A 144,179-nucleotide genomic window follows, 5' to 3' on the forward strand; every position below is an offset into this window, starting at 1 on the left:
AATCAGGATAAATTTCACTGAAACGAACCGAAATGGCGTTCAGAACATATCTTGCGGCTTTTAAGGTTGTTTTGAGTAAAAAAATTTTTTTAAAAAATTTCAGGATTTTTCAACTTTTTTGCAGGTCCGGGGTCATGAAATTTTTCAAAAATCACCAACTCCTTATTTTCAAAAAATCAGCATAATCTTCACCAAAACGACCCGAAATGGCGTTCAGAACGTATCTTGAGGCATTTCAGGTTGTTTCGAGTAAAAAAAAATTTTTGAAAAATTTCAAGGTTTTTCAACTTCTTTGCAGGTCCGGGGTCATAAAATTTTTCAAAAATCACCAACTCCTTATTTTCAAAAAATCAGCATAATTTTCACCGAAACAACCCGAAATGGCATTCAGAATGTATCTTGAGGCCTTTAAGGTTGTTTTGATTAAAAAAATTTTTTTGAAAAATTTCAGGATTTTTCAACTTTTTGCAGGTCCGGGGTCATGAATTTTTTCAAAAATCACCAACTCCCTTTTTTTCAAAAAATCAGCATAAATTTCACAGAAACGACCGGAAATGGCGTTCAGAACGTATCTTAAGGCTTTTTAGGTTGTTTCGAGTAAAAAAAATTTTTTGAAAAATTGCAAGATTTTTCAACTTTTTTGTAGGTCCGGGGTCATGATTTTTTTCAAAAATCACAAAGTCCTTATTTTCAAAAAATCAGCATAAATTTCACCGAAACGACCTGAAATGTCGTTCAGAACGTATCTTGCGGCTTTTTAGGTTGTTTTGATTAAAAAAATTTTTTTGAAAAATTTCAGGATTTTTCAACTTTTTGCAGGTCCGGGGTCATGAATTTTTTCAAAAATCACCAACTCCTTATTTTAAAAAATCAGCATAAATTTCACCGAAACGACCCGAAATGGCGTTCAGAACGTATCTTGAGGCTTTTTAGGTTGTTTCGAGTAAAAAAAAAATTTTTTTAAAAGTTTCAAGATTTTTCCAGTTTTTTGCAGGTCCGGGGTCATGAATTTTTTCAAAAATCACCAACTCCTTATTTTCAAAAAATCAGCATAAATTTCACCGAAACAACCTGAAATGGCGTTCAGAACATATCTTGCGGCTTTAAAGGTTGTTTTGAGTAAAAAAATTTTTTTGAAAAATTTCAAGATTTTTAAACTTTTTTGCAGGTCCGGGGTCATGAAATTTTTCAAAAATCACAAAGTCCTTATTTTCAAAAAATCAGGATAAATTTCACTGAAACGAACCGAAATGGCGTTCAGAACATATCTTGCGGCTTTTAAGGTTGTTTTGAGTAAAAAAATTTTTTTAAAAAATTTCAGGATTTTTCAACTTTTTTGCAGGTCCGGGGTCATGAATTTTTTCAAAAATCACCAACTCCTCATTTTCAAAAAATCAGCATAGATTTCACCGAAACAACCCGAAATTGCATTCAGAACGTATCTTGCGGCTCTTAAGGTTGTTTTGAGTAAAAAAATTTTTTTCAAAAATTTCAAGATTTTTCAACTTTTTTGCAGGTCCAGGGTCATGAATTTTTTCAAAAATCACCAACTCCTTATTTTCAAAAAATCAGCATAAATTTCACCGAAACAACCTGAAATGGCGTTCAGAACATATCTTGCGGCTTTTAAGGTTGTTTTGAGTAAAAAAATTTTTTTTGAAAAATTTCAAGATTTTTAAACTTTTTTGCAGGTCCGGGGTCATGAAAATTTTCAAAAATCACAAAGTCCTTATTTTCAAAAAATCAGGATAAATTTCACTGAAACGAACCGAAATGGCGTTCAGAACATATCTTGCGGCTTTTAAGGTTGTTTTGAGTAAAAAAATTTTTTTAAAAAATTTCAGGATTTTTCAACTTTTTTGCAGGTCCGGGGTCATGAATTTTTTCAAAAATCACCAACTCCTTATTTTCAAAAAATCAGCATAAATTTCACCGAAACAACCTGAAATGGCGTTCAGAACATATCTTGCGGCTTTTAAGGTTGTTTTGAGTAAAAAAATTTTTTTGAAAAATTTCAAGATTTTTAAACTTTTTTGCAGGTCCGGGGTCATGAAATTTTTCAAAAATCACCAACTCCTTATTTTCAAAAAATCAGAATAAATTTCATTGAAACAATCCAAAATGGCGTTCAGAACGTATCTTGAGGCTTTTTAGGTTGTTTCGAGTAAAAAAAATTTTTTGAAAAATTTCAAGGTTTTTCAACTTTTTGCAGGTCCGGGGTCATGAATTTTTTCAAAAATCACCAACTCCTTATTTTAAAAAATCAGCATAAACTTCACCGAAACGACCCGAAATGGCGTTCAGAACGTATCTTAAGGCTTTTTAGGTTGTTTCGAGAAAAAAAAAAATTTTTTTAAAAGTTTCAAGATTTTTGAAGTTTTTTGCAGGTCCGGGGTCATGAATTTTTTCAAAAATCACCAACTCCTTATTTTCAAAAAATCAGCATAAATTTCACCGAAACAACCTGAAATGGCGTTCAGAACATATCTTGCGGCTTTTAAGGTTGTTTTGAGTAAAAAAATTTTTTTGAAAAATTTCAAGATTTTTAAACTTTTTTGCAGGTCCGGGGTCATGAAATTTTTCAAAAATCACCAACTCCTTATTTTCAAAAAATCAGAATAAATTTCATTGAAACAATCCAAAATGGCGTTCAGAACGTATCTTGAGGCTTTTTAGGTTGTTTCGAGTAAAAAAAATTTGTTGAAAAATTTCAAGGTTTTTCAACTTCTTTGCAGGTCCGGGGTCATAAAATTTTTCAAAAATCACCAACTCCTTATTTTCAAAAAATCAGCATAATTTTCACCGAAACAACCCGAAATGGCATTCAGAATGTATCTTGAGGCCTTTAAGGTTGTTTTGATTAAAAAAATTTTTTTGAAAAATTTCAGGATTTTTCAACTTTTTGCAGGTCCGGGGTCATGAATTTTTTCAAAAATCACCAACTCCCTTTTTTCAAAAAATCAGCATAAATTTCACAGAAACGACCGGAAATGGCGTTCAGAACGTATCTTAAGGCTTTTTAGGTTGTTTTGAGTAAAAAAATTTTTTTGAAAAATTTCAAGATTTTTCAACTTTTTTGTAGGTCCGGGGTCATGATTTTTTTCAAAAATCACAAAGTCCTTATTTTCAAAAAATCAGCATAAATTTCACCGAAACGACCTGAAATGTCGTTCAGAACGTATCTTGCGGCTTTTTAGGTTGTTTTGATTAAAAAAATTTTTTTGAAAGATTTCAGGATTTTTCAACTTTTTGCAGGTCCGGGGTCATGAATTTTTTCAAAAATCACCAACTCCCTTTTTTCAAAAAATCAGCATAAATTTCACAGAAACGACCGGAAATGGCGTTCAGAACGTATCTTAAGGCTTTTTAGGTTGTTTCGAGTAAAAAAAATTTTTTGAAAAATTTCAAGATTTTTCAACTTTTTTGTAGGTCCGGGGTCATGATTTTTTTCAAAAATCACAAAGTCCTTATTTTCAAAAAATCAGCATAAATTTCACCGAAACGACCTGAAATGTCGTTCAGAACGTATCTTGCGGCTTTTTAGGTTGTTTTGATTAAAAAAATTTTTTTGAAAGATTTCAGGATTTTTCAACTTTTTGCAGGTCCGGGGTCATGAATTTTTTCAAAAATCACCAACTCCTTATTTTAAAAAATCAGCATAAACTTCACCGAAACGACCCGAAATGGCGTTCAGAACGTATCTTAAGGCTTTTTAGGTTGTTTCGAGAAAAAAAAAAATTTTTTTAAAAGTTTCAAGATTTTTGAAGTTTTTTGCAGGTCCGGGGTCATGAATTTTTTCAAAAATCACCAACTCCTTATTTTCAAAAAATCAGCATAAATTTCACCGAAACAACCTGAAATGGCGTTCAGAACATATCTTGCGGCTTTTAAGGTTGTTTTGAGTAAAAAAATTTTTTTGAAAAATTTCAAGATTTTTAAACTTTTTTGCAGGTCCGGGGTCATGAAATTTTTCAAAAATCACCAACTCCTTATTTTCAAAAAATCAGAATAAATTTCATTGAAACAATCCAAAATGGCGTTCAGAACGTATCTTGAGGCTTTTTAGGTTGTTTCGAGTAAAAAAAATTTTTTGAAAAATTTCAAGGTTTTTCAACTTTTTGCAGGTCCGGGGTCATGAATTTTTTCAAAAATCACCAACTCCTTATTTTAAAAAATCAGCATAAACTTCACCGAAACGACCCGAAATGGCGTTCAGAACGTATCTTAAGGCTTTTTAGGTTGTTTCGAGAAAAAAAAAAATTTTTTTAAAAGTTTCAAGATTTTTGAAGTTTTTTGCAGGTCCGGGGTCATGAATTTTTTCAAAAATCACCAACTCCTTATTTTCAAAAAATCAGCATAAATTTCACCGAAACAACCTGAAATGGCGTTCAGAACATATCTTGCGGCTTTTAAGGTTGTTTTGAGTAAAAAAATTTTTTTGAAAAATTTCAAGATTTTGAAACTTTTTTGCAGGTCCGGGGTCATGAAATTTTTCAAAAATCACCAACTCCTTATTTTCAAAAAATCAGAATAAATTTCATGGAAACAATCCAAAATGGCGTTCAGAACGTATCTTGAGGCTTTTTAGGTTGTTTCGAGTAAAAAAAATTTTTTGAAAAATTTCAAGGTTTTTCAACTTCTTTGCAGGTCCGGGGTCATAAAATTTTTCAAAAATCACCAACTCCTTATTTTCAAAAAATCAGCATAATTTTCACCGAAACAACCCGAAATGGCATTCAGAATGTATCTTGAGGCCTTTAAGGTTGTTTTGATTAAAAAAATTTTTTTGAAAAATTTCAGGATTTTTCAACTTTTTGCAGGTCCGGGGTCATGAATTTTTTCAAAAATCACCAACTCCCTTTTTTCAAAAAATCAGCATAAATTTCACAGAAACGACCGGAAATGGCGTTCAGAACGTATCTTAAGGCTTTTTAGGTTGTTTTGAGTAAAAAAATTTTTTTGAAAAATTTCAAGATTTTTCAACTTTTTTGTAGGTCCGGGGTCATGATTTTTTTCAAAAATCACAAAGTCCTTATTTTCAAAAAATCAGCATAAATTTCACCGAAACGACCTGAAATGTCGTTCAGAACGTATCTTGCGGCTTTTTAGGTTGTTTTGATTAAAAAAATTTTTTTGAAAGATTTCAGGATTTTTCAACTTTTTGCAGGTCCGGGGTCATGAATTTTTTCAAAAATCACCAACTCCTTATTTTAAAAAATCAGCATAAATTTCACCGAAACGACCCGAAATGGCGTTCAGAACGTATCTTGAGGCTTTTTAGGTTGTTTCGAGTAAAAAAAAAATTTTTTTAAAAGTTTCAAGATTTTTCAAGTTTTTTGCAGGTCCGGGGTCATGATTTTTTTCAAAAATCACAAAGTCCTTATTTTCAAAAAATCAGCATAAATTTCACCGAAACGACCTGAAATGTCGTTCAGAACGTATCTTGCGGCTTTTTAGGTTGTTTTGATTAAAAAAATTTTTTTGAAAGATTTCAGGATTTTTCAACTTTTTGCAGGTCCGGGGTCATGAATTTTTTCAAAAATCACCAACTCCTTATTTTAAAAAATCAGCATAAATTTCACCGAAACGACCCGAAATGGCGTTCAGAACGTATCTTGAGGCTTTTTAGGTTGTTTCGAGTAAAAAAAAAATTTTTTTAAAAGTTTCAAGATTTTTCAAGTTTTTTGCAGGTCCGGGGTCATGAATTTTTTCAAAAATCACCAACTCCTTATTTTCAAAAAATCAGCATAAATTTCACCGAAACAACCTGAAATGGCGTTCAGAACATATCTTGCGGCTTTTAAGGTTGTTTTGAGTAAAAAAATTTTTTGAAAAATTTCAAGATTTTTAAACTTTTTTGCAGGTCCGAGGTCATGAAATTTTTCAAAAATCACCAACTCCTTATTTTCAAAAAATCAGAATAAATTTCATTGAAACAATCCAAAATGGCGTTCAGAACGTATCTTGAGGCTTTTTAGGTTGTTTCGAGTAAAAAAAATTTTTTGAAAAATTTCAAGATTTTTCAACTTTTTTGCAGGTCCGGGGTCATGAATTTTTTCAAAAATCACCAACCCTTTTTTTTAAAAAAATCAGCATAATTTATACCGAAACAACCCGAAATGGCATTCAGAATGTATCTTGAGGCCTTTAAGGTTGTTTTGATTAAAAAAATTTTTTTGAAAAATTTCAGGATTTTTCAACTTTTTGCAGGTCCGGGGTCATGAGTTTTTTCAAAAATCACCAACTCCCTTTTTTCAAAAAATCAGCATAAATTTCACAGAAATGACCGGAAATGGCGTTCAGAACGTATCTTAAGGCTTTTTAGGTTGTTTCGAGTAAAAAAAATTTTTTGAAAAATTTCAAGATTTTTCAACTTTTTTGTAGGTCCGGGGTCATGATTTTTTTCAAAAATCACAAAGTCCTTATTTTCAAAAAATCAGCATAAATTTCACCGAAACGACTTGAAATGTCGTTCAGAGCGTATCTTGCGGCTTTTTAGGTTGTTTTGATTAAAAAAATTTTTTTGAAAAATTTCAGGATTTTTCAACTTTTTGCAGGTCCGGGGTCATGAATTTTTTCAAAAATCACCAACTCCTTATTTTAAAAAATCAGCATAAATTTCACCGAAACGACCCTAAATGGCGTTCAGAACGTATCTTCAGGCATTTTAGGTTGTTTTGAGTAAAAAAAAATTTTTGAAAAATTTCAGGATTTTTCAACTTTTTTGCAGGTCCGGGGTCATGAATTTTTTCAAAAATCACCAACTCCTTATTTTCAAAAAATCAGCATAGATTTCACCGAAACAACCCGAAATGGCATTCAGAACGTATCTTGAGGCTTTTTAGGTTGTTTCGAGTAAAAAAAATTTTTTGAAAAATTTCAGGATTTTTGAACTCTTTTGCAGGTCCGGGGTCATGAATTTTTTCAAAAATCACCAACCCTTTTTTTTTAAAAAATCAGCATAATTTATACCGAAACAACCCGAAATGGCATTCAGAATGTATCTTGAGGCCTTTTAGGTTGTTTTGATTGAAAAAATTTTTTTGAAAAATTTCAGGATTTTTCAACTTTTTGCAGGTCCGGGGTCATGAATTTTTTCAAAAATCACCAACTCCTTATTTTCAAAAAATCAGCATAAATTTCACAGAAACGACCGGAAATGGCGTTCAGAACGTATCTTAAGGCTTTTAAGGTTGTTTCGAGTAAAAAAAATTTTTTGAAAAATTTCAAGATTTTTCAACTTTTTTGCAGGTCTGGGGTCATGAATTTTTTTCAAAAATCACCAACCCTTTTTTTTCAAAGAATCAGCATAATTTTCACTGAAACAACCCGAAATGGCATTCAGAATGTATCTTGCGGCTTTTTAGGTTGTTTTGAGTAAAAAAAATTTTTGAAAAATTTCAGGATTTTTTAACTTTTTTGCAAGTCCGGGGTCGTGAATTTTTTCAAAAATCACAAAGTCCTTATTTTCAAAAAATCAGGATAAATTTCACCGAAACGACCCGAAATGGCGTTCAGAACGTATCTTGAGGCATTTTAGGTTTTTTTGAGTAAAAAAATTTTTTTGAAAAATTTCAAGATTTTTCAACTTTTTTGCAGGTCCGGGGTCATGATTTTTTTCAAAAATCACAAAGTCCTTATTTTCAAAAAATCAGCATAAATTTCACCGAAACGACCCGAAATGGCGTTCAGAACGTATCTTGCCACTTTTAGGTTGTTTTGAGTAAAAAAAATTTTTTGAAAAATTTCAAGATTTTTCAACTTTTTTGTAGGTCCGGGGTCATGATTTTTTTCAAAAATCACAAAGTCCTTATTTTCAAAAAATCAGCATAAATTTCACCGAAACGACTTGAAATGTCGTTCAGAACGTATCTTGCGGCTTTTTAGGTTGTTTTGATTAAAAAAATTTTTTTGAAAAATTTCAGGATTTTTCAACTTTTTGCAGGTCCGGGGTCATGAATTTTTTCAAAAATCACCGACTCCTTATTTTAAAAAATCAGCATAAATTTCACCGAAACGACCCTAAATGGCGTTCAGAACGTATCTTCAGGCATTTTAGGTTGTTTCGAGTAAAAAAAAATTTTTGAAAAATTTCAGGATTTTTCAACTTTTTTGCAGGTCCGGGGTCATGAATTTTTTCAAAAATCACCAACCCTTTTTTTTTAAAAAATCAGCATAATTTACACCGAAACAACCCGAAATGGCATTCAGAATGTATCTTGAGGCCTTTTAGGTTGTTTTGATTGAAAAAATTTTTTTGAAAAATTTCAGGATTTTTCAACTTTTTGCAGGTCCGGGGTCATGAATTTTTTCAAAAATCACCAACTCCTTATTTTCAAAAAATCAGCATAAATTTCACAGAAACGACCGGAAATGGCGTTCAGAACGTATCTTAAGGCTTTTTAGGTTGTTTCGAGTAAAAAAAATTTTTGAAAAATTTCAGGATTTTTGAACTCTTTTGCAGGTCCGGGGTCATGAATTTTTTCAAAAATCACCAACCCTTTTTTTTTAAAAAATCAGCATAATTTACACCGAAACAACCCGAAATGGCATTCAGAATGTATCTTGAGGCCTTTTAGGTTGTTTTGATTGAAAAAATTTTTTTGAAAAATTTCAGGATTTTTCAACTTTTTGCAGGTCCGGGGTCATGAATTTTTTCAAAAATCACCAACTCCTTATTTTCAAAAAATCAGCATAAATTTCACAGAAACGACCGGAAATGGCGTTCAGAACGTATCTTAAGGCTTTTTAGGTTGTTTCGAGTAAAAAAAATTTTTTGAAAAATTTCAAGATTTTTCAACTTTTTTGTAGGTCCGGGGTCATGATTTTTTTCAAAAATCACAAAGTCCTTATTTTCAAAAAACAGCATAAATTTCACCAAAACGACGTGAAATGTCGTTCAGAACGTATCTTGCGGCTTTTTAGGTTGTTTTGATTAAAAAAATTTTTTTGAAAAATTTCAGGATTTTTCAACTTTTTGCAGGTCCGGGGTCATGAATTTTTTCAAAAATCACCAACTCCTTATTTTCAAAAAATCAGCATAGATTTAACCGAAACAACCCGAAATGGCATTCAGAACGTATCTTGAGGCTTTTTAGGTTGTTTCGAGTAAAAAAAATTTTTTAAAAATTTCAAGATTTTTCAACTTTTTTGCAGGTCTGGGGTCATGAATTTTTTTCAAAAATCACCAACCCTTTTTTTTCAAAGAATCAGCATAATTTTCACTGAAACAACCCGAAATGGCATTCAGAATGTATCTTGCGGCTTTTTAGGTTGTTTTGAGTAAAAAAAATTTTTGAAAAATTTCAGGATTTTTTAACTTTTTTGCAAGTCCGGGGTCATGAATTTTTTCAAAAATCACAAAGTCCTTATTTTCAAAAAATCAGGATAAATTTCACCGAAACGACCCGAAATGGCGTTCAGAACGTATCTTGAGGCATTTTAGGTTTTTTTGAGTAAAAAAATTTTTTTGAAAAATTTCAAGATTTTTCAACTTTTTTGCAGGTCCGGGGTCATGATTTTTTTCAAAAATCACAAAGTCCTTATTTTCAAAAAATCAGCATAAATTTCACCGAAACGACCCGAAATGGCGTTCAGAACGTATCTTGCCACTTTTAGGTTGTTTTGAGTAAAAAAAATTTTTTGAAAAATTTCAAGATTTTTCAACTTTTTTGTAGGTCCGGGGTCATGATTTTTTTCAAAAATCACAAAGTCCTTATTTTCAAAAAATCAGCATAAATTTCACCGAAACAACTTGAAATGTCGTTCAGAACGTATCTTGCGGCTTTTTAGGTTGTTTTGATTAAAAAAATTTTTTTGAAAAATTTCAGGATTTTTCAACTTTTTGCAGGTCCGGGGTCATGAATTTTTTCAAAAATCACCAACTCCTTATTTTCAAAAAATCAGCATAGATTTAACCGAAACAACCCGAAATGGCATTCAGAACGTATCTTGAGGCTTTTTAGGTTGTTTCGAGTAAAAAAAATTTTTTAAAAATTTCAAGATTTTTCAACTTTTTTGCAGGTCTGGGGTCATGAATTTTTTTCAAAAATCACCAACCCTTTTTTTTCAAAGAATCAGCATAATTTTCACTGAAACAACCCGAAATGGCATTCAGAATGTATCTTGCGGCTTTTTAGGTTGTTTTGAGTAAAAAAAATTTTTGAAAAATTTCAGGATTTTTTAACTTTTTTGCAAGTCCGGGGTCATGAATTTTTTCAAAAATCACAAAGTCCTTATTTTCAAAAAATCAGGATAAATTTCACCGAAACGACCCGAAATGGCGTTCAGAACGTATCTTGAGGCATTTTAGGTTTTTTTGAGTAAAAAAATTTTTTTGAAAAATTTCAAGATTTTTCAACTTTTTTGCAGGTCCGGGGTCATGATTTTTTTCAAAAATCACAAAGTCCTTATTTTCAAAAAATCAGCATAAATTTCACCGAAACGACCCGAAATGGCGTTCAGAACGTATCTTGCCACTTTTAGGTTGTTTTGAGTAAAAAAAATTTTTTGAAAAATTTCAAGATTTTTCAACTTTTTTGTAGGTCCGGGGTCATGATTTTTTTCAAAAATCACAAAGTCCTTATTTTCAAAAAATCAGCATAAATTTCACCGAAACAACTTGAAATGTCGTTCAGAACGTATCTTGCGGCTTTTTAGGTTGTTTTGATTAAAAAAATTTTTTTGAAAAATTTCAGGATTTTTCAACTTTTTGCAGGTCCGGGGTCATGAATTTTTTCAAAAATCACCAACTCCTTATTTTAAAAAATCAGCATAAATTTCACCGAAACGACCCTAAATGGCGTTCAGAACGTATCTTCAGGCATTTTAGGTTGTTTCGAGTAAAAAAAAATTTTTGAAAAATTTCAGGATTTTTCAACTTTTTTGCAGGTCCGGGGTCATGAATTTTTTCAAAAATCACCAACTCCTTATTTTCAAAAAATCAGCATAGATTTCACCGAAACAACCCGAAATGGCATTCAGAACGTATCTTGAGGCTTTTTAGGTTGTTTCGAGTAAAAAAAATTTTTTGAAAAATTTCAGGATTTTTGAACTCTTTTGCAGGTCCGGGGTCATGAATTTTTTCAAAAATCACCAACCCTTTTTTTTTAAAAAATCAGCATAATTTACACCGAAACAACCCGAAATGGCATTCAGAATGTATCTTGAGGCCTTTTAGGTTGTTTTGATTGAAAAAATTTTTTTGAAAAATTTCAGGATTTTTCAACTTTTTGCAGGTCCGGGGTCATGAATTTTTTCAAAAATCACCAACTCCTTATTTTCAAAAAATCAGCATAAATTTCACAGAAACGACCGGAAATGGCGTTCAGAACGTATCTTAAGGCTTTTTAGGTTGTTTCGAGTAAAAAAAATTTTTTGAAAAATTTCAAGATTTTTCAACTTTTTTGTAGGTCCGGGGTCATGATTTTTTTCAAAAATCACAAAGTCCTTATTTTCAAAAAATCAGCATAAATTTCACCAAAACGACGTGAAATGTCGTTCAGAACGTATCTTGCGGCTTTTTAGGTTGTTTTGATTAAAAAAATTTTTTTGAAAAATTTCAGGATTTTTCAACTTTTTGCAGGTCCGGGGTCATGAATTTTTTCAAAAATCACCAACTCCTTATTTTCAAAAAATCAGCATAGATTTAACCGAAACAACCCGAAATGGCATTCAGAACGTATCTTGAGGCTTTTTAGGTTGTTTCGAGTAAAAAAAATTTTTTAAAAATTTCAAGATTTTTCAACTTTTTTGCAGGTCTGGGGTCATGAATTTTTTTCAAAAATCACCAACCCTTTTTTTTCAAAGAATCAGCATAATTTTCACTGAAACAACCCGAAATGGCATTCAGAATGTATCTTGCGGCTTTTTAGGTTGTTTTGAGTAAAAAAAATTTTTGAAAAATTTCAGGATTTTTTAACTTTTTTGCAAGTCCGGGGTCATGAATTTTTTCAAAAATCACAAAGTCCTTATTTTCAAAAAATCAGGATAAATTTCACCGAAACGACCCGAAATGGCGTTCAGAACGTATCTTGAGGCATTTTAGGTTGTTTCGAGTAAAAAAAAAATTTTTTAAAAATTTCAAGATTTTTCAACTTTTTTGCAGGTCCGGGTTCATGATTTTTTTCAAAAATCACAAAGTCCTTTTTTTCAAAAAATCAGCATAAATTTCACTGAAACGACCCGAAATGGCGTTCAGAACATATCTTGCGGCTTTTTAGGTTTTTTTGAGTAAAAAAATTTTTTTGAAAAATTTCAAGATTTTTCAACTTTTTTGCAGGTCCGGGGTCATGATTTTTTTCAAAAATCACAAAGTCCTTATTTTCAAAAAATCAGCATAAATTTCACCGAAACGACCCGAAATGGCGTTCAGAACGTATATCTTGCCACTTTTAGGTTGTTTTGAGTAAAAAAAAATTTTTGAAAAATTTCAAGATTTTTCATCTTTTTTGCAGGTCCGGGGTCATGAATTTTTTCAAAAATCACCAACCCTATTTTTTCAAAAAATCAGCATAATTTTCACTGAAACAACCCGAAATGGCATTCAGAATGTATCTTGCGGCTTTTTAGGTTGTTTTGAGTAAAAAAAATTTTTTGAAAAATTTCAAGATTTTTCAACTTTTTTGCAGGTCCGGAGTCATGAGTTTTTTCAAAAATCACCAACTCCTTATTTTCAAAAAATCAGCATAAATTTCACCGAAACGACCCGAAATGGCGTTCAGAACGTATCTTGAGGCATTTTAGGTTGTTTCGAGTAAAAAAAAATTTTTCAAAAATTTCAAGGTTTTTCAACTTTTTTGCAGGTCCGGGGTCATGAATTTTTTCAAAAATCACCAACTCCTTATTTTCAAAAAATCAGCATAGATTTAGCCGAAACAACCCGAAATGACATTCAGAACGTATCTTGAGGCTTTTTAGGTTGTTTCGAGTAAAAAAAATTTTTTAAAAATTTCAAGATTTTTCAACTTTTTTGCAGGTCTGGGGTCATGAATTTTTTTCAAAAATCACCAACCCTTTTTTTTCAAAGAATCAGCATAATTTTCACTGAAACAACCCGAAATGGCATTCAGAATGTATCTTGCGGCTTTTTAGGTTGTTTTGAGTAAAAAAAATTTTTGAAAAATTTCAGGATTTTTTAACTTTTTTGCAAGTCCGGGGTCATGAATTTTTTCAAAAATCACCAACTCCTTATTTTCAAAAAATCAGGATAAATTTCACCGAAACGACCCGAAATGGCGTTCAGAACGTATCTTGAGGCATTTTAGGTTGTTTCGAGTAAAAAAAAAATTTTTTAAAAATTTCAAGATTTTTCAACTTTTTTGCAGGTCTGGGGTCATGAATTTTTTTCAAAAATCACCAACCCTTTTTTTTCAAAGAATCAGCATAATTTTCACTGAAACAACCCGAAATGGCATTCAGAATGTATCTTGCGGCTTTTTAGGTTGTTTTGAGTAAAAAAAATTTTTGAAAAATTTCAGGATTTTTTAACTTTTTTGCAAGTCCGGGGTCATGAATTTTTTCAAAAATCACAAAGTCCTTATTTTCAAAAAATCAGGATAAATTTCACCGAAACGACCCGAAATGGCGTTCAGAACGTATCTTGAGGCATTTTAGGTTGTTTCGAGTAAAAAAAAAATTTTTTAAAAATTTCAAGATTTTTCAACTTTTTTGCAGGTCCGGGTTCATGATTTTTTTCAAAAATCACAAAGTCCTTTTTTTCAAAAAATCAGCATAAATTTCACTGAAACGACCCGAAATGGCGTTCAGAACATATCTTGCGGCTTTTTAGGTTTTTTTGAGTAAAAAAATTTTTTTGAAAAATTTCAAGATTTTTCAACTTTTTTGCAGGTCCGGGGTCATGATTTTTTTCAAAAATCACAAAGTCCTTATTTTCAAAAAATCAGCATAAATTTCACCGAAACGACCCGAAATGGCGTTCAGAACGTATCTTGAGGCATTTTAGGTTGTTTCGAGTAAAAAAAAATTTTTGAAAAATTTCAAGATTTTTCATCTTTTTTGCAGGTCCGGGGTCATGAATTTTTTCAAAAATCACCAACCCTTTTTTTTCAAAAAATCAGCATAATTTTCACTGAAACAACCCGAAATGGCATTCAGAATGTATCTTGCGGCTTTTTAGGTTGTTTTGAGTAAAAAAAATTTTTTGAAAAATTTCAAGGTTTTTCAACTTTTTTGCAGGTCCGGGGTCATGAATTTTTTCAAAAATCACCAACCCTTATTTTCAAAAAATCAGCATAAATTTCACCGAAACGACCCGAAATGGCGTTCAGAATGTATCTTGCCGCTTTTAGGTTGTTTTGAGTAAAAAAAAATTTTTGAAAAATTTCAAGATTTTTCAACTTTTTTGCAGGTCGGGGGTCATGAATTTTTTCAAAAATCACCAACTCCTTATTTTCAAAAAATCAGCATAGATTTCACGGAAACAACCCAAAATGGCGTTCAGAACGTATCTTGCGGCTTTTTAGGTTGTTTCGAGTAAAAGAAAATTTTTTGAAAAATTTCAAGATTTTTCAACTTTTTTGCAGGTCCGGGGTCATGAATTTTTTCAAAAATCACCAACCCTTTTTTTCAAAAAATCAGCATAAATTTCACTGAAACTACCCGAAATGGCGTTCAGAACATATCTTGCGGCTTTTTAGGTTTTTTTGAGTAAAAAAATTTTTTTGAAAAATTTCAAGATTTTTCAACTTTTTTGCAGGTCCGGGGTCATTATTTTTTTCAAAATTCACAAAGTCCTTATTTTCAAAAAATCAGCATAAATTTCACCGAAACGACCCGAAATGGCGTTCAGAACGTATCTTGCCACTTTTAGGTTGTTTTGAGTAAAAAAAAATTTTTGAAAAATTTCAAGATTTTTCAACTTTTTTGCAGGTCCGGGGTCATGAATTTTTTCAAAAATCACCAACCCTTTTTTTTCAAAAAATCAGCATAATTTTCACTGAAACAACCCGAAATGGCATTCAGAATGTATCTTGCGGCTTTTTAGGTTGTTTTGAGTAAAAAAAATTTTTTGAAAAATTTCAAGATTTTTCAACTTTTTTGCAGGTCCGGGGTCATGAGTTTTTTCAAAAATCACCAACTCCTTATTTTCAAAAAATCAGCATAAATTTCACCGAAACGACCCGAAATGGCGTTCAGAACGTATCTTGAGGCATTTTAGGTTGTTTCGAGTAAAAAAAAATTTTTCAAAAATTTCAAGGTTTTTCAACTTTTTTGCAGGTCCGGGGTCATGAATTTTTTCAAAAATCACCAACTCCTTATTTTCAAAAAATCAGCATAGATTTCACGGAAACAACCCGAAATGGCGTTCAGAATGTATCTTGCGGCTTTTTAGGTTGTTTCGAGTAAAAGAAATTTTTTTGAAAAATTTCAAGATTTTTCAACTTTTTTTTTGCAGGTCCGGGGTCATGAATTTTTTCAAAAATCACCAACCCTTATTTTCAAAAAATCAGCATAAATTTCACCGAAACGACCCGAAATGGCGTTCAGAACGTATCTTGCCGCTTTTAGGTTGTTTTGAGTAAAAAAAAATTTTTGAAAAATTTCAAGATTTTTCAACTTTTTTGCAGGTCGGGGGTCATGAATTTTTTCAAAAATCACCAACCCTTTTTTTTCAAAAAATCAGCATTATTTTCACTGAAACAACCCGAAATGGCATTCAGAATGTATCTTGCGGCTTTTTAGGTTGTTTTGAGTAAAAAAAATTTTTTGAAAAATTTCAAGATTTTTCAACTTTTTTGCAGGTCCGGGGTCATGAGTTTTTTCAAAAATCACCAACTCCTTATTTTCAAAAAATCAGCATAAATTTCACCGAAACGACCCGAAATGGCGTTCAGAACGTATCTTGAGGCATTTTAGGTTGTTTCGAGTAAAAAAAAATTTTTCAAAAATTTCAAGGTTTTTCAACTTTTTTGCAGGTCCGGGGTCATGAATTTTTTCAAAAATCACCAACTCCTTATTTTCAAAAAATCAGCATAGATTTCACGGAAACAACCCAAAATGGCGTTCAGAACGTATCTTGCGGCTTTTTAGGTTGTTTCGAGTAAAAGAAAATTTTTTGAAAAATTTCAAGATTTTTCAACTTTTTTGCAGGTCCGGGGTCATGAATTTTTTCAAAAATCACCAACCCTTTTTTTCAAAAAATCAGCATAATTTTCACTGAAACAACCCGAAATGGCATTCAGAACGTATCTTGCGGCTTTTTAGGTTGTTTTGAGTAAAAAAAAATTTTTGAAAAATTTCAAGATTTTTCAACTTTTTTGCAGGTCCGTGGTCATGAATTTTTTCAAAAATGACCAAACCTTTTTTTCAAAAAATCAGCATAATTTTCACTGAAACAACCCGAAATGGCATTCAGAACGTATCTTGCGGCTTTTTAGGTTGTTTTGAGTAAAAAAAAATTTTTGAAAAATTTCAAGATTTTTCAACTTTTTTGCAGGTCCGTGGTCATGAATTTTTTCAAAAATGACCAACCCTTTTTTTCAAAAAATCAGCATAATTTTCACTGAAACAACCCGAAATGGCATTCAGAACGTATTTTGAGGCTTTTTAGATTGTTTCGAGTAAAAAAAATTTTTTCAAAATTTTCAAGGTTTTTCAACTTTTTTGCAGGTCCGGGGTCATGAATTTTTTCAAAAATCACCAACTCCTTATTTTCAAAAAATCAGCATAAATTTCACCGAAACGACCTGAAATGGCGTTCAGAACGTATCTTGCGGCTTTTTAGGTTGTTTTGAGTAAAAAAATTTTTTCAAAATTTTCAAGGTTTTTCAACTTTTTTGCAGGTCCGGGGTCATGAATTTTTTCGAAAATCACCAACTCCTTATTTTAAAAAATCAGCATAAATTTCACCGAAACGACCCGAAATGGCGTTCAGAACGTATCTTGCCGCTTTTTAGGTTGTTTTGATTAAAAAAATTTTTCTCAAAAATTTCAAGATTTTTCAACTTTTTTGCAGGTCCGGGGTCATGAATTTTTTCAAAAATCACCAACTCCTTATTTTCAAAAAATCAGCATAAATTTCACCGAAACGACCCGAAATGGCGTTCAGAACGTATCTTGCGGCTTTTTAGGTTGTTTTGAGTAAAAAAAATTTTTCAAAATTTTCAAGGTTTTTCAACTTTTTTGCAGGTCCGGGGTCATGAATTTTCTCAAAAATCACAAAGTCCTTATTTTCAAAAAATCAGGATAAATTTCACCGAAACGACCCGAAATGGCGTTCAGAACGTATCTTGAGGCTTTTTAGGTTGTTTCGAGTAAAAAAAAATTTTTTTAAAAATTTCAAGATTTTTCAAATTTTTTGCAGGTCCGGGGTCATGAATGCTTTTTCTATTCGCGATTTATCTGCATAAACAAGATATCCCAATTTTATAACCATTTGTCTATATATGCAACATACTTCTACATTCAAAGGATGATACATGCCTCTATGGCTACAATATACATATTTTATATACACTGCTACAACATATTAACACACCTTTGCTGGCATCATCCCTGGACGCAGGGGTGAGGGGGCACCCAGGTGTAAAAGAGCATACTGATCATAAGCCCCGAAATGCTCTGCCTGGTGGATTAGCTGAGGAGCTAGCAAGGACTCATAATCACAAAATATATCATACAGATGTGTATATATATGTATAGATATATTGATATGTTTGTGTACATATATAACACTCTGTATGAAAGAGAATAAACAGTATAGAATGCCTATGCTGAAACACGCCCCTTCAATGCGGGTACAGTACTTCAATAGCATACTGGCTCCCAGGTTTCGTTCGGCACAAGACTGTGGGACAGCGCCCGGTACAGCAGGGCTGCGGTTGGTATTACACCATTTTTTCTTAGTTTTCTGACAAGCTGAGCTTGTTATTTGTATGGTTTCAAACAAAGTGGTTTTACAGTTTTCCAGAACTTGTTATTGTCAGTGACAGAATTTATATCAAGGTTACCATAATATGATGTTTTTGCTTGTCGCAGAATTTTCACACACCTATTTCTTTGCTTTTTAAAAGCGTTCCAGTTTTCAGAAGTATTATGCCTGTTTAATCTGTTACGTAACTGTGAACGGAGCATAATTGCCTTTCTTAAAGTTTTCGTCATGAAGGGTGCATCATTTGCGCGTAAATATTTCTGTTTTAGAGGTACATGGTTATTCAGAACTTCTTCGACTACAGAATTAAAATTTTCATATTCAGAGTATGCTTCGCTGCTCTTAGCTAGATTGCTTCTAAAGTCACTGCGAAACTTTATAGGATCAAATTTACTGTAGTCTCGGTATGTCACAATCCTTGGACCTCTTTTTACAAAACCACTCTTTAACACTGTTAGTATCATTAGATGAAAATCAGACAATCCCACTTCTATTGTCGTAGTGTTTTGAAAACCAGAGGTTTTATTCGTTAGAAACATATCAATGGAAGAGGGATTGTCAGCAGATTTATAACAAGTGGGACTTTTTATTAAATTTTTTAATCCATAGATATCCATGAAATTGCTAATTTCATAATTTTTCTCTTCCGAATTTAAATCTCCAATAATGACGAAGTTTTCGTATCGAGGTGTAAGTTGGTCAAGCACTTTGCCCATCTCTGCGAAGAAAAAATTTTCACATTGAGAAGGGGGGCGGTAGGTACTGATCAATGCCCATTTTTTTTTGCCCACATTAATTTCAGTTAATACACATTCAATTGAATTGGCGATGTTCACCAGTTTAATTTCATTTGCTGGAACTCTGATATAAACCAGAATCCCACCACCGTTTGTATTTCTATCATAACGGAAGGGTTTTTTGAAACCATCAATTAAAAACTGACTAGTAGGAAAGGATTCGTCTAATTTGGTTTCAGAAACTGCGAGGATGTCAACATTTTTTGCAATCAGGGTTTTGAGATCCTCTATTTTGTTTCGGATTGAGTTTATATTTAGATGTGCCACAATTATGCCTCTCTTGTTTTTGTTCCAAATAGTTGATAGATTGGCAAGGGGGTTTATGAAAGGAGATAGCCATCCTCGAATAGAAATTGCGCTTTTTGAAAAATGAAATATCTTAGTCATGCAATACTAGGTCATTACAATAGCAAGACAGGCAACTGCTGGAAAATGAGGCACAAATATGTAAACTGAGGCACATTGCATAAATGCATGCTATCCCATTGTTATTTTGTTGTTGGCAGATCCAGGGTGCATTCCATGTTAGACCCACGCCAGAAAAATTTTAACCTATTCTAGTTGCTACGCCAAGTGTAAAACATACAAGCTTTCGATTAATCTATAGTTTGCATTGCTTTTACTGTCCATATCAATATAATCAGGCTGTCCACGTATTCTGTACAAGTACCGTTTTTGCTACGCCGATCGCGAAAATTTATCACGTACGCCAATGCGCCAAGGCTCGCAAATAGCAAATTTCACGCCGCTAAGCCGAGGAAAACGCTAAGTCCACGCCGGAGATCTCCGGCGTAAACTACATGGAATGCACCCTTGTGGCAGATTGATACATCCTTTGTCGGCAGTTTAGTTGAATGTGAACGCCCGGTACCTTGAATGTTTGCCTCTAGTGCCTCCCCGATAAGCTGCCAAGTCATTTCTAAATCTATCATTGGCCTTCAGCAATTTCCACTGTTCGTGGACTTGTGCTTTCACGCACAGAAGTCTCTATCCCCTCTACCAAACAGACCTGTACAACGTTCGCTTCTCATTGCCTGCTGCAGTCCGAACAGGCCTCTTTTTTGTTGACTCGTCCATTAAATAACGTTAGAAACACATAAAAGATCAGCCATTATAGCGTAAGCGATGCTAAAATATGGTTCTTTAACTGTAAGTGAAAAAAAGTTAAAACCCGTCCGACGCGTTCCGATTCCCTTTCCAGTCAAAACTTACTTTACCCCATCCCCAACTACAACACAACAACATTGGCCCGCGGCATGACACGTGACCCAGTCCCTTTATTGTAGAAAACAAGCTCTTCTCAAAGTCCTCATGTGTTGACGTGAAGCCAGCAGTAACTGCAACTTATACACATTAATAAAAATTTGCAAGTATCGGCGCACTTTATTAATACAGTCGCTAAATGTTTTCGAGCTCGCTTCAATCCCGGTGAAAAGGAAACAAAATGCAATTTTTGGTTGCCCTGTAAAATTGCATCCCCTCTTTCCTCCCAAATCAATGTTGGATCTGTAGTTCTATCAATTTGGCTGAGAAACCATTCATCCAACATTGAATCGTGGGAGAGGAAAAGTTATCTTTAAAGTCTCAGCTATTTTTGTCCAGGATTGCCATCTTCTGGCCACTTCACGTCTTTTAGCACTCAAGAGAAGATTTTGCATACGAACCTCCTGCAACATTTTTCCAAAACAGGAAACTTTTGCTGCACATTTGTAGAGGTATAGGATCTTGTACGATTCATAAATACTGGAAGCTTTGAGCCTTTATGACTGACTCACTGACGGAGAATACTTGGAACAAAATCATCAAAGCGCTGGGGAACAAAGCCCCTTTTTCGCTGAACGCTGCTGACCTCAGTGGATTTGATTGTTTTTTTGAAGATCAGCAAGTTTACACATCGTTCCTTAAGCTCCTCTCGCACTGCTTTTACTATAGACAATGCTGTGAAAAGATTTTGAGTGGAAGATTGCAGCTGCTTCACGACTCTTTATTGGCTTTAGAATGTCCACCATTAGGCAATTTACAAAAATTAACATCCAATTGTCCTCATCCCCTTCGACCTAATGCAGCAATCCTTTGCCAAAGTTAACGTATTCGCCTTTAAAACTCAATGGCCTTGAGTTTGAGATAATTTTCAGCGCTTGTTTTTGCAGTATTCTATATTTCTGTAGGCTCACTCAAGAAATGCGTTTTTTTATTACAACAGAACATACTATTCCTACTTCGACAACTCCTAATAAAGCAGTCCGTGTCTAAATACTGCAATACTGTCCCCAAAATTGTTATTGACATTATTTGTGATTATGAAATACCCTTGCCAACGTGTTCCAGGCCAAAGTAACGTTTTTTAAGAGCGAGCAGGTATTTTCAGCGCAAAGCACTATCTTAAGTCCTACATGGGTGATAAGAAACCCTTATAGCCAATTTTCTTAGCTTGCCTCAAACTTTTACAACATCAGTGGCGTAGTGTCCGGGTATTCAAGGTATCCAGTGAATACCCTGAGATTTTTAGAGAAATTATATAAATGAAATGAAATTTTCGTAATCTAAAAACGCTTTGGTGATAATTGTTTGTGACTAATTTTGTTGCCTTTCAATATGTTGTCTTTGATACAGATTCAAAATAGCACGAAATTCACGGAAATGAAGACATAGTTAATGTGACGAAGTGTTTGGAAGCTTGGAAATTTGAGAGGGTAATATCGAAGATCAAACTACCAATGTTGAATGGAGATCAGTCACGAACTCGCAGAGAATACCCTAGACCAGAGGTTTTCAGTTTTTTGAGTGCCTGGCCAGAAAAACATAGATTTTACGTAGATTTTTTTCGTAGGCCAATGAATTTTCATTTCATTCTTACCATGCTTTATTAGAGATAAGATAGACCGGTCAACTATTTCTTTATTCATAAAATCTTTCCAGCGTGCTTATTCACACGAAATAAGTCTTGAAAGGTGGATGACAGAAGGGAACGAAGGAAGCTGCTGTCTTGATGCTGATGGGATTGGCTCAATGTGCATTACACGTCGGATTTACACGCCGAAGGCCAGGGATAACTGTTTGGTGGAGATTGGGGCCAAAAGCCTCCAAATGTAGCATAGTAAATAAACACAAAAAATGTTTAACACAAAATTTGTTAAGTTTACGACTTTTTTTGTTCAAGGTTGAATCAAAAGATTGTTGCTTTGCCCCCACTCTGCAATTTTTAAGTTGGGACGTTAAAAACGCAAAAAATGTTCTATAAATTGTTCGTTCTTTGAAATTTTTCCTCCTTCTATACCAGCCGTTCTGGTCCTATGAACCCTACCGACGATCCTGCGACGCTGCGCAATCCTTGGGAAAGTTGTTGTAGCCTCGGTTCCAGCTTTTCAGCCAACGAACACGGCGGGAATGAACACCATGTTGGATTGCACGACTCGGCCATGGACGAAGGTCGAGATTGCAGTTTCATTCCCTTGTTCTTATCAACCAATCTTGGACACATCTATTTACAATCAGCTTAAACGCAAGCTGCTATAAAGTACGAAGAATGCTGTTCTGGGAGGAATTCAAAAGAGGGCGGTTGCAACACGAACTGGCATCATCATGAAGAAAATCTCAGCAATTTCGTTGCGGTATGTTGCCAACTTCTTTTCTCACCTTATTATTTTTGGCAAATTTGCATTTGTGCAAACTATGTTATTTTTAATGCCAGTGGTTGATTATGAAAAGGGAACCCCTAAATGCAACCTGCAAGCTGGCATTCGTGGTTAAGGTTGCCAGGCGGGCGGCGAGGTTCAAACCAGCTCACTTAGCAGTGCAAAGCAGCATCACATTTCAACTCTTTCTAACAGTCCAATAATTACTGCATTGAGAGAGAAAATTGGAATAGCAATTTAGGAGGGCCGTTTCTTTACATTAAATATGTGCTTATACTGCAGCATGCACTGGTCCTAAACTTTATGTTGCTGGAAATGGTTGACATAGAATGTCCAATGTAAGAAAATGAGCTACCACATGTTACAACCTACCTTGCAGCTTAAAAGTCAGCAGTTACATTAATGTTTTTAGTTACTAAGAAAGTCTGTTTTACCAATTTTGTATATATTTAGCTGTAATAACTAAATTTTGTCATTGGCTAGCAGTTTGATTCTTGAAAGACAACATATTCACTGAGGTTACACTTTTACCCCTGCAAAAACCCAAGCATGGTTCACAGGCTAACCATAGTTTGCAATGGTCCTACCATGGTTGAACCATGATTCTGACAAGTTCTGACCATGGCTAGTGACATTGGTTGATCAATGAATAAGATTTTGCCTGCAAAGAACTTAACTTGTTTTTTCTTTGAGAATGTTAATTCTGGACTGTGTAAGAAGTTACCCTGAATAGAAAGAAAAGAAAAGAAAAACAAAATTGTCTGTACTTTTCAAAACCTGATCATTGCTGTCCCATTGCTGAACCATGGTTCATTTCTCAAGTGACTTTCCATAAAATGGCAAATAAATTTTACATTGAATAGTTTTGATTTCACCAATTTTCTTTTGGAGACACATTCCCTTGTCCCTTAAAGCCTAAAACATTAAATTTTTTATCAATTTGAAATGTTTTATGAGTATTTTGTCTGACAATTGCTGACGCATTGCTGAATCATGGTCAATTTCTCAACTGACATTTTCTAAAATGGCAAATTACTTTTACATTGAATAGTTTGTTTGACTATTTTTGTGTGGTTTGGTTTCACTATTTTTTTGTGGATTTATTTTACTGTTTTTTGGCCATAAAGCATTTATTTCTCTGAATTTGAAATGGTTAATGAAAATATGGACCAACTGTTGCTGACCCGCTGCTGAACCGTGGTCCATTTTTTAACTGACAGGTTCCTCATCCTGCTTTCTCCAAAACTGCTGGCTGCCTTTGAATATCATTAAATTTTAAATTTTAATGGTTTTAGAAATATATTGAAAATATATTTTCACATGATATATATATTTATAAAATCAAAGATATATACTTGAGATTTTCATCAGATTTGCAAGAATATCAATCTCTGAGAAATATCTGATGAAAGCAACTGACAAGGTACCGGGGTCACAAGAGTGGATTCTTGAGTTTTTTCTCAGATAACTTTTTATTTCTATAACATGGTACAAACAAGCATATCAATACAAGATTGTCAGCAAATTGGAATATTCTATTGAAGTCCTGCTGTACAATTGCTCTAACAGTTCTTTGTGGTATCTAATGGATGCATTACCATTGAAGCCAGGTTTTAAATATTTCAGAATAAAAAGGTCTTGCCAGTTTCATTCTTAGCCAACAAAACAAACTTATTATCTCAAATAAAAGCAAATCAGGCCTCTCGGTTTCTGGCATGTGATTGCGTGCCATGCACCTGTAGTGGTGCCAGGGCGCACATGGATGTGATGCACAACTAGCAATATTGTCCACCTCATCCATTTGCATTTACAATTACTATTTTATCTGCAACATTGTCTTGTTGCTCTGTGGAATCATTTTTAAAGTACAGCCTTCACCATCTAGGCAATCCCTTGACACTATATAAATAATAAACACTGGAAAAATTTTTGTGTTGGTTGTGTGTGATAAAGGATTCACTTTCAATCAGTGTCACCCCATGAGCCACACACCTACTAAAATTGGTGCCGAGAGGCCTGCGATCCTTGTTTTTCTTCCCAGTGTACCTATTAGAGGCCACATGGTGTTCAGAACGTACATTAAGGCTTTTAGGCTGTTTCGAGTAAAAAAATTTTTGAAAAATTTCAAATTTTTTGAACTTTTTAGCAGGTCAGGGATCTTGGATTTCTTCAAAAATCACTAAGTCCTTATTTTGTAAACATGTGCATAATTTTCACTGAAACTACCCAAAATGGTGTTCCGAACATAAATTAAGGCTTTTGACGTTATTTCTAGAAATATTTTTTTACAATGTTCACATATTTTCAGGTTTTTTCAAGTTTCAGTGTGAAACATGCTATAAATACTCTTTCCTACCATTTTCAGATACCACTTGGAGGCTCAACCAAATATCTAGAAATGATATCAGAAAGGTAAAATTTTAAGCTTTATATTGTTTCACAAAAAAATTTTTTTTGAGAAAATTTAAATATTTTTAACTTTTTCAGGTCCGGGGGTCATGAATTTTTTCAAAAATCACCAACTTCTTTTTTTAAAAAAATCAGAATAAATTTCACTGAAACAATCCAAAATGGCGTTCAAAACGTATCTTGAGGCTTTTTAGGTTGTTTCAAGTAAAAATTTTTTTTTGAAAATCTCAAGATTTTTCAACTTTTTTGCAGGTCTGGGGTCATGAATTTTTTCAAACTCAATAAGCCCTTATTTTGTAAATATGTGCATAATATTCACTGAAACTACCCGAAATGGTGTTCCAAACATAAATTAAGGCTTTTGATGTTATTTCTAGAAATATTTTTTTTACAAAGTTCACATATTTTGAGATTTTTTCAAGTTTCAGTGTGAAACATGCTATAAATACTCTTTCCTACCATTTTCAGATACCACTTGGAGGCTCAACCAAATGTCTAGAAATGATTTCAGAAAGGTAAAATTTTAAGCTTTATATTGTTTCACGTAAAATTTTTTTTTGAAAAAATTTAAACATTTTTAACTTTTTGCAGGTCCGGGGGTCATGAATTTTTTAAAAAATCACCAAATCCTTATTTTCAAAAAATCAGCATGAATTTCACCGAAACGACCCGAAATGGCGTTCAGAACGTTTCTTGAGGCTTTTTAGGTTGTTTCGAGTGAAAAAAGGTTTTTGAAACATTTCAATATTTTTCAACTTTTTTGCAGGTCCAGGGTCATGAATTTTTTCAAAAATCACCAACTCCTTATTTTCAAAAAATCAGCATAAATTTCACCGAAACGACCCGAAATGGCGTTCAGAACGTATCTTGAGGCTTTTTAAATTGTTTCGAGTAAAAAAATTTTTTTGAAATATTTCAAGGTTTTTCAACTTTTTTGTAGGTCCGGGGTCATGACTTTTTTCAAAAATCACAAACTCCTTATTTTCAAAAAATCAGCATAAGTTTCACCGAAATGACCCGAAATGTCGTTCAGAACGTATCTCGCGGCTTTTTATGTTGTTTCGAGTAAAAAAATATTTTTGAAAAATTTCAAGATTTTTCAACTTTTTTGCAGGTCCGGGGTCATGAATTTTTTCAAAAATCACCAACTCCTTATTTTCAAAAAATCAGCATAAATTTCACCGAAACGACCCGAAATGGCGTTCAGAACGTATCTTGAGGCTTTTTAAATTGTTTCGAGTAAAAAAATTTTTTTGAAATATTTCAAGGTTTTTCAACTTTTTTGTAGGTCCGGGGTCATGACTTTTTTCAAAAATCACAAACTCCTTATTTTCAAAAAATCAGCATAAGTTTCACCGAAATGACCCGAAATGTCGTTCAGAACGTATCTCGCGGCTTTTTATGTTGTTTCGATTAAAAAAATTTTTTTGAAAAATTTCAAGATTTTTCAACTTTTTTGCAGGTCCGGGGTCATGAATTTTTTCAAAAATCACCAACTCCTTATTTTCAAAAAATCAGCATAAATTTCACCGAAACGACCCGAAATGGCGTTTAGAACGTATATTGAGGCTTTTTAGGTTGTTTCGAGTAAAAAAATTTTTTTGAAAAATTTCAAGATTTTTCAACTTTTTTGCAGGTCCGGGGTCATGAATTTTTTCAAAAATCACCAACTCCTTTTTTTCAAAAAATCAGCATAAATTTCACCGAAACGACCCGAAATGGCGTTCAGAGCGTATCTTGCGGCTTTTTAGGTTGTTTCGAGTAAAAATATTTTATTGTAAATATTCAAGATTTTCAACTTTTTTGCTGGTCCGGGGTCATGAATTTTTTCAAAAATATCCAAACTCCTTATGTTCAAAAAATCAGCATAAATTCCACCGAAACTACCCAAAATGGCGTTCAGAACGTATCTTGAGGCTTTTTAGGTTGTTTCGAGTAAAAAAAATTTTTTGAAAAATTTCAAGATTTTTCAACTTTTTTGCAGGTCCGGGGTCAGGAATTTTTTCGAAAATCACCAACTTCTTATTTTGAAAAAATCAGCATAAATTTAACCGAAACGACCCGAAATGGCGTTCAGAACGTATCTTGAGGTTTTAAGGTTGTTTCGAGTAAAAAAATTTTTTTGAAAAATTTGAAGATTTTTCAACTTTTTTGCAGGTCTGGGGTCATGAATTTTTTCAAAAATCACCAACTCCTTATTTTCAAAAAATCAAGATAAATTTAACCGAAACGACCCGAAATGGCGTTCGAAACGTATCTTGAGGCTTTTTAGGTTGTTTCGAGTAAAAAATTTTTCGAAAAATTTCAAGATTTTTCAACTTTTTTGCAGGTCCGGGGTCATGACTTTTTTCAAAAATCACAAAGTCCTTATTTTCCTAAAATCAGCATCAACTTCACCGAAACGACCCGAAATGGTGTTCAGAACGTATTTTGCGGCTTTTTAGGTTGTTTTGTGTAAAAAATTTTTTTTGAGAAATTTCAAGATTTTTTTGCAGGTCCGGGGTCATGAATTTTTTCAAAAATCACCAACTCCTTATTTTCAAAAAATCAGCATAATTTTCATGGAAACAACCCAAATGGCGTTGAGAACGCATCTTGAGGGTTTTTAGGTTGTTTCGAGTAAAAAATTTTTTTGAAAAATTTCAAGGTTTTTCAAATTTTTTGTAGGTCCGGGGTCATGAATCTTTTCAAAAATCACAAAGTCCTTATTTTCCTAAAATCAGCATAAATTTCACCGAAAAGACCCGAAATGGCGTTCAGAACGTATCTTGTGGCTTTTTAGGTTGTTTCGAGTAAAAAAATTTTTTTGAAAAATTTCAAATTTTTTGAACTTTTTAGCAGGTCAGGGATCTTGGATTTCTTCAAAAATCACTAAGTCCTTATTTTGTAAACATGTGCATAATTTTCACTGAAACTACCCAAAATGGTGTTCCGAACATAAATTAAGGCTTTTGACGTTATTTCTAGAAATATTTTTTTACAATGTTCACATATTTTCAGGTTTTTTCAAGTTTCAGTGTGAAACATGCTATAAATACTCTTTCCTACCATTTTCAGATACCACTTGGAGGCTCAACCAAATATCTAGAAATGATATCAGAAAGGTAAAATTTTAAGCTTTATATTGTTTCACAAAAAAATTTTTTTTGAGAAAATTTAAATATTTTTAACTTTTTCAGGTCCGGGGGTCATGAATTTTTTCAAAAATCACCAACTTCTTTTTTTAAAAAAATCAGAATAAATTTCACTGAAACAATCCAAAATGGCGTTCAAAACGTATCTTGAGGCTTTTTAGGTTGTTTCAAGTAAAAATTTTTTTTTGAAAATCTCAAGATTTTTCAACTTTTTTGCAGGTCTGGGGTCATGAATTTTTTCAAACTCAATAAGCCCTTATTTTGTAAATATGTGCATAATATTCACTGAAACTACCCGAAATGGTGTTCCAAACATAAATTAAGGCTTTTGATGTTATTTCTAGAAATATTTTTTTTACAAAGTTCACATATTTTGAGATTTTTTCAAGTTTCAGTGTGAAACATGCTATAAATACTCTTTCCTACCATTTTCAGATACCACTTGGAGGCTCAACCAAATGTCTAGAAATGATTTCAGAAAGGTAAAATTTTAAGCTTTATATTGTTTCACGTAAAATTTTTTTTTGAAAAAATTTAAACATTTTTAACTTTTTGCAGGTCCGGGGGTCATGAATTTTTTAAAAAATCACCAAATCCTTATTTTCAAAAAATCAGCATGAATTTCACCGAAACGACCCGAAATGGCGTTCAGAACGTTTCTTGAGGCTTTTTAGGTTGTTTCGAGTGAAAAAAGGTTTTTGAAACATTTCAATATTTTTCAACTTTTTTGCAGGTCCGGGGTCATGAATTTTTTCAAATATCACCAACTCCTTTTTTTCAAAAAATCAGCATGAATTTCACCGAAACGACCCGAAATGGGGTTCAGAACGTATCTTGCGGCTTTTTAGGTTGTTTCGAGTAAAAAATTTTTTTTTAACAATTGCAAGATTTTTCAACTTTTTTGCAGGTCCAGGGTCATGAATTTTTTCAAAAATCACCAACTCCTTATTTTCAAAAAATCAGCATAAATTTCACCGAAACGACCCGAAATGGCGTTCAGAACGTATCTTGAGGCTTTTTAAATTGTTTCGAGTAAAAAAATTTTTTTGAAATATTTCAAGGTTTTCCAACTTTTTTGTAGGTCCGGGGTCATGACTTTTTTCAAAAATCACAAACTCCTTATTTTCAAAAAATCAGCATAAGTTTCACCGAAATGACCCGAAATGTCGTTCAGAACGTATCTCGCGGCTTTTTATGTTGTTTCGAGTAAAAAAATATTTTTGAAAAATTTCAAGATTTTTCAACTTTTTTGCAGGTCCGGGGTCATGAATTTTTTCAAAAATCACCAACTCCTTATTTTCAAAAAATCAGCATAAATTTCACCGAAACGACCCGAAATGGCGTTCAGAACGTATCTTGAGGCTTTTTAAATTGTTTCGAGTAAAAAAATTTTTTTGAAATATTTCAAGGTTTTTCAACTTTTTTGTAGGTCCGGGGTCATGACTTTTTTCAAAAATCACAAACTCCTTATATTCAAAAAATCAGCATAAGTTTCACCGAAATGACCCGAAATGTCATTCAGAACGTATCTCGCGGCTTTTTATGTTGTTTCGATTAAAAAAATATTTTTGAAAAATTTCAAGATTTTTCAACTTTTTTGCAGGTCCGGGGTCATGAATTTTTTCAAAAATCACCAACTCCTTATTTTCAAAAAATCAGCATAAATTTCACCGAAACGACCCGAAATGGCGTTCAGAACGTATCTTGAGGCTTTTTAAATTGTTTCGAGTAAAAAAATTTTTTTGAAATATTTCAAGGTTTTTCAACTTTTTTGTAGGTCCGGGGTCATGACTTTTTTCAAAAATCACAAACTCCTTATTTTCAAAAAATCAGCATAAGTTTCACCGAAATGACCCGAAATGTCGTTCAGAACGTATCTCGCGGCTTTTTATGTTGTTTCGAGTAAAAAAATTTTTTTGAAAAATTTCAAGATTTTTCAACTTTTTTGCAGGTCCGGGGTCATGAATTTTTTCAAAAATCACCAACTCCTTATTTTCAAAAAATCAGCATAAATTTCACCGAAACGACCCGAAATGGCGTTCAGAACGTATCTTGAGGCTTTTTAAATTGTTTCGAGTAAAAAAATTTTTTTGAAATATTTCAAGGTTTTTCAACTTTTTTGTAGGTCCGGGGTCATGACTTTTTTCAAAAATCACAAACTCCTTATTTTCAAAAAATCAGCATAAGTTTCACCGAAATGACCCGAAATGTCGTTCAGAACGTATCTCGCGGCTTTTTATGTTGTTTCGATTAAAAAAATTTTTTTGAAAAATTTCAAGATTTTTCAACTTTTTTGCAGGTCCGGGGTCATGAATTTTTTCAAAAATCACCAACTCCTTATTTTCAAAAAATCAGCATAAATTTCACCGAAACGACCCGAAATGGCGTTTAGAACGTATATTGAGGCTTTTTAGGTTGTTTCGAGTAAAAAAATTTTTTTGAAAAATTTCAAGATTTTTCAACTTTTTTGCAGGTCCGGGGTCATGAATTTTTTCAAAAATCACCAACTCCTTTTTTTCAAAAAATCAGCATAAATTTCACCGAAACGACCCGAAATGGCGTTCAGAGCGTATCTCGCGGCTTTTTATGTTGTTTCGAGTAAAAAAATTTTTTTGAAAAATTTCAAGATTTTTCAACTTTTTTGCAGGTCCGGGGTCATGAATTTTTTCAAAAATCACCAACTCCTTATTTTCAAAAAATCAGCATAAATTTCACCGAAACGACCCGAAATGGCGTTCAGAACGTATCTTGAGGCTTTTTAAATTGTTTCGAGTAAAAAAATTTTTTTGAAATATTTCAAGGTTTTTCAACTTTTTTGTAGGTCCGGGGTCATGACTTTTTTCAAAAATCACAAACTCCTTATTTTCAAAAAATCAGCATAAGTTTCACCGAAATGACCCGAAATGTCGTTCAGAACGTATCTCGCGGCTTTTTATGTTGTTTCGATTAAAAAAATTTTTTTGAAAAATTTCAAGATTTTTCAACTTTTTTGCAGGTCCGGGGTCATGAATTTTTTCAAAAATCACCAACTCCTTATTTTCAAAAAATCAGCATAAATTTCACCGAAACGACCCGAAATGGCGTTTAGAACGTATATTGAGGCTTTTTAGGTTGTTTCGAGTAAAAAAATTTTTTTGAAAAATTTCAAGATTTTTCAACTTTTTTGCAGGTCCGGGGTCATGAATTTTTTCAAAAATCACCAACTCCTTTTTTTCAAAAAATCAGCATAAATTTCACCGAAACGACCCGAAATGGCGTTCAGAGCGTATCTTGCGGCTTTTTAGGTTGTTTCGAGTAAAAATATTTTATTGTAAATATTCAAGATTTTCAACTTTTTTGCTGGTCCGGGGTCATGAATTTTTTCAAAAATATCCAAACTCCTTATGTTCAAAAAATCAGCATAAATTCCACCGAAACTACCCAAAATGGCGTTCAGAACGTATCTTGAGGCTTTTTAGGTTGTTTCGAGTAAAAAAAATTTTTTGAAAAATTTCAAGATTTTTCAACTTTTTTGCAGGTCCGGGGTCATGAATTTTTTCAAAAATCACCAACCCTTTTTTTTCAAAAAATCAGCATAATTTTCACCGAAACAACCCAAACTGGCATTCAGAACGTATCTTGCGGCTTTTTAGGTTGTTTCGAGTAAAAAAATTTTTTTGAAAAATTTCAAGATTTTTCAACTTTTTTGCAGGTCCGGGGTCATAAATTTTTTCAAAAATCACCAACTCCTTATTTTCAAAAAATCAGCATAAATTTCACCGAAACGACCCGAAATGGCGTTCAGAACGTATATTGAGGCTTTTTAGGTTGTTTCGAGTAAAAAAAATTTTTTGAAAAATTTCAAGATTTTTCAACTTTTTTGCAGGTCCGGGGTCATGACTTTTTTCAAAAATCACAAAGTCATTGTTTTCAAAAAATCAGCATAAATTTCACCAAAACGACCCGAAATGGCGTTCAGAACGTATCTTGCGGCTTTTTAGGTTGTTTTGAGTAAAAAAATTTTTTTGAAAAATTTCAAGATTTTTCAACTTTTTTGCAGGTCCGGGGTCATGAATTTTTTCAAAAATCACCAACTCCTTATTTTCAAAAAATCAGCATAATTTTCACCGAAACGACCCGAAATGGCGTTCAGAACGTATCTTGAGGCATTTCCGGTTGTTTCGAGTAAAAAAAAATTTTTGAAAAATTTCAAGGTTTTTCAACTTCTTTTCAGGTCCGGGGTCATAAAATTTTTCAAAAATCACCAACTCCTTATTTTCAAAAAATCAGCATAATTTTCACCGAAACAACCCGAAATGGCGTTCAGAACATATCTTGCGGCTTTTAAGGTTGTTTTGAGTAAAAAAATTTTTTTGAAAAATTTCAAGATTTTTCAACGTTTTTGCAGGTCCGGGGTCATGAAATTTTTCAAAAATCACCAACTCCTTATTTTCAAAAAATCAGCATAATTTTCACCGAAACAACCCGAAATGGCGTTCAGAACGTATCTTGCGGCTTTTTAGGTTGTTTCGAGTAAAAACAAATTTTTGGATAATTTCAAGATTTTTCAACTTTTTTGCAGGTCGGGGGTCATGATTTTTTTCAAAAATCACAAAGTCCTTATTTTCAAAAAATCAGCATAAATTTCACCGAAACAACCCGAAATGGCGTTCAGAACGTATCTTGCGGCTTTTTAGGTTATTTTGAGTAAAAAAAAATTTTTGAAAAATTTCAAGGTTTTTCAACTTTTTTGCAGGTCCGGGGTCATGAAATTTTTCAAAAATCACAAAGTCCTTATTTTCAAAAAATCAGGATAAATTTCACTGAAACGAACCGAAATGGGGTTCAGAACATATCTTGCGGCTTTTTAGGTTGTTTTGAGTAAAAAAATTTTTTTCAAAAATTTCAGGATTTTTTAACTTTTTTGCAGGTCCGGGGTCATGAATTTTTTCAAAAATCACCAACTCCTTATTTTCAAAAAATCAGCATAGATTTCACCGAAACAACCCGAAATTGCATTCAGAACGTATCTTGCGGCTTTTTAGGTTGTTTTGAGTAAAAAAAAATTTTTGAAAAATTTCAAGGTTTTTCAACTTTTTTGCAGGTCCGGGGTCATGAAAGTTTTCAAAAATCACAAAGTCCTTATTTTCAAAAAATCAGGATAAATTTCACTGAAACGAACCGAAATGGGGTTCAGAACATATCTTGCGGCTTTTTAGGTTGTTTTGAGTAAAAAAATTTTCTTCAAAAATTTCAGGATTTTTCAACTTTTTTGCAGGTCCGGGGTCATGAATTTTTTCAAAAATCACCAACTCCTTATTTTCAAAAAATCAGGATAGATTTCACCGAAACAACCCGAAATTGCATTCAGAACGTATCTTGCGGCTCTTTAGGTTGTTTTGAGTAAAAAAAATTTTTTCAAAAATTTCAAGATTTTTCAACTTTTTTGCAGGTCCGGGGTCATGAATTTTTTCAAAAATCACCAACTCCTTTTTTTCAAAAAATCAGCATAAATTTCACCGAAACAACCCGAAATAGCGTTCAGAACATATCTTGCGGCTTTTTAGGTTGTTTTGAGTAAAAAATTTTTTTTGAAAAATTTAAGATTTTTCAACTTTTTTGCAGGTCCGCGGTCATGAAATTTTTCAAAAATCACCAACTCCTTATTTTCAAAAAATCAGCATAATTTTCACCGAAACGACCCGAAATGGCGTTCAGAACGTATCTTGAGGCATTTCAGGTTGTTTCGAGTAAAAAAAAATTTTTGAAAAATTTCAAGGTTTTTCAACTTCTTTGCAGGTCCGGGGTCATAAAATTTTTCAAAAATCACCAACTCCTTATTTTCAAAAAATCAGCATAATTTTCACCGAAACAACCCGAAATGGCGTTCAGAACATATCTTGCGGCTTTTAAGGTTGTTTTGAGTAAAAAAAATTTTTTGAAAAATTTCAAGATTTTTCAACTTTTTTGCAGGTCCGGGGTCATGAAATTTTTCAAAAATCACCAACTCCTTATTTTCAAAAAATCAGCATAATTTTCACCGAAACAACCCGAAATGGCGTTCAGAACGTATCTTGCGGCTTTTTAGGTTGTTTCGAGTAAAAAAAAAATTTTGGAAAATTTCAAGATTTTTCAACTTTTTTGCAGGTCGGGGGTCATGATTTTTTTCAAAAATCACAAAGTCCTTATTTTCAAAAAATCAGGATAAATTTCACTGAAACGAACCGAAATGGGGTTCAGAACATATCTTGCGGCTTTTTAGGTTGTTTTGAGTAAAAAAAATTTTTTTAAAAATTTCAGGATTTTTCAACTTTTTTGCAGGTCCAGGGTCATGAATTTTTTCAAAAATCACCAACTCCTTATTTTCAAAAAATCAGCATAGATTTCACCGAAACAACCCGAAATTGCATTCAGAACGTATCTTGCGGCTCTTTAGGTTGTTTTGAGTAAAAAAAATTTTTTCAAAAATTTCAAGATTTTTTAACTTTTTTGCAGGTCGGGGGTCATGATTTTTTTCAAAAACCACAAAGTCCTTATTTTCAAAAAATCAGCATAATTTTCACCGAAACGACCCGAAATGGCGTTCAGAACGTATCTTGAGGCATTTCAGGTTGTTTCGAGTAAAAAAAAATTTTTGAAAAATTTCAAGGTTTTTCAACTTCTTTGCAGGTCCGGGGTCATAAAATTTTTCAAAAATCACCAACTCCTTATTTTCAAAAAATCAGCATAATTTTCACCGAAACAACCCGAAATGGCGTTCAGAACATATCTTGCGGCTTTTAAGGTTGTTTTGAGTAAAAAAAATTTTTTGAAAAATTTCAAGATTTTTCAACTTTTTTGCAGGTCCGGGGTCATGAAATTTTTCAAAAATCACCAACTCCTTATTTTCAAAAAATCAGCATAATTTTCACCGAAACCACCCGAAATGGCGTTCAGAACGTATCTTGCGGCTTTTTAGGTTGTTTCGAGTAAAAAAAAAATTTTGGAAAATTTCAAGATTTTTCAACTTTTTTGCAGGTCGGGGGTCATGATTTTTTTCAAAAATCACAAAGTCCTTATTTTCAAAAAATCAGGATAAATTTCACTGAAACAAACCGAAATGGGGTTCAGAACATATCTTGCGGCTTTTTAGGTTGTTTTGAGTAAAAAAAATTTTTTTAAAAATTTCAGGATTTTTCAACTTTTTTGCAGGTCCGGGGTCATGAATTTTTTCAAAAATCACCAACTCCTTATTTTCAAAAAATCAGCATAGATTTCACCGAAACAACCCGAAATTGCATTCAGAACGTATCTTGCGGCTCTTTAGGTTGTTTTGAGTAAAAAAAATTTTTTCAAAAATTTCAAGATTTTTTAACTTTTTTGCAGGTCGGGGGTCATGATTTTTTTCAAAAACCACAAAGTCCTTATTTTCAAAAAATCAGCATAAATTTCACCGAAACAACCCGAAATGGCGTTCAGAACGTATCTTGCGGCTTTTTAGGTTGTTTTGAGTAAAAAAAAATTTTTCAAAAATTTCAAGATTTTTCAACTTTTTTGCAGGTCCAGGGTCATGAATTTTTTCAAAAATCACCAACTCCTTATTTTCAAAAAATCAGGATAAATTTCACCGAAACGACCCGAAATGGCGTTCAGAACGTATCTTGAGGCATTTTAGGTTGTTTTGAGTAAAAAAAAATTTTTGAAAAATTTCAAGGTTTTTCAACTTTTTTGCAGGTCCGGGGTCATGAAATTTTTCAAATATCACAAAGTCCTTATTTTCAAAAAATCAGCATAAATTTCACCGAAACAACCCGAAATGGCGTTCAGAACGTATCTTGCAGCTTTTTAGGTTGTTTCGAGTAAAAAAAATTTTTTGAAAAATTTCAAGGTTTTTCAACTTTTTTGCAGGTCCGGGGTCATGAAATTTTTCAAAAATCACAAAGTCCTTATTTTCAAAAAATCAGCATAAATTTCACCGAAACAACCCGAAATGGCGTTCAGAACGTATCTTGCGGCTTTTAAGGTTGTTTTGAGTAAAAAAATTTTTTTGAAAAACTTCAAGATTTTTCAACTTTTTTGCAGGTCCGGGGTCATGAATTTTTCAAAAATCACAAAGTCCTTATTTTCCTAAAATCAACATAAATTTCAACGAAAAGGCCCGAGATGGCGTTCAGAACGTATCTTGCGGCTTTTTAGGTTGTTTTGAGTAAAAAAATTTTTTTGAAAAATTTCAAGATTTTTAAACTTTTTTGCAGGTCCGGGGTCATGAATTTTTTCAAAAATCACCAACTCCTTATTTTAAAAAATCAGCATAAATTTCACCGAAACGACCCGAAATGGCGTTCAGAACGTATCTTGAGGCATTTTAGGTTGTTTCGAGTAAAAAAAAATTTTTGAAAAATTTCAAGGTTTTTCAACTTTTTTGCAGGTCCGGGGTCATGAAATTTTTCAAAAATCACAAAGTCCTTATTTTCAAAAAATCAGCATAAATTTCACCAAAACAACCCGAAATGGCGTTCAGAACGTATCTTGCGGCTTTTAAGGTTGTTTTGAGTAAAAAAATTTTTTTGAAAAATTTCAAGATTTTTCAACTTTTTTGCAGGTCCGGGGTCATGAATTTTTCAAAAATCACAAAGTCCTTATTTTCCTAAAATCAACATAAATTTCAACGAAAAGGCCCGAAATGGCGTTCAGAACGTATCTTGCGGCTTTTTAGGTTGTTTCGAGTAAAAAAAAAATTTTGGAAAATTTCAAGATTTTTCAACTTTTTTGCAGGTCGGGGGTCATGATTTTTTTCAAAAATCACAAAGTCCTTATTTTCAAAAAATCAGGATAAATTTCACTGAAACGAACCGAAATGGGGTTCAGAACATATCTTGCGGCTTTTTAGGTTGTTTTGAGTAAAAAAAAATTTTTTAAAAATTTCAGGATTTTTCAACTTTTTTGCAGGTCCGGGGTCATGAATTTTTTCAAAAATCACCAACTCCTTATTTTCAAAAAATCAGCATAGATTTCACCGAAACAACCCGAAATTGCATTCAGAATGTATCTTGCGGCTCTTTAGGTTGTTTTGAGTAAAAAAAATTTTTTCAAAAATTTCAAGATTTTTCAACTTTTTTGCAGGTCGGGGGTCATGATTTTTTTCAAAAACCACAAAGTCCTTATTTTCAAAAAATCAGCATAAATTTCACCGAAACAACCCGAAATGGCGTTCAGAACGTATCTTGCGGCTTTTTAGGTTGTTTTGAGTAAAAAAAAATTTTTGAAAAATTTCAAGATTTTTCAACTTTTTTGCAGGTCCAGGGTCATGAATTTTTTCAAAAATCACCAACTCCTTATTTTCAAAAAATCAGGATAAATTTCACCGAAACGACCCGAAATGGCGTTCAGAACGTATCTTGAGGCATTTTAGGTTGTTTCGAGTAAAAAAAAATTTTTGAAAAATTTCAAGGTTTTTCAACTTTTTTGCAGGTCCGGGGTCATGAAATTTTTCAAATATCACAAAGTCCTTATTTTCAAAAAATCAGCATAAATTTCACCGAAACAACCCGAAATGGCGTTCAGAACGTATCTTGCGGCTTTTTAGGTTGTTTCGAGTAAAAAAAATTTTTTGAAAAATTTCAAGGTTTTTCAACTTTTTTGCAGGTCCGGGGTCATGAAATTTTTCAAAAATCACAAAGTCCTTATTTTCAAAAAATCAGCATAAATTTCACCGAAACAACCCGAAATGGCGTTCAGAACGTATCTTGCGGCTTTTAAGGTTGTTTTGAGTAAAAAAATTTTTTTGAAAAATTTCAAGATTTTTCAACTTTTTTGCAGGTCCGGGGTCATGAATTTTTCAAAAATCACAAAGTCCTTATTTTCCTAAAATCAACATAAATTTCAACGAAAAGGCCCGAAAATGGCGTTCAGAACGTATCTTGCGGCTTTTTAGGTTGTTTTGAGTAAAAAAATTTTTTTGAAAAATTTCAAGATTTTTAAACTTTTTTGCAGGTCCGGGGTCATGAATTTTTTCAAAAATCACCAACTCCTTATTTTAAAAAATCAGCATAAATTTCACCGAAACGACCCGAAATGGCGTTCAGAACGTATCTTGAGGCATTTTAGGTTGTTTCGAGTAAAAAAAAATTTTTGAAAAATTTCAAGGTTTTTCAACTTTTTTGCAGGTCCGGGGTCATGAAATTTTTCAAAAATCACAAAGTCCTTATTTTCAAAAAATCAGCATAAATTTCACCAAAACAACCCGAAATGGCGTTCAGAACGTATCTTGCGGCTTTTAAGGTTGTTTTGAGTAAAAAAAATTTTTTGAAAAATTTCAAGATTTTTCAACTTTTTTGCAGGTCCGGGGTCATGAATTTTTCAAAAATCACAAAGTCCTTATTTTCCTAAAATCAACATAAATTTCAACGAAAAGGCCCGAAATGGCGTTCAGAACGTATCTTGCGGCTTTTTAGGTTGTTTTGAGTAAAAAAAATTTTTTGAAAAATTTCAAGATTTTTAAACTTTTTTGCAGGTCCGGGGTCATGAATTTTTTCAAAAATCACCAACCCTTTTTTTTAAAAAATCAGCATAAATTTCACAGAAACGACCGGAAATGGCGTTCAGAACGTATCTTAAGGCTTTTTAGGTTGTTTCGAGTAAAAAAAATTTTTTGAAAAATTGCAAGATTTTTCAACTTTTTTGTAGGTCCGGGGTCATGATTTTTTTCAAAAATCACAAAGTCTTTATTTTCAAAAAATCAGCATAAATTTCACCGAAACGACCTGAAATGTCGTTCAGAACGTATCTTGCGGCTTTTTAGGTTGTTTTGATTAAAAAAATTTTTTTGAAAAATTTCAGGATTTTTCAACTTTTTGCAGGTCCGGGGTCATGAATTTTTTCAAAAATCACCAACTCCTTATTTTAAAAAATCAGCATAAATTTCACCGAAACGACCCGAAATGGCGTTCAGAACGTATCTTGAGGCTTTTTAGGTTGTTTCGAGTAAAAAAAATTTTTTGAAAAATTTCAAGATTTTTCAACTTTTTTGCAGGTCCGGGGTCATGAATTTTTTCAAAAATCACCAACTCCTTATTTTCAAAAAATCAGCATAAATTTCACCGAAACAACCTGAAATGGCGTTCAGAACATATCTTGCGGCTTTAAAGGTTGTTTTGAGTAAAAAAATTTTTTTGAAAAATTTCAAGATTTTTAAACTTTTTTGCAGGTCCGGGGTCATGAAATTTTTCAAAAATCACAAAGTCCTTATTTTCAAAAAATCAGGATAAATTTCACTGAAACGAACCGAAATGGCGTTCAGAACATATCTTGCGGCTTTTAAGGTTGTTTTGAGTAAAAAAATTTTTTTAAAAAATTTCAGGATTTTTCAACTTTTTTGCAGGTCCGGGGTCATGAATTTTTTCAAAAATCACCAACTCCTTATTTTCAAAAAATCAGCATAGATTTCACCGAAACAACCCGAAATTGCATTCAGAACGTATCTTGCGGCTCTTAAGGTTGTTTTGAGTAAAAAAATTTTTTTCAAAAATTTCAAGATTTTTCAACTTTTTTGCAGGTCCAGGGTCATGAATTTTTTCAAAAATCACCAACTCCTTATTTTCAAAAAATCAGCATAAATTTCACCGAAACAACCTGAAATGGCGTTCAGAACATATCTTGCGGCTTTTAAGGTTGTTTTGAGTAAAAAAATTTTTTTGAAAAATTTCAAGATTTTTAAACTTTTTTGCAGGTCCGGGGTCATGAAATTTTTCAAAAATCACAAAGTCCTTATTTTCAAAAAATCAGGATAAATTTCACTGAAACGAACCGAAATGGCGTTCAGAACATATCTTGCGGCTTTTAAGGTTGTTTTGAGTAAAAAAATTTTTTTAAAAAATTTCAGGATTTTTCAACTTTTTTGCAGGTCCGGGGTCATGAAATTTTTCAAAAATCACCAACTCCTTATTTTCAAAAAATCAGCATAATCTTCACCAAAACGACCCGAAATGGCGTTCAGAACGTATCTTGAGGCATTTCAGGTTGTTTCGAGTAAAAAAAAATTTTTGAAAAATTTCAAGGTTTTTCAACTTCTTTGCAGGTCCGGGGTCATAAAATTTTTCAAAAATCACCAACTCCTTATTTTCAAAAAATCAGCATAATTTTCACCGAAACAACCCGAAATGGCATTCAGAATGTATCTTGAGGCCTTTAAGGTTGTTTTGATTAAAAAAATTTTTTTGAAAAATTTCAGGATTTTTCAACTTTTTGCAGGTCCGGGGTCATGAATTTTTTCAAAAATCACCAACTCCCTTTTTTTCAAAAAATCAGCATAAATTTCACAGAAACGACCGGAAATGGCGTTCAGAACGTATCTTAAGGCTTTTTAGGTTGTTTCGAGTAAAAAAAATTTTTTGAAAAATTGCAAGATTTTTCAACTTTTTTGTAGGTCCGGGGTCATGATTTTTTTCAAAAATCACAAAGTCCTTATTTTCAAAAAATCAGCATAAATTTCACCGAAACGACCTGAAATGTCGTTCAGAACGTATCTTGCGGCTTTTTAGGTTGTTTTGATTAAAAAAATTTTTTTGAAAAATTTCAGGATTTTTCAACTTTTTGCAGGTCCGGGGTCATGAATTTTTTCAAAAATCACCAACTCCTTATTTTAAAAAATCAGCATAAATTTCACCGAAACGACCCGAAATGGCGTTCAGAACGTATCTTGAGGCTTTTTAGGTTGTTTCGAGTAAAAAAAAAATTTTTTTAAAAGTTTCAAGATTTTTCCAGTTTTTTGCAGGTCCGGGGTCATGAATTTTTCAAAAATCACCAACTCCTTATTTTCAAAAAATCAGCATAAATTTCACCGAAACAACCTGAAATGGCGTTCAGAACATATCTTGCGGCTTTAAAGGTTGTTTTGAGTAAAAAAATTTTTTTGAAAAATTTCAAGATTTTTAAACTTTTTTGCAGGTCCGGGGTCATGAAATTTTTCAAAAATCACAAAGTCCTTATTTTCAAAAAATCAGGATAAATTTCACTGAAACGAACCGAAATGGCGTTCAGAACATATCTTGCGGCTTTTAAGGTTGTTTTGAGTAAAAAAATTTTTTTAAAAAATTTCAGGATTTTTCAACTTTTTTGCAGGTCCGGGGTCATGAATTTTTTCAAAAATCACCAACTCCTCATTTTCAAAAAATCAGCATAGATTTCACCGAAACAACCCGAAATTGCATTCAGAACGTATCTTGCGGCTCTTAAGGTTGTTTTGAGTAAAAAAATTTTTTTCAAAAATTTCAAGATTTTTCAACTTTTTTGCAGGTCCAGGGTCATGAATTTTTTCAAAAATCACCAACTCCTTATTTTCAAAAAATCAGCATAAATTTCACCGAAACAACCTGAAATGGCGTTCAGAACATATCTTGCGGCTTTTAAGGTTGTTTTGAGTAAAAAAATTTTTTTTGAAAAATTTCAAGATTTTTAAACTTTTTTGCAGGTCCGGGGTCATGAAAATTTTCAAAAATCACAAAGTCCTTATTTTCAAAAAATCAGGATAAATTTCACTGAAACGAACCGAAATGGCGTTCAGAACATATCTTGCGGCTTTTAAGGTTGTTTTGAGTAAAAAAATTTTTTTAAAAAATTTCAGGATTTTTCAACTTTTTTGCAGGTCCGGGGTCATGAATTTTTTCAAAAATCACCAACTCCTTATTTTCAAAAAATCAGCATAAATTTCACCGAAACAACCTGAAATGGCGTTCAGAACATATCTTGCGGCTTTTAAGGTTGTTTTGAGTAAAAAAATTTTTTTGAAAAATTTCAAGATTTTTAAACTTTTTTGCAGGTCCGGGGTCATGAAATTTTTCAAAAATCACCAACTCCTTATTTTCAAAAAATCAGAATAAATTTCATTGAAACAATCCAAAATGGCGTTCAGAACGTATCTTGAGGCTTTTTAGGTTGTTTCGAGTAAAAAAAATTTTTTGAAAAATTTCAAGGTTTTTCAACTTTTTGCAGGTCCGGGGTCATGAATTTTTTCAAAAATCACCAACTCCTTATTTTAAAAAATCAGCATAAACTTCACCGAAACGACCCGAAATGGCGTTCAGAACGTATCTTAAGGCTTTTTAGGTTGTTTCGAGAAAAAAAAAAATTTTTTTAAAAGTTTCAAGATTTTTGAAGTTTTTTGCAGGTCCGGGGTCATGAATTTTTTCAAAAATCACCAACTCCTTATTTTCAAAAAATCAGCATAAATTTCACCGAAACAACCTGAAATGGCGTTCAGAACATATCTTGCGGCTTTTAAGGTTGTTTTGAGTAAAAAAATTTTTTTGAAAAATTTCAAGATTTTTAAACTTTTTTGCAGGTCCGGGGTCATGAAATTTTTCAAAAATCACCAACTCCTTATTTTCAAAAAATCAGAATAAATTTCATTGAAACAATCCAAAATGGCGTTCAGAACGTATCTTGAGGCTTTTTAGGTTGTTTCGAGTAAAAAAAATTTTTTGAAAAATTTCAAGGTTTTTCAACTTCTTTGCAGGTCCGGGGTCATAAAATTTTTCAAAAATCACCAACTCCTTATTTTCAAAAAATCAGCATAATTTTCACCGAAACAACCCGAAATGGCATTCAGAATGTATCTTGAGGCCTTTAAGGTTGTTTTGATTAAAAAAATTTTTTTGAAAAATTTCAGGATTTTTCAACTTTTTGCAGGTCCGGGGTCATGAATTTTTTCAAAAATCACCAACTCCCTTTTTTCAAAAAATCAGCATAAATTTCACAGAAACGACCGGAAATGGCGTTCAGAACGTATCTTAAGGCTTTTTAGGTTGTTTTGAGTAAAAAAATTTTTTTGAAAAATTTCAAGATTTTTCAACTTTTTTGTAGGTCCGGGGTCATGATTTTTTTCAAAAATCACAAAGTCCTTATTTTCAAAAAATCAGCATAAATTTCACCGAAACGACCTGAAATGTCGTTCAGAACGTATCTTGCGGCTTTTTAGGTTGTTTTGATTAAAAAAATTTTTTTGAAAGATTTCAGGATTTTTCAACTTTTTGCAGGTCCGGGGTCATGAATTTTTTCAAAAATCACCAACTCCCTTTTTTCAAAAAATCAGCATAAATTTCACAGAAACGACCGGAAATGGCGTTCAGAACGTATCTTAAGGCTTTTTAGGTTGTTTCGAGTAAAAAAAATTTTTTGAAAAATTTCAAGATTTTTCAACTTTTTTGTAGGTCCGGGGTCATGATTTTTTTCAAAGATCACAAAGTCCTTATTTTCAAAAAATCAGCATAAATTTCACCGAAACGACCTGAAATGTCGTTCAGAACGTATCTTGCGGCTTTTTAGGTTGTTTTGATTAAAAAAATTTTTTTGAAAGATTTCAGGATTTTTCAACTTTTTGCAGGTCCGGGGTCATGAATTTTTTCAAAAATCACCAACTCCTTATTTTAAAAAATCAGCATAAACTTCACCGAAACGACCCGAAATGGCGTTCAGAACGTATCTTAAGGCTTTTTAGGTTGTTTCGAGAAAAAAAAAAATTTTTTTAAAAGTTTCAAGATTTTTGAAGTTTTTTGCAGGTCCGGGGTCATGAATTTTTTCAAAAATCACCAACTCCTTATTTTCAAAAAATCAGCATAAATTTCACCGAAACAACCTGAAATGGCGTTCAGAACATATCTTGCGGCTTTTAAGGTTGTTTTGAGTAAAAAAATTTTTTTGAAAAATTTCAAGATTTTTAAACTTTTTTGCAGGTCCGGGGTCATGAAATTTTTCAAAAATCACCAACTCCTTATTTTCAAAAAATCAGAATAAATTTCATTGAAACAATCCAAAATGGCGTTCAGAACGTATCTTGAGGCTTTTTAGGTTGTTTCGAGTAAAAAAAATTTTTTGAAAAATTTCAAGGTTTTTCAACTTTTTGCAGGTCCGGGGTCATGAATTTTTTCAAAAATCACCAACTCCTTATTTTAAAAAATCAGCATAAACTTCACCGAAACGACCCGAAATGGCGTTCAGAACGTATCTTAAGGCTTTTTAGGTTGTTTCGAGAAAAAAAAAAATTTTTTTAAAAGTTTCAAGATTTTTGAAGTTTTTTGCAGGTCCGGGGTCATGAATTTTTTCAAAAATCACCAACTCCTTATTTTCAAAAAATCAGCATAAATTTCACCGAAACAACCTGAAATGGCGTTCAGAACATATCTTGCGGCTTTTAAGGTTGTTTTGAGTAAAAAAATTTTTTTGAAAAATTTCAAGATTTTTAAACTTTTTTGCAGGTCCGGGGTCATGAAATTTTTCAAAAATCACCAACTCCTTATTTTCAAAAAATCAGAATAAATTTCATGGAAACAATCCAAAATGGCGTTCAGAACGTATCTTGAGGCTTTTTAGGTTGTTTCGAGTAAAAAAAATTTTTTGAAAAATTTCAAGGTTTTTCAACTTCTTTGCAGGTCCGGGGTCATAAAATTTTTCAAAAATCACCAACTCCTTATTTTCAAAAAATCAGCATAATTTTCACCGAAACAACCCGAAATGGCATTCAGAATGTATCTTGAGGCCTTTAAGGTTGTTTTGATTAAAAAAATTTTTTTGAAAAATTTCAGGATTTTTCAACTTTTTGCAGGTCCGGGGTCATGAATTTTTTCAAAAATCACCAACTCCCTTTTTTCAAAAAATCAGCATAAATTTCACAGAAACGACCGGAAATGGCGTTCAGAACGTATCTTAAGGCTTTTTAGGTTGTTTTGAGTAAAAAAATTTTTTTGAAAAATTTCAAGATTTTTCAACTTTTTTGTAGGTCCGGGGTCATGATTTTTTTCAAAAATCACAAAGTCCTTATTTTCAAAAAATCAGCATAAATTTCACCGAAACGACCTGAAATGTCGTTCAGAACGTATCTTGCGGCTTTTTAGGTTGTTTTGATTAAAAAAATTTTTTTGAAAGATTTCAGGATTTTTCAACTTTTTGCAGGTCCGGGGTCATGAATTTTTTCAAAAATCACCAACTCCTTATTTTAAAAAATCAGCATAAATTTCACCGAAACGACCCGAAATGGCGTTCAGAACGTATCTTGAGGCTTTTTAGGTTGTTTCGAGTAAAAAAAAAATTTTTTTAAAAGTTTCAAGATTTTTCAAGTTTTTTGCAGGTCCGGGGTCATGATTTTTTTCAAAAATCACAAAGTCCTTATTTTCAAAAAATCAGCATAAATTTCACCGAAACGACCTGAAATGTCGTTCAGAACGTATCTTGCGGCTTTTTAGGTTGTTTTGATTAAAAAAATTTTTTTGAAAGATTTCAGGATTTTTCAACTTTTTGCAGGTCCGGGGTCATGAATTTTTTCAAAAATCACCAACTCCTTATTTTAAAAAATCAGCATAAATTTCACCGAAACGACCCGAAATGGCGTTCAGAACGTATCTTGAGGCTTTTTAGGTTGTTTCGAGTAAAAAAAAAATTTTTTTAAAAGTTTCAAGATTTTTCAAGTTTTTTGCAGGTCCGGGGTCATGAATTTTTTCAAAAATCACCAACTCCTTATTTTCAAAAAATCAGCATAAATTTCACCGAAACAACCTGAAATGGCGTTCAGAACATATCTTGCGGCTTTTAAGGTTGTTTTGAGTAAAAAAATTTTTTGAAAAATTTCAAGATTTTTAAACTTTTTTGCAGGTCCGAGGTCATGAAATTTTTCAAAAATCACCAACTCCTTATTTTCAAAAAATCAGAATAAATTTCATTGAAACAATCCAAAATGGCGTTCAGAACGTATCTTGAGGCTTTTTAGGTTGTTTCGAGTAAAAAAAATTTTTTGAAAAATTTCAAGATTTTTCAACTTTTTTGCAGGTCCGGGGTCATGAATTTTTTCAAAAATCACCAACCCTTTTTTTTAAAAAAATCAGCATAATTTATACCGAAACAACCCGAAATGGCATTCAGAATGTATCTTGAGGCCTTTAAGGTTGTTTTGATTAAAAAAATTTTTTTGAAAAATTTCAGGATTTTTCAACTTTTTGCAGGTCCGGGGTCATGAGTTTTTTCAAAAATCACCAACTCCCTTTTTTCAAAAAATCAGCATAAATTTCACAGAAATGACCGGAAATGGCGTTCAGAACGTATCTTAAGGCTTTTTAGGTTGTTTCGAGTAAAAAAAATTTTTTGAAAAATTTCAAGATTTTTCAACTTTTTTGTAGGTCCGGGGTCATGATTTTTTTCAAAAATCACAAAGTCCTTATTTTCAAAAAATCAGCATAAATTTCACCGAAACGACTTGAAATGTCGTTCAGAGCGTATCTTGCGGCTTTTTAGGTTGTTTTGATTAAAAAAATTTTTTTGAAAAATTTCAGGATTTTTCAACTTTTTGCAGGTCCGGGGTCATGAATTTTTTCAAAAATCACCAACTCCTTATTTTAAAAAATCAGCATAAATTTCACCGAAACGACCCTAAATGGCGTTCAGAACGTATCTTCAGGCATTTTAGGTTGTTTTGAGTAAAAAAAAATTTTTGAAAAATTTCAGGATTTTTCAACTTTTTTGCAGGTCCGGGGTCATGAATTTTTTCAAAAATCACCAACTCCTTATTTTCAAAAATCAGCATAGATTTCACCGAAACAACCCGAAATGGCATTCAGAACGTATCTTGAGGCTTTTTAGGTTGTTTCGAGTAAAAAAAATTTTTTGAAAAATTTCAGGATTTTTGAACTCTTTTGCAGGTCCGGGGTCATGAATTTTTTCAAAAATCACCAACCCTTTTTTTTTAAAAAATCAGCATAATTTATACCGAAACAACCCGAAATGGCATTCAGAATGTATCTTGAGGCCTTTTAGGTTGTTTTGATTGAAAAAATTTTTTTGAAAAATTTCAGGATTTTTCAACTTTTTGCAGGTCCGGGGTCATGAATTTTTTCAAAAATCACCAACTCCTTATTTTCAAAAAATCAGCATAAATTTCACAGAAACGACCGGAAATGGCGTTCAGAACGTATCTTAAGGCTTTTAAGGTTGTTTCGAGTAAAAAAAATTTTTTGAAAAATTTCAAGATTTTTCAACTTTTTTGCAGGTCTGGGGTCATGAATTTTTTTCAAAAATCACCAACCCTTTTTTTTCAAAGAATCAGCATAATTTTCACTGAAACAACCCGAAATGGCATTCAGAATGTATCTTGCGGCTTTTTAGGTTGTTTTGAGTAAAAAAAATTTTTGAAAAATTTCAGGATTTTTTAACTTTTTTGCAAGTCCGGGGTCGTGAATTTTTTCAAAAATCACAAAGTCCTTATTTTCAAAAAATCAGGATAAATTTCACCGAAACGACCCGAAATGGCGTTCAGAACGTATCTTGAGGCATTTTAGGTTTTTTTGAGTAAAAAAATTTTTTTGAAAAATTTCAAGATTTTTCAACTTTTTTGCAGGTCCGGGGTCATGATTTTTTTCAAAAATCACAAAGTCCTTATTTTCAAAAAATCAGCATAAATTTCACCGAAACGACCCGAAATGGCGTTCAGAACGTATCTTGCCACTTTTAGGTTGTTTTGAGTAAAAAAAATTTTTTGAAAAATTTCAAGATTTTTCAACTTTTTTGTAGGTCCGGGGTCATGATTTTTTTCAAAAATCACAAAGTCCTTATTTTCAAAAAATCAGCATAAATTTCACCGAAACGACTTGAAATGTCGTTCAGAACGTATCTTGCGGCTTTTTAGGTTGTTTTGATTAAAAAAATTTTTTTGAAAAATTTCAGGATTTTTCAACTTTTTGCAGGTCCGGGGTCATGAATTTTTTCAAAAATCACCAACTCCTTATTTTAAAAAATCAGCATAAATTTCACCGAAACGACCCTAAATGGCGTTCAGAACGTATCTTCAGGCATTTTAGGTTGTTTCGAGTAAAAAAAAATTTTTGAAAAATTTCAGGATTTTTCAACTTTTTTGCAGGTCCGGGGTCATGAATTTTTTCAAAAATCACCAACCCTTTTTTTTTAAAAAATCAGCATAATTTACACCGAAACAACCCGAAATGGCATTCAGAATGTATCTTGAGGCCTTTTAGGTTGTTTTGATTGAAAAAATTTTTTTGAAAAATTTCAGGATTTTTCAACTTTTTGCAGGTCCGGGGTCATGAATTTTTTCAAAAATCACCAACTCCTTATTTTCAAAAAATCAGCATAAATTTCACAGAAACGACCGGAAATGGCGTTCAGAACGTATCTTAAGGCTTTTTAGGTTGTTTCGAGTAAAAAAAATTTTTGAAAAATTTCAGGATTTTTGAACTCTTTTGCAGGTCCGGGGTCATGAATTTTTTCAAAAATCACCAACCCTTTTTTTTTAAAAAATCAGCATAATTTACACCGAAACAACCCGAAATGGCATTCAGAATGTATCTTGAGGCCTTTTAGGTTGTTTTGATTGAAAAAATTTTTTTGAAAAATTTCAGGATTTTTCAACTTTTTGCAGGTCCGGGGTCATGAATTTTTTCAAAAATCACCAACTCCTTATTTTCAAAAAATCAGCATAAATTTCACAGAAACGACCGGAAATGGCGTTCAGAACGTATCTTAAGGCTTTTTAGGTTGTTTCGAGTAAAAAAAATTTTTTGAAAAATTTCAAGATTTTTCAACTTTTTTGTAGGTCCGGGGTCATGATTTTTTTCAAAAATCACAAAGTCCTTATTTTCAAAAAACAGCATAAATTTCACCAAAACGACGTGAAATGTCGTTCAGAACGTATCTTGCGGCTTTTTAGGTTGTTTTGATTAAAAAAATTTTTTTGAAAAATTTCAGGATTTTTCAACTTTTTGCAGGTCCGGGGTCATGAATTTTTTCAAAAATCACCAACTCCTTATTTTCAAAAAATCAGCATAGATTTAACCGAAACAACCCGAAATGGCATTCAGAACGTATCTTGAGGCTTTTTAGGTTGTTTCGAGTAAAAAAAATTTTTTAAAAATTTCAAGATTTTTCAACTTTTTTGCAGGTCTGGGGTCATGAATTTTTTTCAAAAATCACCAACCCTTTTTTTTCAAAGAATCAGCATAATTTTCACTGAAACAACCCGAAATGGCATTCAGAATGTATCTTGCGGCTTTTTAGGTTGTTTTGAGTAAAAAAAATTTTTGAAAAATTTCAGGATTTTTTAACTTTTTTGCAAGTCCGGGGTCATGAATTTTTTCAAAAATCACAAAGTCCTTATTTTCAAAAAATCAGGATAAATTTCACCGAAACGACCCGAAATGGCGTTCAGAACGTATCTTGAGGCATTTTAGGTTTTTTTGAGTAAAAAAATTTTTTTGAAAAATTTCAAGATTTTTCAACTTTTTTGCAGGTCCGGGGTCATGATTTTTTTCAAAAATCACAAAGTCCTTATTTTCAAAAAATCAGCATAAATTTCACCGAAACGACCCGAAATGGCGTTCAGAACGTATCTTGCCACTTTTAGGTTGTTTTGAGTAAAAAAAATTTTTTGAAAAATTTCAAGATTTTTCAACTTTTTTGTAGGTCCGGGGTCATGATTTTTTTCAAAAATCACAAAGTCCTTATTTTCAAAAAATCAGCATAAATTTCACCGAAACAACTTGAAATGTCGTTCAGAACGTATCTTGCGGCTTTTTAGGTTGTTTTGATTAAAAAAATTTTTTTGAAAAATTTCAGGATTTTTCAACTTTTTGCAGGTCCGGGGTCATGAATTTTTTCAAAAATCACCAACTCCTTATTTTAAAAAATCAGCATAAATTTCACCGAAACGACCCTAAATGGCGTTCAGAACGTATCTTCAGGCATTTTAGGTTGTTTCGAGTAAAAAAAAATTTTTGAAAAATTTCAGGATTTTTCAACTTTTTTGCAGGTCCGGGGTCATGAATTTTTTCAAAAATCACCAACTCCTTATTTTCAAAAAATCAGCATAGATTTCACCGAAACAACCCGAAATGGCATTCAGAACGTATCTTGAGGCTTTTTAGGTTGTTTCGAGTAAAAAAAATTTTTTGAAAAATTTCAGGATTTTTGAACTCTTTTGCAGGTCCGGGGTCATGAATTTTTTCAAAAATCACCAACCCTTTTTTTTTAAAAAATCAGCATAATTTACACCGAAACAACCCGAAATGGCATTCAGAATGTATCTTGAGGCCTTTTAGGTTGTTTTGATTGAAAAAATTTTTTTGAAAAATTTCAGGATTTTTCAACTTTTTGCAGGTCCGGGGTCATGAATTTTTTCAAAAATCACCAACTCCTTATTTTCAAAAAATCAGCATAAATTTCACAGAAACGACCGGAAATGGCGTTCAGAACGTATCTTAAGGCTTTTTAGGTTGTTTCGAGTAAAAAAAATTTTTTGAAAAATTTCAAGATTTTTCAACTTTTTTGTAGGTCCGGGGTCATGATTTTTTTCAAAAATCACAAAGTCCTTATTTTCAAAAAATCAGCATAAATTTCACCAAAACGACGTGAAATGTCGTTCAGAACGTATCTTGCGGCTTTTTAGGTTGTTTTGATTAAAAAAATTTTTTTGAAAAATTTCAGGATTTTTCAACTTTTTGCAGGTCCGGGGTCATGAATTTTTTCAAAAATCACCAACTCCTTATTTTCAAAAAATCAGCATAGATTTAACCGAAACAACCCGAAATGGCATTCAGAACGTATCTTGAGGCTTTTTAGGTTGTTTCGAGTAAAAAAAATTTTTTAAAAATTTCAAGATTTTTCAACTTTTTTGCAGGTCTGGGGTCATGAATTTTTTTCAAAAATCACCAACCCTTTTTTTTCAAAGAATCAGCATAATTTTCACTGAAACAACCCGAAATGGCATTCAGAATGTATCTTGCGGCTTTTTAGGTTGTTTTGAGTAAAAAAAATTTTTGAAAAATTTCAGGATTTTTTAACTTTTTTGCAAGTCCGGGGTCATGAATTTTTTCAAAAATCACAAAGTCCTTATTTTCAAAAAATCAGGATAAATTTCACCGAAACGACCCGAAATGGCGTTCAGAACGTATCTTGAGGCATTTTAGGTTGTTTCGAGTAAAAAAAAAATTTTTTAAAAATTTCAAGATTTTTCAACTTTTTTGCAGGTCCGGGTTCATGATTTTTTTCAAAAATCACAAAGTCCTTTTTTTCAAAAAATCAGCATAAATTTCACTGAAACGACCCGAAATGGCGTTCAGAACATATCTTGCGGCTTTTTAGGTTTTTTTGAGTAAAAAAATTTTTTTGAAAAATTTCAAGATTTTTCAACTTTTTTGCAGGTCCGGGGTCATGATTTTTTTCAAAAATCACAAAGTCCTTATTTTCAAAAAATCAGCATAAATTTCACCGAAACGACCCGAAATGGCGTTCAGAACGTATCTTGCCACTTTTAGGTTGTTTTGAGTAAAAAAAAATTTTTGAAAAATTTCAAGATTTTTCATCTTTTTTGCAGGTCCGGGGTCATGAATTTTTTCAAAAATCACCAACCCTATTTTTTCAAAAAATCAGCATAATTTTCACTGAAACAACCCGAAATGGCATTCAGAATGTATCTTGCGGCTTTTTAGGTTGTTTTGAGTAAAAAAAATTTTTTGAAAAATTTCAAGATTTTTCAACTTTTTTGCAGGTCCGGAGTCATGAGTTTTTTCAAAAATCACCAACTCCTTATTTTCAAAAAATCAGCATAAATTTCACCGAAACGACCCGAAATGGCGTTCAGAACGTATCTTGAGGCATTTTAGGTTGTTTCGAGTAAAAAAAAATTTTTCAAAAATTTCAAGGTTTTTCAACTTTTTTGCAGGTCCGGGGTCATGAATTTTTTCAAAAATCACCAACTCCTTATTTTCAAAAAATCAGCATAGATTTAGCCGAAACAACCCGAAAATGACATTCAGAACGTATCTTGAGGCTTTTTAGGTTGTTTCGAGTAAAAAAAATTTTTTAAAAATTTCAAGATTTTTCAACTTTTTTGCAGGTCTGGGGTCATGAATTTTTTTCAAAAATCACCAACCCTTTTTTTTCAAAGAATCAGCATAATTTTCACTGAAACAACCCGAAATGGCATTCAGAATGTATCTTGCGGCTTTTTAGGTTGTTTTGAGTAAAAAAAATTTTTGAAAAATTTCAGGATTTTTTAACTTTTTTGCAAGTCCGGGGTCATGAATTTTTTCAAAAATCACCAACTCCTTATTTTCAAAAAATCAGGATAGATTTCACCGAAACGACCCGAAATGGCGTTCAGAACGTATCTTGAGGCATTTTAGGTTGTTTCGAGTAAAAAAAAAATTTTTTAAAAATTTCAAGATTTTTCAACTTTTTTGCAGGTCTGGGGTCATGAATTTTTTTCAAAAATCACCAACCCTTTTTTTTCAAAGAATCAGCATAATTTTCACTGAAACAACCCGAAATGGCATTCAGAATGTATCTTGCGGCTTTTTAGGTTGTTTTGAGTAAAAAAAATTTTTGAAAAATTTCAGGATTTTTTAACTTTTTTGCAAGTCCGGGGTCATGAATTTTTTCAAAAATCACAAAGTCCTTATTTTCAAAAAATCAGGATAAATTTCACCGAAACGACCCGAAATGGCGTTCAGAACGTATCTTGAGGCATTTTAGGTTGTTTCGAGTAAAAAAAAAATTTTTTAAAAATTTCAAGATTTTTCAACTTTTTTGCAGGTCCGGGTTCATGATTTTTTTCAAAAATCACAAAGTCCTTTTTTTCAAAAAATCAGCATAAATTTCACTGAAACGACCCGAAATGGCGTTCAGAACATATCTTGCGGCTTTTTAGGTTTTTTTGAGTAAAAAAATTTTTTTGAAAAATTTCAAGATTTTTCAACTTTTTTGCAGGTCCGGGGTCATGATTTTTTTCAAAAATCACAAAGTCCTTATTTTCAAAAAATCAGCATAAATTTCACCGAAACGACCCGAAATGGCGTTCAGAACGTATCTTGAGGCATTTTAGGTTGTTTCGAGTAAAAAAAAATTTTTGAAAAATTTCAAGATTTTTCATCTTTTTTGCAGGTCCGGGGTCATGAATTTTTTCAAAAATCACCAACCCTTTTTTTTCAAAAAATCAGCATAATTTTCACTGAAACAACCCGAAATGGCATTCAGAATGTATCTTGCGGCTTTTTAGGTTGTTTTGAGTAAAAAAAATTTTTTGAAAAATTTCAAGGTTTTTCAACTTTTTTGCAGGTCCGGGGTCATGAATTTTTTCAAAAATCACCAACCCTTATTTTCAAAAAATCAGCATAAATTTCACCGAAACGACCCGAAATGGCGTTCAGAATGTATCTTGCCGCTTTTAGGTTGTTTTGAGTAAAAAAAAATTTTTGAAAAATTTCAAGATTTTTCAACTTTTTTGCAGGTCGGGGGTCATGAATTTTTTCAAAAATCACCAACTCCTTATTTTCAAAAAATCAGCATAGATTTCACGGAAACAACCCAAAATGGCGTTCAGAACGTATCTTGCGGCTTTTTAGGTTGTTTCGAGTAAAAGAAAATTTTTTGAAAAATTTCAAGATTTTTCAACTTTTTTGCAGGTCCGGGGTCATGAATTTTTTCAAAAATCACCAACCCTTTTTTTCAAAAAATCAGCATAAATTTCACTGAAACTACCCGAAATGGCGTTCAGAACATATCTTGCGGCTTTTTAGGTTTTTTTGAGTAAAAAAATTTTTTTGAAAAATTTCAAGATTTTTCAACTTTTTTGCAGGTCCGGGGTCATTATTTTTTTCAAAATTCACAAAGTCCTTATTTTCAAAAAATCAGCATAAATTTCACCGAAACGACCCGAAATGGCGTTCAGAACGTATCTTGCCACTTTTAGGTTGTTTTGAGTAAAAAAAAATTTTTGAAAAATTTCAAGATTTTTCAACTTTTTTGCAGGTCCGGGGTCATGAATTTTTTCAAAAATCACCAACCCTTTTTTTTCAAAAAATCAGCATAATTTTCACTGAAACAACCCGAAATGGCATTCAGAATGTATCTTGCGGCTTTTTAGGTTGTTTTGAGTAAAAAAAATTTTTTGAAAAATTTCAAGATTTTTCAACTTTTTTGCAGGTCCGGGGTCATGAGTTTTTTCAAAAATCACCAACTCCTTATTTTCAAAAAATCAGCATAAATTTCACCGAAACGACCCGAAATGGCGTTCAGAACGTATCTTGAGGCATTTTAGGTTGTTTCGAGTAAAAAAAAATTTTTCAAAAATTTCAAGGTTTTTCAACTTTTTTGCAGGTCCGGGGTCATGAATTTTTTCAAAAATCACCAACTCCTTATTTTCAAAAAATCAGCATAGATTTCACGGAAACAACCCGAAATGGCGTTCAGAATGTATCTTGCGGCTTTTTAGGTTGTTTCGAGTAAAAGAAATTTTTTTGAAAAATTTCAAGATTTTTCAACTTTTTTTTTGCAGGTCCGGGGTCATGAATTTTTTCAAAAATCACCAACCCTTATTTTCAAAAAATCAGCATAAATTTCACCGAAACGACCCGAAATGGCGTTCAGAACGTATCTTGCCGCTTTTAGGTTGTTTTGAGTAAAAAAAAATTTTTGAAAAATTTCAAGATTTTTCAACTTTTTTGCAGGTCGGGGGTCATGAATTTTTTCAAAAATCACCAACCCTTTTTTTTCAAAAAATCAGCATTATTTTCACTGAAACAACCCGAAATGGCATTCAGAATGTATCTTGCGGCTTTTTAGGTTGTTTTGAGTAAAAAAAATTTTTTGAAAAATTTCAAGATTTTTCAACTTTTTTGCAGGTCCGGGGTCATGAGTTTTTTCAAAAATCACCAACTCCTTATTTTCAAAAAATCAGCATAAATTTCACCGAAACGACCCGAAATGGCGTTCAGAACGTATCTTGAGGCATTTTAGGTTGTTTCGAGTAAAAAAAAATTTTTCAAAAATTTCAAGGTTTTTCAACTTTTTTGCAGGTCCGGGGTCATGAATTTTTTCAAAAATCACCAACTCCTTATTTTCAAAAAATCAGCATAGATTTCACGGAAACAACCCAAAATGGCGTTCAGAACGTATCTTGCGGCTTTTTAGGTTGTTTCGAGTAAAAGAAAATTTTTTGAAAAATTTCAAGATTTTTCAACTTTTTTGCAGGTCCGGGGTCATGAATTTTTTCAAAAATCACCAACCCTTTTTTTCAAAAAATCAGCATAATTTTCACTGAAACAACCCGAAATGGCATTCAGAACGTATCTTGCGGCTTTTTAGGTTGTTTTGAGTAAAGAAAAATTTTTGAAAAATTTCAAGATTTTTCAACTTTTTTGCAGGTCCGTGGTCATGAATTTTTTCAAAAATGACCAAACCTTTTTTTCAAAAAATCAGCATAATTTTCACTGAAACAACCCGAAATGGCATTCAGAACGTATCTTGCGGCTTTTTAGGTTGTTTTGAGTAAAAAAAAATTTTTGAAAAATTTCAAGATTTTTCAACTTTTTTGCAGGTCCGTGGTCATGAATTTTTTCAAAAATGACCAACCCTTTTTTTCAAAAAATCAGCATAATTTTCACTGAAACAACCCGAAATGGCATTCAGAATGTATCTTGCGGCTTTTTAGGTTGTTTTGAGTAAAAAAAATTTTTTGAAAAATTTCAAGATTTTTCAACTTTTTTGCAGGTCCGGGGTCATGAATTTTTTCAAAAATCACCAACTCCTTATTTTCAAAAAATCAGCATAGATTTCACCGAAACAACCCGAAATTGCATTCAGAACGTATTTTGAGGCTTTTTAGATTGTTTCGAGTAAAAAAAATTTTTTCAAAATTTTCAAGGTTTTTCAACTTTTTTGCAGGTCCGGGGTCATGAATTTTTTCAAAAATCACCAACTCCTTATTTTCAAAAAATCAGCATAAATTTCACCGAAACGACCTGAAATGGCGTTCAGAACGTATCTTGCGGCTTTTTAGGTTGTTTTGAGTAAAAAAATTTTTTCAAAATTTTCAAGGTTTTTCAACTTTTTTGCAGGTCCGGGGTCATGAGTTTTTTCAAAAATCACAAAGTCCTTATTTTCAAAAAATCAGCATAAATTTCACCGAAACGACCCGAAATGGCGTTCAGAACGTATCTTGAGGCATTTTAGGTTGTTTCGAGTAAAAAAAAATTTTTCAAAAATTTCAAGGTTTTTCAACTTTTTTGCAGGTCCGGGGTCATGAATTTTTTCAAAAATCACCAACTCCTTATTTTCAAAAAATCAGCATAGATTTCACGGAAACAACCCGAAATGGCGTTCAGAATGTATCTTGCGGCTTTTTAGGTTGTTTCGAGTAAAAGAAATTTTTTTGAAAAATTTCAAGATTTTTCAACTTTTTTTTTGCAGGTCCGGGGTCATGAATTTTTTCAAAAATCACCAACCCTTATTTTCAAAAAATCAGCATAAATTTCACCGAAACGACCCGAAATGGCGTTCAGAACGTATCTTGCCGCTTTTAGGTTGTTTTGAGTAAAAAAAAATTTTTGAAAAATTTCAAGATTTTTCAACTTTTTTGCAGGTCGGGGGTCATGAATTTTTTCAAAAATCACCAACCCTTTTTTTTCAAAAAATCAGCATTATTTTCACTGAAACAACCCGAAATGGCATTCAGAATGTATCTTGCGGCTTTTTAGGTTGTTTTGAGTAAAAAAAATTTTTTGAAAAATTTCAAGATTTTTCAACTTTTTTGCAGGTCCGGGGTCATGAGTTTTTTCAAAAATCACCAACTCCTTATTTTCAAAAAATCAGCATAAATTTCACCGAAACGACCCGAAATGGCGTTCAGAACGTATCTTGAGGCATTTTAGGTTGTTTCGAGTAAAAAAAAATTTTTCAAAAATTTCAAGGTTTTTCAACTTTTTTGCAGGTCCGGGGTCATGAATTTTTTCAAAAATCACCAACTCCTTATTTTCAAAAAATCAGCATAGATTTCACGGAAACAACCCAAAATGGCGTTCAGAACGTATCTTGCGGCTTTTTAGGTTGTTTCGAGTAAAAGAAAATTTTTTGAAAAATTTCAAGATTTTTCAACTTTTTTGCAGGTCCGGGGTCATGAATTTTTTCAAAAATCACCAACCCTTTTTTTCAAAAAATCAGCATAATTTTCACTGAAACAACCCGAAATGGCATTCAGAACGTATCTTGCGGCTTTTTAGGTTGTTTTGAGTAAAGAAAAATTTTTGAAAAATTTCAAGATTTTTCAACTTTTTTGCAGGTCCGTGGTCATGAATTTTTTCAAAAATGACCAAACCTTTTTTTCAAAAAATCAGCATAATTTTCACTGAAACAACCCGAAATGGCATTCAGAACGTATCTTGCGGCTTTTTAGGTTGTTTTGAGTAAAAAAAAATTTTTGAAAAATTTCAAGATTTTTCAACTTTTTTGCAGGTCCGTGGTCATGAATTTTTTCAAAAATGACCAACCCTTTTTTTCAAAAAATCAGCATAATTTTCACTGAAACAACCCGAAATGGCATTCAGAATGTATCTTGCGGCTTTTTAGGTTGTTTTGAGTAAAAAAAATTTTTTGAAAAATTTCAAGATTTTTCAACTTTTTTGCAGGTCCGGGGTCATGAATTTTTTCAAAAATCACCAACTCCTTATTTTCAAAAAATCAGCATAGATTTCACCGAAACAACCCGAAATTGCATTCAGAACGTATTTTGAGGCTTTTTAGATTGTTTCAAGTAAAAAAAATTTTTTCAAAATTTTCAAGGTTTTTCAACTTTTTTGCAGGTCCGGGGTCATGAATTTTTTCAAAAATCACCAACTCCTTATTTTCAAAAAATCAGCATAAATTTCACCGAAACGACCTGAAATGGCGTTCAGAACGTATCTTGCGGCTTTTTAGGTTGTTTTGAGTAAAAAAATTTTTTCAAAATTTTCAAGGTTTTTCAACTTTTTTGCAGGTCCGGGGTCATGAATTTTTTCGAAAATCACCAACTCCTTATTTTAAAAAATCAGCATAAATTTCACCGAAACGACCCGAAATGGCGTTCAGAACGTATCTTGCCGCTTTTTAGGTTGTTTTGATTAAAAAAATTTTTCTCAAAAATTTCAAGATTTTTCAACTTTTTTGCAGGTCCGGGGTCATGAATTTTTTCAAAAATCACCAACTCCTTATTTTCAAAAAATCAGCATAAATTTCACCGAAACGACCCGAAATGGCGTTCAGAACGTATCTTGCGGCTTTTTAGGTTGTTTTGAGTAAAAAAAATTTTTCAAAATTTTCAAGGTTTTTCAACTTTTTTGCAGGTCCGGGGTCATGAATTTTCTCAAAAATCACAAAGTCCTTATTTTCAAAAAATCAGGATAAATTTCACCGAAACGACCCGAAATGGCGTTCAGAACGTATCTTGAGGCTTTTTAGGTTGTTTCGAGTAAAAAAAAATTTTTTGAAAAATTTCAAGATTTTTCAAATTTTTTGCAGGTCCGGGGTCATGAATTTTTTCAAAAATCACCAACCCTTTTTTTTCAAAAAATCAGCATAATTTTCACTGAAACAACCCGAAATGGCATTCAGAACGTATCTTGAGGCATTTTAGGTTGTTTCGAGTAAAAAAAAATTTTTCAAAAATCTCAAGGTTTTTCAACTTTTTTGCAGGTCCGGGGTCATGAATTTTTTCAAAAATCACCAACTCCTTATTTTCAAAAAATCAGCATAGATTTCACCGAAACAACCCGAAATTGCATTCAGAACGTATTTTGAGGCTTTTTAGATTGTTTCGAGTAAAAAAAATTTTTTCAAAATTTTCAAGGTTTTTCAACTTTTTTGCAGGTCCGGGGTCATGAATTTTTTCAAAAATCACCAACTCCTTATTTTCAAAAAATCAGCATAAATTTCACCGAAACGACCCGAAATGGCGTTCAGAACGTATCTTGCGGCTTTTTAGGTTGTTTTGAGTAAAAAAAATTTTTCAAAATTTTCAAGGTTTTTCAACTTTTTTGCAGGTCCGGGGTCATGAATTTTCTCAAAAATCACAAAGTCCTTATTTTCAAAAAATCAGGATAAATTTCACCGAAACGACCCGAAATGGCGTTCAGAACGTATCTTGAGGCTTTTTAGGTTGTTTCGAGTAAAAAAAAATTTTTTTAAAAATTTCAAGATTTTTCAAATTTTTTGCAGGTCCGGGGTCATGAATTTTTTCAAAAATCACCAACCCTTTTTTTTCAAAAAATCAGCATAATTTTCACTGAAACAGCCCGAAATGGCATTCAGAACGTATCTTGAGGCATTTTAGGTTGTTTCGAGTAAAAAAAAATTTTTCAAAAATCTCAAGGTTTTTCAACTTTTTTGCAGGTCCGGGGTCATGAATTTTTTCAAAAATCACAAAGTCCTTATTTTCCTAAAATCAGCATAAATTTCACCGAAACGACCCGAAATTGCGTTCAGAACGTATCTTGCAGCTTTTTAGGTTGTTTCGAGTAAAAGAAAATTTTTTGAAAAATTTCAAGATTTTTCAACTTTTTTGCAGGTCCGGGGTCATGAATTTTTTCAAAAATCACCAACCCTTTTTTTTCAAAAAATCAGCATAATTTTCACTGAAACAACCCGAAATGGCATTCAGAACGTATCTTGTGGCTTTTTAGGTTGTTTTGAGTAAAAAAAATTTTTTGAAAAATTTCAAGATTTTTCAACTTTTTTGCAGGTCCGGGGTCATGAATTTTTTCAAAAATCACCAACCCTTTTTTTCAAAAAATCAGCATAATTTTCACTGAAACAACCCGAAATGGCATTCAGAAGGTATCTTGCGGCTTTTTAGGTTGTTTTGAGTAAAAAAAATTTTTTGAAAAATTTCAAGATTTTTCAACTTTTTTGCAGGTCCTGGGTCATGAATTTTTTCAAAAATCACCAACTCCTTATTTTCAAAAAATCAGCATAAATTTCACGGAAACAACCCAAAATGGCGTTCAGAACGTATCTTGCGGCTTTTTAGGTTGTTTCGAGTAAAAAAAAATTTTTCAAAAATTTCAAGGTTTTTCAACTTTTTTGCAGGTCCAGGGTCATGAATTTTTTCAAAAATCACCAACCCTTTTTTTCAAAAAATTCAGCATAATTTTCACTGAAACAACCCGAAATGGCATTCAGAACGTATCTTGCGGCTTTTTAGGTTGTTTTGAGTAAAAAAAAATTTTTGAAAAATTTCAAGATTTTTCAACTTTTTTGCGGGTCCGTGGTCATAAATTTTTTCAAAAATCACCAACCCTTTTTTTCAAAAAATCAGGATAAATTTCACCGAAACGACCCAAATGGCGTTCAGAACGTATCTCGAGGCTTTTTAGGTTGTTTCGAGTAAAAAAAAATTTTTTTAAAAATTTCAAGATTTTTCAACTTTTTTGCAGGTAAGGGGTCATGATTTTTCTCAAAAATCACCAACTCCTTATTCTCAAAAAATCAGCATAAATTTCACCGAAACGACCCGAAATGGCGTTCAGAACGTATCTTGAGGCATTTTAGGTTGTTTCGAGTAAGAAAAAATTTTTCAAAAATTTCAAGGTTTTTCAACTTTTTTGCAGGTCCGGGGTCATGAATTTTTTCAAAAATCACCAACTCCTTATTTTCAAAAAATCAGCATAAATTTCACCGAAACGACCCGAAATGGCGTTCAGAACGTATCTTGAGGCATTTTAGGTTGTTTCGAGTAAAAAAAAAATTTTTCAAAAATTTCAAGGTTTTTCAACTTTTTTGCAGGTCCGGGGTCATGAATTTTTTCAAAAATCACAAAGTCCTTATTTTCCTAAAATCAGCATAAATTTCACCGAAACGACCCGAAATGGCGTTCAGAACGTATCTTGCGGCTTTTTAGGTTGTTTCGAGTAAAAGAAAATTTTTTGAAAAATTTCAAGGTTTTTCAACTTTTTTGCAGGTCCGGGGTCATGAATTTTTTCAAAAATCACCAACCCTTTTTTTTCAAAAAATCAGCATAATTTTCACTGAAACAACCCGAAATGGCAATCAGAACGTATCTTGCAGCTTTTTAGGTTGTTTCGAGTAAAAGAAAATTTTTTGAAAAATTTCAAGATTTTTCAACTTTTTTGCAGGTCCGGGGTCATGAATTTTTTCAAAAATCACAAAGTCCTTATTTTCCTAAAATCAGCATAAATTTCACCGAAACGACCCGAAATGGCGTTCAGAACGTATCTTGCGGCTTTTTAGGTTGTTTCGAGTAAAAGAAAATTTTTTGAAAAATTTCAAGGTTTTTCAACTTTTTTGCAGGTCCGGGGTCATGAATTTTTTCAAAAATCACCAACCCTTTTTTTTCAAAAAATCAGCATAATTTTCACTGAAACAACCAGAAATGGCAATCAGAACGTATCTTGCAGCTTTTTAGGTTGTTTCGAGTAAAAGAAAATTTTTTGAAAAATTTCAAGATTTTTCAACTTTTTTGCAGGTCCGGGGTCATGAATTTTTTCAAAAATCACCAACCCTTTTTTTTCAAAAAATCAGCATAATTTTCACTGAAACAACCCGAAATGGCATTCAGAACGTATCTTGCGGCTTTTTAGGTTGTTTTGAGTAAAAAAAAATTTTTGAAAAATTTCAAGATTTTTCAACTTTTTTGCAGGTCCGGGGTCATGAATTTTTTCAAAAATCACCAACCCTTTTTTTTCAAAAAATCAGCATAATTTTCACTGAAACAACCCGAAATGGCATTCAGAATGTATCTTGCGGCTTTTTAGGTTGTTTTGAGTAAAAAAATTTTTTTGAAAAATTTTAAGATTTTTCAACTTTTTTGCAGGTCCGGGGTCATGAATTTTTTCAAAAATCACCAACTCCTTATTTTCAAAAAATTAGCATAAATTTCACCGAAACGACCCGAAATGGCGTTCAGAACGTATCTTGAGGCATTTTAGGTTGTTTCGAGTAAAAAAAAAATTTTTCAAAAATTTCAAGGTTTTTCAACTTTTTTGCAGGTCCGGGGTCATGAATTTTTTCAAAAATCACAAAGTCCTTATTTTCCTAAAATCAGCATAAATTTCACCGAAACGACCCGAAATGGCGTTCAGAACGTATCTTGCGGCTTTTTAGGTTGTTTCGAGTAAAAGAAAATTTTTTGAAAAATTTCAAGGTTTTTCAACTTTTTTGCAGGTCCGGGGTCATGAATTTTTTCAAAAATCACCAACCCTTTTTTTTCAAAAAATCAGCATAATTTTCACTGAAACAACCCGAAATGGCAATCAGAACGTATCTTGCGGCTTTTTAGGTTGTTTTGAGTAAAAAAAAATTTTTGAAAAATTTCAAGATTTTTCAACTTTTTTGCAGGTCCGGGGTCATGAATTTTTTCAAAAATCACCAACTCCTTATTTTCAAAAAATCAGCATAAATTTCACCGAAACGACCCGAAATGGCGTTCAGAACGTATCTTGAGGCATTTTAGGTTGTTTCGAGTAAAAAAAAATTTTTCAAAAATTTCAAGGTTTTTCAACTTTTTTGCAGGTCTGGGGTCATGAATTTTTTCAAAAATCACAAAGTCCTTATTTTCCTAAAATCAGCATAAATTTCACCGAAACGACCCGAAATGGCGTTCAGAACGTATCTTGCGGCTTTTTAGGTTGTTTCGAGTAAAAAAAAATTTTTTAAAAATTTCAGGATTTTTCAACTTTTTTGCAGGTCCGGGGTCATGAATTTTTTCAAAAATCACCAACTCCTTATTTTAAAAAATCAGCATAAATTTCACCGAAACACCCGAAATGGCGTTCAGAACGTATCTTGAGGCATTTTAGGTTGTTTCGAGTAAAAAAATTTTTTGAAAAGTTTCAAGGTTTTTAAACTTTTTTGCAGGTCCGGGGTCATGAATTTTTTCAAAAATCACCAACTCCTTATTTTAAAAAATCATCATAAATTTTACCGAAACGACCCGAAATGGCGTTCAGAACGTATCTTGAGGCATTTTAGGTTGTTTCGAGTAAAGAACAATTTTTGAAAAATTTCAAGGTTTTTCAACTTTTTTGCAGGTCCAGGGTCATGAATTTTTACAAAAATCACAAAGTCCTTATTTTCAAAAAATCAGGATAAATTTCACCGAAACGACCAGAAATGGCGTTCAGAACGTATCTTGAGGCTTTTTAGGTTGTTTCGAGTAAAAAAAAAATTTTTTACAAATTTCAAGATTTTTCAACTTTTTTGCAGGTAAGGGGTCATGATTTTTCTCAAAAATCACCAACTCCTCATTTTCAAAAAATCAGGATAAATTTCACCGAAACGACCCGAAATGGCGTTCAGAACGTATCTTGAGGCATTTTAGGTTGTTTCGAGTAAAAAAAAATTTTCAAAATTTTCAAGGTTTTTCAACTTTTTTGCAGGTCCGGGGTCATGAATTTTTTCAAAAATCACAAAGTCCTTATTTTCCTAAAATCAGCATAAATTTCACCGAAACGACCCGAAATGGCGTTCAGAACGTATCTTGCGGCTTTTTAGGTTGTTTCGAGTAAAAGAAAATTTTTTGAAAAATTTCAAGATTTTTCAACTTTTTTGCAGGTCCGGGGTCATGAATTTTTTCAAAAATCACCAACCCTTTTTTTTCAAAAAATCAGCATAATTTTCACTGAAACAACAGGAAATGGTATTCAGAACGTATCTTGCGGCTTTTTAGGTTGTTTTGAGTAAAAAAAAATTTTTGAAAAATTTCAAGATTTTTCAACTTTTTTGCAGGTCCGGGGTCATGAATTTTTTCAAAAATCACCAACCCTTTTTTTTTCAAAAAATCAGCATAATTTTCACTGAAACAACCCGAAATGGCATTCAGAATGTATCTTGCGGCTTTTTAGGTTGTTTTGAGTAAAAAAAATTTTTTGAAAAATTTCAAGATTTTTCAACTTTCTTGCAGGTCCGGGGTCATGAATTTTTTCAAAAATCACCAACTCCTTATTTTCAAAAAATCAGCATAAATTTCACCGAAACGACCCGAAATGGCGTTCAGAACGTATCTTGAGGCATTTTAGGTTGTTTCGAGTAAAAAAAAATTTTTCAAAAATTTCAAGGTTTTTCAACTTTTTTGCAGGTCCGGGGTCATGAATTTTTTCAAAAATCACAAAGTCCTTATTTTCCTAAAATCAGCATAAATTTCACCAAAACGACCCGAAATGGCGTTCTGAACGTATCTTGCGGCTTTTTAGGTTGTTTCGAGTAAAAGAAAATTTTTTGAAAAATTTCAAGGTTTTTCAACTTTTTTGCAGGTCCGGGGTCAAGAATTTTTTCAAAAATCACCAACCCTTTTTTTTCAAAAAATCAGCATAATTTTCACTGAAACAACCCGAAATGGCATATAGAACGTATCTTGGGGCTTTTTAGGTTGTTTTGAGTAAAAAAAAATTTTTGAAAAATTTCAAGATTTTTCAACTTTTTTGCAGGTCCGGGGTCATGAATTTTTTCAAAAATCACCAACCCTTTTTTTCAAAAAATCAGCATAATTTTCACTGAAACAACCCGAAATGGCATTCAGAATGTATCTTGCGGCATTTTAGGTTGTTTTGAGTAAAAAAAATTTTTTCAAAAATTTCAAGATTTTTCAACTTTTTTGCAGGTCCGGGGTCATGAATTTTTTCAAAAATCACCAACTCCTTATTTTCAAAAAATCAGCATAAATTTCACCGAAACGACCCGAAATGGCGTTCAGAACGTATCTTGAGGCATTTTAGGTTGTTTTGAGTAAAAAAAATTTTTGAAAAATTTCAAGATTTTTCAACTTTTTTGCAGGTCCGGGGTCATGATTTTTTTCAAAAATCACAAAGTCCTTATTTTCAAAAGATCAGCATAAATTTCACCGAAACGACCTGAAATGGCGTTCAGAACGTATCTTGCGGCTTTTTAGGTTGTTTCGAGTAAAAAAATTTTTTTGAAAAATTTCAGGATTTTTCAACTTTTTTGCAGGTCCGGGATCATGAATTTTTTCAAAAATCACCAACTCCTTATTTTAAAAAATCAGCATAAATTTCACCGAAACGACCCGAAATGGCGTTCAGAACGTATCTTGCCGCTTTTTAGGTTGTTTTGATTAAAAAAATTTTTCTGAAAAATTTCAAGATTTTTCAACTTTTTTGCAGGTCCGGGGTCATGAATTTTTTCAAAAATCACCAACTCCTTATTTTAAAAAATCAGCATAAATTTCACCGAAACACCCGAAATGGCGTTCAGAACGTATCTTGAGGCATTTTAGGTTGTTTCGAGTAAAAAAATTTTTTGAAAAGTTTCAAGGTTTTTAAACTTTTTTGCAGGTCCGGGGTCATGAATTTTTTCAAAAATCACCAACTCCTTATTTTAAAAAATCATCATAAATTTTACCGAAACGACCCGAAATGGCGTTCAGAACGTATCTTGAGGCATTTTAGGTTGTTTCGAGTAAAGAACAATTTTTGAAAAATTTCAAGGTTTTTCAACTTTTTTGCAGGTCCAGGGTCATGAATTTTTACAAAAATCACAAAGTCCTTATTTTCAAAAAATCAGGATAAATTTCACCGAAACGACCAGAAATGGCAATCAGAACGTATCTTGAGGCTTTTTAGGTTGTTTTGAGTAAAAAAAAAATTTTTTACAAATTTCAAGATTTTTCAACTTTTTTGCAGGTGAGGGGTCATGATTTTTCTCAAAAATCACCAACTCCTCATTTTCAAAAAATCAGGATAAATTTCACCGAAACGACCCGAAATGGCGTTCAGAACGTATCTTGAGGCATTTTAGGTTGTTTCGAGTAAAAAAAAATTTTCAAAATTTTCAAGGTTTTTCAACTTTTTTGCAGGTCCGGGGTCATGAATTTTTTCAAAAATCACAAAGTCCTTATTTTCCTAAAATCAGCATAAATTTCACCGAAACGACCCGAAATGGCGTTCAGAACGTATCTTGCGGCTTTTTAGGTTGTTTCGAGTAAAAGAAAATTTTTTGAAAAATTTCAAGATTTTTCAACTTTTTTGCAGGTCCGGGGTCATGAATTTTTTCAAAAATCACCAACCCTTTTTTTTCAAAAAATCAGCATAATTTTCACTGAAACAACACGAAATGGTATTCAGAACGTATCTTGCGGCTTTTTAGGTTGTTTTGAGTAAAAAAAAATTTTTGAAAAATTTCAAGATTTTTCAACTTTTTTGCAGGTCCGGGGTCATGAATTTTTTCAAAAATCACCAACCCTTTTTTTTTCAAAAAATCAGCATAATTTTCACTGAAACAACCCGAAATGGCATTCAGAATGTATCTTGCGGCTTTTTAGGTTGTTTTGAGTAAAAAAAATTTTTTGAAAAATTTCAAGATTTTTCAACTTTCTTGCAGGTCCGGGGTCATGAATTTTTTCAAAAATCACCAACTCCTTATTTTCAAAAAATCAGCATAAATTTCACCGAAACGACCCGAAATGGCGTTCAGAACGTATCTTGAGGCATTTTAGGTTGTTTCGAGTAAAAAAAAATTTTTCAAAAATTTCAAGGTTTTTCAACTTTTTTGCAGGTCTGGGGTCATGAATTTTTTCAAAAATCACAAAGTCCTTATTTTCAAAAAATCAGGATAAATTTCACCGAAACGACCAGAAATGGCGTTCAGAACGTATCTTGAGGCTTTTTAGGTTGTTTTGAGTAAAAAAAAAATTTTTTACAAATTTCAAGATTTTTCAACTTTTTTGCAGGTGAGGGGTCATGATTTTTCTCAAAAATCACCAACTCCTCATTTTCAAAAAATCAGGATAAATTTCACCGAAACGACCCGAAATGGCGTTCAGAACGTATCTTGAGGCATTTTAGGTTGTTTCGAGTAAAAAAAAATTTTCAAAATTTTCAAGGTTTTTCAACTTTTTTGCAGGTCCGGGGTCATGAATTTTTTCAAAAATCACAAAGTCCTTATTTTCCTAAAATCAGCATAAATTTCACCGAAACGACCCGAAATGGCGTTCAGAACGTATCTTGCGGCTTTTTAGGTTGTTTCGAGTAAAAGAAAATTTTTTGAAAAATTTCAAGATTTTTCAACTTTTTTGCAGGTCCGGGGTCATGAATTTTTTCAAAAATCACCAACCCTTTTTTTTCAAAAAATCAGCATAATTTTCACTGAAACAACACGAAATGGTATTCAGAACGTATCTTGCGGCTTTTTAGGTTGTTTTGAGTAAAAAAAAATTTTTGAAAAATTTCAAGATTTTTCAACTTTTTTGCAGGTCCGGGGTCATGAATTTTTTCAAAAATCACCAACCCTTTTTTTTTCAAAAAATCAGCATAATTTTCACTGAAACAACCCGAAATGGCATTCAGAATGTATCTTGCGGCTTTTTAGGTTGTTTTGAGTAAAAAAAATTTTTTGAAAAATTTCAAGATTTTTCAACTTTCTTGCAGGTCCGGGGTCATGAATTTTTTCAAAAATCACCAACTCCTTATTTTCAAAAAATCAGCATAAATTTCACCGAAACGACCCGAAATGGCGTTCAGAACGTATCTTGAGGCATTTTAGGTTGTTTCGAGTAAAAAAAAATTTTTCAAAAATTTCAAGGTTTTTCAACTTTTTTGCAGGTCCGGGGTCATGAATTTTTTCAAAAATCACAAAGTCCTTATTTTCCTAAAATCAGCATAAATTTCACCAAAACGACCCGAAATGGCGTTCTGAACGTATCTTGCGGCTTTTTAGGTTGTTTCGAGTAAAAGAAAATTTTTTGAAAAATTTCAAGGTTTTTCAACTTTTTTGCAGGTCCGGGGTCAAGAATTTTTTCAAAAATCACCAACCCTTTTTTTTCAAAAAATCAGCATAATTTTCACTGAAACAACCCGAAATGGCATTCAGAACGTATCTTGCGGCTTTTTAGGTTGTTTTGAGTAAAAAAAAATTTTTCAAAAATTTCAAGGTTTTTTAACTTTTTTGCAGGTCCGGGGTCATGAATTTTTTCAAAAATCACAAAGTCCTTATTTTCCTAAAATCATCATAAATTTCACCGAAAAGACCCGAAATGGCGTTCAGAACGTATCTTGAGGCATTTTAGGTTGTTTCCAGTAAGAAAAGATTTTTGAAAAATTTCAGGATTTTTCAACTTTTTTGCAAGTCCGGGGTCATGAATTTTTTCAAAAATCACCAACTCCTTATTTTAAAAAATCATCATAAATTTCACCGAAGCGACCCGAAATGGCGTTCAGAACGTATCTTGAGGCATTTTAGGTTGTTTCGAGTAAAGAACAATTTTTGAAAAATTTCAAGGTTTTTCAACTTTTTTGCAGGTCCAGGGTCATGAATTTTTTCAAAAATCACAAAGTCCTTATTTTCAAAAAATCAGGATAAATTTCACCGAAACGACCAGAAATGGCGTTCAGAACGTATCTTGAGGCTTTTTAGGTTGTTTCGAGTAAAAAAATAATTTTTTACAAATTTCAAGATTTTTCAACTTTTTTGCAGGTAAGGGGTCATGATTTTTCTCAAAAATCACCAACTCCTCATTTTCAAAAAATCAGGATAAATTTCACCGAAACGACCCGAAATGGCGTTCAGAACGTATCTTGAGGCATTTTAGGTTGTTTCGAGTAAAAAAAAATTTTCAAAAATTTCAAGGTTTTTCAACTTTTTTGCAGGTTCGGGGTCATGAATTTTTTCAAAAATCACAAAGTCCTTATTTTCCTAAAATCATCATAAATTTCACCGAAAAGACCCGAAATGGCGTTCAGAACGTATCTTGAGGCATTTTAGGTTGTTTCCAGTAAGAAAAGATTTTTGAAAAATTTCAGGATTTTTCAACTTTTTTGCAAGTCCGGGGTCATGAATTTTTTCAAAAATCACCAACTCCTTATTTTAAAAAATCATCATAAATTTCACCGAAGCGACCCGAAATGGCGTTCAGAACGTATCTTGAGGCATTTTAGGTTGTTTCGAGTAAAGAAAACTTTTTGAAAAATTTCAAGGTTTTTCAACTTTTTTGCAGGTCCGGGGTCATGAATTTTTTCAAAAATCACAAAGTCCTTATTTTCAAAAAATCAGGATAAATTTCACCGAAACGACCCGAAATGGCGTTCAGAACGTATCTTGAGGCATTTTAGGTTGTTTCGAGTAAAGAACAATTTTTGAAAAATTTCAAGGTTTTTCAACTTTTTTGCAGGTAAGGGGTCATGATTTTTCTCAAAAATCACCAACTCCTCATTTTCAAAAAATCAGGATAAATTTCACCGAAACGACCCGAAATGGCGTTCAGAACGTATCTTGAGGCATTTTAGGTTGTTTCGAGTAAAGAACAATTTTTGAAAAATTTCAAGGTTTTTCAACTTTTTTGCAGGTAAGGGGTCATGATTTTTCTCAAAAATCACCAACTCCTCATTTTCAAAAAATCAGGATAAATTTCACCGAAACGACCCGAAATGGCGTTCAGAACGTATCTTGAGGCATTTTAGGTTGTTTCGAGTAAAAAAAAATTTTCAAAAATTTCAAGGTTTTTCAACTTTTTTGCAGGTCCGGGGTCATGAATTTTTTCAAAAATCACAAAATCCTTATTTTCCTAAAATCAGCATAAATTTCACCGAAACGACCCGAAATGGCGTTCAGAACGTATCTTGCGGCTTTTTAGGTTGTTTCGAGTAAAAGAAAATTTTTTGAAAAATTTCAAGATTTTTCAACTTTTTTGCAGGTCCGGGGTCATGAATTTTTTCAAAAATCACGAACCCTTTTTTTTCAAAAAATCAGCATAATTTTCACTGAAACAACACGAAATGGTATTCAGAACGTATCTTGCGGCTTTTTAGGTTGTTTTGAGTAAAAAAAAATTTTTGAAAAATTTCAAGATTTTTCAACTTTTTTGCAGGTCCGGGGTCATGAATTTTTTCAAAAATCACCAACCCTTTTTTTTTCAAAAAATCAGCATAATTTTCACTGAAACAACCCGAAATGGCATTCAGAATGTATCTTGCGGCTTTTTAGGTTGTTTTGAGTAAAAAAAATTTTTTGAAAAATTTCAAGATTTTTCAACTTTCTTGCAGGTCCGGGGTCATGAATTTTTTCAAAAATCACCAACTCCTTATTTTCAAAAAATCAGCATAAATTTCACCGAAACGACCCGAAATGGCGTTCAGAACGTATCTTGAGGCATTTTAGGTTGTTTCGAGTAAAAAAAAATTTTTCAAAAATTTCAAGGTTTTTCAACTTTTTTGCAGGTCCGGGGTCATGAATTTTTTCAAAAATCACAAAGTCCTTATTTTCCTAAAATCAGCATAAATTTCACCAAAACGACCCGAAATGGCGTTCTGAACGTATCTTGCGGCTTTTTAGGTTGTTTCGAGTAAAAGAAAATTTTTTGAAAAATTTCAAGGTTTTTCAACTTTTTTGCAGGTCCGGGGTCAAGAATTTTTTCAAAAATCACCAACCCTTTTTTTTCAAAAACTCAGCATAATTTTCACTGAAACAACCCGAAATGGCATTCAGAACGTATCTTGCGGCTTTTTAGGTTGTTTTGAGTAAAAAAAAATTTTTGAAAAATTTCAAGATTTTTCAACTTTTTTGCAGGTCCGGGGTCATGAATTTTTTCAAAAATCACCAACCCTTTTTTTCAAAAAATCAGCATAATTTTCACTGAAACAACCCGAAATGGCATTCAGAATGTATCTTGCGGCTTTTTAGGTTGTTTTGAGTAAAAAAAATTTTTTCAAAAATTTCAAGATTTTTCAACTTTTTTGCAGGTCCGGGGTCATGAATTTTTTCAAAAATCACCAACTCCTTATTTTCAAAAAATCAGCATAAATTTCACCGAAACGACCCGAAATGGCGTTCAGAACGTATCTTGAGGCATTTTAGGTTGTTTCGAGTAAAAAAAATTTTTCAAAAATTTCAAGGTTTTTTAACTTTTTTGCAGGTCCGGGGTCATGAATTTTTTCAAAAATCACAAAGTCCTTATTTTCCTAAAATCATCATAAATTTCACCGAAAAGACCCGAAATGGCGTTCAGAACGTATCTTGAGGCATTTTAGGTTGTTTCCAGTAAGAAAAGATTTTTGAAAAATTTCAGGATTTTTCAACTTTTTTGCAAGTCCGGGGTCATGAATTTTTTCAAAAATCACCAACTCCTTATTTTAAAAAATCATCATAAATTTCACCGAAGCGACCCGAAATGGCGTTCAGAACGTATCTTGAGGCATTTTAGGTTGTTTCGAGTAAAGAAAACTTTTTGAAAAATTTCAAGGTTTTTCAACTTTTCTGCAGGTCCGGGGTCATGAATTTTTTCAAAAATCACAAAGTCCTTATTTTCCTAAAATCAGCATAAATTTCACCGAAACGACCCGAAATGGCGTTCAGAACGTATCTTGCGGCTTTTTAGGTTGTTTCGAGTAAAAGAAAATTTTTTGAAAAATTTCAAGATTTTTCAACTTTTTTGCAGGTCCGGGGTCATGAATTTTTTCAAAAATCACCAACCCTTTTTTCAAAAAATTAGCATAATTTTCACTGAAACAACCTGAAATGGCATTCAGAACGTATCTTGCGGCCTTTTAGGTTGTTTTGAGTAAAAAAAATTTTTGAAAAATTTCAAGATTTTTCAACTTTTTTGCAGGTCCGGGGTCATGAATTTTTTCAAAAATCACCAACCCTTTTTTTTCAAAAAATCGGCATAATTTTCACTGAAACAACCCGAAATGGCATTCAGAATGTATCTTGCGGCTTTTTAGGTTGTTTTGAGTAAAAAAAAATTTTTGAAAAATTTCAAGATTTTTCAACTTTTTTGCAGGTCTGGGATCATGAATTTTTTCAAAAATCACCAACTCCTTTTTTTCAAAAAATCAGCATAAATTTCACTGAAACAACCCGAAATGGCATTCAGAATGTATCTTGCGGCTTTTTAGGTTGTTTTGAGTAAAAAAAAATTTTTGAAAAATTTCAAGATTTTTCAACTTTTTTGCAGGTCTGGGATCATGAATTTTTTCAAAAATCACCAACTCCTTTTTTTCAAAAAATCAGCATAAATTTCACCGAAACGACCCGAAGTGGCGTTCAGAACGTATCTTGAGGCATTTTAGGTTGTTTCAAGTAAAAAAAAATTTTTCAAAAATTTCAAGGTTTTTCAACTTTTTTGCAGGTCCGGGGTCATGAAGTTTTTCAAAAATCACCAACTCCTTATTTTCAAAAAATCAGCATAGATTTCACCGAAACAACCCGAAATGGCATTCAGAATGTATCTTGCGGCTTTTTAGGTTGTTTTGAGTAAAAAAAATTTTTTTAAAAATTTCAAGGTTTTTCAACTTTTTTGCAGGTCCGGGGTCATGAATTTTTTCAAAAATCACAAAGTCCTTATTTTCCTAAAATCAGCATAAATTTCACCGAAACGACCCGAAATGGCGTTCAGAACGTATCTTGCGGCTTTTTAGGTTGTTTCGAGTAAAAGAAAATTTTTTGAAAAATTTCAAGATTTTTCAACTTTTTTGCAGGTCCGGGGTCATGAATTTTTTCAAAAATCACCAACCCTTTTTTTCAAAAAATTAGCATAATTTTCACTGAAACAACCTGAAATGGCATTCAGAACGTATCTTGCGGCCTTTTAGGTTGTTTTGAGTAAAAAAAATTTTTGAAAAATTTCAAGATTTTTCAACTTTTTTGCAGGTCCGGGGTCATGAATTTTTTCAAAAATCACCAACCCTTTTTTTTCAAAAAATCAGCATAATTTTCACTGAAACAACCCGAAATGGCATTCAGAATGTATCTTGCGGCTTTTTAGGTTGTTTTGAGTAAAAAAAATTTTTTGAAAAATTTCAAGATTTTTCAACTTTTTTGCAGGTCTGGGATCATGAATTTTTTCAAAAATCACCAACTCCTTTTTTTCAAAAAATCAGCATAAATTTCACCGAAACGACCCGAAGTGGCGTTCAGAACGTATCTTGAGGCATTTTAGGTTGTTTCAAGTAAAAAAAAATTTTTCAAAAATTTCAAGGTTTTTCAACTTTTTTGCAGGTCCGGGGTCATGAATTTTTTCAAAAATCACCAACCCTTTTTTTTCAAAAAATCAGCATAATTATCACTGAAACAACCCGAAATGGCATTCAGAATGTATCTTGCGGCTTTTTAGGTTGTTTTGAGTAAAAAAAATTTTTTGAAAAATTTCAAGATTTTTCAACTTTTTTGCAGGTCCAGGGTCATGATTTTTTTCAAAAATCACCAACTCCTTTTTTTCAAAAAATCAGCATAAATTTCACCGAAACGACCCGAAGTGGCGTTCAGAACGTATCTTGAGGCATTTTAGGTTGTTTCAAGTAAAAAAAAATTTTTCAAAAATTTCAAGGTTTTTCAACTTTTTTGCAGGTCCGGGGTCATGAAGTTTTTCAAAAATCACCAACTCCTTATTTTCAAAAAATCAGCATAGATTTCACCGAAACAACCCGAAATGGCATTCAGAATGTATCTTGCGGCTTTTTAGGTTGTTTTGAGTAAAAAAAATTTTTTGAAAAATTTCAAGGTTTTTCAACTTTTTTGCAGGTCCGGGGTCATGAATTTTTTCAAAAATCACAAAGTCCTTATTATCCTAAAATCAGCATAAATTTCACCGAAACGACCCGAAATGGCGTTCAGAACGTATCTTGCGGCTTTTTAGGTTGTTTCGAGTAAAAGAAAATTTTTTGAAAAATTTCAAGATTTTTCAACTTTTTTGCAGGTCCGGGGTCATGAATTTTTTCAAAAATCACCAACCCTTTTTTTCAAAAAATTAGCATAATTTTCACTGAAACATCCTGAAATGGCATTCAGAACGTATCTTGCGGCCTTTTAGGTTGTTTTGAGTAAAAAAAATTTTTGAAAAATTTCAAGATTTTTCAACTTTTTTGCAGGTCCGGGGTCATGAATTTTTTCAAAAATCACCAACCCTTTTTTTTCAAAAAATCAGCATAATTTTCACTGAAACAACCCGAAATGGCATTCAGAATGTATCTTGCGGCTTTTTAGGTTGTTTTGAGTAAAAAAAATTTTTTGAAAAATTTCAAGATTTTTCAACTTTTTTGCAGGTCTGGGATCATGAATTTTTTCAAAAATCACCAACTCCTTTTTTTCAAAAAATCAGCATAAATTTCACCGAAACGACCCGAAGTGGCGTTCAGAACGTATCTTGAGGCATTTTAGGTTGTTTCAAGTAAAAAAAAATTTTTCAAAAATTTCAAGGTTTTTCAACTTTTTTGCAGGTCCGGGGTCATGAATTTTTTCAAAAATCACCAACCCTTTTTTTTCAAAAAATCAGCATAATTATCACTGAAACAACCCGAAATGGCATTCAGAATGTATCTTGCGGCTTTTTAGGTTGTTTTGAGTAAAAAAAATTTTTTGAAAAATTTCAAGATTTTTCAACTTTTTTGCAGGTCCAGGGTCATGATTTTTTTCAAAAATCACCAACTCCTTATTTTCAAAAAATCAGCATAGATTTCACCGAAACAACCCGAAATTGCATTCAGAACGTATTTTGAGGCTTTTTAGATTGTTTCGAGTGAAAAAAATTTTTTCAAAATTTTCAAGGTTTTTCAACTTTTTTGCAGGTCCGGGGTCATGAATTTTTTCAAAAATCACCAACCCTTTTTTTTCAAAAAATCAGCATAATTATCACTGAAACAACCCGAAATGGCATTCAGAATGTATCTTGCGGCTTTTTAGGTTGTTTTGAGTAAAAAAAATTTTTTGAAAAATTTCAGGATTTTTCAACTTTTTTGCAGGTCCAGGGTCATGAATTTTTTCAAAAATCACCAACTCCTTATTTTCAAAAAATCAGCATAGATTTCACCGAAACAACCCGAAATTGCATTCAGAACGTATTTTGAGGCTTTTTAGATTGTTTCGAGTGAAAAAAATTTTTTCAAAATTTTCAAGGTTTTTCAACTTTTTTGCAGGTCCGGGGTCATGAATTTTTTCACAAATCACCAACTCCTTATTTTAAAAAATCAGCATAAATTTCACCAAAACGACCCGAAATGGCGTTCAGAACGTATCTTGAGGCATTTTAGGTTGTTTCGAGTAAAAAAAAATTTTTGAAAAGTTTCAAGGTTTTTAAACTTTTTTGCAGGTCCGGGGTAATGAATTTTTTCAAAAATCACCAACTCCTTATTTTCAAAAAATCAGCATAAATTTCACCGAAACGACCCGAAATGGCGTTCAGAACGTATCTTGAGGCATTTTAGGTTTTTTCGAGTAAAAAAAAATTTTTGAAAAATTTCAGGATTTTTCAACTTTTTTGCAAGTCCGGGGTCATGAATTTTTTCAAAAATCACCAACTCCTTATTTTAAAAAATCAGCATAAATTTCACCGAAGCGACCCAAAGTGGCGTTCAGAACGTATCTTGAGGCATTTTAGGTTGTTTCAAGTAAAAAAAATTTTTCAAAAATTTCAAGGTTTTTCAACTTTTTTGCAGGTCCGGGGTCATGAAGTTTTTCAAAAATCACCAACTCCTTATTTTCAAAAAATCACCATAGATTTCACCGAAACAACCCGAAATGGCATTCAGAATGTATCTTGCGGCTTTTTAGGTTGTTTTGAGTAAAAAAAATTTTTTGAAAAATTTCAGGATTTTTCAACTTTTTTGCAGGTCCAGGGTCATGAATTTTTTCAAAAATCACCAACTCCTTATTTTCAAAAAATCAGCATAGATTTCACCGAAACAACCCGAAATTGCATTCAGAACGTATTTTGAGGCTTTTTAGATTGTTTCGAGTGAAAAAAAATTTTCCAAAATTTTCAAGGTTTTTCAACTTTTTTGCAGGTCCGGGGTCATGAATTTTTTCACAAATCACCAACTCCTTATTTTAAAAAATCAGCATAAATTTCACCGAAACGACCCGAAATGGCGTTCAGAACGTATCTTGAGGCATTTTAGGTTGTTTCGAGTAAAAAAAAATTTTTGAAAAGTTTCAAGGTTTTTAAACTTTTTTGCAGGTCCGGGGTAATGAATTTTTTCAAAAATCACCAACTCCTTATTTTCAAAAAATCAGCATAAATTTCACCGAAACGACCCGAAATGGCGTTCAGAACGTATCTTGAGGCATTTTAGGTTTTTTCGAGTAAAAAAAAATTTTTGAAAAATTTCAGGATTTTTCAACTTTTTTGCAAGTCCGGGGTCATGAATTTTTTCAAAAATCACCAACTCCTTATTTTAAAAAATCAGCATAAATTTCACCGAAACGACCCAAAGTGGCGTTCAGAACGTATCTTGAGGCATTTTAGGTTGTTTCAAGTAAAAAAAAATTTTTCAAAAATTTCAAGGTTTTTCAACTTTTTTGCAGGTCCGGGGTCATGAAGTTTTTCAAAAATCACCAACTCCTTATTTTCAAAAAATCAGCATAGATTTCACCGAAACAACCCGAAATGGCATTCAGAATGTATCTTGCGGCTTTTTAGGTTGTTTTGAGTAAAAAAAATTTTTTGAAAAATTTCAAGATTTTTCAACTTTTTTGCAGGTCGGGGGTCATGAATTTTTTCACAAATCACCAACTCCTTATTTTAAAAAATCAGCATTATTTTCACTGAAACGACCCGAAATGGCGTTCAGAACGTATCTTGAGGCATTTTAGGTTGTTTCGAGTAAAAAAAAATTTTTGAAAAGTTTCAAGGTTTTTAAACTTTTTTGCAGGTCCGGGGTAATGAATTTTTTCAAAAATCACCAACTCCTTATTTTCAAAAAATCAGCATAGATTTCACCGAAACAACCCGAAATGGCATTCAGAATGTATCTTGCGGCTTTTTAGGTTGTTTTGAGTAAAAAAAATTTTTTGAAAAATTTCAAGATTTTTCAACTTTTTTGCAGGTCCAGGGTCATGAATTTTTTCAAAAATCACCAACTCCTTATTTTCAAAAAATCAGCATAGATTTCACCGAAACAACTCGAAATTGCATTCAGAACGTATTTTGAGGCTTTTTAGATTGTTTCGAGTGAAAAAAATTTTTTCAAAATTTTCAAGGTTTTTCAACTTTTTTGCAGGTCCGGGGTCATGAATTTTTTCAAAAATCACCAACCCTTTTTTTTCAAAAAATCAGCATAATTTTCACTGAAACAACCCGAAATGGCATTCAGAATGTATCTTGCGGCTTTTTAGGTTGTTTTGAGTAAAAAAAATTTTTTGAAAAATTTCAGGATTTTTCAACTTTTTTGCAGGTCCGGGGTCATGAATTTTTTCACAAATCACCAACTCCTTATTTTAAAAAATCAGCATAAATTTCACCGAAACGACCCGAAATGGCGTTCAGAACGTATCTTGAGGCATTTTAGGTTGTTTCGAGTAAAAAAAAATTTTTCAAAAATTTCAAGGTTTTTCAACTTTTTTGCAGGTCCGGGGTCATGAATTTTTTCAAAAATCACAAAGTCCTTATTTTCAAAAAATCAGGATAAATTTCACCGAAACGACCCGAAATGGCGTTCAGAACGTATCTTGAGGCTTTTTAGGTTGTTTCGAGTAAAAAAAAATTTTTTTAAAATATCCAAGGTTTTTCAACTTTTTTGCATATCCGGGGTCATGAATTTTTTCAAAAATCACCAACTCCTTATTTTAAAAAATCAGCATAAATTTCACCGAAACGACCCAAAGTGGCGTTCAGAACGTATCTTGAGGCATTTTAGGTTGTTTCAAGTAAAAAAAAATTTTTCAAAAATTTCAAGGTTTTTCAACTTTTTTGCAGGTCCGGGGTCATGAAGTTTTTCAAAAATCACCAACTCCTTATTTTCAAAAAATCAGCATAGATTTCACCGAAACAACCCGAAATGGCATTCAGAATGTATCTTGCGGCTTTTTAGGTTGTTTTGAGTAAAAAAAATTTTTTGAAAAATTTCAAGATTTTTCAACTTTTTTGCAGGTCGGGGGTCATGAATTTTTTCACAAATCACCAACTCCTTATTTTAAAAAATCAGCATTATTTTCACTGAAACGACCCGAAATGGCGTTCAGAACGTATCTTGAGGCATTTTAGGTTGTTTCGAGTAAAAAAAAATTTTTGAAAAGTTTCAAGGTTTTTAAACTTTTTTGCAGGTCCGGGGTAATGAATTTTTTCAAAAATCACCTTCAAAAAATCAGCATAGATTTCACCGAAACAACCCGAAATGGCATTCAGAATGTATCTTGCGGCTTTTTAGGTTGTTTTGAGTAAAAAAAATTTTTTGAAAAATTTCAAGATTTTTCAACTTTTTTGCAGGTCCAGGGTCATGAATTTTTTCAAAAATCACCAACTCCTTATTTTCAAAAAATCAGCATAGATTTCACCGAAACAACTCGAAATTGCATTCAGAACGTATTTTGAGGCTTTTTAGATTGTTTCGAGTGAAAAAAATTTTTTCAAAATTTTCAAGGTTTTTCAACTTTTTTGCAGGTCCGGGGTCATGAATTTTTTCAAAAATCACCAACCCTTTTTTTTCAAAAAATCAGCATAATTTTCACTGAAACAACCCGAAATGGCATTCAGAATGTATCTTGCGGCTTTTTAGGTTGTTTTGAGTAAAAAAAATTTTTTGAAAAATTTCAGGATTTTTCAACTTTTTTGCAGGTCCGGGGTCATGAATTTTTTCACAAATCACCAACTCCTTATTTTAAAAAATCAGCATAAATTTCACCGAAACGACCCGAAATGGCGTTCAGAACGTATCTTGAGGCATTTTAGGTTGTTTCGAGTAAAAAAAAATTTTTCAAAAATTTCAAGGTTTTTCAACTTTTTTGCAGGTCCGGGGTCATGAATTTTTTCAAAAATCACAAAGTCCTTATTTTCAAAAAATCAGGATAAATTTCACCGAAACGACCCGAAATGGCGTTCAGAACGTATCTTGAGGCTTTTTAGGTTGTTTCGAGTAAAAAAAAATTTTTTTAAAATATCCAAGGTTTTTCAACTTTTTTGCATATCCGGGGTCATGAATTTTTTCAAAAATCACCAACTCCTTATTTTAAAAAATCAGCATAAATTTCACCGAAACGACCCAAAGTGGCGTTCAGAACGTATCTTGAGGCATTTTAGGTTGTTTCAAGTAAAAAAAAATTTTTCAAAAATTTCAAGGTTTTTCAACTTTTTTGCAGGTCCGGGGTCATGAAGTTTTTCAAAAATCACCAACTCCTTATTTTCAAAAAATCAGCATAGATTTCACCGAAACAACTCGAAATTGCATTCAGAACGTATTTTGAGGCTTTTTAGATTGTTTCGAGTGAAAAAAATTTTTTCAAAATTTTCAAGGTTTTTCAACTTTTTTGCAGGTCCGGGGTCATGAATTTTTTCAAAAATCACCAACCCTTTTTTTTCAAAAAATCAGCATAATTTTCATTGAAACAACCCGAAATGGCATTCAGAATGTATCTTGCGGCTTTTTAGGTTGTTTTGAGTAAAAAAAATTTTTTGAAAAATTTCAGGATTTTTCAACTTTTTTGCAGGTCCAGGGTCATGAATTTTTTCAAAAATCACCAACTCCTTATTTTAAAAAATCAGCATAAATTTCACCGAAACGACCCGAAATGGCGTTCAGAACGTATCTTGAGGCATTTTAGGTTGTTTCGAGTAAAAAAAAATTTTTGAAAAGTTTCAAGGTTTTTAAACTTTTTTGCAGGTCCGGGGTAATGAATTTTTTCAAAAATCACCAACTCCTTATTTTCAAAAAATCAGCATAAATTTCACCGAAACGACCCGAAATGGCGTTCAGAACGTATCTTGAGGCATTTTAGGTTGTTTTGAGTAAAAAAAATTTTTCAAAAATTTCAAGGTTTTTCAACTTTTTTGCAGGTCCGGGGTCATGAGTTTTTTCAAAAATCACAAAGTCCTTATTTTCAAAAAATCAGCATAAATTTCACCGAAACGACCCGAAATGGCGTTCAGAACGTATCTTGAGGCATTTTAGGTTGTTTCGAGTAACAAAAATTTTTCAAAAATTTCAAGGTTTTTCAACTTTTTTGCAGGTCCGGGGTCATGAGTTTTTTCAAAAATCACAAAGTCCTTTTTTTCCTAAAATCATCATAAATTTCACCGAAAAGACCCGAAATGGCGTTCAGAACGTATCTTGAGGCTTTTTAGGTTGTTTCGAGTAAAAAAAAATTTTTTTAAAATATCCAAGGTTTTTCAACTTTTTTGCATATCCGGGGTCATGAATTTTTTCAAAAATCACCAACTCCTTATTTTAAAAAATCAGCATAAATTTCACCGAAACGACCCAAAGTGGCGTTCAGAACGTATCTTGAGGCATTTTAGGTTGTTTCAAGTAAAAAAAAATTTTTCAAAAATTTCAAGGTTTTTCAACTTTTTTGCAGGTCCGGGGTCATGAAGTTTTTCAAAAATCACCAACTCCTTATTTTCAAAAAATCAGCATAGATTTCACCGAAACAACTCGAAATTGCATTCAGAACGTATTTTGAGGCTTTTTAGATTGTTTCGAGTGAAAAAAATTTTTTCAAAATTTTCAAGGTTTTTCAACTTTTTTGCAGGTCCGGGGTCAAGAATTTTTTCAAAAATCACCAACCCTTTTTTTTCAAAAAATCAGCATAATTTTCACTGAAACAACCCGAAATGGCATTCAGAATGTATCTTGCGGCTTTTTAGGTTGTTTTGAGTAAAAAAAATTTTTTGAAAAATTTCAGGATTTTTCAACTTTTTTGCAGGTCCAGGGTCATGAATTTTTTCAAAAATCACCAACTCCTTATTTTAAAAAATCAGCATAAATTTCACCGAAACGACCCGAAATGGCGTTCAGAACGTATCTTGAGGCATTTTAGGTTGTTTCGAGTAAAAAAAAATTTTTGAAAAGTTTCAAGGTTTTTAAACTTTTTTGCAGGTCCGGGGTAATGAATTTTTTCAAAAATCACCAACTCCTTATTTTCAAAAAATCAGCATAAATTTCACCGAAACGACCCGAAATGGCGTTCAGAACGTATCTTGAGGCATTTTAGGTTGTTTTGAGTAAAAAAAATTTTTCAAAAATTTCAAGGTTTTTCAACTTTTTTGCAGGTCCGGGGTCATGAGTTTTTTCAAAAATCACAAAGTCCTTATTTTCAAAAAATCAGCATAAATTTCACCGAAACGACCCGAAATGGCGTTCAGAACGTATCTTGAGGCATTTTAGGTTGTTTCGAGTAAAAAAAATTTTTCAAAAATTTCAAGGTTTTTCAACTTTTTTGCAGGTCCGGGGTCATGAGTTTTTTCAAAAATCACAAAGTCCTTTTTTTCCTAAAATCATCATAAATTTCACCGAAAAGACCCGAAATGGCAATCAGAACGTATCTTGAGGCTTTTTAGGTTGTTTCTAGCAAAAAAAATTTTCGAAAAATTTCAAGATTTTTCAACTCTTTTGCAGGTCCGGGGTCATGAATTTTTTCAAAAATCACAAAGTCCTTATTTTCAAAAAATCAACATAAATTTAACCGAAACGACCCGAAATGGCGTTTAGAACGTATCTTGAGGCTTTTTAGGTTGTTTCAAGTAAAAAAATTTTTTTTAAATGTTTCAAGATTTTTCAACTCTATTGCAGGTCCGGGGTCATGAATTTTTTCAAAAATCACAAAGTCCTTATTTTCCTAAAATCAACATCAACTTCACCGAAACGACTCGAAATGGTGTTCAGAACGTATCTTGCGGCGTTTTAGGTTGTTTCGAGTAAAAAAAATTTTTTGACAAATTTCAAGATTTTTCAACTTTTTTGCAGGTCCGGGGTCATGAATTTTTTCAAAAATCACCAACTTCTTATTTTCAAAAAATCAGCATAAATTTAACCGAAACGACCCAAAATGGCGTTCAGAACGTATCTTGAGGTTTTTAGGTTGTTTCGAGTAAAAAAATTTTTTTTGAAAAATTTCAAGATTTTTAAATTTTTTTGCAGGTCCGGGGTCATGACTTTTTTCAAAAATCACAAAGTCCTTATTTTCAAAAAATCAACATAAATTTAACCGAAACGACCCGAAATGGCGTTCAGAACGTATCTTGAGGCTTTTTAGGTTGTTTCAAGTAAAAAAATTTTTTTAAATGTTTCAAGATTTTTCAACTCTTTTGCAGGTCCGGGGTCATGAATTTTTTCAAAAATCACAAAGTCCTTATTTTCCTAAAATCAACATCAACTTCACCGAAACGACTCGAAATGGTGTTCAGAACGTATCTTGCGGCGTTTTAGGTTGTTTCGAGTAAAAAAAATTTTTTGACAAATTTCAAGATTTTTCAACTTTTTTGCAGGTCCGGGGTCATGAATTTTTTCAAAAATCACCAACTTCTTATTTTCAAAAAATCAGCATAAATTTAACCGAAACGACCCAAAATGGCGTTCAGAACGTATCTTGAGGTTTTTAGGTTGTTTCGAGTAAAAAATTTTTTTTGAAAAATTTCAAGATTTTTCAACTTTTTTCCAGGTCCGGGGTCATGAATTTTTTCAAAAATCACCAACTCCTTATTTTCAAAAAATCAACATAAATTTCAGCGAAACGACCCGAAATGGCGTTCAGAACGTATCTTGAGGCTTTTTAGGTTGTTTCGAGTAAAAAAATTTTTTTTAAATGTTTCAAGATTTTTCAACTTTTTTGCAGGTCCGGGGTCATGACTTTTTTCAAAAATCACAAAGTCCTTATTTTCAAAAAATCAGCATAAATTTCACCGAAAAGACACGAAATGGCGTTCAGAAGGTATGTTGCGGCTATTTAGGTTGTTTCGAGTAAAAAAATTTTTTGAAAAATTTCAAGATTTTTCAACTTTTTTGCAGGTCCGGGGTCATGAATTTTTTCAAAAATCACAAAATCCTTATTTTCCTAAAATCAGCATCAACTTCACCAAAAAGACCCGAAGTGGTGTTCAGAACGTATCTTGCGGCTTTTTAGGTTGTTTCGAGTAAAAAAAAGTTTTTTTAAAATTTCAAGATTTTTCAACTTTTTTGCAGGTCCGGGGTCATGAATTTTTTCAAAAATCACAAAGTCCTTATTTTCCTAAAATCAGCATCAACTTCACCAAAAAGACCCAAAATGGCGTTCAGAACGTATCTTGCGGCTTTTTAGGTTGTTTCGAGTAAAAAAATTTTTTTGACAAATTTCAAGATTTTTCAACTTTTTTGCAGGTCCGGGGTCATGAATTTTTTCAAAAATCACCAACTTCTTATTTTCAAAAAATCAGCATAAATTTAACCGAAACGACCCAAAATGGCGTTCAGAACGTATCTTGAGGTTTTTAGGTTGTTTCGAGTAAAAAAATTTTTTTTGAAAAATTTCAAGATTTTTCAACTTTTTTCCAGGTCCGGGGTCATGAATTTTTTCAAAAATCACCAACTCCTTATTTTCAAAAAATCAACATAAATTTCAACGAAACGACCCGAAATGGCGTTCAGAACGTATTGTGTGCCTTTTTAGGTTGTTTCAAGTAAAAAAAATTTTTAAAAATTTCAAGATTTTTCAACTTTTTTGCAGGTCCGGGGTCATGAATTTTTTCAAAAATCACAAAGTCCTTATTTTCCTAAAGTCAGCATAAATTTAACCGAAACGACCCGAAATGGCGTTCAGAACGTATCTTGAGGCTTTTTAGGTTGTTTCAAGTAAAAAAATTTTTTTAAATGTTTCAAGATTTTTCAACTCTTTTGCAGGTCCGGGGTCATGAATTTTTTCAAAAATCACAAAGTCCTTATTTTCCTAAAATCAACATCAACTTCACCGAAACGACTCGAAATGGTGTTCAGAACGTATCTTGCGGCGTTTTAGGTTGTTTCGAGTAAAAAAAATTTTTTGACAAATTTCAAGATTTTTCAACTTTTTTGCAGGTCCGGGGTCATGAATTTTTTCAAAAATCACCAACTTCTTATTTTCAAAAAATCAGCATAAATTTAACCGAAACGACCCAAAATGGCGTTCAGAACGTATCTTGAGGTTTTTAGGTTGTTTCGAGTAAAAAAATTTTTTTTGAAAAATTTCAAGATTTTTCAACTTTTTTCCAGGTCCGGGGTCATGAATTTTTTCAAAAATCACCAACTCCTTATTTTCAAAAAATCAACATAAATTTCAACGAAACGACCCGAAATGGCGTTCAGAACGTATCTTGAGGCTTTTTAGGTTGTTTCGAGTAAAAAACTTTTTTTTAAATGTTTCAAGATTTTTCAACTCTTTTGCAGGTCCGGGGTCATGACTTTTTTCAAAAATCACAAAGTCCTTATTTTCAAAAAATCAGCATAAATTTCACCGAAAAGACACGAAATGGCGTTCAGAAGGTATGTTGCGGCTATTTAGGTTGTTTCGAGTAAAAAAATTTTTTGAAAAATTTCAAGATTTTTCAACTTTTTTGCAGGTCCGGGGTCATGAATTTTTTCAAAAATCACAAAGTCCTTATTTTCCTAAAATCAGCATCAACTTCACCAAAAAGACCCGAAATGGTGTTCAGAACGTATCTTGCGGCTTTTTAGGTTGTTTCGAGTAAAAAAAAATTTTTTTAAAATTTCAAGATTTTTCAACTTTTTTGCAGGTCCGGGATCATGAATTTTTTCAAAAATCACAAAGTCCTTATTTTCCTAAAATCAGCATCAACTTCACCGAAACGACTCGAAATGGTGTTCAGAACGTATTTTGCGGCCTTTTAGGTTGTTTTGAGGAAAAAAATTTTTGAAAAATTTCAAAATTTTTCAACTCTTGCAGGTCCGGGGTCATGAATTTTTTCGAAAATCACAAAGTCCTTTTTTTCCTAAAATCAGCATCAACTTCACCAAAAAGACCCAAAATGGCGTTCAGAACGTATCTTGCGGCTTTTTAGGTTGTTTCGAGTAAAAAAATTTTTTTGAAAAGTTTCCAGATTTTTCAACTTTTTTGCAGGTCCGGGGTCATGAATTTTTTCAAAAATCACCAACTCCTTATTTTCAAAAAATCAACATAAATTTCAGCGAAACGACCCGAAACGGCGTTCAGAACGTATCTTGAGGCTTTTTAGGTTGTTTCGAGTAAAAAAATTTTTTTTAAATGTTTCAAGATTTTTCAACTCTTTTGCAGGTCCGGGGTCATGACTTTTTTCAAAAATCACAAAGTCCTTATTTTAAAAAAATCAGCATAAATTTCACCGAAAAGACACGAAATGGCGTTCAGAAGGTATGTTGCGGCTATTTAGGTTGTTTCGAGTAAAAAAATTTTTTGAAAAATTTCAAGATTTTTCAACTTTTTTGCAGGTCCGGGGTCATGAATTTTTTCAAAAATCACAAAGTCCTTATTTTCCTAAAATCAGCATCAACTTCACCAAAAAGACCCGAAATGGTGTTCAGAACAAATCTTGCGGCTTTTTAGGTTGTTTCGAGTAAAAAAAAGTTTTTTTAAAATTTCAAGATTTTTCAACTTTTTTGCAGGTCCGGGGTCATGAATTTTTTCAAAAATCACAAAGTCCTTATTTTCCTAAAATCAGCATCAACTTCACCAAAAAGACCCAAAATGGCGTTCAGAACGTATCTTGCGGCTTTTTAGGTTGTTTCGAGTAAAAAAATTTTTTTGAAAAGTTTCCAGATTTTTCAACTTTTTTGCAGGTCCGGGGTCATCACTTTTTTCAAAAATCACAAAGTCCTTATTTTCAAAAAATCAACATAAATTTAACCGAAACGACCCGAAATGGCGTTCAGAACGTATCTTGAGGCTTTTTAGGTTGTTTCAAGTAAAAAATTTTTTTTAAATGTTTCAAGATTTTTCAACTCTTTTGCAGGTCAGGGGTCATGAATTTTTTCAAAAATCACCAACTTCTTATTTTCAAAAAATCAGCATAAATTTAACCGAAACGACCCAAAATGGCGTTCAGAACGTATCTTGAGGTTTTTAGGTTGTTTCGAGTAAAAAAATTTTTTTTGAAAAATTTCAAGATTTTTCAACTTTTTTCCAGGTCCGGGGTCATGAATTTTTTCAAAAATCACCAACTCCTTATTTTCAAAAAATCAACATAAATTTCAACGAAACGACCCGAAATGGCGTTCAGAACGTATCTTGAGGCTTTTTAGGTTGTTTCATGTAAAAAACTATTTTTTAAATGTTTCAAGATTTTTCAACTCTTTTGCAGGTCCGGGGTCATGACTTTTTTCAAAAATCACAAAGTCCTTATTTTCAAAAAATCAGCATAAATTTCACCGAAAAGACACGAAATGGCGTTCAGAAGGTAGGTTGCGGCTATTTAGGTTGTTTCGAGTAAAAAAATTTTTTGAAAAATTTCAAGATTTTTCAACTTTTTTGCAGGTCCGGGGTCATGAATTTTTTCAAAAATCACAAAGTCCTTATTTTCCTAAAATCAGCATCAACTTCACCAAAAAGACCCGAAATGGTGTTCAGAACGTATCTTGCGGCTTTTTAGGTTGTTTCGAGTAAAAAAAAATTTTTTTAAAATTTCAAGATTTTTCAACTTTTTTGCAGGTCCGGGGTCATGAATTTTTTCGAAAATCACAAAGTCCTTTTTTTCCTAAAATCAGCATCAACTTCACCAAAAAGACCCAAAATGGCGTTCAGAACGTATCTTGCGGCTTTTTAGGTTGTTTCGAGTAAAAAAATTTTTTTGAAAAGTTTCCAGATTTTTCAACTTTTTTGCAGGTCCGGGGTCATGAATTTTTTCAAAAATCACCAACTTCTTATTTTCAAAAAATCAGCATAAATTTAACCGAAACGACCCAAAATGGCGTTCAGAACGTATCTTGAGGTTTTTAGGTTGTTTCGAGTAAAAAAATTTTTTTTGAAAAATTTCAAGATTTTTCAACTTTTTTCCAGGTCCGGGGTCATGAATTTTTTCAAAAATCACCAACTTCTTATTTTCAAAAAATCAGCATAAATTTAACCGAAACGACCCAAAATGGCGTTCAGAACGTATCTTGAGGTTTTTAGGTTGTTTCGAGTAAAAAAATTTTTTTTGAAAAATTTCAAGATTTTTCAACTTTTTTCCAGGTCCGGGGTCATGAATTTTTTCAAAAATCACCAACTCCTTATTTTCAAAAAATCAACATAAATTTCAACGAAACGACCCGAAATGGCGTTCAGAACGTATCTTGAGGCTTTTTAGGTTGTTTCGAGTAAAAAAATTTTTTTTAAATGTTTCAAGATTTTTCAACTCTTTTGCAGGTCCGGGGTCATGACTTTTTTCAAAAATCACAAAGTCCTTATTTTCAAAAAATCAGCATAAATTTCACCGAAAAGACACGAAATGGCGTTCAGAAGGTATGTTGCGGCTATTTAGGTTGTTTCGAGTAAAAAAATTTTTTGAAAAATTTCAAGATTTTTCAACTTTTTTGCAGGTCCGGGGTCATGAATTTTTTCAAAAATCACAAAGTCCTTATTTTCCTAAAATCAGCATCAACTTCACCAAAAAGACCCGAAATGGTGTTCAGAACGTATCTTGCGGCTTTTTAGGTTGTTTCGAGTAAAAAAAAATTTTTTTAAAATTTCAAGATTTTTCAACTTTTTTGCAGGTCCGGGGTCATGAATTTTTTCAAAAATCACAAAGTCCTTCTTTTCCTAAAATCAGCATCAACTTCACCGAAACGACTCGAAATGGTGGTCAGAACGTATCTTGCGGCTTTTTAGGTTGTTTCGAGGAAAAAAATTTTTGAAAAATTTCAAGATTTTTCAACTCTTGCAGGTCCGGGGTCATGAATTTTTTCGAAAATCACAAAGTCCTTTTTTTCCTAAAATCAGCATCAACTTCACCAAAAAGACCCAAAATGGCGTTCAGAACGTATCTTGCGGCTTTTTAGGTTGTTTCGAGTAAAAAAAATTTTTTGAAAAGTTTCCAGATTTTTCAACTTTTTTGCAGGTCCGGGGTCATGACTTTTTTCAAAAATCACAAAGTCCTTTTTTTCAAAAAATCAGCATAAATTTATCCGAAACGACCCGAAATGGCGTTCAGAACGTATCTTGAGGCTTTTTAGGTTGTTTCGAGTAAAAAAAAATTTTTGAAAAATTTCAAGTTTTTTCAACTTTTTTGCAGGTCCGGGGTCATGACTTTTTTCAAAAATCACAAAGTCCTTATTTTCAAAAAATCAGCATAAATTTATCCGAAATGACCCGAAATGGCGTTCAGAACGTATCTTGAGGCTTTTTAGGTTGTTTCGAGTAAAAAAAATTTTTTGAAAAATTTCAAGTTTTTTCAACTTTTTTGCAGGTCCGGGGTCATGAATTTTTTCAAAAATCACCAGCTCCTTATTTTCAAAAAATCAACATAAATTTAACCGAAACGACCCGAAATGGTGTTCAGAACGTATTTTGCGGCTTTTTAGGTTGTTTTGAGGAAAAAAATTTTTTGAAAAATTTCAAGTTTTTTCAACTTTTTTGCAGGTCCGGGGTCCTGAATTTTTTCAAAAATCACCAACTCCTTATTTTCAAAAAATCAACATAAATTTAACCGAAACGACCCGAAATGGCGTTCAGAACGTATCTTGAGGCTTTTTAGGTTGTTTCGAGTAAAAAAATTTTTTCTAAAAGTTTCAAGATTTTTCAACTCTTTTGCAGGTCCGGGGTCATGAATTTTTTCAAAAATCACAAAGTCCTTATTTTCCTAAAATCAGCATCAACTTTACCGAAACGACTCGAAATGGTGTTCAGAACGTATTTTGCGGCTTTTTAGGTTGTTTCGAGTAAAAAAATTTTTCGAAAAATTTCAAGATTTTTCAACTTTTTTGCAGGTCCGGGGTCATGACTTTTTTCAAAAATCACAAAGTTCTTATTTTCAAAAAATCAGCATAAATTTATCCGAAACGACCCGAAATGGCGTTCAGAATGTATCTTGAGGCTTTTTAGGTTGTTTCGAGTAAAAAAAATTTTTTGAAAAATTTCAAGTTTTTTCAACTTTTTTGCAGGTCCGGGGTCATGAATTTTTTCAAAAATCACAAAGTCCATTTTTTCCTAAAATCAGCATCAACTTCACCGAAACGACTCGAAATGGTGTTCAGAATGTATTTTGCGGACTTTTAGGTTGTTTCGAGGAAAAAATTTTTTGAAAAATTTCAAGATTTTTCAACTCTTTTGCAGGTCTGTGGTCATGAATTTTTTCAAAAATCACAAAGTCCTTATTTTCAAAAAATCAACATAAATTTAACCGAAACGACCCGAAATGGCGTTCAGAACGTATCTTGAGCCTTTTTAGGTTGTTTTAAGTAAAAAAATTTTTTTTAAATGTTTCAAGATTTTTCAACTCTTTTGCAGGTCCGGGGTCATGAATTTTTTCAAAAATCACCAACTCCTTATTTTCAAAAAATCAACATAAATTTCAGCGAAACGACCCGAAATGGCGTTCAGAACGTATGTTGAGGCTTTTTAGGTTGTTTCGAGTAAAAAAATTTTTTTTAAATGTTTCAAGATTTTTCAACTTTTTTGCAGGTCCGGGGTCATGAATTTTTTCAAAAATCACAGAGTCCTTATTTTCCTAAAATCAACATCAACTTCACCGAAACGACTCGAAATGGTGTTCAGAAGATATCTTGCGGCCTTTTAGGTTGTTTCGAGGAAAAAAATTTTTTTAAAAATTTCAAGATTTTTCAACTCTTGCAGGTCCGGGGTCATGAATTTTTTAAAAAATCACAAATTCCTTATTTTCCTAAAATCAGCATCAACTTCACCAAAAAGACCCAAAATGGTGTTCAGAACGTATCTTGCGGCTTTTTAGGTTGTTTCGAGTAAAAAAAAATTTTTTAAAAATTGCAAGATTTTTCAACTTTTTTGCAGGTTTGGGGTCATGAATTTTTTCAAAAATCACCAACTCCTTATTTTCAAAAAATCAACATAAAATTAACCGAAACGACCCGAAATGGCGTTCAGAACGTATCTTGAGGCTTTTTAGGTTGTTTCAAGTAAAAAAATTTTTTTTAAATGTTTCAAGATTTTTCAACTCTTTTGCAGGTCCGGGGTCATGAATTTTTTCAAAAATCACAAAGTCCTTATTTTCCTAAAATCAACATCAACTTCACCGAATTGACTCGAAATGGTGTTCAGAACGTATCTTGCGGCGTTTTAGGTTGTTTCGAATAAAAAAAATTTTTTGACAAATTTCAAGATTTTTCAACTTTTTTGCAGGTCCGGGGTCATGAATTTTTTCAAAAATCACCAACTTCTTATTTTCAAAAAATCAGCATAAATTTAACCGAAACGACCCAAAATGGCGTTCAGAACGTATCTTGAGGTTTTTAGGTTGTTTCGAGTAAAAAAAATTTTTTTGAAAAATTTCAAGATTTTTCAACTTTTTTGCAGGTCCGGGGTCATGAATTTTTTCAAAAATCACCAACTCCTTATTTTCAAAAAATCAACATAAATTTCAGCGAAACGACCCGAAATGGCGTTCAGAACGTATCTTGAGGCTTTTTAGGTTGTTTCGAGTAAAAAAATTTTTTTTAAATGTTTCAAGATTTTTAAACTCTTTTGCAGGTCCGGGGTCATGAATTTTTTCAAAAATCACAAAGTCCTTATTTTCCTAAAATCAACATCAACTTCAACGAAACGACTCAAAATGGTGTTGAGAACGTATCTTGCGGCGTTTTAGGTTGTTTCGAGTAAAAAAAATTTTTTGAAAAATTTCAAGATTTTTCAACTTTTTTGCAGGTCCGGGGTCATGACTTTTTTCAAAAATCACAAAGTCCTTATTTTCCTAAAATCAACATCAACTTCACCGAAACGACTCAAAATGGTGTTGAGAACGTATCTTGCGGCGTTTTAGGTTGTTTCGAGTAAAAAAAATTTTTTGAAAAATTTCAAGATTTTTCAACTTTTTTGCAGGTCCGGGGTCATGAATTTTTTCAAAAATCACCAAATCCTTATTTTCAAAAAAATCAACATAAATTTAACCGAAACGACCCGAAATGGCGTTCAGAACGTATCTTGAGGTTTTTAGGTTGTTTCGAGTAAAAAAATTTTTTTGAAAAATTTCAAGATTTTTCAACTTTTTTGCAGGTCCGGGGTCATGAATTTTTTCAAAAATCACCAAATCCTTATTTTCAAAAAAATCAACATAAATTTAACCGAAACGACCCGAAATGGCGTTCAGAACGTATCTTGAGGTTTTTAGGTTGTTTCGAGTAAAAAATTTTTTTTGAAAAATTTCAAGATTTTTCAACTTTTTGCAGGTCCGGGGTCATGACTTTTTTCAAAAATCACAGTCCTTGTTTTCAAAAAATCAGCATAAATTTCACCAAAACGACCCGAAATGGCGTTCAGAACGTATCTTGCGGCTTTTTAGGTTGTTTCGAGTAAAAAAATTTTTTTGAAAATTTTCAAGATTTTTCAATTTTTTTGTAGGTCCGGGGTCATGATTTTTTTCAAAAATCACAAAGTCCTTATTTTCCTAAAATCAACATCAACTTCACCGAAACGACCCAAAATGGCGTTCAGAACGTATCTTGAGGCATTTTAGGTTGTCTCGAGTAAAAAAAATTTTTGGAAAATTTCAGGATTTTTCAACTTTTTTGCAGGTCCGGGGTCATGAATTTTTTCAAAAATCACCATCTCCTTATTTTAAAAAATCAGCATAAATTTCACCGAAACGACCCGAAATGGCGTTCAGAACGTATCTTGAGGCATTTTAGGTTGTCTCGAGTAAAAAAAATCTTTCAAAAATTTCAAGGTTTTTCAACTTTTTTGCAGGTCCGGGGTCATGAATTTTTTCAAAAATCACAAAGTGCATATTTTCCTAAAATCATCATAAATTTCACCGAAAAGACGCGAAATGGCGTTCAGAACGTATCTTGCGGCTTTTTAGGTTGTTTCGAGTAAAAAAAATTTTTCAAAAATTTCAAGGTTTTTCAACTTTTTTGCAGGTCCGGGGTCATGAATTTTTTCAAAAATCACAAAGTGCATATTTTCCTAAAATCATCATAAATTTCACCGAAAAGACCCGAAATGGCGTTCAGAACGTATCTTTCGGCTTTTTAGGTTGTTTCGAGTAAAAGAAAATTTTTTGAAAAATTTCAAGATTTTTCAACTTTTTTGCAGGTCCAGGTCATGATTTTTTTCAAAAATCACAAAGTCCTTATTTTCAAAAAATCAGCATAAATTTCACCGAAACGACCCAAAATGGCGTTCAGAACGTATCTTGAGGCATTTTAGGTTGTCTCGAGTAAAAAAAATTTTTTTGCAAAAATTTCAAGGTTTTTCAACTTTTTTGCAGGTCCGGGGTCATGAATTTTTTCAAAAATCACCAACTCCTTATTTTCAAAAAAGCAGCATAAATTTCACCGAAACGACCTGAAATGGCGTTCAGAATGTATCTTGCGGCTTTTTAGGTTGTTTTGAGTAAAAAAATTTTTTGGAAAATTTCAGGATTTTTCAACTTTTTTGCAGGTCCGGGGTCATGAATTTTTTCAAAAATCACCATCTCCTTATTTTAAAAAATCAGCATAAATTTCACCGAAACGACCCGAAATGGCGTTCAGAACGTATCTTGAGGCATTTTAGGTTGTTTCGAGTAAAAAAAAATTTTTGAAAAGTTTCAAGGTTTTTAAATTTTTTTGCAGGTCCGGGGTCATGAATTTTTTCAAAAATCACCAACTCCCTATTTTCAAAAAATCAGCATAAATTTCACCGAAACGACCCGAAATGGCGTTCAGAACGTATCTTGAGGCATTTTAGGTTGTTTCGAGTAAAAAAAAATTTTTCAAAAATTTCAAGGTTTTTCAACTTTTTTGCAGGTTAGGGGTCATGAATTTTTTCAAAAATCACAAAGTCCTTATTTTCCTAAAATCATCATAAATTTCACCGAAAAGACCCGAAATGGCGTTCAGAACGTATCTTGAGGCATTTTAGGTTGTTTCGAGTAAGAAAAGATTTTTGAAAAATTTCAAGATTTTTCAACTTTTTTGCAGGTCCGGGGTCATGATTTTTTTCAAAAATCACAAAGTCCTTATTTTCAAAAGATCAGCATAAATTTCACCGAAACGACCTGAAATGGCGTTCAGAACGTATCTTGCGGCTTTTTAGGTTGTTTTGAGTAAAAAAAATTTTTTGAAAAATTTCAGGATTTTTCAACTTTTTTGCAGGTCCGGGATCATGAATTTTTTCAAAAATCACCAACTCCTTATTTTAAAAAATCAGCATAAATTTCACCGAAACGACCCAAAATGGCGTTCAGAACGTATCTTGAGGCATTTTAGGTTGTTTTGAGTAAAAAAAAATTTTTGAAAAATTTCAGGATTTTTCAACTTTTTTGCAAGTCCGGGGTCATGAATTTTTTCAAAAATCACCAACTCCTTATTTTAAAAAATCAGCATAAATTTCACCGAAACGAACCGAAATGGCGTTCAGAACGTATCTTGAGGCATTTTAGGTTGTTTCGAGTAAAAAAAAATTTTTGAAAAGTTTCAAGGTTTTTAAATTTTTTTGCAGGTCCGGGGTCATGAATTTTTTCAAAAATCACCAACTCCCTATTTTCAAAAAATCAGCATAAATTTCACCGAAAAGACCCGAAATGGCGTTCAGAACGTATCTTGAGGCATTTTAGGTTGTTTCGAGTAAGAAAAGATTTTTGAAAAATTTCAAGATTTTTCAACTTTTTTGCAGGTCCGGGGTCATGAATTTTTTCAAAAATCACAAAGTCCTTATTTTCCTAAAATCATCATAAATTTCACCGAAACGACCTGAAATGGCGTTCAGAACGTATCTTGCGGCTTTTTAGGTTGTTTTGAGTAAAAAAATTTTTTTGAAAAATTTCAGGATTTTTCAACTTTTTTGCAGGTCCGGGATCATGAATTTTTTCAAAAATGACCAACTCCTTATTTTAAAAAATCAGCATAAATTTCACCGAAACGACCCAAAATGGCGTTCAGAACGTATCTTGAGGCATTTTAGGTTGTTTCGAGTAAAAAAAAATTTTTGAAAAATTTCAGGATTTTTCAACTTTTTTGCAAGTCCGGGGTCATGAATTTTTTCAAAAATCACCAACTCCTTATTTTAAAAAATCAGCATAAATTTCACCAAAACGAACCGAAATGGCGTTCAGAACGTATCTTGAGGCATTTTAGGTTCTTTCGAGTAAAAAAAAATTTTTGAAAAATTTCAAGGTTTTTCAACTTTTTTGCAGGTCCGGGGTCATGATTTTTTTCAAAAATCACAAAGTCCTTATTTTCAAAAAATGAGCATAAATTTCACTGAAACGACCCGAAATGGCGTTCAGAACATATCTTGCGGCTTTTTAGGTTTTTTTTAGTAAAAAAATTTTTTTTAAAAATTTCAAGATTTTTCAATTTTTTTGCAGGTCTGGGGTCATGATTTTTTTCAAAAATCACAAAGTCCTTATTTTCAAAAAATCAGCATAAATTTCCCCGAAAAGACCCGAAATGGCGTTCAGAACGTATCTTGAGGCATTTTAGGTTGTTTCGAGTAAGAAAAGATTTTTGAAAAATTTCAAGATTTTTCAACTTTTTTGCAGGTCCGGGGTCATGATTTTTTTCAAAAATCACAAAGTCCTTATTTTCAAAAGATCAGCATAAATTTCACCGAAACGACCTGAAATGGCGTTCAGAACGTATCTTGCGGCTTTTTAGGTTGTTTTGAGTAAAAAAATTTTTTTGAAAAATTTCAGGATTTTTCAACTTTTTTGCAGGTCCGGGATCATGAATTTTTTCAAAAATCACCAACTCCTTATTTTAAAAAATCAGCATAAATTTCACCGAAACGACCCAAAATGGCGTTCAGAACGTATCTTGAGGCATTTTAGGTTGTTTTGAGTAAAAAAAAATTTTTGAAAAATTTCAGGATTTTTCAACTTTTTTGCAAGTCCGGGGTCATGAATTTTTTCAAAAATCACCAACTCCTTATTTTGAAAAATCAGCATAAATTTCACCGAAACGAACCGAAATGGTGTTCAGAACGTATCTTGAGGCATTTTAGGTTCTTTCGAGTAAAAAAAAATTTTTGAAAAATTTCAAGGTTTTTCAACTTTTTTGCAGGTCCGGGGTCATGATTTTTTTCAAAAATCACCATCTCCTTATTTTAAAAAATCAGCATAAATTTCACCGAAACGACCCGAAATGGCGTTCAGAACGTATCTTGAGGCATTTTAGGTTGTTTCGAGTAAAAAAAAATTTTTGAAAAGTTTCAAGGTTTTTAAATTTTTTTGCAGGTCCGGGGTCATGAGTTTTTTCAAAAATCACCAACTCCCTATTTTCAAAAAATCAGCATAAATTTCACCGAAACGACCCGAAATGGCGTTCAGAACGTATCTTGAAGCATTTTAGGTTGTTTCGAGTAAAAAAAAATTTTTCAAAAATTTCAAGGTTTTTCAACTTTTTTGCAGGTTAGGGGTCATGAATTTTTTCAAAAATCACAAAGTCCTTATTTTCCTAAAATCATCATAAATTTCACCGAAAAGACCCGAAATGGCGTTCAGAACGTATCTTGAGGCATTTTAGGTTGTTTCGAGTAAGAAAAGATTTTTGAAAAATTTCAAGATTTTTCAACTTTTTTGCAGGTCCGGGGTCATGATTTTTTTCAAAAATCACAAAGTCCTTATTTTCAAAAGATCAGCATAAATTTCACCGAAACGACCTGAAATGGCGTTCAGAACGTATCTTGCGGCTTTTTAGGTTGTTTTGAGTAAAAAAATTTTTTTGAAAAATTTCAGGATTTTTCAACTTTTTTGCAGGTCCGGGATCATGAATTTTTTCAAAAATCACCAACTCCTTATTTTAAAAAATCAGCATAAATTTCACCGAAACGACCCAAAATGGCGTTCAGAACGTATCTTGAGGCATTTTAGGTTGTTTCGAGTAAAAAAAAATTTTTGAAAAATTTCAGGATTTTTCAACTTTTTTGCAAGTCCGGGGTCATGAATTTTTTCAAAAATCACCAACTCCTTATTTTAAAAAATCAGCATAAATTTCACCAAAACGAACCGAAATGGCGTTCAGAACGTATCTTGAGGCATTTTAGGTTCTTTCGAGTAAAAAAAAATTTTTGAAAAATTTCAAGGTTTTTCAACTTTTTTGCAGGTCCGGGGTCATGATTTTTTTCAAAAATCACAAAGTCCTTATTTTCAAAAAATGAGCTTAAATTTCACTGAAACGACCCGAAATGGCGTTCAGAACATATCTTGCGGCTTTTTAGGTTTTTTTTAGTAAAAAAATTTTTCTGAAAAATTTCAAGATTTTTCAACTTTTTTGCAGGTCCGGGGTCATGATTTTTTTCAAAAATCACAAAGTCCTTATTTTCAAAAAATCAGCATAAATTTCCCCGAAACGACCCGAAATGGCGTTTATAACGTATCTTGCGGCTTTTTAGGTTGTTTTGAGTAAAAAAATTTTTTTGAAAAATTTCAGGATTTTTCAACTTTTTTGCAGGTCCGGGATCATGAATTTTTTTTAAAATCACCAACTCCTTATTTTAAAAAATCAGCATAAATTTCACCGAAACGACCCAAAATGGCGTTCAGAACGTATCTTGAGGCATTTTAGGTTGTTTCGAGTAAAAAAAAATTTTTGAAAAATTTCAGGATTTTTCAACTTTTTTGCAAGTCCAGGGTCATGAATTTTTTCAAAAATCACCAACTCCTTATTTTAAAAAATCGGCATAAATTTCACCGAAACGAACCGAAATGGCGTTCAGAACGTATCTTGAGGCATTTTAGGTTGTTTCGAGTAAAAAAAAATTTTTGAAAAATTTCAAGGTTTTTCAACTTTTTTGCAGGTCCGGGGTCATGATTTTTTTCAAAAATCACAAAGTCCTTATTTTTAAAAAATCAGCATAAATTTCACTGAAACGACCCGAAATGGCGTTCAGAACGTATCTTGAGGCTTTTTAGGTTGTTTCGAGTAAAAAAAAATTTTTGAAAAATTTCAAGTTTTTTCAACTTTTTTGCAGGTCTGGGGTGATGACTTTTTTCAAAAATCACAAAGTCCTTATTTTCCTAAAATCATCATAAATTTCCCCGAAACGACCCGAAATGGCGTTTAGAACGTATCTTGCGGCTTTTTAGGTTGTTTTGAGTAAAAAAATTTTTTTGAAAAATTTCAGGATTTTTCAACTTTTTTGCAAGTCCAGGGTCATGAATTTTTTCAAAAATCACCAACTCCTTATTTTAAAAAATCAGCATAAATTTCACCGAAACGACCCAAAATGGCGTTCAGAACGTATCTTGAGGCATTTTAGGTTGTTTCGAGTAAAAAAAAATTTTTGAAAAATTTCAGGATTTTTCAACTTTTTTGCAAGTCCAGGGTCATGAATTTTTTCAAAAATCACCAACTCCTTATTTTAAAAAATCGGCATAAATTTCACCGAAACGAACCGAAATGGCGTTCAGAACGTATCTTGAGGCATTTTAGGTTGTTTCGAGTAAAAAAAAATTTTTGAAAAATTTCAAGGTTTTTCAACTTTTTTGCAGGTCCGGGGTCATGATTTTTTTCAAAAATCACAAAGTCCTTATTTTCAAAAAATCAGCATAAATTTCACTGAAACGACCCGAAATGGCGTTCAGAACGTATCTTGAGGCTTTTTAGGTTGTTTCGAGTAAAAAAAAATTTTTGAAAAATTTCAAGTTTTTTCAACTTTTTTGCAGGTCTGGGGTGATGACTTTTTTCAAAAATCACAAAGTCCTTATTTTCCTAAAATCATCATAAATTTCACCGAAAAGACTCGAAACGGCGTTCAGAACGTATCTTGAGGCATTTTAGGTTGTTTCGAGTAAAAAAAATTTTTTGAAAAATTTCAAGATTTTTCAACTTTTTTGCAGGTCCGGGGTCATGAAATTTTTCAAAAATCACCAACTCCTTATTTTCAAAAAATCAGCATAAATTTCACCGAAACGACCCGAAATGGCGTTCAGAACGTATCTTGAGGCATTTTAGGTTGTTTCGAGTAAAAAAAAATTTTTGAAAAATTTCAAGGTTTTTCAACTTTTTTGCAGGTCCGGGATCATGAATTTTTCAAAAATCACCAACTCCTTCTTTTCAAAAAATCGGCATAGATTTCACCGAAACAACCCGAAAGGGCGTTTAGAACGTATCTTGCGGCTTTTTAGGTTGTTTTGAGTAAAAAATTTTTTTTGAAAAATTTCAGGATTTTTCAACTTTTTTGCAGGTCCGGGATCATGAATTTTTTTTAAAATCACCAACTCCTTATTTTAAAAAATCAGCATAAATTTCACCGAAACGACCCAAAATGGCGTTCAGAACGTATCTTGAGGCATTTTAGGTTGTTTCGAGTAAAAAAAAATTTTTTAAAAATTTCAGGATTTTTCAACTTTTTTGCAAGTCCAGGGTCATGAATTTTTTCAAAAATCACCAACTCCTTATTTTAAAAAATCGGCATAAATTTCACCGAAACGAACCGAAATGGCGTTCAGAACGTATCTTGAGGCATTTTAGGTTGTTTCGAGTAAAAAAAAATTTTTGAAAAATTTCAAGGTTTTTCAACTTTTTTGCAGGTCTGGGGTGATGACTTTTTTCAAAAATCACAAAGTCCTTATTTTCCTAAAATCATCATAAATTTCACCGAAAAGACTCGAAACGGCGTTCAGAACGTATCTTGAGGCATTTTAGGTTGTTTCGAGTAAAAAAAATTTTTTGAAAAATTTCAAGATTTTTCAACTTTTTTGCAGGTCCGGGGTCATGAAATTTTTCAAAAATCACCAACTCCTTATTTTCAAAAAATCAGCATAAATTTCACCGAAACGACCCGAAATGGCGTTCAGAACGTATCTTGAGGCATTTTAGGTTGTTTCGAGTAAAAAAAAATTTTTGAAAAATTTCAAGGTTTTTCAACTTTTTTGCAGGTCCGGGATCATGAATTTTTCAAAAATCACCAACTCCTTCTTTTCAAAAAATCGGCATAGATTTCACCGAAACAACCCGAAATGGCGTTTAGAACGTATCTTGCGGCTTTTTAGGTTGTTTTGAGTAAAAAAATTTTTTTGAAAAATTTCAGGATTTTTCAACTTTTTTGCAGGTCCGGGATCATGAATTTTTTTTAAAATCACCAACTCCTTATTTTAAAAAATCAGCATAAATTTCACCGAAACGACCCAAAATGGCGTTCAGAACGTATCTTGAGGCATTTTAGGTTGTTTCGAGTAAAAAAAAATTTTTGAAAAATTTCAAGTTTTTTCAACTTTTTTGCAGGTCTGGGGTCATGACTTTTTTCAAAAATCACAAAGTCCTTATTTCCCTAAAATCATCATAAATTTCACCGAAAAGACCCGAAACGGCGTTCAGAACGTATCTTGAGGCATTTTAGGTTGTTTCGAGTAAAAAAAATTTTTTGAAAAATTTCAAGATTTTTCAACTTTTTTGCAGGTCCGGGGTCATGAAATTTTTCAAAAATCACCAACTCCTTATTTTAAAAAATCAGCATAAATTTCACCGAAAAGACTCGAAACGGCGTTCAGAACGTATCTTGAGGCATTTTAGGTTGTTTCGAGTAAAAAAAATTTTTTGAAAAATTTCAAGATTTTTCAACTTTTTTGCAGGTCCGGGGTCATGAAATTTTTCAAAAATCACCAACTCCTTATTTTCAAAAAATCAGCATAAATTTCACCGAAACGACCCGAAATGGCGTTCAGAACGTATCTTGAGGCATTTTAGGTTGTTTCGAGTAAAAAAAAATTTTTGAAAAATTTCAAGGTTTTTCAACTTTTTTGCAGGTCCGGGATCATGAATTTTTCAAAAATCACCAACTCCTTCTTTTCAAAAAATCGGCATAGATTTCACCGAAACAACCCGAAATGGCGTTTAGAACGTATCTTGCGGCTTTTTAGGTTGTTTTGAGTAAAAAAATTTTTTTGAAAAATTTCAGGATTTTTCAACTTTTTTGCAGGTCCGGGATCATGAATTTTTTTTAAAATCACCAACTCCTTATTTTAAAAAATCAGCATAAATTTCACCGAAACGACCCAAAATGGCGTTCAGAACGTATCTTGAGGCATTTTAGGTTGTTTCGAGTAAAAAAAATTTTTTGAAAAATTTCAAGTTTTTTCAACTTTTTTGCAGGTCTGGGGTCATGACTTTTTTCAAAAATCACAAAGTCCTTATTTCCCTAAAATCATCATAAATTTCACCGAAAAGACCCGAAACGGCGTTCAGAACGTATCTTGAGGCATTTTAGGTTGTTTCGAGTAAAAAAAATTTTTTGAAAAATTTCAAGATTTTTCAACTTTTTTGCAGGTCCGGGGTCATGAAATTTTTCAAAAATCACCAACTCCTTATTTTCAAAAAATCAGCATAAATTTCACCGAAACGACCCGAAATGGCGTTCAGAACGTATCTTGAGGCATTTTAGGTTGTTTCGAGTAAAAAAAAATTTTTGAAAAATTTCAAGGTTTTTCAACTTTTTTGCAGGTCCGGGATCATGAATTTTTCAAAAATCACCAACTCCTTCTTTTAAAAAAATCGGCATAGATTTCACCGAAACAACCCGAAATGGCATTCAGAACGTATCTTGAGGCTTTTTAGGTTGTTTCGAGTAAAAAAAATTTTTTGAAAAATTTCAAGATTTTTCAACTTTTTTGCAGGTCCGGGGTCATGAAATTTTTCAAAAATCACCAACTCCTTATTTTCAAAAAATCAGCATAAATTTCACCGAAACGACCCGAAATGGCGTTCAGAACGTATCTTGAGGCATTTTAGGTTGTTTCGAGTAAAAAAAAATTTTTGAAAAATTTCAAGGTTTTTCAACTTTTTTGCAGGTCCGGGATCATGAATTTTTCAAAAATCACCAACTCCTTCTTTTCAAAAAATCGGCATAGATTTCACCGAAACGACCCGAAATGGCGTTTAGAACGTATCTTGCGGCTTTTTAGGTTGTTTTGAGTAAAAAAATTTTTTTGAAAAATTTCAGGATTTTTCAACTTTTTTGCAGGTCCGGGATCATGAATTTTTTTTAAAATCACCAACTCCTTATTTTAAAAAATCAGCATAAATTTCACCGAAACGACCCAAAATGGCGTTCAGAACGTATCTTGAGGCATTTTAGGTTGTTTCGAGTAAAAAAAAATTTTTGAAAAATTTCAGGATTTTTCAACTTTTTTGCAAGTCCAGGGTCATGAATTTTTTCAAAAATCACCAACTCCTTATTTTAAAAAATCGGCATAAATTTCACCGAAACGAACCGAAATGACGTTCAGAACGTATCTTGAGGCATTTTAGGTTGTTTAGAGTAAAAAAAAATTTTTGAAAAATTTCAAGGTTTTTCAACTTTTTTGCAGGTTCGGGGTCATGATTTTTTTCAAAAATCACAAAGTCCTTATTTTCAAAAAATCAGCATAAATTTCACTGAAACGACGCGAAATGGCGTTCAGAACGTATCTTGAGGCTTTTTAGGTTGTTTCGAGTAAAAAAAAATTTTTGAAAAATTTCAAGTTTTTTCAACTTTTTTGCAGGTCTGGGGTCATGACTTTTTTCAAAAATCACAAAGTCCTTATTTCCCTAAAATCATCATAAATTTCACCGAAAAGACCCGAAACGGCGTTCAGAACGTATCTTGAGGCATTTTAGGTTGTTTCGAGTAAAAAAAATTTTTTGAAAAATTTCAAGATTTTTCAACTTTTTTGCAGGTCCGGGATCATGAATTTTTTTTAAAATCACCAACTCCTTATTTTAAAAAATCAGCATAAATTTCACCGAAACGACCCAAAATGGCGTTCAGAACGTATCTTGAGGCATTTTAGGTTGTTTCGAGTAAAAAAAAATTTTTGAAAAATTTCAGGATTTTTCAACTTTTTTGCAAGTCCAGGGTCATGAATTTTTTCAAAAATCACCAACTCCTTATTTTAAAAAATCGGCATAAATTTCACCGAAACGAACCGAAATGACGTTCAGAACGTATCTTGAGGCATTTTAGGTTGTTTAGAGTAAAAAAAAATTTTTGAAAAATTTCAAGGTTTTTCAACTTTTTTGCAGGTTCGGGGTCATGATTTTTTTCAAAAATCACAAAGTCCTTATTTTCAAAAAATCAGCATAAATTTCACTGAAACGACGCGAAATGGCGTTCAGAACGTATCTTGAGGCTTTTTAGGTTGTTTCGAGTAAAAAAAAATTTTTGAAAAATTTCAAGTTTTTTCAACTTTTTTGCAGGTCTGGGGTCATGACTTTTTTCAAAAATCACAAAGTCCTTATTTCCCTAAAATCATCATAAATTTCACCGAAAAGACCCGAAACGGCGTTCAGAACGTATCTTGAGGCATTTTAGGTTGTTTCGAGTAAAAAAAATTTTTTGAAAAATTTCAAGATTTTTCAACTTTTTTGCAGGTCCGGGGTCATGAAATTTTTCAAAAATCACCAACTCCTTATTTTCAAAAAATCAGCATAAATTTCACCGAAACGACCCGAAATGGCGTTCAGAACGTATCTTGAGGCATTTTAGGTTGTTTCGAGTAAAAAAAAATTTTTGAAAAATTTCAAGGTTTTTCAACTTTTTTGCAGGTCCGGGATCATGAATTTTTCAAAAATCACCAACTCCTTCTTTTCAAAAAATCGGCATAGATTTCACCGAAACAACCCGAAATGGCATTCAGAACGTATCTTGAGGCTTTTTAGGTTGTTTCGAGTAAAAAAAAATTTTTGAAAAATTTCAAGATTTTTCAACTTTTTTGCAGGTCCGGGCTCATGATTTTTTTCAAAAATCACAAAGTCCTTATTTTCAAAAAATCAGCATAAATTTCACCGAAACGACCCAAAATGGCATTCAGAACGTATCTTGAGGCTTTTTAGGTTGTTTCGAGTAAAAAAAAATTTTTGAAAAATTTCAAGATTTTTCAACTTTTTTGCATGTCCGGGGTCATGAATTTTTTCAAAAATCACCAACTCCTTATTTTCAAAATATCAGCATAAATTTCACCAAATGACCCGAAATGGCGTTCAAAACGTATCTTGAGGCTTTTTAGGTTGTTTCGAGTAAAAAAAAATTTTTATTTTCAAAATTTCAAATACCGCTTGCATCAAACTTGCCAGCAAAAGTACTGTTATTGTGGATCTATAGCACTAATCATATCCTTTTCACGTTGATTGATTCTGCCTAATTGATTACAATATCTTGATTTGTTTATTTTTTAACTCAATGACGTCAAACACTAGACACATAAACCCGACATATAAAACACAACTCATTTAAGTTCATTTTTACCTTATTAGATCTTAGGTGATAAACTTGTTAAACCGTTGATATGTAATGTACTATATTATTCTATTTTTTGTGGACACAGTATTTATTATCCTGTTGAACAGTGCAGAAGCGAGCTCCTAACCTTTGTGGCAGCTTTTGAACAAGCATTAGAATTTATGAAAGTTTGTGACGTCACCCTAATGTATCTAAGTGATTGTTCAGTCAGCAGTGGTTGTGCAACATGTCCTCGTTTCATATTTCTGGAAACAAGGGTATCGTTTCCGAAATGCACGGGGGGTGCTGTGTCTCGATGTGCAGGTACCGCGATATTGCGACTTCACGCAAACTCGGAACACAGTAGTCTCCTTGGTGTTTCCAAACGAAACGATGCCTTTTTGTAATTCCAAGCACGAGGAGTCAATGGCTCGTATACCTATTGTAATTTCCACCGCTTCCCTTGGTGACCAATCATCAAGATTTAAGGCTCCTAGACCAAGACCTATTGATATTGTATAGAAAAACCTGCCCAGGCGAGTATGCTCAAAGTTCAATGAGACAGTGACTTTAAACAAATTAAATATAATTTAAGTAAGATCAGATTATTTACATTATTTAATCAGAATATAGAACGTCCATGTTAATATTTATGGATTGTCATAAGTCAACTGTATCATCTAGCTATGGATATTTTAGTGAAGCATTTTCAGTGGACCTAGCTTTTAAATTTTAGATTGCTAAATGGCCAAGGATGCGTTAGGTGGCATGCATTAATGGGTTGACCCAAGGTTTATCTCATGACGCTGGGAATAATTTATGTTACGGTTCAAGCATAACTTCCAATTAGGCCAAGAATATAATTGTATATAATTGTAGTATATATGTGAAACAACAAATCGAAGTATTCACGATGGCACGACCTCGTGATATGTTATACGTACAAGGACGTTTTAGCAAATAACAAATTATTTCTTCGTTGTTGGGCAGTAATTATCGCTTAGATATTTGCGTTATAGATGGGGACTAGCATTTAAGTCTTTTTCCAAAATGGGTTTATCCAAAAATTGAGGGCATGCTAGAAAGCAGTTTTATGCGGAACGGGCTATGAAGCATGAACTTAACGGTGTTTTTGTTTTGGGGGAGGGGCACCATATTTTGCCATGATATATTACTCCTCGACTTGTCTTCTGTTTTTGCTTTTCAAAATAGCTGCTTGCTCATATTTGAACTGAACGTTATCTTTTAATGAAGAGAATTCGATATCTCTTGCTGCTGCGTTTTGGGCAATGCGTAGCATTCTAATAACTTTTCATATGTTACTCAACTACAGTCTTTTGTCAGCCAAGAGAACAAAATTAAATAATCAAGCAAGATAGGGTCTTTTTCGCTCTATTTTGTTTTCTTTCAGAAAGCAAATAGCTATCCAAGGAAACGCAAGACAACAAGTCATACGTGGGGTGAAAATTTCCGAGCCATCCATAAGTAGTAGAAATTAGACATTAACAAACTTTGTTATTGGTTGTTCCCATATTGGTATATTTAAAAGTGCACTCCCGCCCCTTAAGATGACAGGATTATTTGTCCTAAAGTGAAACTAAACATGCACACCTGACCTATTCATATTACGAATGCTTATCTTATGGTAGTGACCAAAGGGGGATACCCCCAAGTTTCAACAAAACAAGGTATACGACAAAACATGACTCTTCTCTACATAAAGGGTAGGGAACCTCCAATGCCCTTAACACCCTTCTGCTCCTAGTATCAGCGACTCTCAACAGGAAGGTGTCTGTTCTGATATAACCTTTCCGATGATAATTGCAAAGGCAAACATCGTTGTTTTGTGGGTGGGTGGAGAAACCATACATGGTATATAACTTAGTTTTATTTTCCTAGTATTTATAAAGAAAATTTTGTTTTGTTTATTTAGAAACAAGAGGATGTTTAGCTCAAATGTTATGGTGATAGAATTGAAACTATTGCTCTTGTTAGCATCTGCTGTCATATGTCAGTCTGTTTTTTAAGTCTTAACCTTCTAGTCTTAGGTCCTGAAGGCACTTTGTCGCGTAACTGGGTGACGAGTATGCTTTGAGATTGTGATAAGTGTAGGCAAGGTTTCCATCAGAAACATTTGCTATACAGTAATCTTTACTGTATTTGTATACATTTTGTTTGAATGATGCACACTGTGGACAAAAAAGATTTTCTAATTCATTATTTCATATATATATATATAATTAGTTTTCAACAAATGATGCGAGTAAAATGTTTTTTTAAATTTTGGTGATAAAATTCTATGGTTGTATGTACATAGCCTTAACAACAACTGCGCGCGATAGGCACTGAATCAGAATTTACTTATCTTTCTCCTTGCCGGTCGGTTCATTACGACACTCAAACAAAAACAATTACTAATGACCTCATAAAATGTCGAAAATGTCAAAATTACAGAGACATCTAATGTTTTCAGAGACTTTTCAAGAACGCCTTTTACGCGGTACCTGGCCACTAGTGTAAATTTCTGCGACATCAAACCTGTATATTGCCTTTCATCGCATACATCGGTAAACAAAACTTCTTTAATTATTTGCAAGAATCTGAACTGAAGTATTGTTTCCACTTTCTATAAACTTTGACTTGATGCTTTTAATTCTAGATTCCGGCACCCTACTCATTGCAGTTGCCGCAGGTTATGGCTGGGGCTTTTCTGATGGTATGCTAGTGACCTTTGAAAGTACTTTAAACATTTGTGAGAGCCTGTTATAGGTGCAGGAATAAATTCTTTTGCTAGATAGCTGCATATCCTAAGCAATAGTTGGCTGGCTTTGAATAACACTTGTTATGCAAAGGATCCTTTATGATTTTTTAAATTATTTTGGAAATTAACGTCCACAAGCCTGAATGCAAAATAAAACATTTTTCTTTATTTGCTTTAGTTTGTCATGTAGTGCCTGTGTAATACTGTCAAGGGAAATCTTCAAGCGATTTTATTAAAATTCTTGCTTGATTTTTTGGACAATGTCAGATTTGTCTTTGTTATGCTTCATGTTTTTCAAGTGGGACGCTTGAATTGATTTCTTTGTTTGCTTTTACTAGCTAGATGTGGTTAAACTTCTGTAACTTCGCTGCATGTCTTATCTGTCAAGTTGGTAATATTTTTTTCTGTATTTTGTATTTCAGCAGATGGTTTGGTCATGTCTGATAGTATTCTAGACTTCATTGGTGAACTGCGGCTACAAAACGAAAGTGAATGGATCTCCGTTACAGAGGCCGTGAAAAGAATTTTCTTGGATAAGGTTCCTTGGAGAGCGTCTAGAGGTCTGAGCACGAGTAATGCTGGTACGTCACTTCCGAATTGATTTTCTTTGCAAATGGGCTCACATGTGATAGTTCGACTTTTTTGTCAAATCCACAGTGGTGTTAAGTAAAAATACAGCACTTGGTGTTGTGATGCTTATCAAAGTTCAGATAGCTCCACGACCGTGACAATTTTATTCTCGGTAGATTATGACAATATCAACGATTATGCCAAATTAATTATGCCGTAATTTCAGGCCCTAAACGTTTGCAGTTGCATAAACATTAGCGTTTCCCTTGAAATTTGCGATGTGTTTTGCCAGTTTCTTAGCCTTTCTCCGTTTTACACTGTTTACAGCGATTTTCCAGTCAAGCGTCAGTCGATTTGAGCTAGGATCTGTTGCCTGGACGCCTACAGGGTTTCCTGCAGGTATCACGCCTTGGACAGCAGCATGGCAAGATAGATCGAAACCTTACCTGACCATTCGTCTCAAAGGTACTGTTGCAACATGTTAACCTCTTTTCCCCTCCAAGAGTCTCAACTCGCTTTAGAAAACGTTCACGAGTTTCGGTCCTTGTAGGGAGCCTCCATCCGTCAAATCAAATGAAACAATTCATTGGCTGAAATCATCGAATTAGTTCCAGAAGTTCTTCCTAATTCTTATTAAAGTGAAGAAATCCCCCAGATTTGTTCTTGTCCATCGCCAGTTTTTACTGACGTCAACCACAAATTGATATGGTACTGATTTTATTAGAAGAAAAATCCCAGTGTTAGAGTGACTACGTAATTCATCAAATGAGTATGCAATTGGAATACCACAAAAATTTAACCTACGTTTCCTTACATTTTCAAATTCATTACCTTTTTTGATATGGTGTCATCAACATTCAGAAAGGACAGTTAAAAGAAATATGCTAAAACCTCCGGCTAGTTAGATCCGTATCATTGGAAATGTTAATACATGATTAGGAAGGTATTAAAAAAGTTTCGAATTTGCTTTTCAGGACAACTCTTATTTTTTAGTTTCTGTCTCCTATTTTAAAAATTCAACTGCATACAATTTATCAGTTACATTAATACAATACTACACACAACACAAATTAAGCACAAATCTAAAAACAACAGAGAAATAATAGCCTACATATCAAATTGTATGAAGGGGAATTCCTTGAGGAGGGACTCTCTGAGTAGTTGGGCTAATCGAGGAGAGAGCACCACTTGTTTTAAGAATGAATATGAGTTATCCCTAAACATATTTTAACTTATTTTGAGAGCTTGGTCAATCTATCCTCTTTCCTTTCTTTTTAGACTAAAGATGCACCTAAATTTCTGCTTTTAAGTTATTGTCAAACATAAAAGGATTTTTTATTAATGCACTTTTACGTTGTAGTTGATAAATGCACGAAAAATGCTCTTTTTTGGTTTTCTTTATTTGATAAAGTTCATATATATTCTTAACAATATTCTCAATAATTGTTTATCTCTGATTAGAGGTGTCTAGTTTGATTTTCGTAACGACAAATTGATTAATCGTTTGCAATTTTCATTGTCCTAAAGCTTTTGTCCTAACGGTGACAACACTTTTTAATCATTGCTTTTCAGATGAAACAACTTCAACATTTGATTCAGTGGCATACTCTACGTCTTTAGAAAATACTTCGTTACAAGAATATTGCAGATTGGTGAGCTATTCTTATAGCTTGAATTTTTGTTATAGCTTGAAGTTTTTAACTTGTTTGAAAATACACCCACTGCTGATGACAGTAATGATTGTATTTCCACATAACATATATGATTTCCATTTTCAGATTAAGCGGTACAGAAATGTGCTGTTCATGACTGACGACACGATAGAGGCTAAGCATTTCATTTCCTGCTTCTCCCACTGGCTCAAGGTATGTTGTCTACAGTATCCTCCGTATGATATCAACCGGTAAGATAGCAGTTAATGTATGTTGCTTAGAAAGTCGTTTTCCCTAGACGGGGGCTACATTAACTTTACTTTCAATGATTTAGAAGATTTTCTAAGTGCATATTATTCTTTGGGTTGTGTCATTATAACAAGTTGCATTAATTTGATTAATAATGAATTTTCTACTTTTCATGTCTGTTGTTTGTTCCCCTGTATAGAATAAAAAATTATTTTGTTTGGATATTTTACATATGAAAACTTGCTTAAAAATAAGCTCACCGTGATAGAAAATTTGTTTTCATCAAATTCACCAAACGTAAAGAAAATTTGTTTCCTATTCATTTCCCAAATCTGAAATTTTCAGCGTAAGTAATATTACGTAGTATCATATTACATTACGATTCCTTTTGCGCAGTAAGATGTGTATATTTTTTTATAATTGACTCTTGGATTATAAGAACACCTTGCTCAGTAAACCTAATCTCCGTGATATATCCCTTACCATTACGTAGCAGCGTCTTCACAAATACTCTAGTGTCTCTAATAGAAGGGCCCCCTTGTATTGACTTCAGAAGAATTTGCCCTCCGCTCTGTCGCTTATTAGCACCCGCCCTTCTATTAAATTTTACAAACCTGTCATGACCAGGACACGCAATTTTCACTTGTCAATAATTCCTCTTGTTCTGTTTGTCTATCTTTATCTCTAACAATCTATCCATTATCAAGTAACCAGTGTCACCATCCTAATAATTCCACTGCCTTTTAATTAAAAGATTTACCAACATCCACTCCTTTTATTAGCTCCCCTTTGGCATTGAAGTTTACTGACATTTTATTGAAAATTAGCCTACCTGAACATCCCCTTCTATTAGCAACTCTCTTCTATTGAAAACTGGCCGACATGAACACCCCTTTCTATTAGCACCCCTCTTCTATTGAAAATTGTTCGACATGAACACCCCCTTCTATTAGCAACCCCTTTCTATTGAAAACTGGCCGACATGAACACCCCTTACTATTAGCACCCCACTTCTATTGAAAACTGGTCGACATGAACACCCCCTTCTATTAGCAACCCCTTTCTATTGAATACTGGCCGACATGAACACCCCTTACTATTAGCACCCCACTTCTATTGAAAACTGGTCGACATGAACACCCCCTTCTATTAGCAACCCCTTTCTATTGAAAACTGGCCGACATGAACACCCCTTACTATTAGCAACCCCCTTCTATTGAAAACTGGTCGACATGAACACCCCCTTCTATTAGCACCCCCTTCTATTGAAAACTGGTCGACATGAACACTCCCTTCTATTAGCACCCCCTTCTATTAAAAACTGGCCAACATGAACACCCCCTTCTATTAGCAACCCCCTTCTATTGAGAACTGGTCGACATAAACACCCCCTTCCATTACCTCCCCCTTCTATTAGAGACACTAGAGTACGTTTGCAAAGTTCGCTTTCTCATCTAAATGGAAACGAAACAAGGGTTTTCTGTTTTCACGTAAGCGTCTATGTGGAAGGGGTTTTAAAGCGTTTGTTACAGGATCATGTCATTTGAGATTTTCTCAGAATTCGATAAGAACTCTGCACGAAAGGGCATGTTCACTAATTTAATTAATTTATAATGAGCTATATGCTTGATTATATGCACACAATTAGCTGAGAATCCCATTTATTTTGAGCTATATCTTTATACGTATATCCAGTATTGCATGTAACTTGCAAGGATGAAATTTATTTTTCAATCAGACCATGGACGAAATTAGAGGCAAGACAAGTTTTATTGCCAGCGTTGAAGAGAATGAGATTTGCACTGCTCAGGAACTTGTGAAACTGTTACGAGAATATGGTTGGTATCTCCGTAAATTTGTGTTTTATTATGCACCCCTTATATGTCCCATTGATAGGTTTTTACTAGAACTAAATATAGTTTCATTTCAATCCAATGCATTTCCCATGCCTGATTTTTGCCATACTTTCCGGGCCCCTGCGCAGAGTCCAAAAAGACCTTGGAAAATTCCATGTGAGAGTTGTTTATCTGCGCGAGGGTTTTTGAAAAGGAAAGGTAATAATTTGTTTCTGAAGGCAGATTTCTGATTTGTATTACGTAGACGGGCATAGTAGTTGATTGGAAGCATTTGATTTGGCTAAGCGTTTTTGGAGCACATTTATTCGAGTGATTCTTGTTCGCATGTATAAATTCAAACAGCAGTGGAAGAGTCTATTTTTTACGAACGAATCAACCATTTCTCAAAAAAATGCTATTTGCCGATAACCTATGAAAGGACGTACTAGAAATCATAATTACTTTCATAGATTTCATTTATAAATATTGTCGTGAACTCAATATTGCTTCGAACGCAACAACTACATGAACAGTTCACGAAGCAAGATATAGACCTTTTTAATTTTTACCACGCCGAAATAATCACTAAAATCATTACAACTCTACTCACTAACCACCACTAAGAAAAGAATCCCCCTTCACGGGCACACAGCCTCTATTTATACTCCTACTTATTATTACGTAACTTTACAAAAATACCTACCGTGATTACATCATACTTGCGAGATTACCATCGAACGTTCCAGAAATTTCTACGCATACTAATCATACCATGAATTATAATTACAAAGCAATGTCAGCAGGGAATAAACAAAGGAAGTCTTAAACAAAACAACCGCATACGTAATGTTTCTAAAAATTAAGTTAGTTTTCATCACGTGTCTTCGTGGCACTCAGTGACTCCGTCACATTTCCCCCTCCTTCGGTAGACAAAAATGGTACATTTTTGACTGTCTTTTTACAACGTGTTCAAATCCTTGATAATGTGTCCGCATTTGAGTTATCCTGTCCTCTCCGATACTCTACTCTGTAGTTATACATCTGTAATGCCAAACTCCATCTAGTTAGCCTGCTGTTCTTCTCTTTTATCTGGTCCAACCATTTTAATGCATTATGGTCTGTCTGAATTGAAAACTTCCGGCCATATAGATAAACTCGCAACTGCTGTATTGCCCATATGATAGCCAAACACTCTTTCTCTACAACAGCATAGCGTCTCTCTCGATCAAGTAACTTGCGGCTAAGATACATTACGGGGTGTTCTTCATTGTCATCTCCAATTTGACTAAGAACTGCTCCAAGTCCTCTATCTGATGCATCCGTCTGTAGTAAAAACTCTTTGCTGTAGTCAGGGCTTCTCAAGACTGGTGATGAACATAGAGCCTTTTTAAGTCTTCTGAATGCGTTTTCACAATCATCTGTCCATTGAATAGTACCTTTTACTTCCTTTTTAGTGAGGTCCGTTAATGGGGCTGCGATGTTTGCATAACTGGGTATGAATTTTCGGTAATATCCCGTTAAACCAAGAAATGAGCGCACTTGCTTTTTGCTTTCTGGTCTCAAAAAGTCTCTGACCGCTTTCACTTTGTCAGCTTCTGGTCGAACTTTGCCATTTCCAACAATATGTCCCAGATAATGCGCCTCGTTCATTGCCAATGAGCATTTCTTTGGATTTGCTGTGAGCCCCGCTTTACTGATACGCGTCAATATCTCCTCCAAATGTTTTAAGTGGTCCTCCCATGTAGCACTGAATTCTATGACGTCATCTAAAAATGCTGCTGCACATTTTTCCATTCCTTTAAGTATCTTGTCCATCATCCTCTGAAAAGTAGCAGGAGCTCCGTGTAATCCCATAGGCATAACTCGAAATTCAAATAAACCAAAAGGTGTTGTGAATGCTGTCTTTGGTACTGCATCAGGACTTAATGGGACTTGCCAATATCCTCTTGTAAGATCCAGGGTGGAGATGTACCTTGAATTGCCAAGCCTGTCAAGAATTTCATCAACCCGCGGCATCGGGTATGCATCAAATGAAGACACCTTGTTCAATTCTCTATAATCAATACATATTCTCAGCGATCCATCTTTTTTTGGAACAATCACTACTGGAGCTGCCCATTCACTATTTGAAGGCTGGATGATTCCCATCTCTTCCATTTTTTCGATTTCCGTCTTGATTTTCTCATACTGTGACTGTGGCAGACGATACGGCCTCTTCCTAACTGGTTTTGCATCTCCTGTGTGAATCTGGTGTTCTACTACTGTTGTTTTTCCAGGAGAGTCTTTCAAAACGGTTGTGAATCTTTGTAGTAGGACATGCAATGTTCTTGATTGGCTGGCACTAAGATCTTCCTCAATTTTTACTGCTTCCCAGCCATCTTTAGAAAATTCGTTGTTTATAGAAGGTACCACTAAGTCATTCTCCTCTTGATCTTCTGAGCTATTTCCCCTCTCTATAAACCTCACCTTGCCATTTAATGATGACTTCAACTGCGCATACTCCTTACATTTATCCAATGTTGTGTCATTCCCCTGCATTTCTCTTATCTCTGCAGCGCTCCAACTGGAATTCTTCATCTCTAAACTTCCTTCATTTTCGTCATTTGTATTTATCTTTGCTGTTTCCGCCATCTGTACTTCTTTTGACCCAGACAACGATTCAACTGTCCCCTCGGTATTGTCGTCTCTATCCACATCTCCAGTTGAAGAATTTATCTCGCAATTTACATCTGAAGTTTCCTCTGATTGATTGCCTTCTCCGCTAGCGTCGCTTAAAGCCCGCGCTTTTGCACCCGAGCAGATCTCCCTGGCCAACTGTATCGCCTCTTCTTGTTCCCGTGCTTTCTCCTGTGATCTGGTCACTACTATAAAAGCTTCAATTTCATCCCTCTCAAACTTCTCATCATTTACTATGTCCATGCCTAACAGAACCGGTCTTGGAAGATTCGGAGACTTCACAACCCTTCGCAAGAACACTTTGTCTTGAATCTTTATGCTGACTTCGGCAGTCGGGTAGCTGACATAATCACCATGTGCGCATTGTATATCAACTCTGGTTTCCTCATTGACTTTGCCTTCTGGTATCAAGTCTTTGTGCACAAGTGTCCTTGAACAGCCAGTGTCGACAAGAATGTCTACCGGTCTCCCTTCTATTTCCCCTCTGCAGCTGAAAGCCTTTAGAATTTTACCAACTGAATGCTCTCCAAAGTCAAATGATTGTGCTGATCTGATCAACTTGTCTTTATGTTTAACATAATATCCCGTATGTCTCCCTCTGTTGTTGTTGTTGTGGGCCTGATTTGACGGACAATGCAGAGCAATGTGTCCTGGTCTCCCGCACTTAAAACACTGAATTGTCGAGCTCCTTGTAGGTGTATGTTGTATTGTATCGTTTTCAGGCTTTCTTTTGCCTACTGGTACCGTCGTATCTGCTTGTTTTGGTACAGGGCAGTTCTTTAAAATATGGCCAGTCCTTTTACAACCATGACATCTAATTTCTTGGGTACCCTGTCCCCTGATTGTGGCCTTTCGTGCTAACAGGTAATCGTCAGCCAATATGGCAGCTTCTTCTGATGTTGTAGGCTTTCGCTCTCTGGTCCAAATTTGTAGCTCTAATGGCAGAGAACTTAGTAGCTGCTCCAATATGATAGCATTGGAAATCTGCTCCTTTGAACTTGTAGAGGGATGTACCCACTTGCAGTATAGATCACGCAGTTTCACCTCCAGTTCAGTGCAACTCTCCTCGTTCCTTTTCCTTGTGGCTCTAAATCTCTGACGATAGGTTTCTTCATTAATATCGTACCTCCTCAAAATGGCTTTTTTCACTTCTTCGTAAATGCGAGACTTCTCTGGGTCCATGTTGGCATACGCGGCTTGTGCTTTTCCAGAGAGCAATGGTGCTAATTTCACCGACCAAACCTCTGCTTTCCATCCATATGTTTCCGCTACACGCTCGAATGTGGTGAGAAAATGCTCTATATCGTCATCGTCACAGAGCTTTTTAAGAGCAGGCTTCCCAAGGTTTATCATTGGTTCTTGTCCCTGGCTGGATAAACTGAGTTCTGCGAATTTCTCTAAAAATTGCCTTCTCTCGTTGTCAGCTTGAGCTTCCCACGCGAGTCTTCTTTCCTCCTCTCTGGCCAACCTTTCCTCTTTCTCTCGCTCACGATTTACCTTTTCCAGTTCTCTTGCTTTAATTTCTCTCTCTCTTTCTCGCTCTCTGGCTTCCCGCTCTTCATTCTGAAGACGAATAATTTTTTCCAACTGGGCCTTCTCCTCTTGTTTTCGCTGCGCCTCTTGTGCCTTTACTTGCTCTTCTATGTCGGATTGCTTTTTTCCAAGTGTGGCTATTAGTTGCATAAACTGCTCGTCTCTCTTTCGATCCTGCTCCTCTCTATAGAGGCGCTCTTTTTCTTCTTTTTCTGTCATCCATTTAAGTATTTCTAAAACTGCTCCACTTTCCCCTCGTTCTTCGCTTGTATGCTGGGCTTCTTCCTGCCTTTTCCCTCGTCTTCCTTCGGCTGCCATGGTACTATTCCAACACACCACAGTATTTCAAACCAAATTAAACAGTTTTTACTCCACTTACGTGATCCTCGCCTACCGAAGTATTTTTCCTCGGCGATAAATGACCCCACTTCTGGTACCAAAATGTCGTGAACTCAATATTGCTTCGAACGCAACAACTACATGAACAGTTCACGAAGCAAGAAATAGACCTTTTTAATTTTTACCACGCCGAAATAATCACTAAAATCATTACAACTCTACTCACTAACCACCACTAAGAAAAGAATCCCCCTTCACGGGCACACAGCCTCTATTTATACTCCTACTTATTATTACGTAACTTTACAAAAATACCTACCGTGATTACATCATACTTGCGAGATTACCATCGAACGTTCCAGAAATTTCTACGCATACTAATCATACCATGAATTATAATTACAAAGCAATGTCAGCAGGGAATAAACAAAGGAAGTCTTAAACAAAACAACCGCATACGTAATGTTTCTAAAAATTAAGTTAGTTTTCATCACGTGTCTTCGTGGCACTCAGTGACTCCGTCACAATATATAATTTGTTTTCACAAAAATATAAATCATGTTATGTTTCTGTTATCTGCTAAATATGTACCCTAGCATATATTGCTATATAAGTCGTCATACAAAGTCACATACCATATGTTGACGCACATTTTAACTGTCTTCTTGTTCTGATACATAACGGGTATGGCTGTTTAATAATTCTAGATCAATCGATGTGTTTCGAAACATCTCAAAGTGTTTTACAAGGAAAGGCATTCGAATTAATTGATATGTTAGGTTGGATGAAATTTGGCTATCTTGCCAGTGATAGGAATTGTAGCTCTCCTGGTGGACATTGGAAATCTTACTTTTTGCGTCTTTGTGAAAAATAATTATGATAAATTAACAAAAATAACTCCAATTCTAGCCTATTACATTTCAGTAAAATGTTAAAAGAATGCTTGAAAATTACGCTATTGTTCCTTTTGCCACATACGGTGCTTGGAAAAAGTTTCTCCATAGCACCCCATTTCCACCTTCAAACGGTGTTGTATTGTGTGATCAATGAGCTTAGGCGAGTCCATTGCAATGCAGTTTGTTGTTCCTTTTTAGGAGCTTTGGTTGAGGTGAATCGCGAGAGACCGAAGTGCTCAACAATTATTCTGATCGACGTTGATTTCATCCTTAATCGAAAATTATCTTCGGATGTCTTTGTTTGGCTTGGAAAACGTGGAACAGAAGAACCCTTCTATCTAAGCAATGGCATTGGAGTGAACAGTCAGCTTTACTATTTGCAAAATGACGTCATCGTACTTGCATATGCAACAAAGACAAGGTAAATAACCTTTACAGTATAGAACAACAGTATGTTAGGTTTCCGCTTTTCCCTGCTAGTTGGAGAGTCAAGGTGGTATTAATTGTTGGAAGTATCATTTATTTTTTGTCATCAACTGTCTTGCTTAAAGTAAAGGCGATTCCTGTATGCGAGCCGTGCCCTTAGGCCAAAGCATGGAGACAAAGGATGGCCAGTTCCTTCAATGCAGATTCATCACTCCCCCCCCCCCCAAAATGCAGATACTGTTCTATTCTCGTTTTCTTTAGCTTCCCCGTCGTTGTTAGTCCTTCCCTAAATAAAGGATAGAGCCCAACCTTCAGCCTTCAGAACTGCAGCAAAATTGCCTTACCGCGGTCGATAGCCTGAGCTACTAAGGGACATATATTTTGAAGACGGTACAGCTGATGATATTTACAGCTGCTAACAAACCTTTAAGGCTGATAGAGCGCTATCCACGAGAGCTATAAAGAAGACAAAAGTTCCATGAGACAAAAATTCCCTTTATTAAATCGTACTTCTATCCAACCTTTAGCACCATGTTCCCTGTCAGAGTTTGAAATAACATATCATTTTGACTAATCCTGCTCATGCGACTAAGAGATGTGGCATCGACAGAATTCAGATTTGTAGATCTGAAGTCGATTGCTTCAGATCTAGTTTGCCAAAGCAAGGATATTTCAACCCTTTCATACTATGCATGAGTTTTTTCGTCTCAGTTCAAAAATGAACACTTTGAATTTACTCAGATTTTATGGGGACGTTGTGTGTATCAAAACTACTTGTAAAGCAACAATCTTTATATTATTCAGTATTGATTTTTTATCAGTGTTTGTTGCCTATTTCCGGCTTTTTTTCCAGCCATTTGCAGCCAAGATTTTAATACTCTATATTTACTTGTTTTAAGTGCTCACTTTTTTCCAGCATGGACCGATTTGGGCAAGGAATTCATAGATTTTTCAAGTTAATTGATCTCCCACCAACCATGCCTGTTCTTCTGCAACGTTGGCTCCGACAAAAGGCAACACGAAATTCAGAAAGCCGATTAAACTTCAGGTGAATATCTTTGTAGTTTAGGTTTTACAGTTAAAAGAGTGTTATGGCAGCGAGATTTTTAATAGACGGGTTATTGGCTCTCTCACTTCTACAAGCTACTTTTTCCAATTTAAGGTTTAATTTTCTATGGGACTGCTCTTCATTGTGTGTGAACAGGTGCTTTCATAATTTCAATACGGCAGAGTCTTCAGATTTTCAGTTTTCTTTTTTGTGCCATCTTCCGAGTGCCCTCTTCACCTTGCACATGACTAATGCGAAATGTAGCACAATTATGAAATGTGAAATGTGAACAATTAGATTTATACCTTTAATGTCAATCTTAATTTAGATACCTTTCTTACAATCCAATCACACTCCCATGTGACGTTAATTGTCAAGTCACTCACAGTTTCAGAAACGTTTTAAGTTCTTCCCAGTTCACAATCTCTGAATATTGCTTGATCCATTTTTAGGGAAATTGATAACTGGAGCTCCTGGATAAGCGATGTTTACAGAAGATCTAGAATCGATCTTGAAAAGCTAGACATTAAATTGGATATGCCAGGTTTGTCGTTATTGTGAATCATGTTCATTTTGTTTTCAAAATTTGAAGTTCATTTTTTGTAGATGCCAAAGGTAGAACCATTCAATTTTGTTTCTTTATTTCGTAATTCGTTGTCACTTGTGTAAAAGTTGTTTCAACGTATATCTGCTTAGGCTCAATGTCACCTGGTGCTGTCATAAAATGCTCAAACACTTGTTTTGATATGTCACAAAAACCAAATAAAGTCACACTCAATTTTCTCAGTATCTTCAGTGCCATTTTGGTTTTTACTGAAAAATATATCAAAATAGATTCAAAGCTAACTAGTTGTAGGTACCAAAGGGACGATTTCCAGCTTGCTTTGAGGAATTGAGAATATGTCAGAATGTGCCTTCTGATCAGATTACTTAGTTTATAGTCTCTTTAATTTTTGCTAGTTGATTTTCAATTGTTCTGTAATTTGGATGCAAACATGAATCGATTCGAAAAGCACTTTGTATTGTTACACACAAAGCCATCATTTTATGGACATTGGTCGTTTGTGGCAAGACATGATCTAAGCACGATTAACAAACCTGCATATTACTCACTGTCATTGTTTTCTTCGCAGATCTTGGGCTGTTTCTGTCTGCTCCTTTCAGTGATTCAGCCGGCCTTAAAAGGTAATGATTTCATGTTTCATGTCACATAATTTCGTAATATAATACGTTGATTATATTGATGTGGATGAAATGAAGACTTAAGACAACACTCAAAATCTTTCTGGAATTGTTGGTTCCCTTTCGAAGAAGGCGGCTTAGTCGCGTGCTTTTTGTAGAAATGTGCTGGGAAATCGCTTTATCGTGACGAAATTTACATACATACTGTACAGAAAGCAAAAAGGTGTCATCATAAGTGCCTAGGCCTAAGCAAAAGTTCCTATGGTCCATAGGCTCTATGTTTCGTGCGCCTTAGATAATACTGCGCCTCTGCTTGTCCTTGTGTCTAATACGGCCTTAATGTCATATTTGGTAAGTTTCATGCCGTCTTCCCTCTCCCCTTCCTCGTTTGAAAATAGAAACCCTGCACTAATTTTACATAAGGTATCCTTTTCTTTGCAGCTGGGCTGAAGACCTTTGGTTGCATCACTTTCTGCCACAAGTCGAAAGTTCTGTGGAGGAGCAGGTTGCCGAGGCAACCAATACTCAGCAGGACTTATTGATCCAAGTCGCTCTGAACGCATTCTTAGAAGGAGCTTTTTTGCCGGGCTGCCCATGCAAATTAGATATCGGTTAAGTTAGGACTAAATTTTTAGATATTTTAATCGACTCTACTAGACCTAATGCTGTCTGACCAGGAGGAATGTACTCATATTGCAGAGATTTTGTCGGTGGTCGAAACAGGGAGATTTGATGCTTTCATCTAAAGGAGGGACTTGAAAATTTTATAGAAGAAATGACCTGTTGTTCTCTGATTTCCCTGGTGCAAATCAAGTCCTGTTTCGGATGCCAAAACTCTTGTTGTTCATGTGTGTAACACCTTTTGCAATTAGATATTACTTTCACAAAGTTTTTAAAGAGGCCGGAAGTTGGTCATAATGTGCAGGCCTTAAAGGGGGCGTATTTTCGTCAAACTTTTCGTCGCAGAGGCAACATCTTTTACCTTGTTACCTAGCAGTCCAGCCATATGATACTCTGGGTACCAGATCCTCAATAAACCGGGGATAAAGTATTGTAGACCGCTTCGGTGGCAAAGAAGGAAGCTCAAATGATTATTGTTGTTTCCTAAGTGCTTCCAACGGAGGGGCTGTAGCCCCCCTAGCCCTCCCCTGGCGCCACCACTGATTACACCTTTTAAATACCAAGCTAGGGTCTATTTTCAACTTTGAAACTTATATTGCAAAACTTTCCAAAAGGCGGACATTTCCAATTAGTGCACACCTTGCTCTGGTCCCGACAGTGTCCTCTAAATAGAGACAATACTGTATATTTCTGAGACTAAATAATGGAGACTCTGTCGCCCAGGGTAGCCATATGACTGTCTACTGACAAAAATCTCTTCATATCCCCCTTCAACCCTTCTTAAGATTTATTGAATTACTTATCTTCAGTTTCATTTTAAGCACTTGTTATAAACTGCCGACTGAATCAAATAAAGTTTTATCTTACTGTTCTTAAATACAAATTCACTTTTTCTAAAACGAAATGTTTAGTCAAAGTTACGTTGCAATTAGTTCTTGCAGTTAACAGCGTCAAAAGATATGTAAATGAAGGAACCCTCGTTGTAAAATAGTGCTGTACCAGAGCATGCTACGTTTCTCGTTGATAAGTATGGAAAAACCACTGCCCCAGTTTTCAACTCTTTATTATTCAAATCTATTTAACACTTAAGGTGGTGGAAAGGGACACTGTGACTCCTGACAAACTCTAAAAGAACATATTGTACTTAACACAGAACGGCAATTGTTGTACTCAACGACGTCGGAGATTTTTCATTCCACCTTCTGTCGCGCCCTTTCCCGCCCTGTTCACCATTCTATCGACCCGAATCATGTTTGCTAGTTTGGTACATATTTCAACAGTTTTATTGCCACTGTTATCTTGCCTTAAAGCAGAAAAATAATAGGTGTTACTACCAACATTATAAATTTTATTCCCGTCCTTTCAATAACTTAGTAACACACTCAGAAAGATCAGCTACTTGGTTTGAAACTTGTGTGTTTACTGTGTTTTGTGTAAACTATTTGAAAACTTGGTACCCTATTCAGGCGCTGTTCACTCAACCTGAACGATACTTACAGACACGGTAAAGGGGATAGAGTAGGAGGGTAAAAGTACCCTTGTCATTTGTCTTCGCAATTATCAAGAACATATATATGAGTTTCCGGCTGTAGCAACTTTTTCAAAAACTCGCGTGATTATTTCGTATCTGTTAGAAGTGAGCCGTTCATACGCTTATCGGAATGGAAATATCATTTACATAACAGTAGAAGCTGCAAATCACTGTTGCAAATTTTTTCCTTATCATGAAGCTAATAGCCATGCCCCTGGACCGTGCCGGTGTCTTCAACGACTCTAGACCTCAAAGATATTCATAAAGAAATACCTAAATCGATTTTCAATGTAAAGTGAGAAACATATTACTTTATCCTCGGTGAGTATTTATAACAAACAAATTTATAACAGTTTAGGTATTGTGATGTACATGGTAAAAATTTGCCTTATCGATTTCATCCAGAAATCCTGTCGTTTTTTGACTCTCTTTCTCTTCTGTCGAAAACAAAAAGAAAGTTCTTATGTTGATGCACAAGGTAAGGTAAGAGCTGAGACATACTTGTAAAGCTTTTCACTGCATCGACCAGTTTCTTAATTCTCGAAAACTGAGAAAAGGGACCTTATTTCGACAAGTATTTTGACAAGAAGCTCAAGGGTAAAGGAAAGCGAAAGAATGAAAATTAATCAAAATTGTAGGTCCGTGATTAACAGGGGAAGGGGGTCATACCCATCAGTCTACATTACCATTCTTTGTCTCCCCCACCTTCAAACATCACTTTGCCATGCCACATCATTCTAAAGTACCAGGCACCGCGGAGCGTTGAGAAAAGTGGGGTGGTCTAAAGAAAGTGGGGGGGGGGGCTAAAACCGTATAAAAAGAGGCTTTTCTGGCAGTTTGATACTTGATAATTGGCATTTTTATTATTTGGCATCTTAATATTTGCCCCCCCCCCCCAGCCCTCCCTGCTCCGCGGTGCCCGAGTACCTCAGTGAAGTGAGAAGTCATGCGATTAGGGTCGATGAAAACGGTCTTGCTTTTAGTACAATGTGTTTGCATTTTACGGGCTACGTTATGATTTGAATTGAAGATGTTCAAAAACAGAACCAAGGTGCACATACTGTGTGTTTATCAGGTTTCAGTAAGCTTTTGCGTTTTCAGTATTGCTTTAACAAGTTAAATCGTCTGGCACGTGGCGAAGTAGGCCCACCACACCTTGAATTTCTGATGCCATTTAAACCTGCAAGTCAAGCTCCTGTCATGATGGGAATACAATCAGGAAGGTTATTAATGATGCTGTTGCAAACCCTCTCTGGAAAGACAACATAAATGACAAGCAGGAGAATTGATGTTGCAATGGAGCCTCTGTAGCAAGAATTATCGGCGCCGAGATAGAGTTGTTGGCCATTCCCTGATTATGAAACTTGCATCGTGGAAATACTTCTCTGCTGTATTTAAGGGTAAGAAAAAGTTGGTAATTCAGAAAATAATTTTGAATATGAATGACTCCAAGAAAATCAAAGTTTTTCAACGTTCCGAGTGAAAGTGGAAGACAACCTCAACGTCGATTATTCGTTTAAATACGATGAATGAGCATAAAAATATATGTAGGGGAGTCAAACTCTTTAACTGCGAAGAAGAACCATACTTATTTTGAAATGGGAACTCATTGTGTTTGGCTGCGCTAATGACTATTTTTTCCAGGTATTTTGCCGTTCTCGTGCCAGTTTTTGTGTTGTTTTGAGCTTGTCTTGAACTTGGTGAACAGGGTACTCTCTCTCTTTCGGCTGGACTCTCTAGAGAAGTTGTCAAGTAAATTCCAATGAAAATGTATTTCGAAGGTTCACGCCCGAGTTTGCACAAGTTCGCGCCCGAATTTGCAAAAGTTGACGCCACAATTCTCATTGTGATCAAAATTGAGTACATATTTGTTTTCACGCAAAGGGGATTGGATTGCACACATACGTGCTGTTTTCCACTTTTTATCAGAAATATAGTCCTTCTAGAAAATCCACAAAGTTAAGAAAATATTGCTTGATATCAAATTTAAACCTTTTCGGCCGTCGTTGATATGAAGGGTTTGGGAGGGTGGGTTGTGCGTGGTGAAATGGTCGAATTCGTTTTCTTTCGAGTGGATTTTCGACCGTTCGTTTCATCGTGTTTCGTGATCTACAATCCCGGATAACAATAGTTGAGACTTTTCAGGAAAACTTTATGTTCTTGAAAAATAACTTCCCCCATCCCCCAATTCAACGTTGAATGCATGATTTTGTAGCAAAAATGATAGAACTACATACAGATCCAACACTGCTTGCTCCGGGGGAAAAGGGGGGATTCGAATTTACAAGGGCAAGGTGGCGTTAACTCAGTTCAGTTCATTTCATTTTTAAAAATCCATACATACAAATCTTTTAAAATACAGCAACAGGTTACAAAAAATGAAATGAATTGTATATAATGAGAGAAATAGAGAACAAACAAAAAATATATATGATTTTATAAAAACGAAGGAGATTTGCATCCAGAAATTTCTTAAAGGAGGAGCTCTCTCAATAGATAGACTAATCGAGGAGAGAGCACGTCCTGTGGTAAAAATAGTAAGGTAGTAAGGTAAAGTAAGGTAAAGTAGAAAAATGCAAAAATTGCATCTTGTCTCAACATTTTTGTCCGGGATTGTAGTTTCAGTTTCAAGATATTCGCTTCACTTGCAGTAGAAAACACATACAGTGATAGTAATATTGGGCTCCTAGATCTTCAATAGTATTTCAGTGCACATTTTCCTACCTTTTTCTCTCTAATCAAAGCACAAGATCCAGTTTACACTTACGAATTCAAGTGTCAGCGGGCCCATGCTCGAATATATCATCCAAGAAGTTTATCGGACCAAATTGGTCAAACTGTATAAGATTTTGTACCCTTGGTACCCAGTATAAGTATCTATACCATCAAGATATGATAAGAGAACTCTCAGGTAACATTAAAGGAACGGCCAGAGTTGGGCGTTGCTATGGAAGGGATTGGTTCGAGGAGTTGGGAGAAGAGGAGACGTGGGGTCCCTGAATAATATACGAGCGAGGAGGGTTGGGCTTTGTTATAGAAGAGAAGGGTCGAATGGAATGACTAGCTTTCTTCAATAAGGTTGGACTATGGAAACTTTTTGTGATTTGTTTTGCCAAAAGAAAGTACCAACTTTACAAAGATTCTTAATCTTTCTTTATGTTCACATTTCTTGAAACAGTTTGCTCAATTTCTTGTGCTTTAAAGTCTTTTTAATAACTTTGCAAGAGCCACCAAACGTCTGTCAAATTCAAGCCAAAACAATGTAGTATTATTATAATAACAATTTCATAAATATTGCCTGGAATCTTCCTTGATTCAACAATCAATCGACGTTCGAAATAAATGTTGTTAATATACAATGTAGATTCATTTTCCAGTCATCTCAGAATGTCAAATTTTCAAAATTTTTCTTGCCGTCAACAATGGTGGCGGCCTTAACCAAAGCTTTAATGATGTTAATTTTTGCAACTTCCAACCCACTGTAAACTCTCCACACCCTAAATTGTGATGTCCCCGATCATCGTTCTTATGCTGTTAAGTGATAAGTGATTCTAATTTATGACCGCCTTTTAATTGAAGTAATACTCATTTTTAGCGAAAATTGCCTGTAAATATCCTTCGTTGCACATACTCACTTTTTTTAATAAGAAACAGGCTATAAGAAACGGTAGGCTCAATTTTTTCGTAAGTTAAGGAACAACCCTACCCAAATTGAAAAAAGCTAAGAAACTTTTGTAATTTGCTGTTTTAATTTTTCGAGCTGACACTCGAAACAGTCTTGACATTAAACATCACTGTATATTGCAACACTATACTTGACATGCATTTTGCATTAATTCGCAGTAAATTACACACTCAAGAAGTATCCGTTTAAAATTTGTTTTGACTTCAACTTGACATTGTTGAAGTTCGATGAGCTTTTCGATGAGCTTGACTGTTTACAGATCTCAACAGAGTTTGTCATTCTAGGAAAACAAAATTCCTTGATCACTTTGTTAGTTTATCTCTGAATGTGAGTGAAATATTTACTCTACCTTAGGAGCACGTTTAAAAAATTCATTACCTAAAAAATTTAAGAAACATGTGAGAAACTATTGATAGCAAAATGGCTGGAAAATTTAAGAAAGTGCCTACCAGCACCGGACCTTAGTTTCTTTTAAGAAAAATACATGTAATGAAATTTAGATGCATTCTTACAATCAATGTTTACTTTACTGCAGCACTCCAATTGTAAATACAACCAAATGCGAAATAAGGAAACTTTTTAGACCCCTAAAGGTTGATTTCCCGGTAAGGAATACCATTCCAGTCCGCCCCTGATGGACCAAGACCAGGGGTCTGTGAAGGAGTCGAACAAACTTATGTACCAGCGGAAAATTTTGACAGGTCACGCTTTTCAAAGTGGTGGAAAATGCCGATTGTTGCAAATGAATTTATTTTGTGCTTATCAAGTATCATAATACAATTTTGTCTAGTTCAAAGATCTAGGCCACGTCCTTTATTCTGTCAGAAAAACCCTTTACCAACAGGGAATGCTAATTCTACAAAAGCAAACACCCATGACCAACATTTGGTTACATAAAAGCAGTTTCAAAATCACTGAGCCAGGTCATTAAAAATACTTATCCAAAATATCAACCCTTCCCCAACACTTTCTCGTCGAATTTAGACGATATACAAAATCGTTCCTTCAGAGAAGTGAATCAAATAGTGGTTTTGTAATTGCCAATTGTACGAGACTTAAATGTATTATAAATACTCTATGAATACTGTAACTATGAATAATATAAATACTGTGTTAAGAACAATGTTTATTACAACTTAAATTATTAATACTTTATATTAAAAATATGAGCTAGCCGTGGCAAAAATAACAGTCAGCACCTAGATATTTATAGGACATTAAAATGCGGAACCCATATGAATCTTGATTTATTTATTAAAGTAAATGTGTGACCTTCCTTAGAGAAGCGAATTTCTTATTCATTTTCTCAATTTAGCACGTTAGAATTAAGGCGTGGCCGCAAAATGTTCCCAAGAACCACATATTTTACCTTTTATTCGGCACTCCAACATGTGCTATAAAAGCCACTGACCTAGTGGCGTAGCGGACTAAGGACCCCCAACTTTGAAGCCCACGGGGTAGCGAAAACTTAGGGCCCCCAGCTTTTAGGGGCTCCCAACCTTTAGGAGCACGAAGCAAAAATTCTTTCTACGGCTTTTACCGTGAAGCTGGTATTCTGGGTGTCATGACACTGAATGGAAAGTCTCTAGATTAGCCTCTTCTGTTTTGTCTATACATTGGTAGTACATTGTTGGAAAGGAAACATCTTCATCTGTGAGTCTTCCATTCCTGATGAGATCATGAACGCAATATAACTCACCTTCTGTGATACCAGTCTGAATGTCAGCAAGGAAAGTCTCCTTTAATCCATCAACAAAGGCTTCTTTAAGAGCTTTTTAAACCTTTAAGAGCAGTATCTTTTTCAATAGTTATGTCTATGATGGTGACGTAGCCATCTTCAAAGCAATTCTAAAACCCTCAATAGATGTAAAAGACAAAAGCAGGATCGCAAAAATATCCGCTTGTTTCGCTTGCAGGGAGCTTCTCTTTCATTTTTGCCCCAGGGCCTTATACACGCATAACGAGCAGCGATACTTCATTTGGATCGGGTCAGGAAAATGTACCCTAACAGCAGAATTATTTCATTATGAATTTTGCTTTTAAGGGATTTCCTTTTCGATTAGAAACAGTATTACGGCCAATGAGCACATTTTGCTTTACATGTCTTCCTGAACTAGCATGTCGATCAACTTTTCAGATAAATCTTTCCAAAGCTTACATTCTTTCCGTTTTATTTGTAAATTGGATAGGAAAGTATTACTAATTAATGCAACCATTTTTATAAGAAAACTATAATTTTTTTCTAACCTTGACATTCTTAATAAATTTCTGCTTCGAGCACTAGTACATTCTTAAAATATTGTTATCAAAGGAGATAGCCGTTCTCGAATAGAAATTGCGCTTTTTGAAAAATGAAATATCTTAGTCATGTAATACTATGTCATTACAATAGCAAGACAGGCAACTGCTGGAAAATGAGGCACAAATATGTAAACTGAGGCACATTGCATAAATGCATGCTATCCCATTGTTATTTTGTCGTTGGCAGATTGATACATTCTTTGTTGGCAGTTTAGTTGAATGTGAACGCCTGGTACCTTGAATGTTTGCCTCTAGTGCCTCCCCGATAAGCTGCCAAGTCATTTCTAAATCTATCATTGGCCTTCAGCAATTTCCACTGTTCGTGGACTTGTGCTTTCACGCACAGAAGTCTCTATCCCCTCCACCAAACAGACCTGTACAACGTTCGCTTCTCATTGCCTGCTGCAGTCCGAACAGGCCTATTTTTTGTTGACTCGTCCATTAAATAACGTTAGAAACGCATAAAAGATCAGCCATTATAGCGTAAGCGAGGCTAAAATGTGGTTCTGTAACTGTAAGCTTCTATCGCACTGCTTTAACTATAGACAATGCTGTGACAAGATTTTGACTGGAAGATTGCAGCTGCTTCACGACTGTTTATTGGCTTTAGAATGTCCATCATTAGGCAATTTACCATTGTCCTCATCCTCTTGCCAAAGCTACTGTATTCGCCTTTAAGGCTCAATGGTCTTGACTTTCGGTTAATTTTCAGCGTTGTTTTTGCACTATTCTATATTTCTGTAGGCTCACTCAAGAAATGCGTTTTTTTATTATAACAGAACATAATATTCCTACTTCGACAACTCCTGATCAAAGCAGTGCGTGTCTATATACTCCAATACTGCCCCCAAAATTGTTATTGACATTATTTGTGATTATGAAATACCCTAGCCAACGTGTTCCAGGCCAAAGTAACGCCTTGTTTTTTAGGAGCGAGCAGGTATTTTCAGCGCAAAGCACTATCTTAAGTCCTACATGGGTAATAAGAAATCCTAATAGCCAATTTTCTTAGCTTGACCCAAATTGTTACAACATCAGTAGCGTAGTGTCCGGGTATTCAAGGTATCCAGTGAATACCCTGAGATTTTTAGAGAAATTATAAAAATGAAATGAAATTTTAGAAATCTTAAAGCGCTTTGGTGATAATTGTTTATGACTAATTTTGTTGCCTTTCAATATGTTGTTTTTGATACAGATTCAAAATAGCACGAAATTCACGGAAATGAAGACATAGTTAATGTGACGAAGTGTTTGGAAGCTTGGAAATTTGAGAGGGTAATATCGAAGATTAAACTACTCAATGTTGAATGGAGATCAGTCACGAACTCGCAGAGAATACCTTAGACCAGGGGTTTTTTCAGTTTTTTGAGTGCCTGGCCAGAAAAACAGATTTTACGTAGATTTTTTTCGTAGGCCAATGAATTTTCATTTCATTCTTACCATGCTTTATTAGAGATAAGATAGACCGGTCAACTATTTCTTTATTCATAAAATCTTTCCAGTGTGCTTATTCACACGAAATAAGTCTTGGAAAGGTGGATGACAGAAGGGAACGAGGGAGGCGGTACTAACTTTGAAGGACATGGTGCTGGCTAGATGCTGGTGGGATTGGCTCAATGTGCATTACACGTCGGATTTACACGCCGAAGGCCAGGGATAACTGTTTGGTGGAGATTGGGGCCAAAAGCCTCCAAATGTAGCATAGTAAATAAACGCAAAAAATGTTCTATAAATTGTTTGTTCTTTGAAATTTTTCCCCCTTCTATACCAGCCGTTCTGGTCCTATGAACCCTACCGACGATCCTGCGACGCTGCGCAATCCTTGGGGAAGTTGTTGTAGCCTCGGTTCCAGCTTTTCAGCCAACGAACACGGCGGGAATGAACACCATGTTGGATTGCACGACTCGGCCATGGACGAAGGTTAAGATTGCAGTTTCATTCCCTTGTTCTTATCAACCAATCTTGGACACATCTATTTACAATCAGCTTAAACGCAAGCTGCTATAAAGTACGAAGAAATGCTGTTCTGGGAGGAATTCAAAAGAGGGCGGTTGTAACACGAACTGGCATCATCATGAAGAAAATCTCAGCAATTTCGTTGCGGTATGTTGCCAACTTCTTTTCTCACCTGATTATTTTTGGCAAATTTGTAGTTGTGCAAATTATGTATTTTTAATGCCAGTGGTTGATTATGAAAAGGGAACCCCTAAATGCAACCTGGAAGCTGGCATTCGTGGTTAAGGTTGCCAGGCGGGCGAGGTTCAACCAGCTCACTTAGCAGTGCAAAGCAGCATCACATTTCGACTCTTTCATCAGTTCCGTAATTACTGCATTGAGAGGGAAAATTGGAATAGCAATTTAGGAGGGCCGTTTCTTTACATTAAATGTGTGCTTATACTGCAGCATGCACTGGTCCTAAACTTGATGTTGCTGGAAATGGTTGACATAGAATGTCCAATGTAAGAAAATGAGCTACCACATGTTACAACCTACCTTGCAGCTTAAAAGTCAGCAGTTACATTAATGTTTTTAGTTACTAAGAAAGTTTCTTTTACCAATTTTGTATATATTTAGCTGTAATAACTAAATTTTGTCATTGGCTAGCAGTTTGATTCTTGAAAGACAACATATTCACCGAGGTTACACTTTTACCCCTGCAAAAACCCAAGCATGGTTCACAGGCTAACCATAGTTTGCAATGGTCCTACCATGGTTGAACCATGATTCTGACAAGTTCTGACCATGGCTAGTGACAATGGTTGATCAATGAAATAAGATTTTGCCTGCAAAGAACTTAACTTGTTTGTTCTTTGAGAATGTTGATTCTGGACTGTGTAAGAAGTTACCCTGAATAGAAAGAAAAGAAAAAAGAACAATTGTCTGTATTTGCTATCATTTTACCATGGATGACCAGGTCAAAACCTGATCATTGCTGTCCCATTGCTGAACCATGGTTCATTTCTCAACTGACTTTTCATAAAATGGCGAATAAATTTTACATTGAATAGTTTTGATTTCACCAATTTTCTTTTGGAGACACATATCCTTGTCCCTTAAGTCCTAAAACATTAATTTTTTTATCAATTTGAAATGTTTTATGAGTATTTTGTCTGACAATTGCTGACGCATTGCTGAACCATGGTCAATTTCTCAACTGACATTTTCCAAAGTGGCAAATTACTTTTACATTGAATAGTTTGTTTCACTATTTTTGTGTGGTTTGGTTTCACTATTTTTTGTGGATTTATTTTACTGTTTTTTGGCCATAAAGCATTTATTTCTCTGAATTTGAAATGGTCAATGAGAATATGGACCAACTATTGCTGACCCACTGCTAAACCGTGGTCCATTTTTTAACTGACAGGTTCCTCATCCTGCTTTCACCAAAAATTCTGGCTGCCTTTGAATATCATTAAATTTTAAATTTTAATGGTTTTAGAAATATATTGAAACTATATTTTCACATGATATATATATTTATATAATCAAAGATATATACTTGAGATTTTCATCAGATATGCAAGAATATCAATCTCTGAGAAATATCTGATGAAAGCAACTGACAAGGTACCAGGGTCACAAGAGTGGATTCTTGGGTTTTTTCGCAGATAAATTTTTATTTCTATAACATGGTACAAACAAGCATATCAATACAAGATTGTCAGCAAATTGGAATATTCTATTGAAGTGCTGCTGTACAATTGTTCTAACAGTTCTTTGTGGTATCTTATGGATGCATTACCATTGAAGCCAGGTTTTAAATATTTCAGAATAAAAAAGTCTTGCCAGTTTCATTCTTAGCCAACAAAAAAAACTTATTATCTCAAATAAAAGGAAATCAGGCCTCTCGGTTTCTGGCATGTGATTGCGTGCCATGCACCTGTAGTGGTGCCAGGGCGCACATGGATGTGATGCACAACTAGCAATATTGTCCACCTCATCCATTTGCATTTACAATTACTATTTTATCTGCAACATTGTCTTGTTGCTCTGTGGAATCATTTTTAAAGTACAGCCTTCACCATCTAGGCAATCCCTTGACACTATATAAATAATAAACACTGGAAAAATGTTTGTGTTGGTTGTGTGTGATAAAGGATTCACTTTCAATCAGTGTTACCCCATGAGCCACACTCCTACTAAAATCGGTGCGGAGAGGCCTGCGATCCTTGTTTTTCTTCCCAGTGTACCTATTAGAGGCCACATGGTGTTCAGAACGTACATTAAGGCTTTTAGGCTGTTTGGAATAAAAAAAATTTTGAAAAATTTCAAATTTTTTGAACTTTTTAGCAGGTCAGGGATCTTGGATTTCTTCAAAAATCACCAAGTCCTTATTTTGTAAATATGTGCATAATATTCACTGAAACTAACCAAAATGGTGTTCTGAACATAAATTAAGGCTTTTGACGTTATTTCTAGAAATATTTTTTTTACAAAGTTCACATATTTTGAGATTATTTCAAGTTTCAGTGTGAAACATGCTTTAAATTATCTCTTTCCTACCATTTTCAGATACCACTTGGAGGCTCAACCAAATGTCTAGAAATGATTTCAGAAAGGTAAAATTTTAAGCTTTATATTGTTTCACGTAAAAATTTTTTTTGAAAAAATTTAAATATTTTTAACTTTTTGCAGGTGCGGGGGTCATGAATTTTTTTAAAAAATCACCGAGTCCTTATTTTCCTAAAATCAGCATAAATTTCACCGAAAAGACCCGAAATGGCATTCAGAACGTATCTTGTGGCTTTTTAGGTTGTTTTGAGTAAAAAAATTTTTTTGAAAAAATTTAAATATTTTTAACTTTTTGCAGGTGCGGGGTCATGAATTTTTTAAAAAATCACCAACTCCTTATTTTCAAATAATCAGCATAAATTTCAGCGAAACGACCCGAAATGGCGTTCAGAACGTATCTTGCGGCTTTTTAGGCTGTTTCGAGTAAAAAATTTTTTTTGAAAAGTTTCAATTTTTTTTCAACTTTTTTGCAGGTTCGGGGTCATGAATTTTTTTGAAAAATCACAAAGTCCTTATTTTCAAAAAATCAGCATAAATTTCACCGAAAAGACCCGAAATGGCGCTCAGAACGTATCGTGTGGCTTTTTAGGTTGTTTCGAGTAAAAAATATTTTTTGAAAAATTTCAAGGTTTTTCAACTTTTTTGCAGGTCCGGGGTTATGAATTTTTTCAAAAATCACAAAGTCCTTATTTTCAAAAAATCAGCATAAATTTCACCGAAAAGACCCGAAATGGCGCTCAGAACGTATCGTGTGGCTTTTTAGGTTGTTTCGAGTAAAAAATATTTTTTGAAAAATTTCAAGGTTTTTCATCTTTTTTGCAGGTCCGGGGTCATGAATTTTTTCAAAAATCACAAAGTCCTTATTTTGTAAATATGTGGATAATATTCACTGAAACTACCCGAGATGGTGTTCCAAACATAAATCAAGGCTTTTGATGTTATTTCTAGAAATATTTTTTTACAAAGTTCACATATTTTGAGATTATTTCAAGTTTCAGTGTGAAACATGCTTTAAATTATCTCTTTCCTACCATTTTCAGATACCACTTGGAGGCTCAACCAAATGTCTAGAAATGATTTCAGAAAGGTAAAATTTTAAGCTTTATATTGTTTCACGTAAAAATTTTTTTTGAAAAAATTTAAACATTTTTAACTTGTTGCAGGTGCGGGGGTCATGAATTTTTTTAAAAAATCACCGAGTCCTTATTTTCCTAAAATCAGCATAAATTTCACCGAAAAGACCCGAAATGGCGTTCAGAACGTATCTTGCGGCTTTTTAGGTTGTTTCGAGTAAAAAATTTTTTTGGAAAATTTCAAGATTTTTGTACTTTTTCGCAGGTCCGGGGTCATGAATTTTTCAAATATCACCAACTACTTATTTTCAAAAAATCAGCATAAATTTCACTGAAAAGACCCGAAATGGCGTTCAGAACGTATCGTGCGGCTCTTTAGGTTGTTTCGAGTAAAAAAAATTTTTTGAAAATTTTCAAGACTTTTCAACTTTTTTGCAGGTCCGCGGTCATAAGTTTTTTCAAAAATCACCAACTCCTTATTTTCAAATAATCAGCTTAAATTTCAGCGAAACGACCCGAAATGGCGTTCAGAACGTATCTTGCGGCTTTTTAGGCTGTTTCGAGTAAAAAATTTTTTTTGAAAAGTTTCAATTTTTTTTCAACTTTTTTGCAGGTCCGGGGTCATGAATTTTTTCAAAAATCACAAAGTCCTTATTTTCAAAAAATCAGCATAAATTTCACCGAAAAGACCCGAAATGGCGCTCAGAACGTATCGTGTGGCTTTTTAGGTTGTTTCGAGTAAAAAAAATTTTTTGAAAAATTTCAAGGTTTTTCAACTTTTTTGCAGGTCCGGGGTCATGAATTTTTTCAAAAATCACAAAGTCCTTATTTTGTAAATATGTGGATAATATTCACTGAAACTACCCGAGATGGTGTTCCAAACATAAATCAAGGCTTTTGATGTTATTTCTAGAAATATTTTTTTTACAATGTTCACATATTTTGAGATATTTCAAGTTTCAATGTGAAACATGCTATGAATACTTTTTCCTACCATTTTCAGATACCACTTGGAGGCTCAACCAAATGTCTAGAAATGATTTCAGAAAGGTAAAATTTTAAGCTTTATATTGTTTCACGTAAAAATTTTTTTTGAAAAAATTTAAATATTTTTAACTTTTTGCAGGTGCGGGGGTCATGAATTTTTTTAAAAAATCACCGAGTCCTTATTTTCCTAAAATCAGCATAAATTTCACCGAAAAGACCCGAAATGGCATTCAGAACGTATCTTGTGGCTTTTTAGGTTGTTTTGAGTAAAAAAATTTTTTTGAAAAAATTTAAATATTTTTAACTTTTTGCAGGTGCGGGGTCATGAATTTTTTAAAAAATCACCAACTCCTTATTTTCAAATAATCAGCATAAATTTCAGCGAAACGACCCGAAATGGCGTTCAGAACGTATCTTGCGGCTTTTTAGGCTGTTTCGAGTAAAAAATTTTTTTTGAAAAGTTTCAATTTTTTTTCAACTTTTTTGCAGGTTCGGGGTCATGAATTTTTTTGAAAAATCACAAAGTCCTTATTTTCAAAAAATCAGCATAAATTTCACCGAAAAGACCCGAAATGGCGCTCAGAACGTATCGTGTGGCTTTTTAGGTTGTTTCGAGTAAAAAATATTTTTTGAAAAATTTCAAGGTTTTTCAACTTTTTTGCAGGTCCGGGGTCATGAATTTTTTCAAAAATCACAAAGTCCTTATTTTCAAAAAATCAGCATAAATTTCACCGAAAAGACCCGAAATGGCGCTCAGAACGTATCGTGTGGCTTTTTAGGTTGTTTCGAGTAAAAAATATTTTTTGAAAAATTTCAAGGTTTTTCATCTTTTTTGCAGGTCCGGGGTCATGAGTTTTTTCAAAAATCACCAACTCCTTATTTTCAAATAATCAGCTTAAATTTCAGCGAAACGACCCGAAATGGCGTTCAGAACGTATCTTGCGGCTTTTTAGGCTGTTTCGAGTAAAAAATTTTTTTTGAAAAGTTTCAATTTTTTTTCAACTTTTTTGCAGGTCCGGGGTCATGAATTTTTTCAAAAATCACAAAGTCCTTATTTTGTAAATATGTGGATAATATTCACTGAAACTACCCGAGATGGTGTTCCAAACATAAATCAAGGCTTTTGATGTTATTTCTAGAAATATTTTTTTTACAATGTTCACATATTTTGAGATATTTCAAGTTTCAATGTGAAACTTGCTATGAATACTTTTTCCTACCATTTTCAGATACCACTTGGAGGCTCAACCAAATGTCTAGAAATGATTTCAGAAAGGTAAAATTTTAAGCTTTATATTGTTTCACGTAAAAATTTTTTTTTGAAAAAATTTAAATATTTTTAACTTTTTGCAGGTGCGGGGGTCATGAGTTTTTAAAAAATCACCGAGTCCTTATTTTCCTAAAATCAGCATAAATTTCACGGAAAAGACCCGAAATGGCGTTCAGAACGTATCTTGCGGCTTTTTAGGTTGTTTCGAGTAAAAAATTTTTTTTGAAAAGTTTCAAGATTTTTCAACTTTTTTGCAGGTCCAGGGTCATGAATTTTTTCAAAAATCACCAACTCCTTATTTTCAAAAAATCAGCATAAATTTCACCGAAACGACCCAAAATGGCGTTCAGAACGTTTCTTGAGGCTTTTTAGGTTGTTTCGAGTAAAAAAAATTTTTTGGAAAATTTCAAGATTTTTCAACTTTTTCGCAGGTCCGGGGTCATGAATTTTTTCAAATATCACCAACTACTTATTTTCAAAAAATCAGCATAAATTTCACTGAAAAGACCCGAAAAGGCGTTCAGAACGTATCGTGCGGCTTGTTAGGTTGTTTCAAGTAAATAAAATTTTTTGAAAAATTTCAAGATTTTTCAACTCTTTTGCAGGTCTGGGGTCATGACTTTTTTCAAAATTCACAAAATCCTTTTTTTCCTAAAATCAGCATAAGTTTCACCAAAAAGACCCGAAATGGCGTTCAGAACGTATCTTGCGGCTTTTTAGGCTGTTTCGAGTAAAAAAATTTTTTTGAAAAGTTTCAATTTTTTTTCAACTTTTTTGCAGGTCCGGGTCATGAATTTTTTCAAAAATCACAAAGTCCTTATTTTCAAAAAATCAGCATAAATTTCACCGAAAAGACCCGAAATGGCGCTCAGAACGTATCGTGTGGCTTTTTAGGTTGTTTCGAGTAAAAAAAATTTTTTGAAAAATTTCAAGGTTTTTCAACTTTTTTGCAGGTCCGGGGTCATGAATTTTTTCAAAAATCACAAAGTCCTTATTTTGTAAATATGTGGATAATATTCACTGAAACTACCCGAGATGGTGTTCCAAACATAAATCAAGGCTTTTGATGTTATTTCTAGAAATATTTTTTTTACAATGTTCACATATTTTGAGATTTTTTCAAGTTTCAATGTGAAACATGCTATAAATACTTTTTCCTACCATTTTCAGATACCACTTGGAGGCTCAACCAAATGTCTAGAAATGATTTCAGAAAGGTAAAATTTTAAGCTTTATATTGTTTCACGTAAAAATTTTTTTTTGAAAAAATTTAAATATTTTTAACTTTTTGCAGGTGCGGGGTCATAAGTTTTTAAAAAATCACCGAGTCCTTATTTTCCAGAAATCAGCATAAATTTCACGGAAAAGACCCGAAATGGCGTTCAGAACGTATCTTGCGGCTTTTTAGGTTGTTTCGAGTAAAAAATTTTTTTTGAAAAGTTTCAAGATTTTTCAACTTTTTCGCAGGTCCGGGGTCATGAATTTTTTCAAATATCACCAACTACTTATTTTCAAAAAATCAGCATAAATTTCACTGAAAAGACCCGAAATGGCGTTCAGAACGTATCATGCGGCTTGTTAGGTTGTTTCAAGTAAATAAAATTTTTTGAAAAATTTCAAGATTTTTCAACTTTTTTGCAGGTCTGGGGTCATGACTTTTTTCAAAATTCACAAAATCCTTATTTTCCTAAAATCAGCATAAGTTTCACCAAAAAGACCTGAAATGGCGTTCAGAACGTATCTTGCGGCTTTTTAGGCTGTTTCGAGTAAAAAATTTTTTTTGAAAAGTTTCAATTTTTTTTCAACTTTTTTGCAGGTCCGGGGTCATGAATTTTTTCAAAAATCACAAAGTCCTTATTTTCAAAAAATCAGCATAAATTTCACCGAAAAGACCCGAAATGGCGCTCAGAACGTATCGTGTGGCTTTTTAGGTTGTTTCGAGTAAAAAATATTTTTTGAAAAATTTCAAGGTTTTTCAACTTTTTTGCAGGTCCGGGGTCATGAATTTTTTCAAAAATCACAAAGTCCTTATTTTGTTAATATGTGGATAATATTCACTGAAACTACCCGAGATGGTGTTCCAAACATAAATCAAGGCTTTTGATGTTATTTCTAGAAATATTTTTTTTACAATGTTCACATATTTTGAGATTTTTTCAAGTTTCAATGTGAAACATGCTATAAATACTTTTTCCTACCATTTTCAGATACCACTTGGAGGCTCAACCAAATGTCTAGAAATGATTTCAGAAAGGTAAAATTTTAAGCTTTATATTGTTTCACGTAAAAATTTTTTTTTGAAAAAATTTAAATATTTTTAACTTTTTGCAGGTGCAGGGGTCATGAGTTTTTTAAAAAATCACCGAGTCCTTATTTTCCTAAAGTCAGCATAAATTTCACCAAAACGACCCAAAATGGCGTTCAGAACGTTTTTTGAGGCTTTTTAGGTTGTTTCGAGTAAAAAAATTTTTTTGAAAAATTTCAAGATTTTTCAACTTTTTTGCAGGTCCGGGGTCACGAATTTTTTCAAAAATCACAAAGTCCTTATTTTCAAAAAATCAGCATAAATTTCACCTAAACGACCTGAAATGGCGTTCAGAACGTATCTTGAGGCTTTTTAGGTTGTTTCAAGTAAAAAAAATTTTTTGAAAAATTTCAAGATTTTTCAACTTTTTTGCAGGTGCGGGGTCATGGATTTTTTCAAAAATCACCAACTCCTTATTTTCAAAAAATCAGCATAAATTTCACCTAAACGACCGAAAATGGCGTTCAGAACGTATCTTGAGGCTTTTTAGGTTGTTTCGAGTAAAAAAATTTTTTGAAAAATTTCAAGATTTTTCAACTTTTTTGCAGGTCCGGGGTCATGAATTTTTTCAAAAATCACAAAGTCCTTATTTTCCTAAAATCAGCATCAATTTCACCGAAAAGACCCGAAATGGCGTTCAGAACGTATCTTGCGGCTTTTTAGGTTGTTGCGAGTAAAAAAAATTTTTGAAAAATTTCAAGATTTTTCAACATTTTTGCAGGTCCGGGGTCAGCAATTTTTTCAAAAATCACAAAGTCCTTATTTTCAAAAAATCAGCATAAATTTCACCGAAAAGACCCGAAATGGCGTTCAAAACGTATCTTGCGGCTTTTTAGGTTGTTGCGAGTAAAAAAAATTTTTGAAAAATTTCAAGATTTTTCAACTTTTTTGCAGGTCTGGGGTCATGACTTTTTTCAAAATTCACAAAATCCTTATTTTCCTAAAATCAGCATAAGTTTCACCAAAAAGACCTGAAATGGCGTTCAGAACGTATCTTGCGGCTTTTTAGGCTGTTTCGAGTAAAAAATTTTTTTTGAAAAGTTTCAATTTTTTTTCAACTTTTTTGCAGGTCCGGGGTCATGAATTTTTTCAAAAATCACAAAGTCCTTATTTTCAAAAAAATCAGCATAAATTTCACCGAAAAGACCCGAAATGGCGCTCAGAACGTATCGTGTGGCTTTTTAGGTTGTTTCGAGTAAAAAATATTTTTTGAAAAATTTCAAGGTTTTTCAACTTTTTTGCAGGTCCGGGGTCATGAATTTTTTCAAAAATCACAAAGTCCTTATTTTGTTAATATGTGGATAATATTCACTGAAACTACCCGAGATGGTGTTCCAAACATAAATCAAGGCTTTTGATGTTATTTCTAGAAATATTTTTTTTACAATGTTCACATATTTTGAGATTTTTTCAAGTTTCAATGTGAAACATGCTATAAATACTTTTTCCTACCATTTTCAGATATCACTTGGAGGCTCAACCAAATGTCTAGAAATGATTTCAGAAAGGTAAAATTTTAAGCTTTATATTGTTTCACGTAAAAAATTTTTTTTGAAAAAATTTAAATATTTTTAACTTTTTGCAGGTGCAGGGGTCATGAGTTTTTTAAAAAATCACCGAGTCCTTATTTTCCTAAAATCAGCATAAATTTCACCGAAAAGACCCGAAATGGCATTCAGAACGTATCTTGTGGCTTTTTAGGTTGTTTTGAGTAAAAAAATTTTTTTGAAAAAATTTAAATATTTTTAACTTTTTGCAGGTGCGGGGTCATGAATTTTTTAAAAAATCACCAACTCCTTATTTTCAAATAATCAGCATAAATTTCAGCGAAACGACCCGAAATGGCGTTCAGAACGTATCTTGCGGCTTTTTAGGCTGTTTCGAGTAAAAAATTTTTTTTGAAAAGTTTCCATTTTTTTTCAACTTTTTTGCAGGTTCGGGGTCATGAATTTTTTTGAAAAATCACAAAGTCCTTATTTTCAAAAAATCAGCATAAATTTCACCGAAAAGACCCGAAATGGCGCTCAGAACGTATCGTGTGGCTTTTTAGGTTGTTTCGAGTAAAAAATATTTTTTGAAAAATTTCAAGGTTTTTCAACTTTTTTGCAGGTCCGGGGTCATGAATTTTTTCAAAAATCACAAAGTCCTTATTTTCAAAAAATCAGCATAAATTTCACCGAAAAGACCCGAAATGGCGCTCAGAACGTATCGTGTGGCTTTTTAGGTTGTTTCGAGTAAAAAATATTTTTTGAAAAATTTCAAGGTTTTTCATCTTTTTTGCAGGTCCGGGGTCATGAATTTTTTCAAAAATCACAAAGTCCTTATTTTGTAAATATGTGGATAATATTCACTGAAACTACCCGAGATGGTGTTCCAAACATAAATCAAGGCTTTTGATGTTATTTCTAGAAATATTTTTTTACAAAGTTCACATATTTTGAGATTATTTCAAGTTTCAGTGTGAAACATGCTTTAAATTATCTCTTTCCTACCATTTTCAGATACCACTTGGAGGCTCAACCAAATGTCTAGAAATGATTTCAGAAAGGTAAAATTTTAAGCTTTATATTGTTTCACGTAAAAATTTTTTTTTGAAAAAATTTAAATATTTTTAACTTTTTGCAGGTGCGGGGGTCATGAGTTTTTAAAAAATCACCGAGTCCTTATTTTCCTAAAATCAGCATAAATTTCACGGAAAAGACCCGAAATGGCGTTCAGAACGTATCTTGCGGCTTTTTAGGTTGTTTCGAGTAAAAAATTTTTTTTGAAAAGTTTCAAGATTTTTCAACTTTTTTGCAGGTCCAGGGTCATGAATTTTTTCAAAAATCACCAACTCCTTATTTTCAAAAAATCAGCATAAATTTCACCGAAACGACCCAAAATGGCGTTCAGAACGTTTCTTGAGGCTTTTTAGGTTGTTTCGAGTAAAAAAAATTTTTTGGAAAATTTCAAGATTTTTCAACTTTTTCGCAGGTCCGGGGTCATGAATTTTTTCAAATATCACCAACTACTTATTTTCAAAAAATCAGCATAAATTTCACTGAAAAGACCCGAAAAGGCGTTCAGAACGTATCGTGTGGCTTGTTAGGTTGTTTCAAGTAAATAAAATTTTTTGAAAAATTTCAAGATTTTTCAACTCTTTTGCAGGTCTGGGGTCATGACTTTTTTCAAAATTCACAAAATCCTTTTTTTCCTAAAATCAGCATAAGTTTCACCAAAAAGACCCGAAATGGCGTTCAGAACGTATCTTGCGGCTTTTTAGGCTGTTTCGAGTAAAAAAATTTTTTTGAAAAGTTTCAATTTTTTTTCAACTTTTTTGCAGGTCCGGGTCATGAATTTTTTCAAAAATCACAAAGTCCTTATTTTCAAAAAAATCAGCATAAATTTCACCGAAAAGACCCGAAATGGCGCTCAGAACGTATCGTGTGGCTTTTTAGGTTGTTTCGAGTAAAAAAAATTTTTTGAAAAATTTCAAGGTTTTTCAACTTTTTTGCAGGTCCGGGGTCATGAATTTTTTCAAAAATCACAAAGTCCTTATTTTGTAAATATGTGGATAATATTCACTGAAACTACCCGAGATGGTGTTCCAAACATAAATCAAGGCTTTTGATGTTATTTCTAGAAATATTTTTTTTACAATGTTCACATATTTTGAGATTTTTTCAAGTTTCAATGTGAAACATGCTATAAATACTTTTTCCTACCATTTTCAGATACCACTTGGAGGCTCAACCAAATGTCTAGAAATGATTTCAGAAAGGTAAAATTTTAAGCTTTATATTGTTTCACGTAAAAATTTTTTTTTGAAAAAATTTAAATATTTTTAACTTTTTGCAGGTGCGGGGTCATAAGTTTTTAAAAAATCACCGAGTCCTTATTTTCCAGAAATCAGCATAAATTTCACGGAAAAGACCCGAAATGGCGTTCAGAACGTATCTTGCGGCTTTTTAGGTTGTTTCGAGTAAAAAATTTTTTTTGAAAAGTTTCAAGATTTTTCAACTTTTTCGCAGGTCCGGGGTCATGAATTTTTTCAAATATCACCAACTACTTATTTTCAAAAAATCAGCATAAATTTCACTGAAAAGACCCGAAATGGCGTTCAGAACGTATCATGCGGCTTGTTAGGTTGTTTCAAGTAAATAAAATTTTTTGAAAAATTTCAAGATTTTTCAACTTTTTTGCAGGTCTGGGGTCATGACTTTTTTCAAAATTCACAAAATCCTTATTTTCCTAAAATCAGCATAAATTTCACCGAAAAGACCCGAAATGGCGTTCAGAACGTATCTTGAGGCTTTTTCGGTTGTTTCGAGTAAAAAAATTTTTTTTGAAAACTTTCAAGATTTTTCAACTTTTTTCCAGGTCCTGGGTCATGAATTTTTTCAAAATTCACCAACTCCTTATTTTCCTAAAATCAGCATAAGTTTCTCCAAAAAGACCCGAAATGGTGTTCAGAACGTATCTTGTGGCTTTTTAGGTTGTTTCGAGTAAAAAAATTTTTTTGAAAATTTTCAAGATTTTTCAACTTTTTTGCAGGTCCGGGGTCACGAATTTTTTCAAAAATCACCAACTCCTTATTTTGCTAAAGTCAGCATAAATTTCACCAAAACGACCCAAAATGGCGTTCAGAACGTTTTTTGAGGCTTTTTAGGTTGTTTCGAGTAAAAAAATTTTTTTGGAAAATTTCAAGATTTTTCAACTTTTTCGCAGGTCCGGGGTCATGAATTTTTTCAAAAATCACAAAGTCCTTTTTTTGTAAATATGTGGATAATATTCACTGAAACTACCCGAGATGGTGTTCTCAACATAAATCAAGGCTTTTGATGTTATTTCTAGAAATATTTTTTTTACAATGTTCACATATTTTGAGATTTTTTCAAGTTTCAATGTGAAACATGCTATAAATACCTTTTCCTACCATTTTCAGATACCACTTGGAGGCTCAACCAAATGTCTAGAAATGATTTCAGAAAGGTAAAATTTTAAGCTTTATATTGTTTCACGTAAAAATTTTTTTTTGAAAAAATTTAAATATTTTTAACTTTTTGCAGGTGCGGGGGTCATGAGTTTTTTAAAAAATCACCGAGTCCTTATTTTCCTAAAATCAGCATAAATTTCACGGAAAAGACCCGAAATGGCGTTCAGAACGTATCTTGTGGCTTTTTAGGTTGTTTCGAGTAAAAAATTTTTTTTGAAAAGTTTCAAGATTTTTCAACTTTTTTGCAGGTCCGGGGTCATGAATTTTTTCAAAAATCACCAACTCCTTATTTTCAAAAAATCAGCATAAATTTCACCGAAACGACCCAAAATGGCGTTCAGAACGTTTCTTGAGGCTTTTTAGGTTGTTTCGAGTAAAAAAAATTTTTTGGAAAATTTCAAGATTTTTCAACTTTTTCGCAGGTCCGGGGTCATGACTTTTTTCAAAATTCACAAAATCCTTTTTTTCCTAAAATCAGCATAAGTTTCACCAAAATGACCCGAAATGGCGTTCAGAACGTATCTTGTGGCTTTTTATGTTGTTTCAAGTAAAAAAAAATTTTTTAAAAATTTCAAGATTTTTCAACTTTTTTGCAGGTCCGGGGTCATGAATTTTTTCAAAAATAACAAAGTCCTTATTTTCCTAAAATCAGCACAAATTTCACTGAAAGGACCCGAAATGGCGTTCAGAACGTATCTTGCGGCTTTTTAGGTTGTATCGAGTAAAAAAAATTTTTTGAAAATTTTCAAGATTCTTCAACTTTTTTGCAGGTCCGGGGTTCATGAATTTTTTCAAAAAGCACAAAGTCCTTATTTTCCTAAAATTAGCATAAATTTCACCGAAAAGACCCGAAATGGCGTTCAGAACGTATCTTGCGGCTTTTTAGGTTGTTTCGAGTAAAAAAATTTTTTTGAAAAATTTCAAGATTTTTCAACTTTTTTGCAGGTCCGGGGTCACGAATTTTTTCAAAAATCACAAAGTCCTTATTTTCAAAAAATCAGCATAAATTTCACCTAAACGACCTGAAATGGCGTTCAGAACGTATCTTGAGGCTTTTTAGGTTGTTTCAAGTAAAAAAAATTTTTTGAAAAATTTCAAGATTTTTCAACTTTTTTGCAGGTGCGGGGTCATGGATTTTTTCAAAAATCACCAACTCCTTATTTTCAAAAAATCAGCATAAATTTCACCTAAACGACCGAAAATGGCGTTCAGAACGTATCTTGAGGCTTTTTAGGTTGTTTCGAGTAAAAAAATTTTTTGAAAAATTTCAAGATTTTTCAACTTTTTTGCAGGTCCGGGGTCATGAATTTTTTCAAAAATCACAAAGTCCTTTTTTTGTAAATATGTGGATAATATTCACTGAAACTACCCGAGATGGTGTTCTCAACATAAATCAAGGCTTTTGATGTTATTTCTAGAAATATTTTTTTTACAATGTTCACATATTTTGAGATTTTTTCAAGTTTCAATGTGAAACATGCTATAAATACCTTTTCCTACCATTTTCAGATACCACTTGGAGGCTCAACCAAATGTCTAGAAATGATTTCAGAAAGGTAAAATTTTAAGCTTTATATTGTTTCACGTAAAAATTTTTTTTTGAAAAAATTTAAATATTTTTAACTTTTTGCAGGTGCGGGGGTCATGAGTTTTTTAAAAAATCACCGAGTCCTTATTTTCCTAAAATCAGCATAAATTTCACGGAAAAGACCCGAAATGGCGTTCAGAACGTATCTTGTGGCTTTTTAGGTTGTTTCGAGTAAAAAATTTTTTTTGAAAAGTTTCAAGATTTTTCAACTTTTTTGCAGGTCCGGGGTCATGAATTTTTTCAAAAATCACCAACTCCTTATTTTCAAAAAATCAGCATAAATTTCACCGAAACGACCCAAAATGGCGTTCAGAACGTTTCTTGAGGCTTTTTAGGTTGTTTCGAGTAAAAAAAATTTTTTGGAAAATTTCAAGATTTTTCAACTTTTTCGCAGGTCCGGGGTCATGACTTTTTTCAAAATTCACAAAATCCTTTTTTTCCTAAAATCAGCATAAGTTTCACCAAAATGACCCGAAATGGCGTTCAGAACGTATCTTGTGGCTTTTTATGTTGTTTCAAGTAAAAAAAAATTTTTTAAAAATTTCAAGATTTTTCAACTTTTTTGCAGGTCCGGGGTCATGAATTTTTTCAAAAATAACAAAGTCCTTATTTTCCTAAAATCAGCACAAATTTCACTGAAAGGACCCGAAATGGCGTTCAGAACGTATCTTGCGGCTTTTTAGGTTGTATCGAGTAAAAAAATTTTTTTGAAAATTTTCAAGATTCTTCAACTTTTTTGCAGGTCCGGGGTTCATGAATTTTTTCAAAAAGCACAAAGTCCTTATTTTCCTAAAATTAGCATAAATTTCACCGAAAAGACCCGAAATGGCGTTCAGAACGTATCTTGCGGCTTTTTAGGTTGTTTCGAGTAAAAAATTTTTTTGAAAAATTTCAAGATTTTTCAACTTTTTTGCAGGTCCGGGGTCACGGATTTTTTCAAAAATCACCAACTCCTTATTTTCAAAAAATCAGCATAAATTTCACCTAAACGACCGAAAATGGCGTTCAGAACGTATCTTGAGGCTTTTTAGGTTGTTTCGAGTAAAAAAATTTTTTGAAAAATTTCAAGATTTTTCAACTTTTTTGCAGGTCCGGGGTCATGAATTTTTTCAAAAATCACAAAGTCCTTATTTTCCTAAAATCAGCATCAATTTCACCGAAAAGACCCGAAATGGCGTTCAGAACGTATCTTGCGGCTTTTTAGGTTGTTGCGAGTAAAAAAAATTTTTGAAAAATTTCAAGATTTTTCAACATTTTTGCAGGTCCGGGGTCAGCAATTTTTTCAAAAATCACAAAGTCCTTATTTTCAAAAAATCAGCATAAATTTCACCGAAAAGACCCGAAATGGCGTTCAAAACGTATCTTGCGGCTTTTTAGGTTGTTGCGAGTAAAAAAAAATTTTGAAAAATTTCAAGATTTTTCAACTTTTTTGCAGGTCTGGGGTCATGACTTTTTTCAAAATTCACAAAATCCTTATTTTCCTAAAATCAGCATAAGTTTCACCAAAATGACCCGAAATGGCGTTCAGAACGTATCTTGTGGCTTTTTATGTTGTTTCAAGTAAAAAAAAATTTTTTAAAAATTTCAAGATTT

The 144,179-nt window shown here is 33.2% G+C and overlaps 1 protein-coding gene across 3 annotated transcripts; it reads left to right on the top strand.

Annotated features, from left to right (window-relative positions):
• The first annotated feature begins 21,963 nt into the window (after nucleotides 1–21,963).
• On the top strand, nucleotides 21,964–118,552 carry LOC135690462 (cortactin-binding protein 2). Of its 3 annotated transcripts, none has more exons than XM_089112118.1 (12): nucleotides 21,964–22,298; nucleotides 105,231–105,287; nucleotides 105,755–105,913; nucleotides 106,230–106,367; nucleotides 107,475–107,554; nucleotides 107,681–107,767; nucleotides 109,542–109,641; nucleotides 115,281–115,503; nucleotides 116,425–116,556; nucleotides 117,009–117,100; nucleotides 117,690–117,741; nucleotides 118,180–118,552. In XM_089112118.1, the coding sequence occupies exons 3-12, from the start codon at nucleotides 105,769–105,771 to the stop codon at nucleotides 118,352–118,354; spliced, it is 1,224 nt and encodes a 407-aa protein (XP_088968244.1). In that variant the 5' UTR covers nucleotides 21,964–22,298; nucleotides 105,231–105,287; nucleotides 105,755–105,768; the 3' UTR covers nucleotides 118,355–118,552. The 3 variants fall into 3 exon arrangements, with proteins under 3 accessions (XP_088968244.1, XP_088968249.1, XP_088968248.1); XM_089112123.1 differs by having other exon boundaries at nucleotides 105,758–105,913; XM_089112122.1 differs by lacking the exons at nucleotides 21,964–22,298; nucleotides 105,231–105,287 and having other exon boundaries at nucleotides 105,632–105,913.
• The last annotated feature ends 25,627 nt before the right edge of the window (nucleotides 118,553–144,179 follow it).

This window comes from Rhopilema esculentum, chromosome 3 (assembly GCF_057945365.1).
Source record: "Rhopilema esculentum isolate cy_ngs chromosome 3, ASM5794536v1, whole genome shotgun sequence".
Taxonomy (NCBI): Eukaryota; Metazoa; Cnidaria; class Scyphozoa; order Rhizostomeae; family Rhizostomatidae; genus Rhopilema; species Rhopilema esculentum.

Bases quoted from the DNA above. Each gene is read 5' to 3' on its own strand.
- LOC135690462 (XM_089112118.1), top strand. From the start codon at position 105,769: ATGTCTGATAGTATTCTAGACTTCATTGGTGAACTGCGGCTACAAAAC. The intron at 105,914-106,229 runs GTACGTCACTTC...CACTGTTTACAG, and splicing joins TCTGAGCACGAGTAATGCTG to CGATTTTCCAGTCAAGCGTC. The intron at 116,557-117,008 runs GTGAATATCTTT...ATCCATTTTTAG, and splicing joins GAAAGCCGATTAAACTTCAG to GGAAATTGATAACTGGAGCT.